The 127,683-nt window shown below is 46.6% G+C and overlaps 1 protein-coding gene and 1 pseudogene across 4 annotated transcripts; one reads left to right on the top strand and one right to left on the bottom strand.

Moving 5' to 3' along the window:
- Positions 1-6,118: 6,118 nt before the first annotated feature.
- Arid1a (AT-rich interaction domain 1A) lies at positions 6,119-79,489 on the bottom strand. Of its 4 annotated transcripts, none has more exons than XM_032896510.1 (20): positions 77,930-79,489; positions 48,640-48,852; positions 47,190-47,645; positions 45,896-46,012; positions 23,305-23,545; positions 22,986-23,075; positions 22,005-22,172; positions 21,126-21,438; positions 20,369-20,514; positions 20,162-20,271; positions 18,442-18,651; positions 16,624-16,831; positions 15,196-15,328; positions 14,857-15,032; positions 14,085-14,235; positions 13,865-14,009; positions 13,682-13,699; positions 12,329-13,220; positions 11,899-12,029; positions 6,119-9,162 (listed from the first exon to the last, which is right to left on the bottom strand). In XM_032896510.1, exons 1-20 carry the CDS (start codon positions 79,049-79,051, stop codon positions 7,438-7,440), a joined length of 6,765 nt encoding a protein of 2,254 aa, XP_032752401.1. In that variant the 5' UTR covers positions 79,052-79,489; the 3' UTR covers positions 6,119-7,437. The 4 variants fall into 4 exon arrangements, with proteins under 4 accessions (XP_032752401.1, XP_032752403.1, XP_032752404.1 ...); XM_032896512.1 differs by having other exon boundaries at positions 13,682-13,781; positions 13,872-14,009; XM_032896513.1 differs by having other exon boundaries at positions 13,682-13,781; positions 13,860-14,009; positions 14,857-15,029.
- A 38,702-nt stretch (positions 79,490-118,191) lies between these two features.
- On the top strand, positions 118,192-118,386 carry LOC116886825 (annotated as a pseudogene).
- Positions 118,387-127,683: the final 9,297 nt, after the last annotated feature.

The raw sequence follows: 127,683 nt of genomic DNA, 5'->3' as shown, positions 1-127,683 counted from the left end.
GTTATCTGTCCTCTCAACGTAGCTTGGGTCTAGGTTAACCTCTGGCCACAGCCCGGGCTGAGGGAGGGGTTTATCTTCTGCAACAGCCACAAATGTGGGTGGGAACAAAGAGATGGTCGCTATCTCTCCAAGCAAAGAAAAGTAGCCCACATCAATTCGGTGGGGGCCAGTAGCTGTATCTTTCTATCATTTCAGGCCCTGGGATATCAACTGCCCCTTGGTTGTGTGTAAGGTGGATAAATGTATAAGGCACATTTTAAAGACTGGTAAAGAGAAAATAGTAGTTTACAAAGTCATTCTTCTAGGTTTTTGTTTTTGCTTTTTGGTTTTTGGTTTTTTTGTTTGTTTGTTTTTTTAACGTGGAATCATCGCATTTGCTGCCAGTCTTGTGAGTCAAATGTCAGTGCCTCTCTGGGCACAATTGTGACGAGGGCTCAGCACTCTGCCTTTAAAGACAAAACGGAGACATTGCTTTGTGAATTCACAGGGGGAAATGGCATGCATGCTCAAGGTTCTGTCTGTCCGTATTGAATTCCCGCAGAGTCTGCTTGTAAAAAAAAGGCAGGGGTCCTTTTGTGAGAAGTGAGAGTGTTTGCTCAAACACCCTTCCTTAGGTAGAACTTTGTCTAGATCTTCAGTTGCACTTGGCTGCAATTTCTCCTTCCTTCCCTTCCCAGCCACCCAACCCCCTTCTCTTCTGCTCTGTTTCCCGTTTCATTTTCTGGCTTCTGCTCCTACAGAAAAACAAGGAAGCTGAATCTTGTGCTCTCAAAGCCCTGACACTCTGGCTTTTTGGACTGGAAGGTGCCAGGATGGGATGGGAGGAGATTGCAGGGCTCCAAGGCTGTGAGTGAGAGGGGAAAGTGAGAGAGCACTAAGTAGTTTGCCTTTAGAGTCTACAGTTAAAAATGGAGCCTGCTGAGCCACTAGAACTGGAGAAGGCAAGGGAACCAGCCAGCCATGTCCCCAGGCTCCAGAAAGAGTACATCTCCCACCTGGCATTAAGAAGGAAATACCCTACACCATAAGGCAACAGTTTCACTACACAGATCCCTAAGCAATGTACATTCTAGAAAACTTAAAGTTCAAGAGGATGATAGCATTTTAGTCCTTGGAACTTGCATGCCTCTGCGTTTTCTGAGTTTCTTGCCTGAAACAGTATCACACCAGACTTACCCTATGGCTTCAGGGACAAACTATCCATCCACACCCACCACCCTGTTCTATCTTTCCCTTGCCTGTTTTAACACCATCTATTTCTTCCTGTCCAACGTCTCCTACTGGTCTTCCTCTTTTGGGATATTAGCTTCTGTATATAGTGGAAGACCAGGGCAATCGTTCACCCAAGTGTTATAGAGCGCCTGAGAGCCATCTTGGACAGGGAGTATGAGACAGAACATTTGTCCTAGACTTTATCCCAAGCACCACAGAAATAACAGCCACAAAACCCACCGTGCCTTGTCAGTTTTGTGTCTGCTGAACAAACCAGCTTAACTTGGTGGCATTTTACAGACAAGGAAATTAAGGCTCACTAAGGGAAGTCCCCAAGGTCACAAATGTCTTGAAGTCAGGTCTCAGCCTTCCAAGTTGGTTCAATTGATATATTATTGAAGAGTCGTGCTATGTAGCTTAGGCTGGCCTCGAACTCATGATTCTGAGATTATTTACCTGTGTGAGGCACCATTCCCAGGTACTTCATGTTACTGTAATGGTTCCCAAGTTTACACCTTTATCTCTTCCTGACTAAGAGCCTTTAGGGACTATATTTTGTATTATATATAAGGCACAGCAAGTCCTAATAGCACCTACCTTCTTTTTCTTCCAATGGAACCGTACCATGCCACGGACAATGAGGAAATCCCCCTGAGGAAGACATGTTCAATCCTTGCCCTCATGGGATTTACGGTTAGGTAACATACAGTACTCTTCAAAGACAAGCTGTCCTAACCCCATGTCTACCAGAGAAGTCAAGCTCACCTCAGAAGCAATCTGACAATTTTATTCCACCTTGTAGCTTCCCAACCTTGTTCCTGCCCCCAACCTGAGGTTACCTGGGCTCCAGACTGGGCAGAAACAGCCCAGTGTATGTATCTGTTCTCTCTAGTCATTTCCATGGTATTAAGCTTTTTAAAGCCCCCTAACTGTGGGGTTGCAGTGGCTGACTCTGATCTGAGGCAGGGATTCAAAACCTTACTGATGAGAAGGACCACAGTTTGTGCTTTCTTTATTGGTTGTTCAAGATGGTTTCTCTGTGTAACCCTGGCTGTCCTGAAACTTGCTCTGTAGATGAGACTGGCCTTGAACTCACAGAGATCTGCCTGCCTCCGCTTCCTGAGTGCTGGGATTGAAGACTCGTGCCAGCACTACGAGGCCACCCTCTGATTTCCTTACCATCTACAGTCAGTGGGCTGGTCTAAGGCTCATGATGAACAGAAGCCATACCTTTCCAGAACTTGATATTCTTTTCGCTGAACATAAAAAGTCACCGACTAATAGTTTCCAAGGATGAATCGGAGATGACACCAGTTAGGTCTCGAACATTTACTAGAAGTATCCTGTTTGACCTCTGCCATATTATTTGAAGGTGCTCACCCACCCCAGATGACTAAGACTCTCCCCTGTCTCCAGGTGCAGGGGATGCTTCAAAAATCACGGTCATGTTACTAAACACTTCTGTGAGCATTTGCCTTTCAATAGTAGAAACCTTGACTCTACTGAGGCATGGTGGGAAGGCCTTAGCCCCTTGGGGGTGGCAGTGGCTGCCAAGAGAAAGAGCCAATGAACTTCTGAGTATTGTTTAGGAAGGACTTGGCTGCGGTCCAGCTCTGAAAGAAGGTTAAGGTCATTTGGGGGTGGGGGTTGGTGGGGAGGGAGGAGCCTGGGAAAAGAACTACTAGCCACACCCCGGGTTCTCTACTGGCCAGGTTCTATTTACTTCTCAATAACTAATTACTCCCAGCTCGCTGGTCAGCAGTCCTCTCTGCCAGTGGTTCCAGTCAGGAGCTGGAGACTGGGCTAGGCTGCCCCCGGAATTGCAGGAGAGCCGCTGAAAGGAGCCCAGGAAACAGAACTCCTAGGTAATGCTCCACACACAGCCCAGAAATGCACTTTCTAGACTGGGAAGTGAGAGCTTCAGAGTTCCGTAACAAAAATAGCGACTGGTATTACTAAGTAAAATAAAGATATGAAAAGCCCCTCCCCCAACCCCTTCAAAAGGAGAAACCATCTTGGTTGTCAAAGGTTTCTTCCTCAGTCAGTACTCATTCCTCATTCTGCCCCCCCTGACTCAAATATTAACAGCCACATCAAGTTAGACAAGCGTTTGACTAAAATTCTCGAGACACCTTTGCCTCCTGCCAAAGACAATAGAAACCACCCACCCAGTGCAAGCAGTGGACCGAGCACGGTGTGCCACTTGCTGGGAAGAACTTGGGCCTTGGTCAGAGGGCCTTGTTTTGCATATGAAAGGGAGCTCTTACACTTACCTCAGAGACACAGGGTGTTTGTGGGACTATTTGCAATATATTCTGTTCAGCAGAACAGACAGGTGTGCAACAGAAAACCATCTCAGGTCTCACTAAGTATTTACAATGATCTTTTGTTAGCATCTTTGATTGTTCCAGAAAAAAAAATAATCTGAACCTTAATTTTCCCCACTTTCCTAAGGGAAGGAATGATAGAGATGAAGAAAAAGGGGATATTACAAGACTGACCGGAAAGCAACTGCGTCTGCCGCTATGAAGCCATTCAGTAGATACAGAATGCTAGGGTGTACGTCGGAAAGGGATAGAGCGGTGGGCCTCACAGACTTCGTGGAAGATGGCAAGGAAGTATGAAACTGGGTAGAAAGGGAAGCAAGATGGAGGGAGAGAAGGGAGTAAAGGGAAACATGTGAGTGTTTCACCTGCACTTGGATGCCTGGTGCCCGTGGAGGCCAGAAAGGGGCAGAAGAACCCCTCAGACTGTAGTAATAAACGTTAGTAAGCTGCCTTGTTGGTGCTGGGAACTGAACCTGGCCTTCAGTCAGTGCTCTTTACTGGTTCTTAGCATCTGTGTTGGACAGCTCACAACTGCCCAAAACTCCAGGAAATCCAATAGTCCCTTTTGGATTTTTAACCCTTAAAGCACCTCAGACTGCAATGTAAAATAAAGTGGCTAATACCAGGCTACCTAGCAAGTTTGAGGCCTGAGTTACATGAGCCCTTGTCTCAAATACGGCGATCGAGATTACAGGAATATGTATTCCTGTGTGTATTCAGGCACAAGTGGAAGTCAGAGGGGAAAAAATTGAGAAGTAGGGGAAGAGGGTTCTCTCCTAGCATGTGGGTCTTGGGGAACTGGGGTGTGAACTCAGGTCATTAGGTCTGTCAGGAAGCACCTTAGGAAGTTGAGCTATTGTGCTAGCCCCCACCCCCTCTTTTTTGGAGGTCGAGCCCTAACTCAAAGCCTTGGGCGAGTTAGGCAGCAGGCTCTACCACTGAGCATAGCAGACCTGTGACATACGAACAAAGGCAAGATGATAAAAAGCCATGTATGTATGCGATTCTCGGACGAGTATATCTGTGGTAGAGGAGTATAAAGGGCAACTCCAAGGTGCACACTCCTTGACAGTAGAGCACAAGAAGGTGGGAGCCAGGCACGATTGACACAAAAGCTTTAAACCCCAACCCCAGCCCCCCTTTGGAGAAACTATGTATATCAAGGCAACTCTAGGCAGGTTGCCTCTGCCTGAGTTCTGGGACTTAATGCGTATGTCACTACATCTACGAGTTCAGGAGTTTGTCCTGACTTCTAATGAGTTTCTGTGGTTATATGTTTGTACCCAAGCCAAGCACAGGAGGAGGAGGGGGAGGGCTATTTTAAGAACTTGAGGAGGATGTGAGTAATGAACTTGGAGGTGGCAGTGGCTGGACTGAGAGATGAAGAGTCAGGGATCCGTTGTGATACTGTATGCCTTTAATCTCAGGAGGCAGAGGCAGGCAGATCCCACAGAACTCTTTAGAGGTTCAGGCCAGCCTATTCTACAGAGTGAGTTCTATAACAAACAGAACTATAGTGAAACTTTTGTCTCAAAAATCACAAAAACAACAATCAGAAAGAAGTGAATTAAGGGATTTTTTTCTGGTCAAACATCTAAGGTTGAACTTGCAATTAACTGCAAAACCTTTGAGAAAAAGAAGGCTTCCAGACCAGTTTCTCTCTCTCGCCTCCATCTCTCTCCCTTCCTCCCTCCCTCTCTCTCTCTCACACTCAAGCTTTCAGCAGTGATATACTGAAGTCCGGAGTCAAGAGAAGACCAGATTGCAGAACTACTTCTAGGTAAAGGTTATTTCTCTTTGTCAACCACAACTTAGAGCACATTAGGGGTGTTCAGGAAGACAGGACTCCTCATACCCTACAGAAGGCCAAGACAGAGACTGTGTAGCTGTCCTGGAACTCAACATGTAGACCAGGCTGGCCTCAAACTCCCTCTGCTTCTCAAGTGCTAGGATTAAAGGAGTGTGCTACTCTGCCCAGCTTCTATTACTTTAAAGATTTATTATATATAGGTACATTGTAGCTGTCTTCAGACACACCAGAAGAGGGCATCAGATCCCATTACAGATGGTTGCGAGCTGCCATGTGGTTGTGAGATTTGAACTCGGGACCTGTGGAAGAGCAGCCAGTGCTCTAACTACTGAGCCATCTCTCCAGCTCTTCTATTACTTTTAAAAAGGGGCTAGCCTGGCTAAAGATTTGGTTTAGTTTTATGAACATTCAAACTGTCTTGTGTACATGGGGCCCACGGAGGTCAGATCATGCTACATCTGGGGGTCCTGGACTACCCCTTGACCTAAGGTTGTAAGCTACAAAGTGAGTGCTGAGAATTGAGCCTATGTAAAAGCAAGTGTTCTTAATTACTAAGTCATCTCTTAAGTCCTGGTTAAAGATTTATTAGTGGTGTGTGTGTGTGTGCGCGCGCGCGCGCCATTAGAGGGGTCAGATCCCATGGATTTGGACAGGAGGCTGTCATCCACCAAACATGGGTTTTCCTAAAACTGCCAAGCTAGCTATCTTTCCAGCCACAGGTAAAGCTTTTTTAAATAATTTGAAAATAAAAAAAAAAGCCTCACAAAAGTCTTACCAAGATTTAATGTACATTTATTCTTAACACGTGGAACATATAGTATAAAGATTTCATACTGAATAAATGATATTCATTAAGCCAAAAAAGGAAAAAAAGGAGGAATTTACATCAAGTTTTTAGCTACATTGTTGAAATACAAATATGCAGATTTTATCACTGAAAAATCTCAATTGTGTTTCTTCATCAGCAACTTCAACTGAACCTAGAACCTTTTCACACCTCGATTAGAAAGGAAACAAAACAAAACAAAAACCCAGAAAAAAATAAACTGTAAGTTGATTGGCTGCCGAGACAGCAAGGACTTTTTACAGAGACCTGTAGAGCATCGCACCAAGAGGGCGACGTCTGGCAAGAGATTAAATAGCTGTGTCTCGCTTTGTGCAGGTCACCAACTTGTTAACTCGCCATACTATAAAGGGGTAGCTGGGAAGGGAACCAAACTGTGGAGATTCAAGGGTATGTGCAATGTACAACATCATATATATACACACGTGGCAGCGCGGCCGCTGCGGCTAAGGTTAAAACCAGGTCTAAGAGGTGATCTCAGGGTTATTCATACAATCAAGGAGGAGAGAAAGAGGTCAGGGTGTTGTAGGTTCACACATGATACTTTGGGGGAAAAGCCTTTTTTTTTCTCCTCAACATTTAACTAAAAACATTTTTAAAAACTACAGCTTGCTGCTGACCCAGCGTCTTCTCTCGTTTCCGTGTGAGACATTATTATTACAGTATGTTTACAGTATCAGGTGTCCAGTACAGTACATGGAAGGACCTACACTCTACTGCACGGGCCTCGCCAGTGAACAGGGCTGCTCACGACTGCCACCTTCGCGGCTCCTGCGAGATCGTGAATGGACAGCGACAAAACCACACAGCTCAGCAGTCACCTTTGTCCTTCAGGGTTTTTTTGTATTTTTTTTCCTTTTTTTTTTTTTTTTAACCATTAAAAACAGTTATGAAATGTGGCATCCCGTTGATGCAAGGACCGGGAAAGCCATTTTTTTTTTTCCCCAAACTCACTGTAAACAACAGTAACTTTGGTTAAAATAAAAAAGTCTTCTATGTAGGCAGAGCTTTGTCTTTCAACAGGGTGGGTCCTGAGGGAAGCAGGTGAGGGTGAGGAACAGAAAGGTGTGAGGGAGTGAGGGTGGGGAGGAAGAGAAACAGGAGAGGCTTTCCCAAGGGAGAAGCTGGACAGCACAGGGTAAACTGGATTCTGAGGTGGTTTTGCATAAATAAAGGGCAACAGTCAGTTTCTAAGTTCTCCACACACTCACACACACACGGGGAGGGGAGGTGCCCCACGGCTGTCATGACTGGCCAATCAAAAACAGTACATCGCAAATGACTTGTGAAACCAGTGAGTTCATCAGTGGTGACACGGAGATGTCCAACAGCCGTGACTCGTACAGAGTGAACTCTGAGTGGTTCTCGTCCACCTTGGCCAGGGCGAGGAGCGCTCGGGCAGCCCGCCGCATCATGTCCACACTAGTTGGTTCAAAGGGTGGGCTCTGCATATGGAGGAGGCTGGCCTGGCTCTGCTGGAACTGGGTGGCAGCAAGGCTGTCCTCCAGAAAACCCAGGAGGTTGCCGATGCTGCCCTTCTGCACCGCAATGGCCCGGGCTGCCAGGCTGTCCCCCTGTGCCAGATTTGCCAGCAGTACCACGGCCATCTCCCGGCACACTGGGTTCTTTCGGTCACTGAGGAAGCGCACCATGGTACTATACAACTTCTCCAGGCGGCTAAAAGGGGGCGTGGCCAGGATCAGGTCCACATTGTTGTCCTGGATGCTGAGTTTGCTGAGGGTTTCCAAGACCAATCTCTGGGGAGAGAGGACGGCATTGGGGCCTAGGGTTGAGAAGGGGTCCTGGGCTTCAGCTGAAGGGCAAACTGCCCAGTGTAGGAGTCCATCCAGGACAGGCAGGCAGATGCTCTCAGGGTACGGGGATAGGTCCAATTGCCCCGAGATGTTGGCAAGGGTGACCAGAGTGTTTTCCCGGAGCATCTCCAAGCAGTCCCACCACCATTCCACTTTGTCACAGCTCACCCCTTGGTCCTGTTCCTCCTCCTTCTCATAAGTCAGTGGCGCCTGCTTCCGTTCTGGGTGCTTATGGTGCAGGAGGATCAGCTTGCCCAGGATAAGCAGCAGCCCTGGGTGTTTGGACATCTCAAAGTCGTTGCCTGGCACAAATGACAGGCTCCGGATGGCATTAGAGACACAGACACAGCGCTTAGCAAGGGAATCCTGCCAGTCCAGAAGGGTACACAGTGGGGTCTCATCCTTACTATGGGGTTCGTCCTCTAAAATCTTGATGTTCCGGTGGCTCTGTGCTGGGCTAATGCCAAATGGAAACTTGCTGCTTTCCTTGTTGGCCTCTGCACTCTTTGTTCCCTCGTCAGTCAATGTGCTAGACCGGGTGGACAGCATGTCATCCATAGTGGCTGTGATCCTTTTTTCTGGAAGGCCATCAGGCGGGGGACCCTCCTGCTCCGTTGTCCCTGGTGTACCCTCTACTGTTGTGATGTGTTTCCGAGGGGGCACTGGGGCGGGCACATAAGGCCGGGAAGGCAGCTCTATCTTGCTCTCAAAGTGGGTCTGGATGTGCTCAGTGGTATCCCCACCACCAATCCGCCAGTGCAGCAGGCCACTGTCAAACTCCTGCACGCGCCCAAGCTTATCTGAGCAGTCCACCACAAACGGGTCATTCTTCTGCACGATCTTTACCGGGAGCTTGTCAAACTTACTGACTAGCTTCTCCTCACTCTTCTCTGAAGGTGGCTTGTCCTTGCCCAAAAAGGCCATCTCCTCATCATTTTCAACCCCTTCCTCCTCTTCCTCCTCCAGCTTGGGATCTATGTGTTCCTCTTCCTCTTCTTCCTCTGTGGGGGCCGGACTAGACACCTTGGTCAATCTCCCAGGGTCTAGCAGTGTTCTTTGTCCTGGGTCCCCTACCTCATACTCCTTTAAAATGCCAAAGATTTCAATCAGGCATCGACGGAAATATTCTACAAGGAGCTCTAGCAACCCTGGGAGCTGAAAGAGAGAAAAGGAAATAAAGAAAGGGAAGAATTCTTGACATGAGTCCCCAAGACCATCTCCAATTCCTTCCTTCCTTCCCTCACAGTTTGACATATTTTTCTCATGCAGGAGGCAATGAAGTTCCTATTCTAAAGGCATCTCCATCAATGAATCTTTAAATAAATAAAAAAAAAAAAAGGCATCTCCAGCACACTACTTTTCACTTCTCTCGAACCATTTCTTTCCCAAAGGAACAAAGTTTTCTTTGACCCAAACAACAGTTACATAAGTCTGCCTCCAGCAAGCGAGAGATGTGAGCTACACAGTCTATACCTCACCGATCAGTAACAACCAATGCCTCTAACACTTCTTCCTGAATGTACCCCCTTTCCCAGCATGACCTAGGAAAGGGAATGCACTGTCAACAGATGTTCATCTATTCTCCACTAGTTTCTAGTCACATTTCCTTTTGCCTGAATTCCATCCATCCACCTGATTATTAGAATTGTAAGGATCTTGTTTTTACTGCTGCCTTTCACAGAAATGACCTATATGAAATGGTGATGAAATCCTAAGCATTATAAAGTTGGTCCCGGCATATGGAAATGAACACACTTTACCCCTTACTCTCTCGTGGACAAGACGTTATGGAATGGTAATAGTCCTGCTCTGAGCAGCTATGGTGAATCACAAGTGTAATCCGAGGGTTTTGGAGACCAAGGCAGGTCTGTTTGCCTTGACTTCAAGGCCAGTTTGGGATAATGAGTCCCAGACTAGCCTGAACTATGTGGCACCCTTAATCAAAAAGCAGAAACTAAAGAAAGGTAAGCTTTATAATCAGAAAGATGCTGGCTGCTCTGTGAGTCTGGGCAAACACAAGGCTATGAGTGTGGCCGTGCTAGTGCACACCTTTGCTCCAGCACTTGGGAGGAAGAGGCAGGTGGCTCCTCATAGGTTCAGGACACATAAAAGTAAGTTCTAAGCCAGCCAGGGATACAGTGAAATTGTTTCAGAAAACCAAAATGAATCCAAGCCCACTTATTCAACTCTCGTGTAAAAATGACAACCCGAAACAAAATGGTGAGCAAAGCAAGAGCACACTAATCTAATGACGCGTCCTCCAGTCAGCTCCCCCATCAACAAGCGGGTACAGTCAAGATTAAATATACAGTGGCACACGCAGTAGTAAGGGCTGGGGAGATGGCTCAGCAGCTAAGAGCACTGGCTGCTCTTCCAGAAAACACGAGTTAGATTCTCAGCACCACAGACACACCACACCCATACGAAGAAGACTAAAGTCAGCAATTTCCTCTCTCAGTGTAGAAACAGAAGAGGGGAGGGAGCAGAGGAAGGGAACTGCTCTAATCACTGGTAATACTACACTATTTCTTCTGGTAGACTGGTATCAATGTCCTTAGTAGTCTATCTTCTTTACTTCTGCCACCGCCGTCACCATCACCACTTTTTAATTAAAACATACAAGATCTCGTGTGTTCCGGGTTGGTCTCAAACTATCCAGGATAACCAAAGATGATTCTGATCTCCTACCTACACCTCCCAGGTGCCGGGATTATGTGTACACCACCACACCTGACTTATGTGGTGCCGAAGTCCATCTCTGGGCCATGTTAGGGAAGCACTTTACCATGTAACTGACAATCAAAGTCTCCAGTCTTTTTTTTTTTTTTTGGTTTTTTTTTTTTCCGGAGCTGGGGACCGAACCCAGGGCCTTGCGCTCGCTGGGCAAGCGCTCTACCACTGAGCTAAATCCCCAACCCCAAAGTCTCAGTCTTAAATTAAAGAAAAAAGAAGAAAAAGAAAGGAAAGCAGCACAGCAGTCCTGGTGCAGGCCTTTAACCCCAGCACATGGGAGGCTGACCCAGTCTGGTCTACAGAACTTCCAGGATAGCCAGGGCTAAACACAGAAGCCCTGCCTTGAAAAAAAATTAATAAATGAAGTAAAGGAAGTATTATGGGGAAGAGGGGAGATGATTTCTGAGTCAGGTCTTTCTCTGGGAACTGAACCCAGGTTCCAGTGGCAAGGGCCTTTGCACATTGAGCCATCTTGCTGGATCCTTACCAGTGACAAAAAGTTTCTCCCAGCTGTGCACAGTGCCTTTACTCCCAGCACTTAGGAGGCAGAAGCAGGTGATCTTGGAGTTTTAGGCCAGTCTGATCTATAGAGTAAGTTCCACTATAGCCAAGGCTCCAGATAGATAGATAGATGGATGGATGGATGGATGGATGGATGGATGGATGGATGGATGGATGGATGGGTGGGTGGATGGGTGGATGGATGGATGGATGGATAGATACCTACCTACCTTGTCTCATAAAACAAAAGCAAAACTCCCAGCTGAGCATGGAGCGAATGCTAAGACAAGAGCACTTTAAGTTTTGTGGCTACCTCCATACTGTTAACTTAGTAAGACCCTGTTTCAAAACAAGATTCCCTAAAGAAAAATGAAATCCTTTCTCCCAAATAAAATTCCTTTGGACAGGATAGCCAGAGGTAAGAAGAGAAACCCTGTCTTGAATGCGACCGGGCTCCTTCTGAAAGTCGTCTTACAACTCGTGTAAACTGGCGCTGCGTCTAACGCCTTATCCCCGAGAGGGGCAAGGGACACACACTGTGAGCACAATAGACTTCCAGCAAAGTGACGAGGGCTGACGATAGCTTCATTCCTGCTGTGACCTAGTGTCATCTACACCAACAGTACCTTCCCCACCTTGCCAGAAACCCGTCCTTACCTGGCTGAGGTTGAAGGTCATGATGCTGTTGTCATCATACAGTAGGATGTTAATGGTGTCTAACGCCCACGTGCTCTCTGCCAGGAGCCCGGACTTGAGGGACATCATTACCCGCCATGCCTCCGGGGTTCCTGAAATAAACCTCTGTGTTGTCCATCCACCAAGCCCCAGCTGGCTAGAGGCACCCCCAAGGCTGTCCTTAGTCAGGCTAGTCTGACTTCATTGTTCTAAGCGGTCTAGGACACCAGCATATGGCAGAGCCTTCAAGACAAACCTCAATCAGCTCACATCTTCCATCCTCCACACTCTTTGGCTTTCCTTTAGCAAATACTGTACCAGATTTAACCACATCCAGGACATTGGGATGGAGGAACCACGTGAGAGATGGAAAGGGGTAGATTGAGCCACCCAGTCAGGGAGGTCTCCTTACCAATGTCTTTCATCGTGAGCCGCCTTCTCTGCTTCAGCACAGGCTGTGTGGCCTCCACAGAGCCAGGGGGAAAGGTGATATCCCGCCGGATCATAGGCGGCTGCACAGGGGTAGGAGCTATGTGCGAAGCAGGCACTGGTGGACCTGCCTTTTGCATTTTCATCCCAGAGTGCAGGAATGGAGACTTGCTAGGAGAAGTACGGTTCTCCATGGGCCGGGGCAGGGGAGCGGGGCTGGATACCTGAGGAATGTGATTCTGCATGCTTGGTGGGGGCTGGTAGTTAGATGGAGGGGGTCTTGTCATGGGGGGAACAGGGGCTGAAGGACCATAGGGAGGCTGGCGCGTGCCATGGGAAGGCCATGGGCCTTCATGGTTGGCCCTCTGGTCTGTGTGGAGCATCTCATCTGTTCGGTTCACACCATGATAAGGAGGGCCCTGGGGGGCAGAGCCTGTGTTCTGCCTGTTGGCATAATTGTAGGTCATGTCATTTCGCCCCTGCCACATGGTGCCTTGCTGAGCAACCTCAGCGGATGCCTGTATGGGGCCGCCCATCATCTGTGGTGGCATGTTCTGCTGGGCATTGGAACCAGGAGGTGCAGAGACTCGGTCTCGGCCAAACTGGAATGGAAATTGGTTCTGGGGGCCGCCTGCTGGTCGGCGCTCAGTAGCAGCGGTGGCAGTAGCAGGGTAGGCATTGCTGTACTGGTTGTAGACATCCTGCTGAGGGGAAGGCTGAGCAGCTTGTGGCTGGCTGGCAGACTGGGACTGAGCTGCAGGCAGCTGCTGCTGTTGAGGCTGCCCCTGCCCAGTGCTGTACGGCACACTGTACAGCTCCCCTTCATGCCGCTTGGCAGGAGGGCCATACGTGCCATCCATTGGCCTCTTATAGTTCTAAGGCAGAGAAAGCAGAAAAGAAATTAATATTGTGTAACGAGTCACATAAAGCCCAAAGAGTCATGGATAGCTTCCACTTAATAGATATTAATTCATTTTTCTTTTTGCCCCATGAAAGACAGGACAAATGTCAAGAAAGCAAACACTTTTGTAAATTACTTTTTGAAGCTGTTTCTGAGAGCAACCACTATTTTCTAGAGTTCTCCTTTCAAATAGAAAAATATGTAAAACATTAAAAAAATCAAAACAAACTCTGTTTCTAGCCCTTTCTTTAGAAGAGAGACTTAATAAACAAGGAAGGCAAGTGACTCTCTCAGTAGAACTGCCTAGTTGGCTAAGAGGAATACCAATGTCGTAGCCAAAGTGCACGTTACGGATGCTACGGATTACACTGGGTGGCTTACAGTCGGCTTTCAGGGGCAATGGGTGTGGGTGTATCCCCAAACTCCCTTCCTTACCTGCTGCTGCTGCTGCTGATACATTGTGGTCTGCTGGCTGGGGAAGGGACTGCTGGAAGGGGTGCCTTGGGTGGAGAACTGATTGCCATAGGAATCGTGTCTGCAGAAGAAGTAGTGGGTCATGGTGGAGAATCACAAAACGTGAGCAACAGAGGCAGAGGAAGCAGGAGTCACTCACCGTTGCTGCTGCTGCTGTTGCTGCTGCTGCTGCTGCTGTGGGGGATAGCGGCTAGGAGAATACATCCCCGAGTCTGGGGTGGAAGGCATGAGATTTGGCTGAGGGGCTCCAGTGCCCATATTTCCTTCAGGGCCAATTCCAGGCTCCGTCCTAAACAAGATTGGAGAAGAGAATTGAGCAAAGTATAGCTTCAGGGTATCCAGGGTGGGACGGGCAGGGGCTTACCTCACTCTGTCGTAAGGACCTCCATAGGGATAGTGCTGTCGTGGTCCCATAGCCACATTACCCAGCCCAGGGCCAGCAGCACGGCTGTAGGGGTCACCCATCCCGCCGTTGGGACCCTGCCCTGAGGACATGAAGGGATCACTTCCTGGAGCTGAGTACAGAAAGGAAGGGAGTGAATGAGAAAACCAGCAGGTTGGCAGGCTCATCAATGTACACATTCCTACCACACAGTTCCCGGCTCTCTACAGAGCATGGTGTCTTCCTGTTTCTTTCCTGACAGGTTAAATAGAGAATGCCAAGTCTTAAGAGTGGCTAGGTAAGGGCTACAGAGATGGCTCAGTGGTTAAGAGCACTGACTGCTCTTCCAGAGGTCCTGAGTTCAAATCCCAGCAACCACATGGTGGCTCAAAACCATCTGTAATGAGATCTGATGCCCTCCTTTGGTGTGTCTGAAGACAGCTACAGTCTATTTATATATAAAAAAAAAAGTGGCTAGGTAAAGCAAGTTGAAAGAGAAAAGGAGGAGGAAAAAAGAAGAGTTTGGTGGCTAAGTGTGTGTGGCTCAGTGGGATCAAACTTGCCTAATGTAAATGACTCCCTAGCTTCAGCCTCTAGCATCATCCCAGAAAGGAAAGAGGGCAAGGCCGTCAGGGGGAAGGGAAGGGTATGGTGAAGGGTGACACACAGAAGCATTTCAGAGGCTCTCTCAGCACCACCACCAAGCCACTCAAACTCCACAGGCATAAGCCAGCACCACCCAGCAGTCAGTCACCTTTCCTCATGCCGCCATAAGGATCCTTATTTGGCTCATAGGACATGCGCCCCATCATGTCAGAGGTATTCATACTGGGCTGGTACCCAGGGTTTGGAGTCATGGAATTCCGCTTCTGGAATGTGGGCTCACTTCCATCAGGAAAGGCATCCTGGATTCCGACTGAGTTGCTCCTGCTCCAGAGTGAGGAAAACTAATGAAGCCCCCATACACCAATCCCTCAGATAAGTCAAGAACAGGAGCCACGGGTGGGGCAAGTGAATAGGGATGAACTGCCCTCCTCGGGTTACCAGGTTACCCCCCCAGACACACCCAAGAGTTCCTGATCATGAGCCTTACCTCATGCCTGGTAAGGGGGGAATTTGACTATGTGGTGTGGATGCTGGAGTTGGTGGCTTCAGGTCTCCTCCTTCTGCCATAGAACTGCTGGTTGACTGAGGCGTTTGTGGCCCCTGCATAGACCCTGATCCTGCTGTGGACAGAGAGGCAGGGTGAGCAGCTAACTATAAAATTACGGATGCTTTAGAGTCTGGGTGTATGCACATATGCATTTGTATGCGTCTGTTTCTCTCTTCTGAGACAGGGTCTCATACTGTGGAGCCCAGGCTGCTTGGAACTAAGGATCCTTTCTTTCAGCTTCCAGAGTGCTGGGACTGACATTGTGTTTGCCTTCCCAGGATCCCTCTGTGAGAGACTTTCACAGTCAGTGATGTAAAGGGATTGGATCTTATCACTTATGGAAGCATGTCCTGATCAAACACAAGACACTGGCATGCAACAGTTCACATACAAGAGCTGCACACCTGAGCTCCAAGAAACATCCACCCCCACTTGGATGTTTCAGGGTTGGCTGCAGTCTTGCTTTGGAGAAACGGGGTGGACGTTATTTAAGTCTTGGGTAGCTTCCTGATTACCTTGCTTTCTCTCTCCAAAGAACCTGTCTAACCTATTAAACATCCCAACGATGCTGAGCAGTGAATGGCTAATTAGAGCCCCCGAAGTACAGGGTGTAGAGCGGAGTCACATGGCCAGAGCCTAGTGTTAAAATGTCACCCTTAGGTTCTAATATTCCTCTAAAGAGCACAGAACTCCCAGTGATGAGCATTTGCACTAGGTACCGTTCGTTTCTAGCATTAGACAGCACACTTCTGAGGCCTTCCCAAGCTGATGAGTCATCTCAGGCACACATCACACCCTCAGAGGTCAAAGACAGGGCACATATGTTTACACCTACCTTCTAGGGCCCTGGCCTCTTTCCCAAGCTAGCCTAGGCCCAGCCTCCTCTGAGAACAGAGGGTAAAGCAGCACTCCTGTCATCAGAGAAGTCCCATTCATATTCCCTCCCTACCCCTCTAACCATTCATTACCATCCCAGCTCTCCGGGGAGTTTACGGCTCTCTTCTGAGCTGCATTCTAAGGCACTGACATCAGCAGGCCGAAGCTCCCAGATGGCCCAGCCACACTGCTATTTGTCAGTCTTCCCTCACTCCTCTGGTGTCCCTCCCACTCACTAGTTTACAAACATTTGGCAAAATGCCAGGTGTACAACAGGAAAATGAGAAAGTTAAAACTTAAGGCTGCTGCACGGCACCTCCCAAGGGAGTCGCCACTACCGCTCTTCAGTCTGCCAACCTGCCAAGCCACGTGGATGGGTAAAAACACACCCCCCTGGCATCTGCTCTGCTCCCTGGAGAAGGGAGGGAGGGGGGGCACCACTACCTAGGGAAGTGTGCCCTCAACCTCAGTGGGGTGCTCAGCCATTCTTACCAGGAGAGGGAGGCTGGATCTTGGGTTGGGACTTCTTGGAATCAGCAGCTGCAAAGATATCAGGGGGAGGGTCTTCTCCCCGCTCAATCTTGCACTCAAAGGCATAGAGACACTGGATATACTGCTTTTTCAAGGAGCTGGCGGCACTGCTCGATGTGCCCACATTGAGGTTGGTTGCAAGTTCCCGCCATTTTTTGTTTTTGTTGACCTGAAAGACCACCAGAAGAGTCATAGTACACTTGGCCCAGGCTTCCAGCTTGGCAAGAAGCTTCCAGTTTGAAGTAACTGCAAGCAGCGCTGCTTCTTAAGACAGGACAAGAAGAAGGCTGACGCTGGAACAGAACTCAGTGCCTAGTCTGGATGCTCTAACCCTCACCCTCTGACTTCTTAAGACAGGACAAGCAGAAGGCTGACGCTGGAACAGAACTCAGTGCCTAGTCTGGATGCTCTAACCCTCACCCTCTGACTTCTTAAAGCTAATGATTTCTACATGATTCTTCACCACCAGTGTGAGGCTGTCAACCTAAGGACAGCCAGTCCACTTTGCCTCCTTGTTTCAGTCCCAGGACATACTGACCAAGACTATTTCCAAATATTCCTTCTAATTAGTACTGTGGCAGACAGACAGGTCTGGATCCATGGTGTATTCTTCAGCACAAGGCCAGCTTATGCTTCTAGTGCAGAGAACACTGGTACAAGCAAACATTTTGGACTATGACACCTTTGAAGTGATAGTTGCAATCTTCAGAGCTTAGAGAAGCTCTAGATAACCTCCACGGAAAGGAGGTGACCACAACACTTTGCAAGGTGGCACTGGGGAGAGTATCGCTTTGGTTGTTTGTAAAGTTAGCAACAGTCGTGTTTAACTGCACATTCTCTCCCACCCTGTAACATCGGACCCGTCTATTGGGATGATCTTTCACTGACCTGTCAGACAAGCTCAGGACTCAGTCTTGCCTTTCTCAGGGCCTTCACTTAGAAAGGAATTCTTACTGTCTTTAGAATATAACTACTTAACAGCAAGTAAGATTTCCTTTTTGAACTGGAGGACAAACTTTGTTCTGTATCTCATCCTATGCTCAGTGAGTTCAGAGCCCCACCAATCAGAAGGCAAGTTATAAGCAACCAATCCCCCTTTCCCACAAGTAGGAAACAAGGACCAAATGGCAGTGGAAAGCAGATATGCATGCAGGGTCACCTCAGCCGCCCTATGTGGCTCTGCTTCCCACGCCAGTTACATGGCAGCCTGCACGTGCCCTATTCTGTTTTGTTTTTCTTTGTGGGGGAGGGGAAGGAAGCCTGAAGGGAGAAGGGATTCAGAAATGACTAGTAGTTGGCTTCGTTCCAATCACTTTCTTTTCTGCTGGTGACAGCTGTTTTCCTTTTCTGATTTAGAAGGTTTGGAATAAGTTTCTTGCTGTCAGGCTCTCCCACCCTCACTAAGAGTTTCTGGTCTGTACAATAATGAAAAGATCACAGAGGAAAGCCTACAAGGCAGAGTGAGCCTCACTTGTTAGCCTCTCTGGCTGAACAGAAACGGACCGTGAAGTATGGCAGTGGCATTTCCAGTAAGGACTGAACTCTTCTCTGAAGTCACAGTATAAAGGAAGGCTTCCATCATTTAACTTCTTCCTCTGCAATTAACTCTATAAGCAATTTCCCTGGAAGATAGAGTCTGGTTCCCATAGTCTGGACTCTTGCAGAAGCTTTACGTGGATCATTTCTAACGTCTGACATGACATCACATGTTTTAAGTGTCTCAGAACATGACCCTGTGGGATAAATGGTACTCTCCAAAGCCAACTGTCTGGTGCTTACCTGAGTCAGCCCACCAATCTCCTTCACAGACACATAGAGGCGATAGAGGTCCAGAGGCTTCCTCCCGACAGCAGGCAGATTAGTCATGCCCATGGCCTTTTCCTCTGTGAAGGCCAGGTACCGGTCCACCCACATCTTCCTCTCGGGCTCACCACCCAACTCATACAATTTGGTGATCTTCTCATTGGTGGTGGTAGAAGAACTGGACTTCTGGAGAGAGGGTTGAAATAAGAGTCTTAAAGTCTAGGCCTTTGTACATGCTGGCGGCTGGAGTCCCTTCTGTCTGCCCTCTACCTTTGAGAGGGCTGGTCTAGAGCCTGAGCTGGTGTTGAGATTCCCCTGCTTCGGTCTCCCAGGTAGCTCAGAAGTTACTTGTTCTTTTGTAAAAAGTGTGCATGATAGTAAAGGTGTGAGCGTCACCGTGAAGCTGCAGATCCAGGACATTTGTTCTACCGGTACAGACGCTCACTGAGATATGTAGACTTTGGGTTTGGTCAATTTGGCTGTGTGATTATTTTTATTTCAAAGTTGTCTTTTTAATGTTAAAATTTAAAAATTACGTCATGTAAATGACTGTTTTGACTGTAAGTACAAGTGTTCTACATGTGTTAGGTGCTTGCAGGACCAGGAGAGGGCATGTGATCAATGGACCCCGCCTGGAGCTGGAGTTAGAGACAGTATAAACACCAGTGGTTGCTGGGAATTGGACCTAGGACCTCTGGAAGAGCAAACAGTGCTCCTAACCACTGAGCCATCTCAATAGACCCCAACTTTGTTTTTTTGAGCCAGGGTTTATCTGTGCAGCCCTGGCTGTCCTAGCATCACTTTGTATTATACTAGGCTGGCCTCCGCAGAGCTCTACCTGCCCAGGCTCACAGCGCTTGGCCTCCGCAGAGCTCTACCTGCCCAGGATCACAGCGCTGGGACTGTAGGAGTGCGCTGCCTCCTCCATGATGCTGACTGCAGCTCTGCATTTCATTTCGTTAAATATTCAATTTTTAAAAATACTGATGTGTACTGGGTATAAGTGGCACACATCTTTAATACCAGCAATGAAGGAGGCAGAGAGGCAGATGGATTTCTGAGTTGAAGGCCAACCTGGTCTATATAGTGAGTTCTAGGTCACACAGAGCTATACAGTGAGACCCTGCCTCAACCCACTCACTCCCCAGCAAAATAAACAGCCAGGGGCTCATCAGGTAAGCATGATAGCTGTTTTCAGAGGCCTGGGTCTGGGTTCCAGTCAGGTGGTTTCCCACGTTGCTGTAACTTCAGCACATCTAGTTTCAGCCTACAGGGAGTTAAGAACCCCATCGCCTCCTGCATCACTGGCCTGCTTGTCGGGTGTAGAACCGACCATTTCTGCTGCTCTGAGTATGTCTAGGAAGAGAAGGGCAGCCATCTGCCTACAGCACATCATTATCAGTTAGACGCCTAAGAGGCTAAGCTCAGAGAGAGGAGTGTGTACTGCAGAGTCCAGTGGTAGTGATAAACCTAGGCCATGGAAGCCCTTGGCGGTCCCAGCAAAACAAGCTAAAGTCTTGTCATTTTTTTTTTCCTCCAGCACCCTGTATTCCCCGTGTAAAACTGGCTGTCCTTGAACTCAGGGATCCACCTGCCCCTGCCCCCTGAGAGCTAGAACTAAGCACACGTCACCACTGCCCGGCTCTCATTTTTCCTTCTTATCATTCAGCAAAGGGCTGAAGACAAAAATCATTACCTTAGATTTGGATTCTGTCTTGGGTGTCCCATCTGCCTTGTTGTTCATTTTTGTGGCGGGAGTTAACTTAACATCCCCAAGGCCCATCATCTCTGGGCTGGCTGCCATCCCTGTAAAAAGAAAACAATTCAAGTCCAATAGATTTTGCTACAACTTGAAGATCTTTCTTGAAGAAATTCCTGTGATGAGTACTCAAGTTACGCTGACCTGCTGAATTGTTGGCCATGGTTCCACCCATAGGATATGGGGGTCCCTGAGGGTTGATCATGCCAGCCATACTATTAATCCCCTGCCCATAGGGAGGTCCAGTTCCCATGATGCCTCCTTGATTCATATTTGGGTAGCCTGGTGGCCTAAGGAGGAAGATGAAAATTTAAGAGAAGAGGAGGTTAGAGACACAGTGAACTTTTACATTTGTGAATAATTGTCTAATTAGAACAGCTTAGTTTGGGGTTGGGGATTTAGCTCAGTGGTAGAGCGCTTGCCTAGCCAGGGCAAGGCCCTGGGTTCAGTCCCTAGCTCCGAAAAAAAAAGAAAAGAAGAAAAAAAAAAAAAAAACAACAACAACAACAAAAACAGCTTAGTTTGATGGGGAACAACCCTTGAAGAATAAAGTCTTATGCTTTATAAATACCACTTCCCATAAGCAACTTCCAAAGCTGTATTTCTATTTAAACGCCCTTTTTAGGGCATAAAGCCAGCCTATAAGGCACGCTCAATCTTCACTCGCCACACTAAAGCACCTCCAGTAGCCTCTCTCCCGATATCCTTCCCTACCCCAAGGCCCCCAAGGAGGTAACCTGTGGACATAAAGCACCACACCTAGCTCAAGTTCGCACACAGGGTGCTTCCTCACAGCAGCTTTACTCTAACATCCATAAGAACCAGCACATTGGTGTGCTCGTGTTTAAACTGTGTGTTAAAACATCAGAAGCAGAACATTCTCTCCGCTCCCCAGCCTTACCTGTTTTGGATAGAGTTGGCAGCAACATGCATGGCAACAGCAGATTCTTGAGTTTTCCGGTTCATCCCCCCTGGTGGAGGACACATCCCTGACCCAACCTGAGGTGGCATATTGGCCATATTAGGGCCATAAGGCCTGTTGCCCATAGACGCATGAGTCATTCTTCCTGGAGGGAGTGTGCCATAGGGTGGGATTCCAGGCTGCCCGTGCATTTGACCTCCAGCACCCAGAGGGTTCATACTTCCAGCCATGCCTGCGTTGGGGTAGTTGGCATTGGGCAAGGCATTATAGTTAGGCTGCCTAGGATAGCCTCCTGGGAGGAGAGGGAAAGACAACACAAGCCTGGGTTAGCGAGTCCCAGAAGTACTCACCTCTAAAACTCCAAACAATTAGAATCCATCGATATTTGGATCAGGAAATTAAAGCCAATGTCATTAGGGGATAAAAAGGAGCATGTGCAGTAGGCCTCTCTAGCCCCCCTCCCAAGTTGGGGGTGGGGTTGCTGGGGATTGAATCCAGGACTTTGTACATTACTGGGCCACACTCCCTTATGACCGCCCAGCATAGAGAATGGACGGCTGCTACTTTCTACATATTGTTCTTGCCTCCCACCCAAACATTTTAATTTGTGTGTATGTGCACATATGCGGGCATCAATGCACATCCACTCACAACACATTGCCTTTACTTAATAAGCGTTTGTGTTGACCCATCAAAGACTTTTTCAAGGTGACAGCATGAACTGAAGAAATGATGGATCATAGTTCACTCCACCCTAGGGCCTCGGCTGGGGAGCTGTAAGGAAGGATGCCCTACTCTTCTAACCCAGACATTAGCATACCACCTTCCCCTCCTTCTAACTGGGTATAGCACACTCACCTTGTGGGCCATACTGACTCCCCTGGGGTCCATAGCTCCCCATGGAGTTCTGCTGGTAGGAGCCCATGCCCGAGTGCATCTGTCCTCCAGAAGGCTGACGTGGAGATAAGGCCGAGCCGGGCTGAGGGGAAGTGTACTGGGGCATTTGGGGGTTCCTCTGCATATAACCTATTTGTGGAATGTATCCAAATAATTACCTGCTCAGAATGAAGGGGATAAATGGCTTCCCCACTCTGCTGCAACTTTTTATGGCATGGAATCTGCTACTGTCCCGCACCCGCCTGCTCAGATGTCCTGAGAGTGACATGCATGCCATTAACATAGGGTTTACATATCAACGCTCTCTTTGTTGTTTTGAAGACAATGTTCTGCTTGTCGGAGAACTTAGTACACCGGGCTGGTCTTGAACTCAAGAGCTCTACCTGCACCTGACTTCCCCAGTGCTAGGATTAAAGGCATGTGCCACCACTGCCCCGGATCAACTTTCACACCAAACAGAAAACTGATAAAAGCATTGGTCAAAAAAAATCCCCAAACGGGGTTGGGGATTTAGCTCAGTGGTAGAGCGCTTGCCTAGCGAGCTCAAGGCCCTGGGTTCGGTCCCCAGCTCCAGAAAAAAAAGAAAAAAGAAAAAAAAAAAAACCCAAACCACAAAACCCCAAGAAAACAAAATGAGTAAATACAGCATGGTGTGAGGAGTAAAGGAGCCAAGGTTGGGTCGGTCAGCATGGAGCCATGAAGACTGACTGTTGGAGGACACACACACACAGACAAGCTCACTGAGCCCAAGGTCTGCCGCCTGCATTAGTCTTTCTGCCACACAGTGACTGAACTGGGCACTTGGTGGATGCTTTAGTACCACATTCCCTCCGTTTGCAGCTATGAATTTGGTCCGGCATGTTTGCAGTTGACAACATCATGTTACAATCGTGGTATGTTGGGGTGCCCCTGCTAGCCCTCTGTTGAAGCCCAAGTGCTCACCTCGATCTTGGGCAATGCTTGATTGGTTCATGGAAGGGTGCATGATGCTGTCCGACTGACCACTGGGTGGCCGGGGTGGCATCTGGTTGCCTGCTCCAAACAAACAAAACAAAACAAACCGACATGGCTCAGCACGCTCCAGCTAGGAGGTGAATGTGGAGCTAGAGAAGGCCAAGCCCTTTCTGTGCCACACACAGAGGTGATCATCCAGGGGGCCCCTCCCTTCTTCAACTGCTAAGGGGAAAAACCACGCAGACATGAATCCCTTTCATCACAAGACCAGCCCGCCAGCTCTCCCTCTTCCCCAAAACCAGGGTACCTGGCACTGCAGCAGGCGAGAGTGGTCCTGAGCGAGACTGAGCGACACTGGCAGGAGAGCCAACAGGGGACGGGGACGGGCCTCGGATGCCAGGCAGGTGAGGGGAGGTGTGAGGAGAAAAAGGAGACTGAGCTGGATTGCTCTGTTCTCCTTGGCTGCTGGAAATCCCTGATGTGCTCACGCCAGGACTCAGAGCTCCTTCTGTCCCCATGGGGAGATCATCGATTGAACCAGACAGATCCTGAAACATACATTTAAGGAGATAAATTAGAAAAGGAAAACAAAAAAGCATACATATGATTGGTCACAACACTAGCTGTATACAGCAAACATCATGAAGGCCCACACTGAATACACGTGTGAATTCATGGGCCTTCTGGGCTTTACCAACACTGCTAAGCAAGGTGGTATTGGACATTTGCAAACTAGCACTTAAGAGACCAGGTAATAGGATTTTGAGTTTAAGGCCAGTCTAGACTATACAATAAGAACCTGTTACAAGACAAACATACACACAAATACACACAGAGTCTGGCTGTGCTGGCACCCAAATATTTGGGAGATAGAATCAACTCATTTATTCTTTATAGTCAAGTCATGAGACCAGGGGCTAGTCTGGTCCATGTAAGTGATTTCCAAGACCCTACCTCAAAAACAGAACAAAACCACCTGTAAACCAGTAGGCTATCTGTTACCTAGGTAGCCAAACAAATTGAAACCTTTTTCAATTCTGCTACTGTATCAAAAAGTAGGCTCCGAGGTTAAAAATGATCATATATGGATAAAGCTGCAGTCACATGAAGGGGCATCTGGGCTGCAGGTGGCAATCTGGGTCCCATGCTATCCCAACAAGACCCTGTAACAGCTGGGGTTTCATATTGTCTCTCAATTAACAAGGGGAAAGCGCCAGTTTTGGTGATAGCTAAGTGCTTGCTACTCCAGGAGAAAACTACAAAGTACTGCTAGGAACCCCTCTTCCTCCGTCCCTCCAATTACTATGTGCATGTATGTGTTTTTTTTTTTTTTAAATAAAATGTTTTATGTGCATTGGTGTTTTTCCTGCATGCATGTCTATGTGGTGTCAAATCCCTGGAACGGAGTTGCAGACAGTTGTGAGCTGCCATGTGGGTGCTGGGAATTGAACCAGGGTCTTCTGCAAGAGGAGCCAGTGCTTTTAACCTCTGAGAAATCACATCAGTGCAGCCAGCTTACTAAGGACTCTTTCAAGCCAAACCTTTTCATTACATACTTAGAGGGTAAGAAAGATATGGGACATGGGAAAGAGAATCTCTTTAATACCAAGAAAGTCTGGCATTAAATGTCTAATTCCTGATCTCCAAGACTGATGGAGAGAAGTCTACCAAATGAACAAACTCAATGTTCTGCTCAAGCACCACAAGGTCCCCTTGCTTGCTCCTCTGAAAACTGCCAGTTTCTAGGATGACCCATTTGCTCACCGGAAGAAGAAACTAGTCTATTTTACAAGAAAACAAGAATCAAATGCCCATTTTTTTTTTTTTTGCCAGCACATCCACCCTCCCCCTCCACCCCCATTTATTGATTGATTGATTGATTGATTGATCCAGGGTCTTTCGTAGCTCAGGCTGACCTTGAATTCACTATATAGCCAATGCTCTCCTTGATTCTCACCAGCCAAGGTGCACCAGCACATCGGCTTCTAAGACCTACTCCTGGTTCTCTGGTGGTGGGGATGCCGGCCTGTGCATGTGGATCTAGTGGTCAATCTCAGGTGCTGTTTCTCAGGTGTCGTATACCGTGAGGTTTTTTGAAAGACAGATCTTCAAATGGAACTAGAACTGGCTAAGAAGGCCAAGATGGCTAGCCAGTGTGTCTCAGGAGTCTGTTTGCCTCTGCCTTCCAGGCAACTAGTATTACAGAAGTGTGTACCCCTACTGTGCCTCACTTTTTGACACAAGTTCTAGGGATCGAGTTTAGGTATGTACTTTTCCAACTGAGCAATCTCTCTCCAGCCAAAAGCACCCTGATCTGGTTCTGTTCAAGTTATTTTGAAAAACCAAGTGTTCTTTTGGACAGTTTACATTAACACAGGTAAAATACAAACAGTGTCTTAGAAACCACATCTGAGATAATGCCTGACATCCTTTTGAATATCTTTTTGCTGCCTCCCATTTGGTTCATGCACCCAGGACACCCATCATTAAACAGTCAGGAAATGGATTCAGCTGCACCACTTGTGTTAATGAGCATAGCTCACCACAGATCTGAGGTAACTGCTCAGTCTTGGCTGAGGAATTCCAGAAGCAGCCCTTGGGCTGAAGTCACAGGATCTATGGCTGGCAAAGAGGGACTTCCTTCATAAAGGCACTCTGAAGAGTTGTCGGTTTTGATAAAATGTCCTGAGTTCCTTTAAGAAAAAGCACCACTGCCAACACAGCCCCACGCCAGCCAGGGTGCCGGGCACAGACACGGCACAGACACGTGCCAGGCAAGGTGGGCAGCACTCACCTCATCTCTTTTTTGATTGGTTTGAAACCAACTTAACAAGCTGTTGTATTTTTGTCACGTGGTAACAGTGATCATTTAAGAAAGGGATAGGGCAAAGGATCGGCATTACAAGAGCTGCTATCCACGTCTCTGTGCAGGGCACTTTGTATTTCACTCAGCCACCCCCCAACCCCCCAATTAGCCTCACTCTGAAGACTGATCCTCCTCCTGCCAGTTTACTGAGGCTCACCACCCGGGCTCCATCTCCACCGTCTACCCCAGGTTTCATGCAGTTCAGGTTGGATTCAAACTGGTATTTCTGACCCTCCTGCCTCTGTCTTCCAAGTGCTGGGATTACAGACAATACCACAACACCCAGCTCAAGTTGAGGATTTTCTTTTCTTTTCTTCCTTTCTTTTAAAAGACAGGGTTTCGTTGTGTAGCCTTGGCTGCCCTGGAACTTATCCTGTACACCAGGCTGGGATTTTCTATTTTAATTTCTTACAACTCTTTCCCCCCCTTTTCTTTTTTTCGGAGCTGGGGACCAAACCCATGGCCTTGCACTTGCTAGGCAAGCGCCCTACCACTGAGCTAAATCCCCAACCCCTACAACTTTTTTTTTTTTTTTTTTTTTCCTTTTTTTTTTTTGGAGCTGGGAACCAACAGGGCCTTTCTTGCACTAGGCAAGCGCTCTACCACTGAGCTAAATCCCCAACCCCCTACAACTCTTGATTGTATGCATTACTACCACTAGATTTTGAAGACACAAAAACTGATGTCTGGAGAAAGCCCGAGTTACATGCCCAAGTCACCTGGTGACTAGGTAGTGAACCCCCGGCAAAAGCTCAAGCCCAATCTTGTTTATTATCCTATGAAATCTTCTCCATTATCCTATAAAATAGTATGAACTGAGGAAAACACACACTGTGCTGAGTTAGGTACACAAAGCTCAGTTTTAGATGATTATTGTGATTTTGAGCAATCTGGCAAACAAGCCTGGCTTAGGTTTCAATGAGAGGACTGGACAAACATGAGTTTGACACTGTGTGGGGCATACTCAAAAACCCCACTGGCATAATACACTTGGGGCCAAAGAGCAGCTGTACTAGTCTAGAATTAGAAATATATGCTGGGTGGTGGTAGTGCACACCTTTAATCCCAGCACTTGGGAGGCAGAGACAGGTAGATCTGAGTTCAAGGTCAGTCTGATCTACAGAGTAAGTTCCAGGACAGCCACTGGTACACAGGGAAACCCTGTCTCAAAAAGGAAGAGGGAGGGACACACACACACACACACACACACACACACACACACACACACACACACACAGAGAGAGAGAGAGAGAGAGAGAGAGAGAGAGAGAGAGAGAGAGAGAGAGAACATTTGAGTAGCAGTGGCTAATCACATGATGAATGTTTTTATTGGATATGAGGGTTTAAGTCTCCAAAAGCTGCCTCACAAACCACTCCTGTTGTAAGAACAGGTACAACCCCAAACTTCATGACCTTTTATGGCTTGAGACGACACACCTTGGCTTTCTACTCTACAATCATCCAGTTTTTCAGGTGTTCTGTTTCCTACAATTCTGATGTAGTGTTTGAGTCAGACCGTCAGTGTGCCTCACAAGCCTGGTTTCTACAACACACTCACAAAGATAAGCGATCCATCAACCTAAGTCCACATGCCTTTAAAGCCCCATGTTCTCGAACTTGACTAAAGGACCCATCTAGTCAGCATCTCTTGGGAGAGAAGGGGGTTGCCTGCAAGTGTAGCAGTGTCTCCTCAGTTGACAGGTTTTCCCCTAGGATTGCTCTTCTCCAAGTATAATCCTGCTAGAGATGGGAGTCGAGGATCAGCCCACTCAGTGCCCTTGCCAGTTCCAAGGAAGCAGCAGGGCCAGAAGAATTTCCTCACGTGTTTCCAACGTGTTTCATGAATTTTATTGCTCATCTGCCATGCAGATCAAAAGCGCTGGAGCAGGTCCAACTATTTCACACAGAATCTCACACTCCAGGCTGGCTACAGCTCCGAAAGCCTTCATTCCTTCTCTTGAAATACTGCCCAGTGTTATTTTGGGATGTGACCTGATAGAGGAAGCCCACAGGGACACCATGACGATAGCTGTCCCAGCTGTGATTGGTCGCCCAGCCCTAGAGTGTGCCAGCATGGGTTTGTCAGGCTCTGCTGACAAACAGAACTCAGCAGCTGATACCTTCCCTTCACACCACAACAAAACCATGCCTGAAATCACAGTCCATACCCCATGGTGGAGGTTGGGAACTGGGCTCTCCAAGAAAAGAAAAGTCCACAAGATATACCATGAGCTGGCTGTCTGGTGAAGCCGTTAGATACCAGAACAGGGTTAAAGAGTAGGAAGACAAATGGCCTACCCACAAAACTATGCAAGGAGACCCAGCAGGCAATATTTCTGCATCTACTTAGCCATGAAGAGTCTCTCCTGGTTTTGTATGGTTACTGCCAGGTAAAATACTCATCAATGGAACAATAGCTAAGGTCTGAGGGAGGTCACTGCTCACTTGCATATGATCTGCTTGGAGGCCTTGGGTGTGAAAAGGACAGAGAGACAGGTAAATCCTACACTGTGGGGCAGGGGTGAGAGGCGCTGAGAATTATACCCACAGCAACATGTCAGTTCCCCTACCCAAGCCTAGTCCCACAGATCCAGGGACATAAGGAAACTGTTCCCATGTTAGAGAACCTGAGTGAATCCTCAAAAACACAGGAGAGATGTGGAAAACCAGGCCAGGGCAGAAGGTAGGATGGGGTAACAGATTCAAATGATTCAGGGAAATGAACCCCAATTAATTACTTACAACAAATCTGGGAGGTTTAGACATGGTGATATGTGTGAATAACCCTATCACTGAGGCAGAGGAAGAAGACTGAGAGTTCGAGGCCCATCTAAGCTACACAGTCACACTCTGGTCTTCAGGAAGGTTGTGCTTTGTTGGCGTCACAGTTCTCAAAAAGCAACAACAACAACAACTCTCGTAAGCACACACTTACTCATCAAGGGCAGCGGGCCCGACTACTATCATCAAACACTTCTAGAGGAACCGGAGCAGTGCTGACACAATACTGGGGATGCATCAGAGAGCGCAGAACAGGTGCTTAGTCTGGAATCTGCTGGAGATTCACACCAACTATCTTCTAATCCCGTTACCAATCAAAAGGATATGGCTTAAGATGGAGAAATCAAGATATTCTCGTCTTCTAGAAGGAGCCCCATCTCAGGTGGCTGTAAGTCTTCGTACTTCTTCCTTGCTCAGCTCTGTGACCCTTTCAAACCATAGGAAAAGCAGGGCTTGTTTAGGGGCCTCATTCCCCAGGATAAAAGATGGGGCAGTCGGTTCCTTACTGAAGGAAAGCCAAATAGCTTCAACACCCACATTCCCAAACCAGGCCAGAGAAATGCTCCAACAATAGGATAGCAGACTCCTTCAAACACACACCAAGGGGGAGACATGGCTCAGTGGTTAAGAGCACTCACTGACCGCTCTTCCAGAGGTCCTGAGTTCAATTCCCAGCAACCACATGGTGGCTCACAACTGTCCGTGATGGGATCTAGCTGTTCTAACTCACCTAAGCAAAATCGGGAAGTGGGTCTGATTCAGGGTGGAGGCTGAGGGCTTGCTAAAGTGCAGAGGGAGGAAAGGAGACTGCTGTGCCGCTCACATTCCTGTGGAAGGAGCTCCTGCAACAGCAGCTTAGCTACTGCAGAAGCCATTGATCTCACAGGGGTCAATATCTTGCTCCCACCAATCTTCTCAGCTGGAGGTTTAATCACATTGAATGTTTCTGTTCAACATCTCTACATGCACTCTCCACCCCCCACCCAAGAGTTAGAAAAGGAGAGGATGTTCTCCTTCACTGTCCTTATCCTAGAAAACTCCCCAAACCAGCTCAGCGAGTAAATGCAAACTGAAGGAGCGAAGGCCTGAGGCAGTCTACATAGGCAGCAAGGAAAGACCCAGTCTCAGGATGCCTGTAGCTTACTGCCAGGCACTCCTGTAAGGACCAGAGCTCCCACAGGTCAGTAACTGGTTGTATTTACTCTCTGGTCTGTTATGGTCCTGATGTTACTTGGTCACCCCATATACATGGATCCAGTCTCTCTCAAAGGCTTCTCATATGAACTAGAGAGAAACATCTTATCCAGCTAGTAATACTAACAACCTTGTGGCCAAAGAAATCCACAGTATTTTCTTTAAATCATTAGTTAATCACCAGCTAACAGACTTATCTGACTGGCGGATGGGGTGGGCCTGGGTTGGGCAGTGCACATCTCAGGAATAGGGCCACTGTAATCCCAGCAAGAAACCCTAACATTACAAAGCTAGAAAAGGCCAGGAGCAGCAACTGCTCATCTTCCCAAGGTCAAGCCTTGCCTATTAGGAAGGCCAACTACACAATGCCTGTTTCATCAAGACCACCAGCTACGATAACTGGACTTAAGCAAGGACAGTTCTGGGTCTCAGAAATGTACCAGGGGGGAGGATACTGACTTAAGCGTCCACATCATCTGACTCTCCCCTCAGAACCACAGCAGCCAGAAAGCAAGTAGGGTCGTCTGGGGAGGGTGACGCGCTGAACGTGAATAGTAACTGGGGACTGAGTGTCTCTGGTTTTGTAAAGTTCTAAAATTATATTAGCCAGAGATCTTCACTCCCACGGTCTAGATAAAAGTTTGAATCCTAGGTAGAACAAGTAGACCTGGTAATGGAGAACAGACAAGACTCTGAAGCAAGAAGAGAGAAGGCAGCCACCAACCTCAGTGTCTCTAAGCCGGGACAACAATGCAAGGAAGCCTCTGTCAAGTTCTAGAAGACGACGTGAGGAAATCCAAACATTCTTACTATGTCCTCTCAACGTGCTTCCTTTCATCTGAAACCTGGCTTCTCTCCTGCTCCCAAAATGGTGGCAAATTACCTTAACTCATCTCAGTAGACAATATTGAGAATTCCTTCTACATCAAGGCTGGCCTTAAGTGACAACTGTGCTGATTCTCGAGCTCCTGTCTTCAATCTCTAGGTTCCAGCTGGGAAGGCATGGCTTCTCAGCCTCCTCTGGTAAGTGTTCAACGGGGAAGGAGGCTGCTAGCTTAGAGGGTGATCATGGTAATCAAAGATTATGTCACAATACTTGTCAGTTCCATGCTGGTGCGCGGGGGAAGAGGAACGGGCTTAGGACACAGGAGATGATGGATAAGGACTGGCTCCTCAGAATGGCACCAGAACTGCCCGGACTCAACACACCTTCCAGGCAGAGCTCCAAGCGTCTCACTTGATATGGGAAAACAACTCCACAGAAAGCCTCTGGACTAAGTTTGACAGATTCCCAACCTAACTAAAGGGAGTCCCAATGGTTTCTCTACAAAGAAGTATTTCTAGGTAGACTTGGCTTATTTCCAAAGACCCAACCACCTCATCCCACCCCTGACAAACAAAAATAATTTGGTGATTATGTATTTTGGGTTTGGCTGGTATTTTCTACAGAACATTATAAAAACATCAAATGAGAGGGAAAAAGAAGAAAAATGAGTGAATGTAAGCCAAGACAAGGCAACAGAATCACCCCTATGCTGTCAGGAATTTCACAAGATTCTTGGTTTGAAGGACTTGCTCCTTCCAGAGTTAATGCCATGATCTGTATCTTCTCATCTTCATTTCTTTCTGGGTGACCCCCAAGCCCCCCCGCCCCCCGTGTGTGAGCGTCTGCGTAGATGGGAAATGGGAGAAGCTGCGTCAACACGGTTAATACTGTGTTAGCACGGTTAATACTGTCTCAGTTCTCCATCCCCCGCAACTGTGAATGTTAAAGAACTAGAACTTCAAGAACTCAGCCACTGCAGACAGTAAGCTCCACGTCCAGTTAAGGCAGAGCAGACCAGAGTTCCATTTCTTCCGCTTGTTTCTGTAGGAGCATTTTTGTTCCAGGCTTGACCTACGTAGTTTTTGGTGGCAGCAACTACTGCTCTATGCTGTTGATGTTTTGAGACAGGGTTTCTCTGTGCAACCCTGGCTGTCCTGGAACTCACTCTGAAGAACAAACCAATCTCAAATCACCTCTGCCTCTCAAGTACTGGCATTAAAGGTGTGCGCCCCTACCTCTGGCTGAGACTGCTGCTTTTTGATTCCTGGGTCACAGATCTTGGGGGAAGGGGGAAACCTCAGGGCCAGTCAGACAGTGCTTCTGGGTCAAACTGAGGCCAAAGTGACTGTTTCTGACTGAAGTCTGCACAGCACCACATCCTAACCAACTCAAAGTCATCATTACTGAACGTTTTTCTACAACCAACCCATGATACAGCTCTAAACATTCTGCTTCAGTATATAAGGTGACCCATCAGAGTAGCTATGTAGGAAATAAAACAGACTCGATCACAAAGCTTACACTCCCAAACAAATGCTTTTCTTGGGAGGTGGAGGGGAGCCCTTTAAATATATCGGTCCAGAATGGCCTCCTTCCTATCTTCCGTTTTTTACAACATCCCTGCACATTCTCTCCCATTCTCAGTTGGAGAGAGAAAGAGAGAGTGAGAATGTGTGTGTGTGTGTGTGTGTGTGTGTGTGTGTGTGTGTGTGTGTGTGTGTGTGTGTATGGGAAGGTGCATAAAGACTTGAACTAGTGTAGTAGGCCTTTAGTCCCCGCACTATTAGGAGTCCCAAGCAAAGGCAGCTGGATGGATCTATTTGAATTTGAAGCCAACCTTTCTACATAGGGAGTTCCAGGTCAGTCAAGGCTATGTATAAAGATAATGTCTCAGAAAAACAAAACCAAAATCCACCACCAAAAAGACTTGAACTGTTCTCTTAAGCAGGACCCCTTTCCATCCTTATGTTCTCTTCAGCTGTTCAGAAGACAGTGATACCCACCCACCACCCATTCTAGACTCCCTAAGAGATGCTTGCACTAAAAGGGTACCAAGTGTCTTCCTCAGAGGTAGGAAACATGTTTCTAAGCACCGGCTGCAAAAAGAACAAGGAACAGCAGTCCTAATAATCTAGGACATCTAATGAGTGAGGGGAAGATAGCCCCGATTATTTTTCTTAAGTTTCTGGTCTAATTTCCTTTAGCAGGCTGGGGACGAACTGAAACACAAGTCGCAGTTATGTGGTGAGCTTCACTGGGGAAGGGGGTACTTCCCATCAGCCCTCCTAGGTACGACCACCTCAGGAGCCACCATATTAAAAGGTCAGCTGCTTCTCAGGCTGAGGCTATTCTAAAGAAAACAAGAGGGTCCAGAGAGAAGAATCTGCATGAGACACAGGCAGGAAGTGTAGCTGAGCCACCGAAGACGAGAATAGAAACAGGAAGTGGCCCAGGGACAGCACGCAGTTATGTGTGTGTAGCACAGGCTCCGGAAGGCACCAGCAGGATCTGAGCTAGAGCGGGCTGACTGAAAAAGGATGGCGAGTGAAGGTGTCTGTGTGTGTGTGTCTTTGTCTGTGTGTCTTGGGTGGGGGTGGGGATTCCCTTTCAAGGACACAGAGAACGCTCTGGTTCAATTCTAGGTGCTGCCAGGTTTAGATCACCCCTTTGCTTACCAAAATATTCTGTCAGTATCTGTCACCCTTAGGAAATAAAAACAGCATCATTAAAATCCTTCAATTCTCCCCAAAACTTTAACCATTCATGGGATTTGTTGTTCCTCCCCAAAAGATAGCAAAAAAGTCGGCTTAAGCTTAACTAGGTAGCAACATGTAGGAGTCCTTTCAGAAAGCTTACTGAACACATACATAAACTCAGCAGACAGCATAGATAGGAGAATTTGAAGTCTTCGAGCAAACATACCATGCATGGTGTTATGCCAACACCAAAAATGAGAACCAAGTCCCTAAGAAACCGCACTAGAAACCTGCTGGGTCATTAGAGACAAAGCCGAACACAGAGCCACGCCCACAAACCGAGCCCTTAGGAGGCAGCTGGATGTTCCAGGACAGCCTGGGCTACAGAGTTCTGGATCACTGTGAGTTACATAGCAAAGCAATATGGATAGACACAGAGAATGACTGTATCTCAATCAATCAAAAGAAATAACGCAGGATGGGGTGCGCAGGGTGGGTGGGGTGGGTAGGGTGCGTGGGGTGGGTGGAGTGCTGGGGTGGGGTGGGACGACACAACAAGACACAGACAACACCTGGGAATTATGAGGGATTTTAAGATTGCAGAGGAATGCTAGGAGCTGCAGCCCTGAGGACGTCAGGGTCTCAAAAGCATCCATAAAACATGTGATGTAATCTCACAACCAGAGACTATTTAAACTTTATTATACTTGGTCAGGAACTTGTACTGTACATTCAAGTTCCCAGCCTGGTATTTCCTCATTTTCTTTGAAAATTCCTAACTCTGGGCTTTTAAGTCATTAGACTCATGGATAACTTAAGGTGTCTAGAGTAATACCAGTCAGGCACAGAGGTGCACACCTGTAATTCAAGGACTTAGAGGCAGAAGCAGGGAAGAGGTAACTACCCACCCCATCTCTGAGTTTCATGTCACCCAAGGCTGCAGAGTGAGACCCTGACTAAACAAACAAAGCAGTCCTAAAGGACCCAGACGTCTATGACACAGCCTTCTTCCTAAGGCAGAAAGGCTGTGAGCACAGAGGAGCAGGGAACTGGCTTGAGATATGTCTCATCAAAATGGCTGCTGAAACGAGACCAGACAAGGACTGCACCACCAGGCATGCTAACATGGAAGGGGGACCTAAGACGAAGAACCACCAGCAACTAAGGAGCAGGAAGAAATACGGACTTCTCCATGGAAGAACACAGCAGCTGGTGATCCAATGCCGAATTCCACTCCTGAAAATATACATATAGGGCTGGAGAGATGGCTCAGTGGTTAAGAGCACCGGCTGCTCTTCCAGAGGTCCTGAGTTCAATTCCCAGCACCCACATGGCAGCCTACCACAATCTATAATGGGATTTGATGTCCTTTTTTGGCATGCAGGCATAAATGTGAACAGAGCACTCATACATAAAATACACAAAAATGCAAAATAAAAAAAATCTAGAAAACATATACAGGCAGGTGATGATGGGACACACCTTTAGCCCCAGTACTCTAGGAAGCAGAGACAGAAAATCTGTGAGTTCTCTGCCTGTCAGAGCTACAGAGTGAGTTCCAGGTATACAGAGAAACCCTGTCTCAAACAAAACAAGCAAAGCCATACAAGCAACATTACATAGACTGAGTAGGTTGAATTTATAAACAAACAAATAAATCCATCCATCTATACATACATACAAGGGTCAACTGGCCGAGGTGCCTGTTACTTAACATATCAAAGTGGACCTGGCAGCCAGGTTCACCCTACCAGCTACAAGGTCCTCCTGGCCAGCATACCCTGTCCTTTATCCTGATTTCTCCAACCCAACAGGCTGAGCTGCTCTTCACTGTATAATCTATAATGATTTTGGTTACTAGCTCTTTGTAATTTTGTTAACTTTGGACCTCCTGGCTGCTGCTTCTTCTGGTTCCCTGGTTTCCCCTCTCCCCAGCTCAAACGGTCACTCTCCGAGGTGCCTGGCTTTGGCTGTGTTCTCCCACACATCTATAATAAACTTTCTCCTCTACCCCAGCAGGACCGGTCACATTCCTTTCCCCTTTCATTTTCTTCAGTATAGATACAGACACACATCTAACAGCAAGTAATCGGAAAGAAGATGCACATCTGAAATACATCAAAGGAGGGTGATATGTGGGAAGGTTCGGAGGGAAGAAGGGGAAATGATGTAATTACATTATCGTCTCAAAAGGAAAAAGAAGAAAGGCCAACAGATCAGGGATAGGGCAGGTAGAACTGTCTGCATCCTCCGGCAATTCCACAGATGATATTCTGAGTAGTAGAGAGCGGGTTTAATTTAGCATTAACCAGGGGGCTTTGTTCCAGACCAGAAGTTGTCTAAGACAGGGAGGGCTCACTGCTATCCAAAACCCAGGCAGTGAGGACCCAAACCCTAGCCAGGCCTATTCTCTGAAGCTCTCTAGATGACTCCTCCCCAAGTCATCCTGATGGCTTACCCTGGGGGACAGCTCCCCAGTCGCCCATTTACATCTCCTCACCTGTGACTTACAAACAAAAGTGAAAGGGAGGCCAGAAAGATGGCTCAGCCTGAGGGGTCTGAATTAGATTTCTGGTCCACTTAGTGGAAATTCCAAAAACTGTTCTGACCCCCACAAAGCAATGTGGTATTTGGGAATGCATGGGCACAGACTTAACAAACAAATCCAATTTCTAAAAAGCGAAATCCATTTACTGTCCTTCCCACCCAAGGACAGGCCTACTGATACTTTATACTGCAGAGCATGACTGGACTGTAGATGGCATGGTGGCTCATCCCTGTAATGCCAACACTGATGTAGAGGAAGGAAGATCTGAGTGAAGGCTGAGGTAAGACCAGGAGCGGCTCAAAACTTAGGAACATTGGCTGTTCTCTGGCAGGACATGGTACCTCACAACCATTTGTAATTCCAGTCCAACGGGGCCTGTGCACATCCTCCTGGCTTCTGCAGGTAGCTGGCATACACAGCACTCATGTGGTACACAGATGCACATACAAAACCACCCCTACACATAAAGTAATACATTCCAAGACAGTGGCTGGAGAGACGGCGCAGTGGTTAAGAGTACCAGCTGTCCTTTCAGAGGACTAGGGTTCAATTCCCAGCACCCACATGGCAGGTCACAACAGTTTGTAACTCCAATTCCAGGGTATCCAACATCCTTACACAGAAATACATGCAAAACGCAGATATATGTAGAATAAAAATAAACAATCATTAAGAAAATGCAAAACAAGGGGTTGGGGATTTGGCTCAGTGGTAGAGCGTTTGCCTAGGAAGCGTAAGGTGCTGGGTTCGGTCCCTAGCCCCCGGGGGGGGGGGGAGAAAATGCAAAACACTGAAACATAGAAGGGTCTCTTCTCAACAAACAGCAAATGACTAGATCATCTATGGCAGTATTATATGGGTGGCATGATAAAGGAAATGTTTCATTTGAAATATGAGAGTTAGAGCCAAGTTCTGACTCTGAACATTGTATTTTTCACATGACACAGGAATGGGTACAGTTCAATATACTGTAGCTGTCTGCAGGTGGCTAGAGCCACCTTCCCAGACCCGCTCAGTGCTATCTAAAGATGGTTAAAACTTCAAGAGGTAAAAGAACCAGGTATGGTGGTGTGTGCCTTCAATCCCAGCCCTTTGGAGGCAGAGGCGGGCTGATCTCTCTGAGCTTCAGACCACCCTGGTCTACGAAGCAAGTCCAGGACAATCAGGACTACACACAAAACAAAAAAGGAATTAACAGAAAGAAAGAAAGAAAGAAAGAAAGAAAAGAAAGAAAAGAGAGAGAGAGAGAGAGAGAGAGAGAGAGAGAGAGAAACCAACCAACCAACCAACCAACCAACCAACCAAGCCAGCCAGCCAGCCAGCCAGCCAGCCAGCCAGCCAGCCAGCCAGCCTCTGGTCCTGTCAGACTTGACTTTAATAAATAGACCCATGCCCGCCAAGTAGGGACCCAAGATTCAGATCTTCAACAGCAGCCTTTTAACCCAAGTTCTCAGACAGAGAAGAATGACCTCCATAATCTAAGCCGGTTTTCTTTTTCTCCCCTACTCCAGCACCATTACCCTTTCCTCTTCCACTGTGGGGCAGGGGACTTGGGCTGACCCCGCCAGCTCTCCTGCTCAGTACCTATTAACAGTTCTCCTCACTGCACGTGTAGTGCACGGCGTACTGCAGGACCCAGGAGGCAGCCGCAGGATGATCAGTAGGTTTCAAGCCCGCCAGGGCTGTCTGAGATAGAGGAAGAGAGTCGAAGGGACAGACAAGGCTGTCCTGCCATTCCTCCCTTTGTTCATTTCCATTGCCTATGTAGAAAAGATCCCAATAAAAATGCTTCATGACAAACCACCTGTCTGTTTTCCTTGATATAAGCTTGATACAGACTGTTTTCTCTTCTCCTTTGGCTCCCGAAATATCCAGTCCTGGTCCTATGCCGATCTCTCCATCTCTGCTGGCGGCCTCCACCTGTGACTACAGGCATTGTTCAGGGCTCCATCTGGCTCCGTTCTCTATACTCTAATCATAGCCTCTAAGGTCTACTTCATTTCATGGTTTAACTATTAACTATCAAGCAAGACAGCTCTCCAGCACTACCTGAGTTAGTCTTGTCAGAGCTTTAGTCTTTCATCTCTGACTAGTAATTAGACATGTCTCCGGACATCTTACTAAAGCTAATTATTCTAAACCAGAAAATGACACTTAACTTGGACTCAACAATGAGTTTCCCCTGTTAGACTTAGGTGATGAGATCATTTCCCTCTCTTCTCTCTCCCTTAGAAAGATCTTATCAATCAATGTCTTTACATTTTGCACCAAGTACGGTACATCTATTTTCAAACTTGGGAAATTCTTTCCTGAACAAGACCATGCAATTTGATAGAGGGGGCAGACCCTTGTACCTCTCACCAGAATTAAATATAACAGTTTAACTTTTACTCCCTTGATCTCAGACCCTGGCCTTTCCAAGCCATAGAGAATAGCAACAATTTAAAGGAAACCCCAAGCTCAACGCCTATGGTCTAATGTTCATCCTCTGCAGTACAACTCACTCTAGGAACCTGTCGGAGCCTGAATGTCTTCAGTGCACTCTTAGTGACCTCTGGCCTTGCTAGACTTTTTCTTACCTCAGGTTCATCTACCTCCAGTGCATACTCGACTTGTAGAACTCACTATAGAGACTCCTCCTTCTCTCTATCCGTCCATCATTTTTTTTTTGAGACAGGGTTTCTCTGTATAACAGTCCCAGTCATCCTGGAACTTTCTAAGTAGACCAGGCTGGCCTTGAACTCAGAGATCTGACTGCCTCTGCATCCCAAGTACTGGGAGTAATGGTGTACACAACCACGCCCAGCTGGCTCTTTTGAGATAGGGTCTCACTGAGTTATCTGGGCGCTTCTTGAACTTGGAAGCCCTTTGCCTTGGTCTGCCGAATGGTTGAGATGACATAAAGAGCGCATGCCACCAAGGCTCACCTACGCAGACACACACGAATCACTGACTCAGCAAGCAGGGGCAGCGTCACCAAGTGCTCCAGGCTTCTCTCCAGAGACAGGGAGCTAACTTACCTGGGAAAAATACACCCAATAGAGGACAAGGGGGCCGGCGCCCACCAGGGAGAGCACTTGCTGCTCTTGCAAGGTCTCATTCACCTGCCAGCTCCCACAACTCCACAGGGACAACCTCCTCTGGCCATGGCAGGCACCAGGGACCCATGTGCTGCACATATATACATGTATGTAGACAAACACTCATACACATTTTTTTTTTTTTAAATAAACAACCCTTTCTCAACCCTGGGCATGTGTGTCTGCAGACCCAGTCATGGAGAGGCTGAGGAGATGGGGAACTCAAGACCAGCCTGTGCTATGGAGTGAGACTTTGTGTCTAACACACTAGACATGTCCACATGTCCACCCTATCCTTCAGAACATGAAGGACCTTATATGTCACAGCACTAAACCTATAGACAACAGTCAGTCAGTCAAGAGGTTTAAAGCAGCAGGCAGTAACATGACCAGGTCCCTTTCCGCACCCCTCTGGTAAACTATTAAAGATAAACTTGAAGGGAAAGGGGAAAAAACAAAAACTAAGCAAGACACCAGTGAGAGGTTAACAGAGACCTGGAAGAGGGAAGAAGGGAAATGGAGAAAACAGGAGACAAAGGCTTGTCTCTCGTGCCACAGCACAGCTGTGAAGAGCAGAGGACGGTTCTGCAGAAACCCCCTTGTGCTTCAGCCAATGTCTGGGGACTGATCAGGTCACGGCTGTGCAATTCTCTGCTACAACACCTGTCGGCCTTTCGAAATCTCTTAGGTAGATTGTAACTTAGGGGCCCATTGGGCAGAAGAGCTCCTGGGTGGCTATGCAGTGAGGGCTACCCTCCAAGGTCGCAGCTTCAGGGCAGTCTGTCTAAGCTGGGGTGTCATGAAGGGGAGCAGAGAGTCCAGAGAACAGCCTGGGTTGAACTTCAGCAGGTGTTGTTCACCTTGGTTAGAGATTAAGGTCTCTCCCTGGCTAGAACTGGCTGGATGAGGAAGACCGCATCCTTTTGACAGCACCTCCCAGCATTAGTTTTGTAAGCACTGTCCACTATTCCTGGCTCAGTTTCATGGCCACCAGAGCTCAGACTCAGGCCCTGTGCTTATTGTACGGTAAGCCGTTTACATTATCTGAGACTCCCCAGCCAAGTCTTCTTTCACTCTTCTCCATGCCCTTCTTCCTCCCTTTTCTTTAACCCCTCTCTTTCACTTTCTTGGCTATTTGAGGCAGGATCTCTCTGTGTAACCTTGCCTGTACTAGAATTCACTCTGTAGACCAGGCTAGCCTCCAACAGAGATTCTCCTGCCTCTGCCCCCGAGTGCTGGGAGTAAAGACGTGTGCCACCACCACCCAGCTGCCTTCTCTATTTCAACTCACCATCCGCCCTCCAAATCCCAAGACAATCAATCAGCAGTCTAAGTCCCCATCTCTCTCAAAGCTGCTACAGTGGCCACCTAGACTAGTTTTAAAGGTCAGTGTCTCATGTAAACTAGAACCATCAATACCAACTTAAAAAAATTGCAAACTTTGCATACATACCCAATGAATCAATCTTTCAAGTAGGGCTCAGTAATATTTATTTTCATTAATTGACAGATAATTTTTAATGCAGGCTAAAAATGACAAAGTTAACTCTATCTTCCCTCACTCAATGGGGCTTGCATTCTTGTACCCATTTTCCATGTCTCATCACCAGCACAGTTTCAAGTCTAAACAGAAGTTCATGAAAGTGTCCCTGTTTAAAATACGGGTTGGGGATTTAGCTCAGTAGTAGAACGCTTGCCTAGCAAGCGCAAGGCCCTGAGTTCGGTCCTCAGCTCCGGGGACAAGTATACATTATTCTGGGAAACCACCACACTTGTCGAAATAGCTCTTAAAACAACCAAATACCCCCATCAATGAAAAGGTAAGGCCTCTTTAGATATCCTCCATGCATAGACCTATTCAACCACCCCAGACCTGAGGCTACAAGTATATACCAAGTACCACGTTTAGCTGAAGAGAACAGAAACTCAGACACAGACACAGAGACAGAGAGAGAGTCGCATGCCCAAAAGAATGTGCGTGCATCATGAGCGTGTATATGCAGGGAGTGTATATGCAGGGAGAAGCGAGGTCAGAAGAGGGCCGAACTCCCTGGAGCTGCAGGCACGGGCTGTTGTGAGTGCTTGATAGGTATGCAGGATTGCCCAAATAGAATCTTTTACAACCCAGCCAGTGATGTCACATGACTTTAATTCCAGAACACACAAGGCAGAAGCAGGTGAATCTCTGTGAGTTCCAGGTCATCTAAGGCTATACACATAGTGAGACCCTGTCTTAAGCACCCATCCTCTTCCTTCAAAAAACAAACAGCACCACAGCTCCAAGTTAATCACAAGTCAGACTTCAGTTTTTAGGACACTCTCTTACAATTCTGCCCCCAGGAGGAAATTAAAGGCCTCACCTGCCCCTTACAAGCACTGTCTTGACATAAACTAGCAGCTAATTCACAGGATGGATACTACATCGTAGCCTCACTTCCTAAAAAAAATACTCTGGAAACCAGGAGTCCGGGCCTGTCCCGTCTGCCGTGATCTAGCATTGAAAACAACCTAGTAATAGGACCAAGCCATCCCATACAGTATACACAGCAATGTTGTTGGTATTTGCTTCCTTTAGGGAATTAAAATTTAATCACAACATTACTCCCTTTTCCCCTCCCTCCAGCAGCCCAACATCCCACCCGGCTTCATTTCCAGGGCCCCCCTTTTCACTAATTCTTTATTATGGGCAGTTTCCAGGCTCACTTTCTCAGTAAGTTGAGAGCCAATAACACATGCTAGGTAAGTTGAGAGCCAATAACACATGCTAGGTACCATGACAGTGATAATCAAGGCATCAAGTCAGCCTGAAGTAAACACGTGCTAAATACATTAACTTAAGCTAGGCACAATGGCTTGTGGATATAATCCAAGCATTTGGGAACCTGGGCTACACAGTGAGTTCCAGGCTGGTCTAGGCTACAGAGATCTTTCCAAATACAAAGAAAATTATAAAAATAACCTTGGGCCAGGCAGTAGCGGCCTATGCCTTTAATCCCAGCACTTGAGAAGCAGAGCCAGGTGGATTTGAGTTTGGGGCCTGTTTGAAACCCCATCTAGAGGTTGTAAGCACTGGCTGCTCTTCCAGAGGACACAGGTTCAATTCCCAGCCCCCACATGGCAGTTTACAACTGTCTGTAACTCCTGTTCCAGGGATCTGACACCCCCATTCACTCCAACGTACATGAAATAAAATTAAAAAGAGAAAAACAGAAAGATAAGATAGGAAGAACATGTCCGTTTTTTACCTGCTACTCTTTAACATGTAGCAGGTAAAAACCACTGGTCTTAGATTCGTATCATATGAATACAAGGCATGGGGGCCCCTGACAAGCTGCCTACTCCCCAGAAGCTGCTGTTTGAACAAATGGACTATACTTTTCTAGGTTAGGATGGATAAGTGAGCCCAGAAAGCTATGCATGCATGACTTTGCACCCTGGTCTCTAAGGATGGGTATCTTCTTTCCAGACACTGAATTATTTGCTATGCTTGTTTACATCTACATATTACAGGGATTTTCTCCAGTCAACAAAAAACTGCACTTGCTTGTGAAGCCATCATAGCAGTTACTTATGATACCTTTGCACTTGAGGAAATGACCTTTAAAGGTATGGACCAGAGTAGAAGAGGAAGAGTAGAGAAGCCGTTGAGAAATGGGCATGCTATGTGCAAGGGTGAAAACATGAGGGTCTAAGTGCTGTCCATGGTCACACAAGGAGCTTGACAAACAATGCCTTACTTTAGACCTACAATTAGAAAGTGTTGTTAAGGGGACAACAATCACTGTTTCTGTTGCCTGGGTAATGGCATACTAGGTTTTAGATTTTATATTAAAATCAGTGAAAAGTTAACTCACCAGTTGCAGAGCTGGCTCGGCAACTAGCTAAGAACACTGACTGCTCTTCCAGAGGACCCAAGTTCAATTCCCAGCACCTACATGAATGCTCACAATTGCCTGTAACTTCAGTCCCAGGGGACATAATGACCTTTTTTTAAAATATCTGCAGGCACTGTGTGCACGTGATGAAAGACATACATGTAGGCAAAACACACACACACACACACACACACACACACACACACACACACACACACACACAAGAAAAATCAACTCATTAAATTCATTAAATGCCAGGTAATTGCTTCTAGATGATTTTGATATTATTATCTGAGAAAAAATTCCTCAAATGAATGAACAAAGATCGCAAATGGAGAGGAACTATCCGATCAGCCAGCCCAGCTCTGGAGCCAGCCTCAGAACTGTCCCCTTTTAGGGAAGGGATGCCACAGTGGCTCGGTTAGTGTTTCGTCAACCTGACATAAGCGTCATCTGGGGAGAGGCGCCTCAGGTGAGAAAATGTCTTTGTTAAACAGCTGCTGGGGAGCTCGCAGACTTGACCCATGTGAGGGGTGCAGTCCACTGTGGGTGCTGCCACCCCATGTGTCCTTCCATGCCTCCCATGCTGAGCTCCTTCTCTGAACTTCTCATCAGGATGGGCTATAAACTATACTCTGAACTGAATCCTTTCCCCTCCAAATTGCTTCTGGTTGTGGTGTTCTAGACACTGGACTAAGATAACTAGCAGACTTACACCTCCTTTTTATAGCGGCTAAGGAAAGAAAAGAGTCTTGTAGAAACTCTGACTTCTTACTTCTTCAGATGTGACTGTTTCCTACCCTCACTAGGTAAATCTTTCCCCAAACCAAAAAAAAAAAAAAAAAAAAAAAAAAAAAAAAGAATAACCACTTTTGCCATTTTAGAACCAGCTGAGGCCTACGCCAGCACCTGTTTGCTTTGTTTTTGTTTTTGTTTTTTTTAATTAAAAAAAAAAAAAAGGCGAACAAGCCACAGGTGCCTGACCGCTCACCTATATGGAGTCTTCCACCACAGAGCTACTCAGCTGCTTTGCCAGGTTCCATAATAGAAACCTAAACCTGGAAACAGTACTCTTCCTTCGGATCTCAGAAACACAACTCTTCCTGACTCATGGAAGGTTAACTTCAGTCTGTAGAAAACAGATTAACATGCCTGCCTATACTCTTTCAGAAAAATATAAAATATTTTTCAATCAAAAGGTCATCAGATCAAGGCTAACCTGGATGACAAAGAGAAACCCCATAACTAAAGAGTCACCAGAATCAAGAAACCTTTTGAAGGTCAGCAATTCATAACGCTGACAGAAATCCATCAATCTGAGCTCCTGACACTCTACTACAACAGGGCACTGAAATTAACTGCGCACAACAGATAAGGCAGGAGAACAATAGCCACACGGAAACTCTGCTTCAAAAAAATAACTGACAACAAAAAATAAGACCAGATGCCATGCCCCACACAGCAAACTGCACAAACTCAACCGTCTGAGACAGACTCGCTGGAACCAAGGGTGGCCTTCAACTAAGGTTCGCCAGTACTAGGATTATAGGCTTATATAAGCCACCGTAAAACTCGAGAGTTCCTATGTGATTGAACTCCCAACTTCTAACAGAAACAGAATTTACAATGGCAAATTTTCTACCTACCAACTTATGAGATCTGAAAGAAACCTATTTAATTTCTGGCCATGAAATTTACTTTCAGAGGATTAGACTATGCATAACTGTTGTAGGGCCATGAGCAAACATTCCCACAATAGGTATCAAGCAGTTCCTGTACCCAAGATGACTACAGGACAGTATGTCACCATACATCAAATGTTCTCTCTTAACCAGCAATATTAATCACCACCATCTAAAGCAGCATAGGGTCATCTCAGATATGAAAATGAAGGCCCAGAAAAGTGATGTGACTTTGCTACAAGATGAAAGATAGTAGAATTAGGATGCAGACACATATTTTTCAAACATACATTATCGAGTGCTGTTGTTATACCGGTGTTACAGCACACATGTAAGGTTAGAAAAAATCAGTTCATCAAGCTCAGTAAGTAGTAAGGGAACCATCCTGACAGGCCGCCTCTAGAGAGAACAATGCCTTTCTCAGAGTCTGGTCAGTAGATCCCACAAGCAGACATTTGATTCCCTAACCAAGTATTTAGGTATCAAACACTCTAGTAGATAAAAGCACACATTCAAACAAAACCATCACCAGAAAAAACACTTCTGCTCAACTCACACTCAGTGCTACAATGCAAGCTTCAATACACGCAGGTCCTAGCTCTTGAACTAATGCTAAGAGAGCTGGTTCAGCAGTAAAGAGCTCTGGATGCTCTTGCAGAAGACCTGGGCTTGACTGCCGACACCCAAAGCGACTAACAACCATTTGAAACCCTAGTCCCACGGGATCTAACAACATTTTGTTCTGGTCTCCGAGGGCACCGAGCATGCATGTGGTACACAGGAATGTATTGAGTCTAAAACCCATGAAAGTAAAACTGAAAATAAGGTTAATTTTTTTGCAATTATTTTTGCACTGTGATAGATAACAGCCCTTTGAACATCTACATTTTCTCTGACCCTTATATTATTAATTACTTTATGAATAAGAGGCCCAAAACTTTTAGAAAACAAAACAAATGCAGTGAGTGAAGGCAGAGGGAGGGGAGTGTGAGGCCAGGCAGGGTTGCACAGTAAGCCCCTGACAAGCAAAAGAACAGAGCAAACACTGGGTTTGGCGGTCCACATACGAGCCTAAGGAGCAGAGGGTCAGGAATTGAGGGCAGCTTTAGGAACACGTAGAGTGAAAATTAAACCAGGAAATTGGAGACTGTCTCAAAAACAAATAACCCTACACACAAATCACAACCTATCCCTGGATAAACAGACAAAACATGTTCTACAAAGTCAAGTCTATGAATTCCCACTCAGAATTTTGAACATCTCAGATCAATGCCACCGAGACACGTGAAACCTGGTTTAGGATTAGTTCCTCTCTACTCCACCCCCCTTACAGATCTTGGAGATACTCACAGGCAAGCTGGAGGGTCTTGACTGAAGACTCAGGTTCATATCTTCTTGCCCTCCCTTGCTGGAGGTCATCGAGGGGGCTGAGGATGCCTGAGACCCAAATGAATCTTGAGAAAGCTCCTGTAAGGAAACACAAAGGAGCTGTGAGGGCTGCTCCGAATGGCAGCGCACACCTTTAAACTCAGCACGTGGGAGACAGAGGCAGGCTGGTCTCTATTCAACAGCAGCCAAGGTTACACAGAAACCCTGCCCCAAAACAAGAAAAGAGACCGACCAACTAACCGGGCTGCAACTGCAGAGACAAAGAAGCCTGTTTTCCTTGTAGATCCAGGTTCAGTTCCCAGGATCCACATAAAGGCTCACAACTCACAGCTATCTGAACTTTTTTTCCTTTTCTTTTTTTCGGAGCTGGGGACCGAACCCAGGGCTTTGCGCTTGCTAGGCAAACGCTCTACCACTGAGCTAAATCCCCAACCCCCTGAACGTTTGTTATAGAGGCTCTAGCATAGTTTCCTGGCTTCTACGGGCATCGAGTACACAAAAAGTAAACAAGCACACATACAGGCAAAACACCCATTCAAACGAGAATAAGAGACCAGGCAAGTGCACTTGAGGGTGGGAGAGCTGTGCCGTTATCTTACGCAGGGGAGAAGCACAACTGCTTGTATTATTTGCAGAGACAAAAACGTAAGCAATGGTTCTTCAGGATGTTAAGAGTGAGCCTGATACGGTAGTGATCCCATCACTAGCCAGGCCGATGCAAGAGGATGGTAAATTCAGTGTGGCCTGCATTTGAGGCATTATCTCAAAACAAAAAACAAACAAAACTTCCAAACAAATCCATCTCAACAGTGGAATTTGATGGAATTGTTTTCTATTTACTATTACCCCAGAGGAGCCATTTCTTAGAGTTAAAGGCAGAAATCTAACTGAAAGTTTAGTGTCTTATCAATGAATGGATCCGATTAATTTTAAAGATTTATTTATTTTATTTATATAAGCACACTGTAGCTGTCCTCAGACACACCAGAAGAGGGCATCAGATCTCATTATAGATGGTTGTGAGCCACCATGTGGTTGCTGGGATTTGAACTCAGGACCTCTGGAAGAGCAGTCAGCGCTCTTAACCACTGAACCATCTCTCCAGCCCCCTCCCCAATTAATTTTAAAAACAACCAAAACCTGCTAGCACATTTACCCAGAGTTTAATTGATTTTGCATATGGTAAAGCTCTCAAAACGCCAAGCTGTGAGGCTTCGGGCTGAGTCCATGCAGAGCAAGAGCAAGAGCGTCTCACCTGTGGTGGAGGGAAGCGCTGCTGGGAATAGGCAGTTTGCTGGGACTGCTGAGGCTGGGGCTGAGGGTACGCAGCCTGCTGGGAGAGCGTCGAGGATGCTGGCTGCTGAGGTTGCTGCTGCTGGTAGGGAGCCTGTGCCTGTGGCTGTGAGTAGGGGGGCTGGCTCTGGGGGTGCTGTTGTGTCGTGGACTGCTGGGAGGGGTATGGAGTTTGGGACTGCTGATGTGGAGGCTGGGAAGGCTGCTGGGAATATGGAGGCTGAGAGGACTGAAGCTGTGGTTGCTGAGTCTGCGGCTGCTGCTGATATGAAGGCTGGGCATGAGGGGTCTGAGACGGTGGCTGCTGGGAGTAAGGTGGCTGCTGCTGCTGCTGGGGGTGAGGACTTTGCTGGTTATAGTACGGAGTCTGGCCCTGCTGACCATAGGCACTGGGGCCTTGCTGTCCGTAAGGTGGAATCTGTAGGAAAGAAAACAACCTTTTAGAGTGAGTCACCTCCATGAAGTTAGGTGTGGAGAGCAGTCAAGCCACATCTCAGGGTCCATCCTTCTACCACCCCTCTAGGAACTAAGCCATAAAGAATGGCCAGACTCTTTAAACGTAAGGCTGAATTCACTCATGAACTGATGCTAGTTAATACTCACACAACTCATATGCACTCAACAACAGTTATTCCCCAGTGAGCCTGCTCTTTTCATCCTGGCCTAGATTGGTTTTGTTAAGAATTTTTTCCTGGGGTTGGGGATTTAGCTCAGCGGTAGAGCGCTTGCCTAGCAAGCACAAGGCCCCGGGTTCGGTCTCCAGCTCCGGAAAAAAAAATAATAATTTTTTTCCTAACTACCATAAAGAGACACTAGGCGCTTGGTTCATACAATTGAAGACCCAGTGTTTAGTAGTCTGGATAATATACAAATCACTAAGCTACCCTGCTGCTCGTTCATTTAGTCTTCATTTTAAAATTATTCAGGAGCGGGCTGGGGAGATGGTTCAGTGGTTAAGAGCACTGACTGCTCATCCAGAGGTCCTGAGTTCAATTCCCAGCAACCACATGGTGGCTCACAACCATCTGTGATGGGAGCTGATACCCTCTTCTGGTGTGTCTGAGGACAGCTACACTGTGAGAAAGGAGAAGGGCCTCCTCACCACAAGGCAAGCGGCACAGATGGTACCGCAGTAGCAGAAGCAGGTGCTCAGCTGTGGCCTTTGTACCATTTCATCTCCCAAGGGAAGACCGGCAAGGTCAAGGGACGACAGGCACTGAGGTATACTGGGTTAAATCCAAGCTATGCTGAGAACTAAGACAGACATGGAACGGTTTGGAGAACCTTGTCCTTATTAGCAGTTAAGCCAGCAAGGCCATGTGCATAGCAAGATGCCTGGAAACCATTCTGATCCTATACCTCAAACATAAATTGTGGACAGCAAAAAAGTGTCAAGGGAATCAATCAAATACCTGCTGTGCATAAGAGAGGCTACCCATGGCACTCTGAGCCCGGCCCTGCATGGTCATCGGGTACCGCTGTGGAGTCTGGGACCCATATGGCTGCCCTGGGTACCCATGTCCTTGTTGCGGTCCTGAAGGAGGTCCCTGTTGTTGTGAGTATGGGTTAGTCCCACCATACGGCTGAGGTCTCATCTTTCCCATCTGATCCATTGGACTCGATGACTATAAAATAAAAAACATTTTCATCACCCTCAGGCTTCAATTGTCTCTTGCCAACAGGAACATACAGATGTCAATTCTAAGTCCACATGCTACAAGAGAAACCAGTTATTATAAAAAGTAATGGGACAGTTCCTGTAACCCTACAGTAGTCACTTAAAAGACTTTCATAACTAAAATGGCAGTGATACACGAAAGCATTTGGAAGCTAAAAGTTACTTTCTAAGGAAGGTACTGTTAGAGTCCAGGGAAAGGCCAGGTGCAGAGTCACTAACATGCACATGGCCCAGCACAGAAGTCAGGACAGTTAGAAAGGACAGTGTTACCCACATACATTAATTACTATAACCTTGTTCACCATCAAAACTGATTGTTCCAATGCATCAAAAACTGAGATACACATGCACCCTTGAAAGCTGAAAGAGGCGTGGGGGGCTGACTCCACAGTCCACCAATGGAAACTTTCCTACGCGTGCCTACTGTGCCATTGTACAGAGTAGTTCCATTTACACTTTCTTCAAGTGAGCAACAGGCTTTGCAATAGTTGCTGAAAGAACAGTAATGAATTTGGAGCCTTGTCTATTTTGAGTAAAAAATCCTTTTCGTTTAAAACTGAAAATTTTAGCCAGGCAGTGGTGGCAGCACATGCCTTTAATCCCAACGCTCAGAAGGCACAAGCAGGCAGAAGTCTAATAAGGCCTGCTAGGGCTAGACAGAGAAGCCCTGTCTCAAAAACAAATAAACAAAAGTGAAGCTGAAAATAATACAAGGACAGAACTTTGTCTCTTCAAAGAAAAGATACAGGGCTGGAGAAATGCTCAACAGGTAGGTAAGGGCATTTCCTGCTCTTCAGGAGTTTGGTTCCCAACACTGGACTGCTCATTCTAGCCCCAGGGGATCCAATGATCTCCTCTTCTGGTCTCAGCAAACGCATGTGCATGCACGCAGAGAAACACAAATAAAAGGAAATCTTTAAATAAACAAGTAACAAGATGAAGGCTGGGTGCGACACACAGGTCTGTAAGAGGCACTCAGGACCTAGAGGCAGGATGCTGAGGGAGATCAAGGTCATCTTAAACTATAAAGTGAGTCTGACACCAGTCTGGGTTAAATGGGACCTGGCTCAAAAAAGCCAAAAAGAACCAAGTACAACACCAACCACGTAAGCTCAAGATGTGGAAGCATGGGCGTCAGTCTACAAAGGCAGCTTTCCAGGGGCCTGGTGGCCAGACACAATCCTGGCACTGAGAGACCAAGGACTGCTGTGCATCGGAGGTAACGACCAGCTCTGAGGAGTTTCAGGAGTCTTCAAAGAAATGCTTAGAAATCCACGTGACTTTCCAGCCCTCGGTCTATGACAGATTCAATCAGCTCATGCATTTTCTGACAGTTTCAACCTGATGAAGCTATACGACAGTCCCAGTACACTTCCTCTACCAGAGACACCTATCGGTATACAGTAAGAATGTGAAAAGGAAGAAGTTTTCTAAATAGCTCTGAAACACACGAAGGTAGAGAATAGGCACAGGGCCTAATACAAAACAACTTCAAGCAGGATCTTCAATCCGAGTAGGGGATAGAGAAGTATTAAAGGGATCAATATCATTAGCCATCAAACAGAGGAGTTCAGTAATCAGCAGCATACGGCAACATCTCCTGGGGAGTTTGGCCTCCATCTGCGATTCAGTAAGTTCTGACTAGGCCCGGGCCATGCATATTCATAACAAGTTTCCTGATGATCACTGCACCCAGGTCCGGGTCCGCAGCTGAGTCTAAAGAGTTCCAGGACAACCATGGCTGTTACAGAGAAACGGAAAACCACTGCAGCAGGCCTTGGGCACAGCCCAGGTGCGTGTCGGACACTACCTATCCTAACAAGTAGTAGGCCCAAGGTCCAGGTCTCACTTTTTGGAAACATACACAACCACTTCTCGCTTCTTCCTGCCATCCCGCTCCCCTCTTTAAGCATTTTATTATACTGGAGGAAGTAAAGCTACTATGCAGGAATATCCACCACAGAGTACAAACACAAGCGGGGACAGTACAGCCGTGCACCTGAAACCCCAGCTACTCAAGAGGCTGCGTCAACCTCATCTACATTTAGCAAGTCTTAGGCCAGCCACAACTGTGTATTCTTTGTGTTTTGTTTACCCTGAGAGAAACAAAATGAAGCAGAAGCAGTTCTCTCGGGCTATGGGTAAATTTCAACTAAAAAGTAACTATGGTAAGACCACTTTCTTCACAAACTGTAGAAATGCCCAGAACTGTGTCCCAAATAACTGCCCCTCAGGGTTCTTCTAAACTATTCCCAATCTGAAGACCCAATCAATAATCAGAATAATCAGAATTTTAGCACTAACATGCATTATTTTGGGAATAGTTTAACAAAAATTAGGCTAGTGAGAAATATCACAATTTCCAACAATACTGCTGGCAACAGAGCCAGGACTGACGAGGGGAGGACCAGGGGAGGACCCGTGAGGGTGTCTTTGAATTCCACACATCACATCTCACTTCACCCCAGGCTACAGGGGCTGTCTGAGGCCCCCAAGTGAAGATAACAGGGACCAGCATGCACTGGCTATCTGTCAGTCTATCTGTGCTCCAACCCAGCTTTAGTCATGACCATGGCGTCGCCTTGGAGCTTCTACACAGTGGCTACTTAGCAAAGGCTGTCCACCCGGAATTTCCATGAAGCTTCACAAATGCCCAGGCCTCCAGGTTCCAATTTTATTGATGTGGAAGGGCTTGAGCCCCTCCCACTTCCAGATCTATGAGTAAGTGTGATGTATATGATTAGTTGGGAACCAGTGTGATCCAGTAAAGGGATTATTCAGGAAGTTGTACTGATGTAATGTGTTACTATTACACACTTAAACTATGAAATGTAACCAGAGAACTGAATTACTTGCCTTTCTTTCCCCTTAGATTTTGCTACATGAAAGCCGGTCTAACCTCAATTTGACAACCTTAGCTTCCAAAGTGTTGGGATTAAAGGTGTGGGCCACTATATTTAGTCCTTTTATTTTTATTATTATTGTTGTCTTTTTTATCCAGACTGGGTTTCTTTTTGTAGGCTGGCTGTCCTGGAACTCTGTAGACCAAGCGGCCATGGAGCTCCTAAGATGCGCCTGCCTCTGTCTCCTGAGTGCTGGGATTAAGGGTGTGTGCACCAAGCTATTTTTGTTATTTGAATACTTGGTTATTTTTGCAGTCCTGGGGATTGAACACAAGGCTTCACATCCGCTACATCAGTACTCTGATACCTCACTTTACTTTTTACTGAGGTAGCCTTGGCAACTTAGTAAGACCTTAACTGTGAACTTTAAAACAGATGTGTATGTTTATGTGTCTGAGAGTGTTTTACTCAAATATATTTGCCTGTGTGCGATGCGCAGGCCTGAGACCTAAGGAGCTCAGAAGGTGCTGGATCCCCTTTAACTGGAATTATGGACAGCTGTGAGCTGCCACGTGGGTGCTGGGAATCAAACTCTGTAAAACCAAGTGCTCTTACCATTACTTCACCTCTAACCATGAAATGGTGACACTCCTGCCTAAGCTCTGAGTAAGATTACAGGCCTGTGCTCCTAAGCTTGTCATTTCACTCACATTTGTTAATTTATTACTTATTGAGTGTTTACTTTAGTCAGGGTCTCAAGTAGCCTCGATGGCCGTCTCAAACAAGCTACACAGCAAAATATGACTTTGAACTGATGTTCCTGCCTCCATCCAGCAACCCTATGTGCTGGGAATAAAGGTTAAATGCCCCCATATCTCGGTTACATGGTGTGTGGGATCAAATCCAGAGCAAAATGTATGTTAGACAACTACTCTACCAACTACTCTGTATTCCCAGTCCACTTAATTTAGTTAATTTAAATCCACACAATCACATATGGCTGGTGGCTATCATACTATAATGTAATTTGGGAGCAATGTTTCCATATAATTTATCACTTCCTGCTACATATGGCTCCAAACCTATTAAATTCTACACAGTATTAACATATAGACAGAATAAAGAGTGTAGTAATCTGACAGACTTGGAATTTAAATCCTGACTCGCTATTTGGCCCAGAACACTTCAGTTCATTACCTAAAATGTATACAATGCACACCCTCCCACTTGGGAAGCTGAAGCAGGAGGATCACCATGAGTTTCACACAAACTAAGAATACAAAATAATCTCTCCTTATATATATTAAAATAATCATCATCGTCGTCGTCGTTGTCATCATCATCATCATCATCATCTCTAGGTCAGCCTGGGCTACAGAATGAGACAAAAATAAGCTTCCTCCGGTGCGTGTATAGAAATGTCTTTCCAATATCATGTTACCCAAGCTATGCACGCTGGTTCCTGTTTCTGCTCTCTTGCCCACAATGGCTCCCTCTCACTCCAGTGTTGGCAACTACACTTAAAGCCTCGTTTGTGCTTTCCCAATCACTCCCAGACCTAAACTGCCTTCTAGTAGCATAACTCAACCTGTCAACATGCAGCATGATGTGACTTTTAGCACACTTCAAACCTCTCCCATTTCTACATGGCCTACTGTAAATTTACAGAGCACTGCAAGACTTAACTGTACCAACTACTCCAATAAACTGCCTGTGTTTCTGAGTCCAAGGTAGTTTTGCTTTGTTTTGAATAGTACGGAATCTCACGATGTTGCCCATTCCTCAAATACCCCAAACACAAGGCTGGATAGCTCCAACTATGAGGGCTGCTGCAGGAAGGACCAGGTAAGGAAGGTGCACTCCAAGGAGGAACCCTCCTTCCAGTTACCCAGCCAGAGGCAGCAGATACCCTCAGCCCCAGTATCAAGTATGACTCTGGGAGCAGAGGGACAGAAACTGACTGGACTGAATTAGAAGAAGGGACATTAAAATAGTCCTGAAGAAACAATGACATTGAGATAACCCAACCTGTATCAGCAAGGGTTCTAATAACGCATGCCCAGCCCCAAACACATGGCCAAAACTCCAAAGCTCACAGCGGCATGGTAGCACACACCTCCCCTGCACTTGGAAGGTTTAGTCTTACACTACTCTGGCCTCACAACAGGATCCTTAAAGGGGCAGTCAAACAATAGCTTCTCAAAATGAAACCGACATTTTTTGGTCAAACTCACTATCAACAGACCATTGCAGCTCTTTCACCAAACAAAAACATCTTCAGCTCAAACAACCAGACCATTCTGGTCTCATGTCAAAGGCCCAGTATATGAAGAGAACCTAACTCACTTCTGAGATTTAAAAATATTGTGAAAGATATGTGGTGTGCAGTTACAGGGGGAAAAGGCAACCCTCCCCCCAAATCTCTTAAAGTAAAGAACATCAAGTCTTCATCAGTGTTATTGAAACAGAAAATTTCCTACTTCATGTAAAATAGAAAGGCCGGTGTCTGTAGTCAGTAGCCACAAAGAAGGAGAAACCAAATCTTAGCTGCAAAAGAGCCAGAGATTCCACTCTGGGAAAGAGAGAGAGGAAATCCTTTCAGCGGGAAACCACAGGAGTAGATTACTGTGATTACGCTTCAAAAGCAAAGGCTTTGCCTCAGAGACACATAATTGAGAGGAAAATGCTGGCCCTTGATCATGGAAGTCAGGCCCCCTGCTATATACTCTCCTGCATTCATAAAAAAATAAAAATAAAGGGAGGAAGAGACATAAGAAAATGCGTATCCGTCCACCACTTAGTTCCTTGCAGACCACTGGCCAAGCTATAAAGTGCCTGACAAATGAAATGAATGCGGTTTCGGGCATCAAAGGCATGGGTGCTTAGCAGGCCTATCCTGAGCATATTCAGTACAAACAGCTCGCACACTAACCACTTGCAGAGTTCCCTGCTCCCAGCAAATGGCGTTACAGGCACCCCCGGACCAGGTGGCAGCTACTGGAATCCCTCAGAAGTTCTTATGGAAAAGGAAAAGCCACAGTGGTCCTTTGAATTGCTGACTGTAACAAACTGAGGTTTAAGGTTCATCAGGGTTAAGTGTCAGATGATCAAAAGTAACCAGTTTCAGGATACTCAAAATATTAAACATAGTTGCAAATCCTCTATCTGACCATAAGTCACTCAGAGAGGAGACAAGACCAGACAAGCACTAACACTTCCAAACACCAGGAGATAGCTAGCACTCCCTACCCCACCAGGTATGGCACCAGGAAAAACAAACTCTGATTTAAAAAAAAAAAAAAAAAAAAAAAATCTGAGACTGGACAGTCTGAAGCCAAAGATATGGAGAGGAAGTGACCAGAAGTGGAGGTAAGGGCCAACTTTAATGCCTAGCAGTGCCAAAGACTCAAAGGATTAACATGAAAGGTTGGGCCTGGGACTGCCAAGAGTCTCCATCGTTGGAAAGGAGAAGTCCTGACCAGCACACACTTGTGCTTTCGCTCTAGATGCCAACTAGTCGGTGCCAGGATAAACCTAGAGCCATACCCTTGGATTCTGGACCTCCAAATATTATTTTTGTACTTCTTGTGCTTTCAATTTATTCCTGGCCAGATTTGTTTATGAGTTTTAATAATAACAATAAAAATGCATCCCTGGCTCTTTAACCGAAAGAAGCCCCTAATTGATTCCCACAGTAATTAACCTGCATTTTACCTCAGAGAGCGGTAGTTAAGGAAGTCGGCACTGCTATTTATAACTCATCTCAAATTGAGGGCAGACTGCCTAAAATCTAACACATCCCAGCTGTACTCCTGTTTGAACTGGGGCCAAGGGAATTTTTTAAAGCAATCTTGGCACCGAATGAATGACACCAACAGTATGAGAGCGCGAGTGGTTGTGTTGTGGTGACGTAGCATTGGAGGTGGAGGGGGGGCAGTGTACTGTGATCCCTCTCGTGCATGCCTGCTGCTTGAGTCCCAGTACAGTAAGCTGGGAGCCGCCCACTGAGAGCCAAACACAGGAAAAGGCTTTTCCTGTGGACCGCCTTGAAGTGAGAAACACATGGCTAATCTGCATAAACTCGAAGCCACACCGCCCCTGCCAGGAAGGTTAGTGCTCGTAATCTCTGGCCATGAAGCTGGCTGCCTGGGAAGACTTGGACTGGCGCCTGATAACCCAGAAAGAGCCGAGAGAACAGATGGGTAAGGACCCCAGCAAAATACAGCCTCGGGTCACGTGACTCGCCACATGGCCCCGCCAGCACAAACTATTGTCTGGCTGCAGAGCTTCTATACAAAGGCACCAGGCTTCCACTTCCTGTGATTCTAGGGACTGGCAGCAGCTGTTGATCAGTTCCCCGGAGGGGACCCTCCTCTGCTAAGGCAGAGATGAGTACAAAAGTTAAGGCCTCTCCCAACCAACAGGCTTTACTTTCCCTTCCAAGTTCCACCGAACTCGCGTAGATCTTAGAACTAGAGATTTCTGCAAGAACAGCCTTGTTCCCTGGTACATAAATGGAGCAGCATAAATCACTCCATTGTCCCTTCCTCTATAGCTACAGGCCATCTCTGCCTACCTCCACTTCCATCCACACACCCTGGTGCTGAGGACTGGTCAGATTCTTACCAATCCAAGAAGGAGTATACAATGAACTCAGCTGGGCTCAGTCCTGTCCTGAGACTGAGACTACAATGAGGATACTGGGGCTATGGGATGGAGGGCTATCTGGTGCTTTTGATAGTGCTTTGCTATCGTGTCCAGGCTGATCTCTAACTCTTTGGCTCAAATGATCACCAGTAGTGCTGAGACTAAGAGGCAGTTACACCACAGCAGCCATGTGCTGTACTTTTAAGCAGGGGAAACATGAGTACACGCCAGGACCATAACCTATCCCTTACCCTCCTATTTAGCCTTACCAGAGCCATCTCATCCATGGAGAAATGGAAATACACTAACATTTTATCCAGAGTCAAACCCACCTACCCTGGGAGAGTCTCATTATTTATAACCTGGAGACCACATGCCAATTTACTTGTTTATAGAAGATAAAAACACTTCATTCAAATTCTGGACAAACTAGTCATCTGCCTGTGTGGTTGCTAATTTGCAACCACCACCCCAAAAGGCTGTTTTGTTAATTAAACTCTTTCAAACTTCCCTGTGTTTAAAAGCTGAATAAGAGCGTTCTTCCAATGTATCACAACCAGACCTGAGAGCCTCCGGTCCTTCCAAACTCGCACCACCTCATAATGATACTGAGCAAGCTGGGCACGGCTGGCACGTGCATAGCTACAATCAATCCCAGCACTCAGGACACACAGTATTCAAAAGATGGGCTGCGGGGTTGGGGATTTAGCTCAGTGGTAGGCGCTTGCCTAGGAAGCGCAAGGCCCTGGGTTGGGTCCCCAGCTCAAAAAAAAAAAAAAAAAAAAAAAAAAAAAAAAAAAAGATGGGCTGCGTTACAGAGCCAGACAGACACCACCACCCTCCCAAAGCTAGACTCTAACTCGAGATAAGAAAAAATTGACTATGGATCCTATTCAGACCAGAGGAGCATGGAAAACTTATTAACGCTGAGAAAAGACCAAAAGAAGAAGTCACTAAACCAGCTAATAAAACTTGCAGACTAGAGCCAATTGTAATAGCCACTCACGGCTGCCCACCCAAAACAGCCATGCCAGAAAAACCACAACCAGGTGCCTGCTATTTCTTCACTGCATCAGAAAGAGTACTTGGAGTAAAGCAGCTAGAAAAACTAGTGAATTCCCCACAAATGAGAACGTTCACCCTCCATCCACAGCACTTTCAGCAGCAGCCTTTGACAGAGGAAGGCTCAGCGAGGAAGACTGCTTGTAATGACACTTCCAACTACAGTTATCTCCAAGGAAAGCAAGCAACTTTTCACAAAAATATTCCTCTTGCTGGGTGTCAATGTCTTTAACCCCAGCAGAGGCAGGCTGATCTTTCATAGTTCAAGGCCAGTCTGATCTACAAAGTAAATTTCAGGACAGCCAGAGCTAATAGAGAAATCTTGTCTCAAAAACAACAACAAAAAAGTCCACAGACCTAAAAAAAGGAACACAGTGCCATAAAAACAGGGTAAGGCCCCAAGAGAACAGTAGAAACGAAAGGTTATCTGATAAATCCGGAGCTCCCTAGTTTACAGTTCTCCAGGATAAGACGACCATACCCGTCCCTGTGGGCTGGCGGACTGCCGTCCTGTTCTCACGGCAGCTCCACCGGGAAAGCAGACAAGAAAGGGAGTCAATTTTAAGTCAAGTTTGGTCCCAATCTTACCATCCAGATTTCTGAATTAGTGGCAAGAGAACAGGGTCAGGGGTCTTAATTTGGGTTTATTTACTTAATTACTTACTGTTTTGTACCCTTAACAAGCATAAACTCTGGGAAGCTAGAATTGTTTGCAAGATTTCCTACTTTAAGGAAAAGGTCTTCAGATAGTTCCCAAAATACAGGACTGACTGTAAAACTAAACGCCCCAAAGGCCGGCGAGGTGGTGCATACCTTTAACCCCAGCACTTGGGAGGCAAAGGCAGGCAGAGTTTGGTGAGTTTGAGGACAGTCTGGTCTACAAAGACAGCCAGGGTTCTGCTACAGAGAGAAACAAAAGACATGCTCTGAGGGTCGGTCTGTATGGCCTTGCTGAACAAAGGGCTTGAGAACTTTGCCTATGGTATTTCTAACTCATTGGCCCTCAGTTTCTTCATCAAAATAGAAAGGTAACTGAGTAGAGAGGGAGAAGCAGACAGTTCAATTGGAGTTTTCCACTGCATTGGAGGCCAGCTAGGTCTACACAGTGAGAGCCTATCTCAGAACATACATGCACATGCAGAGAGGAAGAAGAGGGAGAGAGGATAGAAAAGGAGAAGCCAGGCATGTGGTATGGCATTCACCATAGTCACTCCATTACTCAAGAGGCCAATGGAGGAGTTGGGGATTTAGCTCAGTGGTAGAGTGCTTGCTTAGCAAGCTCCAGACCCTGGGTTCGGTCCCCAGCTCTGAGGGGGGAAGGGGGGAGGCCACCGGAGAATTGCAGTTTGATGACAACTTTAAGAAACAAGGTGAGAAACTATCTGGATGGAGAGATGGATGATAGACAGACAGACAGACATGATTAAAGAGCATGCCCAGTGGTGAAGAACTTGCTGTACTAGCACAAAGACTAAGTCCCTACCCCAGTCCCCACGTGGACACCAAACAGAGGAGCAGTGTCTGTGGCTGGGGAGGCCGGCCAGGCCAGTTGAAAGGGCAAGCTCCAGGCTGAGGGAAGAATACTATCTCAAGAAATAAGACAGCGAGTGACAAAGAAAGGAAGGCACCCACCACAGGCCTGCATAAGCAGGAAAGAGTGAGCTAAGATTTGTAGCTCAGTGTTTGTCTAATGAGGACCTCAATTTGATTCCCAGCACTGGAAAAACAAAGAAAAAACCAAAAACAAACAAAAAACCGCATGTAATTCTTGGCTATATGAGCCAGCCTGAAATAACTGAGATAGAAAATAAAATAATCAATCGTACGACAGTCCCTCCCTATCTGAAACTGCACACACTACACTTGTTACACATGCTCACACACTCACTTCAATGCATACATGGCTACGAAATTTAATTTATAGATTATACATTGCAAGAGGTTAACAGTAATAAAATATTTGCAACAACAAATGTCGATTTCCAAAGACGTGGAGTTTCCATAGAGTATTTTCAGATAGGAGTTGAGTGTTAGTACCTAAAGCCTCAGAAAGCAGAAGCATAGATGAGCAGGAAGACGGCGCCATTGCAACAGTACGCGGGCGGGTAAGAAGGAAGACTATCGTCCAGCCAATAGCATCTGAGGGGTCTGAGGGAGTAAGTGAACCGGTGAAAAGTGTGCTCAATTCAACTAGACATGCTCCAGTCTTGAGGACTATTCACTGATTCCCGGAACGTTCATTTCTTCTACACAGGGACCAATCTTTTACATCACACAACTCTCCAAGCCTGAAGATGTAGCTCTGAACAAAAAACACTGGGCTCACTTTCTAGCAAGGCACAGAGTGACAGGGGATGGGGAGACTGAGGGAGGAAGACCATGCCTGAAATCCCAGGACTCAGGTGAAAGCAGGAGGGGGAGGATCTGAAGTTCCAGTCGTCCTCAGTTACAGCTGAGGCCACAGTGGCCCACATAAGACCCCATTCTCAACACACACAAACGCACGCGACTCCTGAACAGACAGGCTTCAGTCTGGCCTTCCCTGTGAACCATTAGAAAAGCAGACCCTGAACCTTTGTACAAAGAGTCTCTTAATTTTTTCTCCCACCATAGCATTACCACACAGGATGGTAGACGCTAACAACTGCTTAGTGTGTGAGCCTAGACAGCACGCAGGTCCCAGGAGAAAGCTATGGGCATGTGTGATTCATGCTGGGTCTGTCACCTAGCACCCTTAGCCATCTTCTTCCTGCTTGAGTCCCAAATTTCCAGCAGCAAACAAAGCTTAGAAAGCAGAGCAATTAACACTTACCCCGAACACTCAAAAACAAGTTTCCCATGAACAACTAGAGGCTAACTGGTGATCAAATTAAGGTTGTAATTAAGAAAACAAAAACAAAAGGCTGGGGTTTAGCCCCACTTCAGCAAGGGCTAGTAGATCTCCCATGTGTCCAACAAGGATTAGACCCCGTGTTTAGCTGTGTAGGATGCTCCGCTCCTTCTGAGTCCAGCTCCCAAGAAGACTGAGGCAGGAGACTGGAACGTCAAGGCCAGCCTGGGCAACACTAACACTATCTCAAACAAAAACTCTGGGCATGCAAAAGGCTATAGGAGAAGGCACTGGTGGCCAAACCTGGTGACTGGTGGCATGAGTCCCATGCTCAGGAGTTGAATGGTAAGAAGGAGCCAACTTCTGTTGTCCCCTGATCTCCGCGCCAATAGCATGCCATGAACACCCTGTCCCCCGCAAGTAAAAATTTTAAATTTTCATGTTTAACAAAGATATTTGACAGCTCAAATGTTAAGTACAAAGCTGAAATACTTATTAAGAGTGCCAGTATGCACAGTAGCCACAACCTCTTCCCCTTACAGCATCAAAAGCAAAAAAGGCAGTTTTGATATAACTTTTAAAACATCAACACACAAATTAGATGCCCAGCCCAAAGCACCTATTTTCAGTCTGTTTTCCCAGAAGTTGCTCAATAGCTTCTTCCAAGGAAGGATTCTGACAACACAGCCGTGAGCGTCAGCAGGGGCCATACACTCCAAGTATCTGCAATTAAATGTATGAAAAGCTTTTCTTCCTCTCTTCCTTCTTTTCTTTTTTTTTTGGGGGGGGGCGGGGGGTGTTGTAACAGAATCTTTTACTACTGACATTTATTACCTAGGGAGCAAAGTGCACTGCAACTCCACACAGAAAGAGACATGGACAGTCCTCACCCGCCACAGCTGAGTAAATACAGCTCTAACTTACCAGAACTTAATCTCTGGAGCTTGAACCAAGGGAAAGGAAGTCAGAGCTGCCCAGCACTAAGTTAGACAGCACAAAGACACCTGCTAGCCAAGGAGAACATAGCAGTTTACTTTAAATTATAGCTGGAGTCAGGCCTGCCTGTGGCTCATGTGTAAGGCAAAGACTACTGTGAGTTTGATGCCAGCCTAGACTACTTACTGAGTTCTAGGCTATCCTGGTTGTTAAGTGTAAGTAAGATCCAATCCCAAGCACACACTTACACACACGCACCCCACTTGTTAGAAGATAAACTACCAAAAATTATTTTGACCTCATGTGCGTGTCATAAGTCATACTATTGTCTGTTATTATTCACTTGCAATTTATTCCTCACTACAAAGCATCCACAGAGGCAGAGACTGTGTCCTGTGTCACAGCACACTGACAGGAGAGCAGCTAAGTCTGCTAACTGATGAAAGCAGACTAGCCCGTGGTAGATCCTTGTGAGTTATTATGCTGGCAAAATCCCAATTATTGTATGCTTAACTTAGGTGATATTTCAGCAAGCATAACTGGCAATTATATGAGGAATTTAAAAGTACAGTCTTTGTTACTCATAAAAGTGACATGACTTAGTACCAAAACAAGGCACACTCACAGGACGTGACGTCGGAGGAAAGGTACTTCCCTCCTGCAGCCATTCTCTGGTGCTTCTACTAGGGAAAGGAAGCTGGTACACAGTTCTCTTTGCACCTTCTGCCGTCCTCATGTGCCACACTCATTACTGCGTGACATGGCACAAGAGGATACAGAGGAAAGACCATGGGACTTGCACACAGGCTCACCTGGGAGAGCACAAAACACCATCCAGCCGTTCAGATTAGGTTAGTTGCTCCTCCAGTTTAAGTATCTGGTTTGCAGATTCATCAAAACGAAGAGGCAAAAACTACCCCTTTCTCTTTTAAAAACACGCATGGAGGGCGTATAAACACAAATAAGTAAATAAATGTAATAAAGATACCAACTCTAAGCATACAGTTTTATCTGTTGCCAAGGTTTCCTCCTGTGATAAAAAAAGGCATCTGCGGCCCTTCCCGAAGCAGAATTTAATTTACACACAGACATGTACATCAGCATACTTTGAGACCAATGGCACTCTGTGTTGGCCTCACTAATTCCTAGAAGTACCTTGAGTTCCTAAGGTACTTCTGCCCTAAAATACCAAGATTTCAATGAGGACTCGCCCCACATCTACTGACAATACAAGAGGCACAATTACAGAGTTTAGTTACAGAATGGCTCAATCTTAGTAAGTCAGCTCTACTCAGATGTGTCCACATCCTAGGATTAAGGTCAGCAATTTGCACATTGGTATATAGCCTAGCAAATTCTTTACCTTTCAAAGCTTCTGAAGAATACTGTAAAAATATTCTTTTAGGCTCTGTCCAAAGCAACATGTTCATAGAGCTCTGCCTCAAGATTTTCAATTTAATCTCGACTCTTAAAGAGACAGAGGGAGGTAGATCTTTGAATTCTAGGCCAGCCTAGTCCACAAAGCAAGTTCCAGAACAGCCAGGGCTACACAGAGAAACAGTCTCAAAAAAAATTATTTCCACCAGAAAGACACGAGACTAAAGTTCCCAGCTGTCGTGTAAGAGGCACATGGTCTCCTAGCTCTTTGGCCAGTTGATCATGCTGGAACGGATACTTGGCATACTGAACAACCATAAAAATCTAACCCTCTCCCATCTCTCCTCTGCTTCGCCTTGTGAGCCCTGGTTCACACATTCTTCAGAGATTATCTAATTTCAAGGCACAAAAAAAATGTCCCTTTAGTGTATGTGACTGGGAGATGAAGCCAACTACTTCAATCATCTTTTATTTTAAACCCAAATGCCATCATGAAACCACTATCAGTCACGTGAGGTTTTCTGAAGGGAGTTTTAGAGAAGTCAGTTCCAAGCTGAACTAGAGAGCAAGGACTGGAATCACAAACTGGAAAGACAAACAGGAGTGTCACAGAACTGTCCGTACCAACTGACCCCCAAAGAAGGCTGAGACGGTACTCGAGACCATTTAGGAACTTCTGTTTATTAGTGCCTCCTTCACAGGCCTTCACAGCAGAGGTGAGACACCAGGATACGAGGCACCTGCGCAGTGCTGTCCTGGAAGAGCAGCATCACCGAGCCTTGCACGGTAAAGTTACTGGAGTGCCCATGTGTTTTATATTCTAGTAAGAATGAAGAAATGCGGGTTGGGATTTAGCTCAGTGGTAGGCTTGCCTAGCTAAGCGCAAGGCCCTGGGTTGGTCCCCAGCTCTGAGGGGAAAAAAAAAAAAAAAAAAGAAAAAAAAAAAAAGGGCTGGAGAGATGGCTCAGTGGTTAAGAGCACCCGACTGCTCTTCCAGAGGTCATGAGTTCAATTCCCAGCAACCACATGGTGGCTCACAACCATCTGTAAAGAGATCCGATGCCCTCTTCTGGTGTGTCTGAAGACAGCTACAGTGTACTTATATATAATAAAATGAATAAATCTTTAAAAAAAAAAAAAAAAAAAAAAAAAAAAAAAAAAAAAAGAATGAAGAAATGAAAGGGGGAAGGGTGTAAAGAAACAAAGCCAAAAGCAGGAGAATGATAAAATGAGTTTGAAACGCCTATGTAAAACCAGAACTCCCTCTTAAAAAGGAGCACACACACAAACATCAATATGCAGGTCAAACTGTTGCAGGTCAACCACTGGCCTGTCCTGGTTGGGTTTTAAAGTTACCTTTCTCAGGCAGCAGAAAAAGGAGGTCTGGTAGTAGTACACTTGTTTCCTAAGGAAAGGACCAAAAGCCACTGGTTCTCCACATGGTTTAACTAACCATTTCCGAAGCTCTCATTACACTGCCAGGCGCCATCTCGAACAGTGAGAGCCCACACAACTGGAGACAGGTCTTAGCGCAGGTGCACACTCCCAGACAGGACTTCAGTGATGGGGTAACCTGCAGGATTCTACTCTGCTAGGACTTCGAAAGGGCACAAGGGAAAAAAACCTAGGCCAGTCACTGAAAAGTTTAGGCATGGAGAGGGAAAGATAGAAAGATTATCACAATGCTCAGAAAATTCTCAGATAAGGCGGCAGGATCTGAGATCAGAGGGCAGAAGAAACACATTTAGCATTACAATACTGGGATCTTTTTTTTTTTTTTTTTTTTTTTGGAGCTGAGGACGAACCCAGGGCCTTGTGCTTGCTAGGCAAGTGCTCTACCACTGAGCTAAATTTAAATTCCCAACCCCCTGGGATCTTTTTTGACACAGTCTTATGCAGCTGAGGCTGAATTTGAACCCTTAATCCTCCATCTCCCAAGCACTAGGATGAGGTGTACACTACACTGATCCTGTCTGGAGACTCTCCGACATATCCCAGGACAGATAGACCACTCTCATGTCACCCCACTGCACAACCTGAAAGGAAACCAGCAAGAGGCCATTCTCAATGACAGAGTGTGGGTCACCCCACTAGAGCTTATCCTCACTGCACAGTACATACCCCATCTGTTGTGTACACAGGCAAAATGTTTGGAAAACCCTGACAGGCCCATGCTGAAAGCCTAGCCCCTAAAGGAATGATTTTAGAAAGTGGGGTCCTAGGCAATGTTGAGTTTAGTCTAGATCACAGCACAAGGCCTCCATACCAGGATTAGTACTCTTTAATGGCATGTAAGGCACTAGTGAGAAGATGTTAAAACCAGAAGCAATCGATGTCACCTAGAATCTAATCTGGTGACATCTTAACCTTGTACTTCCACAGTCCAGAACTATGACAAATAAATGATCTGCTGCTTAAGCTGCACAATCTCCGAGGTTCTGTTATGTAGCTACCTATGGGAGCTAACACAAGTTCAAGCACTTTTACAACCTTTTCTCTATCCAGTAATGCTCTCACGGAAGGAAGAAGACAGAGATCGGAAACACCCATCTACAGTATAATTAGAAGCACCTCAGGCAATGTGGAGCTGCCCCGCAGCCCAGTTGCGTGACAATGCAGAGTTCAGTACTTCTCAATCTGAGTGTCCCTCAGGACACTCTGAAGGTGGACCACTGAGTTCTGGGTTCGGGGTTTCAATTTCTAAACAAGGCCACCCATAGTCTCTCAAACTAGGCCAAAATTCAGGTTTTTCAGGCAGATTTGGTGACATGGCCCTCAAGGCTGACACAGGGCCACTACAAATTCAAGGGCAGCCAGGGCTACATAACGAGATTCTGGCTCAAGAAAAGAAGACTGGGGCTGGAGAGATGGCTCAGTGGTTAAGAGCACCCGACTACTCTTCCAGAGGTCCTGAGTTCAATTCCCAGCAACCACATGGTGGCTCACAACCATCTGTAATGGGATCTGATGCCCTCTTCTGGTGTATCTGAGGACAGTTACAGTGTACTCATATACTTTAAATAAATAAATCTTTAAAAAAAAGAAAAAGAAAAAAGCAAAGAAGGCTGCCTGCCAGGAAGAGGGCTCAGCAAGGGAGCTGCTGGCCATGCAGGCCCACCGACAGTTTGACCCCTGGTCCAGTACAGAGGAACAGGTCCACAAGGATGGCCTCTGTGCTCTCTGACCTCCACGTGCAGCATCACACTTCTGCACCCGTACACACATAGTAAAAGAAAAATGTCCACAGCCGTTAGTACTTTTTGTAGTATGTATTATAACGCTCAAAACAGGGGTTTCCCTATCACATAGTCTAGAATACAAGGTAAGAAAAATAGCTGATGTAAGGTCCACAGCCTAAAGGAAATGTAAAACTACTTCAGAGCTGACGCTCCTGTCAAACTCTTTCTGTGACACTTAACTTTATCCAGGCAGCAAAGTAATAGAGTAACACCCTGCTCTCCAACTGAGTTTCTGAAAAGTAATTACTCTGTAAATATTTTCATAATGCAAGTCGCTCAGACACAGGTTACTCTATCTTGGTAAGAACCTGCGCCCACCCATAGTCGCAAAGGTCTCCTGATTAACGGGGCTCGAAGGACCAAGTTCCGCCTGGTCTCTTCCCAGGAATTACAAGGCAGCAGTGAATCGTGAGCCATTCATGAGAAACTTAGAATGATAGAACCTTATATGGAAGAAATGGCCAGGGCCACCAGCCAGGCAGGTGTCACCGTAGTTCACAGCAGGGCTGGAGAGACACTGCTCAGCAAGTATGAGTAGCCCTGATGTTCTGGGAAACGCCATGTTCCTTTGGTTCCCAAGACCCATACCAGGCAGCTCACAAGTCTGACTCCGCTCCAGAGAATCCCAAACCTCTTTTGGCCTCGACAGGTGCTGCACACGGCGGACACTCAACACACAGACAAGTAAGTAAAAATAACATTTAAGTTCTAGGTAATTACAAAAATAATGTACTAAATCATCCTGATTCTTATGTGATCTATTTTCGAGACTCAAAATCGGTTTTTTAGCAAGGAATGGATCAGTTCTTGCCTGGCATCAAGAGAGCCTAGATTTAATTCTTTATACCTTAAATGAATAAGAAACCTATGGCTCTGACAAACTTCCAACCTAACCATAAACTAACAACTACCGTAAAGGATGGTTTACAATTCTATACTAGTAACTGGAAGCCAAGAAGAACAGAATCCTCCCCTCTCGGGATTCTGAAGAGTGAATGAGGAAATTCATGTAAGATTCACATATAATGCTTGCATAGCACAAAGTAGGCCACAGTGAAGGTAGGTAGCTATCACGAACACACTTCAGCAGGATGCTACTTCAAAGTCAAGGTCTTAGTACAGACGCCTGCCCCTGAGCAATGTTTGGAGAAATTGTTCCCTAAGTCCATTATGATATAGGTTTTTTTGTTTTGTTTGACAGCCTAGATTCCTAAACAGATACTGAACTTGGAAAACAACAACATCAGTTATCTGAACTGGATGACAAAGAGTCTGAGGCTGGACTAAAGTGGGACCAGCCCGTGAGTTCCACAACCTCAGGGTCAGAGCAGAAGGCTGCCCAAAGATAAAAGGACAAAGCCACCTGTGTTTGTCAGCAAAGACACAATAAACACAGCAAGTAACCACAGCATTTCTGCCTAGGTGACCTGTTTTCTAAGGACAGAAGCAAGCCATGAGGTCCACTCCACTTCCAGGGAAATCACTCCGTAGAACCTCTAAAAGGATGTACCCCAAACATTACAGTCTTTAGTCCTCTACCACATAGCCGAATTCATACTGTGTTCTTAAAGTCAAAGTGCACTACTTTTGAGTCAGCTGAGGCAGGTTCAAATGCACCCTTGAGCCGAGGGCTCAGCACGCAGGCAGTAAGCAAGAAAAAGCGGAGACAAAACAAACCAAGGCATCCAACAGGTGTTTTTTTAAAATAACCATTTAAATAAATATCACACCGACCCTCACACTTCCCCCCCCACTCCCCTCCTTCTCACTTCCCCCACACACACCCCCCCACATTCCCCACACCACACTGGTGCTGTGTCTTGGGAGTGGTCAAGGGGGGTCCTTTTAACTGAAATAAACAAGCAAGCTGAAAGCTAACAAGTTTAAGAGTGAAAAAGCAAATAAAAATCTTGGCTGCTGGTGATAAGCAGAAAAATCACGACTGTGCCAATGCCAAGGGAAAAGGAAATCTAAGATCAAACACTGCAGACTTGGGATCTAGAAGCAACAAAGCCGTAAGACAGGTAGGTAGATGGGGGGCAGCACATGGCCCATTTCCCATTATGGGGGTGATGATTCAAGCAAGGCTCTCTGGGTCTGTGGAGTACATATAGTCCTATAGTCAGGTCCCAAAGCCCATTAGTATTAGTATTCAGTAGCAACATAACTTTCTGGAGGATGACAAAAATCTGCCCTGGATTACTGGGTGATTTCTAACATGCACCATAACCAACACTTAGGTCAACATTTAGGGAAGGAATTCCCACTGCAGCTGGCTGCAACACCGCATTCTTGGCATCAGGCTTCTTCCCATTGCAGTCCACTCTTACAACCTGCAGAAGTCACTGGGAAATACTCAAACCTGTCCCAAAGACACTCTTCTGATAGGTACAAGTGACAGACAAAACCTCCCTCAGATCTATCTCCGCCTTCAATGCAATATAACAAACACACACCTTCCCTCCATTTAACTACCCGCTGAATAGTTAAAACTATTGACTCAGTGTGTCTACCCTAACTTGACTCCTCTAAACTAACTGTGGGACTAAGGCTCAGTAACATGAGTGGGTCTGGAGGTGAGTCCTCAAAACCCTCACAGCAGTTCACAACTACCTGCAACTGCAGTACAGGAGAGCCCAGGGCCCTCCTCTGAACTCAGCGGCCCGTGCATGCATGTGGCCCATGTGCACACTCAGACACATACATAGCTGAAGATCAGATACCGTGTAGCATTAAGGAGTTCAACTCCAGGTCCTGCACGCCTACTACCCAGGACAGATACACTATGACACGTTCACTTTACCAAAATGCAAACAATCCAAGGCAAGAAAGTTTGAGGAGATCTGACTTGGGAGACTTCTTTGGTTGGTTGGTTGGTTTTGGGACAGGGTTTCTCTTTGTAGCCCTGGATGTCCTGGAACTCACTCTGAAAACCAGGCTGGCCTCAAACTCAGAAATCCACCTGCGGGGTTGGGGATTTAGCTCAGTGGTAGAGCGCTTGCCTAGGAAGCGCAAGGCCCTGGGTTCGGTCCCCAGCTCCGGAAAAAAAAAAAAAAAGAACAAAAAAAAAAAAAAAAAAAAAGGGGGTCAAGGGGAAAAAAAACGGAAAAAAAGAAGAAAAAATAACAATTTTTGCAAATGATAAAAAAGTATATTTAAGTGAACCCAAAAATACAAACAAATAACTACAAAAACTAATAAACAACTAAAACAAAATAACACAAAAAAAAATTAAATCAAATAAATAAAAAAACACAGTAAAAAAAAAAAAAAAAAAGACAAGTCTGACCTGCATTCACCACCTCCCAACTCTCCATGCACTCTAAGAAGGTAGGCGGAAAGAGGTACTATACGCGTGCGCACGCGCGCGCACGCACACACACACACACACACACACACACACACACACACACACACAGAGAGACAGAGAGAGACAGAGACAGAGAGGCAGAGAATCCAAACTTCCATACTGGTGCAATATAACCCCTACCCACTTCCAGGAGGAAGCATTTTTCTGTCAGAAGTGGCTTGACCGTTGGCCACACAATTCACACTTGGGTATTAAGCACCCAAGGATGGCCCTTCACAAGTGCCAGGTTTAAACTCAAAGACCAGAAGGTGAGAAAAATCACAACCACTGCATCTCAGAGGCTCCATAAGGAGTAAGTGTATCTATAGCCTTGAGCTTCTTGGCCATGGTCAATCTAATAAACTGTATTAAAGCCACGTCTCTAAAGCGACTGACTAAGCAAACTGCATATATGCAGTCTTACCCGAGCCAAGCAGTCTAGGGTCTACAGCAACTCAGCTTGAGCACAACTGCAGCCCTTCAGAAATAAATAACAGCAGGATAAGCACTGTTACTGGCCAGGAACCAGAGAAATGGCTCAGTGGTTTAGAGAGCTTCCTGTTCTTCCAGAGGACCTGAGTTCCGTTCCCAGCACCCACACTGGCTGGCTTACAACCATCTTTAATTCTTTTTTTTTTTTTTTGGTTCTATTTTTCAGAGCTGGGGACCGAACCCAGGGCCTTGCGCTTCCTAGGCAAGCGCTCTACCACTGAGCTAAATCCCCAACCCTCTATCTTTAATTCTTAACTCCAAGGGATTATATTTCCTCTCTGGCACCTGAACACATGTGACATTCACTCACACCAATGATTTGCAAAGAAAATTCAGCTAACTCTAACAACACTGTCCAGATTTACCAATCAAAACTGAACTACAACCACCACAGGGCTATCCTGAATATACAACTCCAAAGGTGACAAGCCCTTTCAAATGCAGAAATTAGTATTATCCACAAACTGGTCTGAAACTTAGCAGATTCCAACACAGCCAGAAAAACCAGCAAGCCTATCCAGCCATTCTTTTTCAGGAATTTTATGGGTAGTATACGATCTGTAACACTAAAGTAAAGCGGAAGTCCAGAAATGACAATACCATTTGGATTCAGCCAAGCCATGAAATTAGCAATCATCATGACCAAAGGGCAAGTTAATATTTTAATCTTTTTCTCTTTTAAAATATTTAGCTTGTTGGATGCTCCCCATCTAAACAGTTCTCCCTCTCTACGTCTGCTCAGCTCTGACTATCCCTCACTCCTGACTCCCTTCAGCCTGTATACTTTTTCCCCTAAGAAAGGGTTTCTCTGGCAGCCTTGGCCATCCTAGAACTAGCTCTGTAGAGCAAGCTGGCCTCTCAAACTCACACAGCTCCACCTGCTTCTGCCTCCTGAGTGCTAGGACTAAGGGTGTGTGCCACCCCCTGGCTCTAGCCGACTGACTGACCTGGTATACACCCACAGCAAAGCACTGTGCCAAGTATTCTGGATGCATACGCACAGCCCAAGAGAACTCAATCCCTTTACAGCAGATGCTGCCTCATCTTTTCTAGGGAGTGAATGGACATGAAACGGTCTTCTATGTACGACAGGCTGGCTTGAACTTGAAGCAGTTCTCCTGCCTCAAGCCGTCTAAATAGCAAACCCCAAGTGCTGAGACTACAGGCACATGCCTTCATACCTGGCTGTCTCTCTCTACCTTCTAAATCCTTTCCTAGTACCTCGTCAGCATGAAGTATTTAGGCCCATCCTCACCCCCACTGCAGTCTCCAGATCTTCTGATGTGGCGATTATGCTCTCAGCAACAGGACTGCAGCTCTCACAGCCTTAGCAATACTGGACGGTCAAAGTCAGTGCCGTCCCAAGTCCCTTTCTAATTACTTTTGCTTTAAAAGCTGATGGCCTCTCTAAGAGCTGAACCTACCAAAAATTAGTCATGGCCATAATTACATTCATAATCCCTGCATTATGTAAAGTAAATCAAATAGACCCTCTCAGAACACTATCTTTAAAACAAAACTAAACGAAAAAACAACAGAAACACCTTTTTGTGATATAACTGATGACAGTCTGGATTTAGTTCCTAATTTTGGGGGGTGGGGCAGTGGGAAGTAGTGGTAAGATAGGGTCTCACTGTGTAGCCTTGGCTGACCTTAAAGGCAGAGATCCACCTGCCTCTGCCTTCCAGATCTGGAATTATAGGTGTGGGACACTATACCCAGCTCCCTGGGTTTAGTCTTAAAAGACAATGACAAGATTTTCTACCAAATCAGGTTCTTCTCCATAAAAAGAAAGTTATCACTGAAGGATCAGATCCAGAAATATTAATATAAAGTGGAAATTTCTAAACTCTACCCAGGTAACCTTGAAATAGGATCTTGTCAGCTGAGTGACCCAGAACTGGGCAGATGAGAAGACTTTTAGCATGTGCATTACTGAGCAGCCCTGTAAAAGCTGTCTAAGCAGGCCTGGCGCTTGAGAGAGGAGGTTTATCATACACAGATGAACAAGAGAAGGAGGGGACAGAGAACCTTCGGTGTCTTCCTCCTTTCTGGTATTCCAGAGATGTAAATCCACTCCAAGACCTCATGCCAAAACTACAAATCCTTCTGCAAAGTACAAGGCTGTAACTCGGTCTCCTAAGCCACCCTTCTGAACACTGAACTTACTTCACTACAGAAACTCAAGGCGCTCTTTCCAAACTTCTCTAGGCTTCTCTATGGAACTGCAACTGACTTTTAACAAAGTTTCATGTCTTCCTTGGTAGTTCTTTCGGATGCTCTCCAAAGCTCTCTGACCTGCACGCCCTACACACGTGCTGTACTCACTACCTTGTTCTCTCTCCCCTTTAGGGGTTACTTTATTGTACCTTGTGAGGTGCCTAGCATTATCTTTGCCTGGAAAAATGTTTATTAACTTGCCCGTCAAACATTCTATAGAGCCGTTTCCATCTTAGAACAGAAACCTCCTGGGTACACATTGACAGCTCAGCAAGTATTTACACAAAGCTCTGAAACATTCGGTTCCTTCCGAGGAAGAAGCTGCTGTGTCAAGCAGAGAATTATCAAACAGTTTCTTCTACCTTTATTCCTCCTCTGCAGAGGCAAGCTTCCCTCCAGCACAGCTCCAATATGCAGAAATTACACTTCTAAACTACTAAAAGAAGAAAAACATGAAAAATTCAGGTGTGCTGGGGTAGGGTGGGGTAGGGGAGACACCCACTCCCAACACTACAGCAAGCCATACTATGCCGTTCTTTAAAGCATGGTAGGAGGAAGACTACCTAAAGAATTTCCTGTCTAACACTTGGTCTTTCCTGTTCCAGGCTCACAACTTTTGTTTCTCTCAGCAAACTTACAGGGCAAGTCCAGGCATTCAGATTACAACCAACCGCCCAAACCAGACCTAGACCTGCCCAAACACCGGAGTCTCAGAGCTAAATGCTACCTCTCTCTCCACCTCCCTAACCACCCGCTCCTGCCTCAAAGCAGTATGCTGATGTTAAATTGTATCAATACCTACTTCCTGTCCCTCCTCAGTAGCAAGCCTTCTGGGGACCCCACAGCAACTCTTTCCAAGTCTGACTGAATGAAGAAACCTAGTACCTTCACCGTCTGGACCTCCAACAGATGAACTACCAACCAACAGATCTGACAGGTTTTTGAGACTATTTTTTATATGCCATATTCAACTTCTCCAAGCTTGTCCCTGCAAATGCCAGGAAACAACTTTGGGTTCCTTAGGCCTAGGGGAAGAAAGATAGCTTTAAAACACCTCTGAAATTCCTACCAAACCCAGTAAGATTAAGAGTTTGAAAACCAATCTGAGCAACACAGAGTAGGACTACATCTCAAACACACTCAAACACACACACACACACACACACACACACACACACACACGCAAGGCAGGTGGGTGAGGGGGCTACTTAAAAGATTATTTGGTCCATCCACTTCCTTTAACCGAAAATGTAAATGACTCGCCCTGGGTCAGGTTCACATGGAACCCAGGCCTGCCTGCCTCCCTCCTGAGTGCAAGCTCCGACCTTCAGCACTAGGCAGCATGAAACTCGGTGTGCAACTGAAGACCAATCGAAAATTAAAAAATAAAATAAATAAAAGAAGGGATTTAGGATCTCTTCCAAAGGCCAAGGAAGCACAGTTTACTGGAAGCACTGGAGGATACTATTCAGTTATCAATTTATTCTGTATACTTCACTGGTTTGTTTTGATTCAGGGTCTCGCTTTGTAGCTCTGGCTCTCTCAAAAATCAGGACATCTTCATGCTTCTTCGGCCTCCCGAACTGGGATTACAAGTATGTGCCACCATACTTTTTCCCCTTTGATACAGGTAGTCCGGGCTGGCCTGGGATTCACTATGTAACGTAGGTTAGCCTTAGATATATGGTCTTCCTGCCTCAGCCTGGTGAATACAGGAGTCCAGGTGTCAATCCTCATCCCTTGCTTAAATACCACACTGTAAACATCTGCGCACTGCCCTGCTTCCAAAACGTAAAGGATTTTAAGCAAATCAATATAATCAACAGGAAAGGGCCCGGCCCATTACCTCTGCTAGCCTACTCTCACACTTAAAAAAGTTCAGCAACTGCTGTGAAAGCCTACTGTAGCGGACAGCACACCAGTGCAACTGATCCAACATATGAAGGCTATAGCAGGCTCTGCTCATCAGTTTATAACATGGAGGGTTATGAACTGCAACTAAAAAAGTCCTTCTAGAGATAAGTCAGTCCTGAAGAAGTCAACCTTGTGTTGTGGCCCCCTCCCTTCTCGCACCAAGACCCCACCCCCATCACACACCGCCATGGACAGTAGTCACATAGATAAAGTATGCACAGCGGCACTGTCAGTGTGGCTTTTTCCTGGCCCTTCTAGGTTGAGGGAACTCCAACTGTTCTGTAGTCCAGCCAGCCCAGAGTCCCTGCCAGCAGGCAGCCAGGCATCCTGACAACAGAAGTCCTGCATCTGTTTCCCAGGGGTCTGGGGTCTCAGCTGGTGTGCACAGTAGAAACAATCCAGAACGCCTCACTGCAGCTTCGCCTTGGTTTTGTAAAGGGGTCTCTGTGGCTCAAGCTGGCCTCAAACTTCGGTTCCTTCGCCCTCCACCTCGCACACATACACACACTCTCACTAGGCTGTATTATGCATTTTCACTATGATAAACTAGTATTACTCTCAAGGTGTTCCTGTTAAAAGTGACCCACGGGAAAAGCTTCACGTAAACCATGCATACGGGTGTCCTAAAACCGGGTCATCGCCCCACCCAAGCCCTTGAACCATGCTACTGGGGATGAAGGGATGAAGGATCACTTCACTGTGAATGTCCTAGTTCCTATGAAACACACTACTCTTTTATTTCATAAAAACAAAGTCACATATCATCATCCTGCCTAATCATCCACTGGAAGAAAAACATTCCTTTTGTTGTTTTGTTTTGAGACTGGGTCTCACTATGCAGCTCTGGCCTGCCTAGAACTCACTCTGTAGACCAGGTTGGCCTAGAATTCAAGAGTTCCACCTGCCTCTGCCTCCCAAGAGTTACCACACCCAGCCCTAAAAAGAAAAAGAAACAAACAAACAAACAAACAAAAGGACTCTTCCATCTCTGCCTGGGTTGAGGCAAGAGGAAACCTTGCTTATTACCTGGGAACTAGGGCTATAGCTCCACTGGCGAGTGCTTACCCAGCATCTGTGAAACTCCAGGTTCAACTCCCCAGGATTACATAAAATCCCTGGCCTAGGGCTGGACAGACTCCACTGAGTACTGGTGAGAGCACTTACTGCTCTTGCAGAGGACCTGGGTTCCTTCAGTTCCCAGCACCCACATCAGGTGACTCACAAGAGCCAGTAACTGTTTCAGGGAATCAGACACCTTCTGGCCACTTCTGTCACCTGCACACATCTGGTGCACACAAACTCAGGTAGGTACAAACACATTCACATCAATCTTAAAAACCTACAAAACCAAACAGGCCTGGTAAAGCATACATACACAGATTCCAAAACTTCAGGGGTGGATGCAGAAGGAACGAGAGTTCAAAGTTATCCTTGAGTTCAAAACCAGCCTCACACTTCAAAAGGTGTGACAGGTTTATCCTTAAGTAGCAAGAGAATCCCAGAGCAAAGTCTATTTCCCTACATCCCTAGGGGCTACAGACTACTGACACCTGGACTGCTATAGGTACCTGAATCTTACAAAAACTAAAGTTGTACTATTTCCTCCACAAGTTACTACTCTCCAGCTCATTCCCTTCACCTCAGAACTGAGGTGAAATGGAATAAGATTCTATTTTGTGAGTGCTGGAGCTTGGTGACACCCTACACACACATGCACAAAGTCATACAATAGCAGCACAATGAGGGTTCTAAACAAGCACTCAACCCACATTCTCATGTTCCCTAGACAAAACACATGGCCAGTACCTAGACACATAGTGGATGGACAATTATTTAAAGACCAAGACCAAAAATTACTGTATCCCAAAAGTTAATTAAGAAATAAACAAAACATGGCTCTTGCCTGTAATCCTACTATTCGGGAGGCAGAGACAGCTACATATACACTCTAAGTCCCAGAATGTCCTAGGGTAGGAGACCCTGACTCAAAACAAACAATTATTTCCTCTAATAACAGTTCAAGAAAGAAAAATTTCTTAGTCAAAACCAAACAAAAGCAAGAGAAGGCAGATCTGCACAACAGGATGGCTAGGGGTGTGCGCTCACTGTCGTCTAAGCCAGAGCCTACCCCAGGTGCTATCTGCCCGGTCTCGCACAGGTTCTCACACAGGTGACGAACATCAGGGGAAGACGAAGCCTCACAGCAGAGCTGCCTTACATGACTATTCTCAAAGTTCCCAGCTCTACACAAGAATACAAAAGTAGGTGGAGGAGGACACGGAAGGGACACAGGATTGAGATCGAAGCAAAGGTACCACTCTTGGGGATGGAAACCTGAGGGGGCTTCTCCCCTCCTTGAACAGATGACTCCAGAGGGGACCAGATATTCCTGGGGAAAGCACCCAGGGAAAGCAAAGGAAAACAAAACAAAATGTATAAAAAGGCACCGAAAAGAGGCAGCCATGTGTCACTACTGTGGGTCACCTTTACACCTTAGAAGACAGAAGGGAGAAAGTTATACAACTTAAAATATAAAGAAAAATGTTGGCAAGTCTCTATTTTAAAGCTCTAAAGTAACTGACGACAAAACAAATATTCCAGAAACAAGTCAGAAATATCCTAAACCCAGCCCTTAGGAGAAAATCTCTCCCTAGACCACAAGGCCATCAGCATCTCCTTCAATTGAGCTGTTCTCCCAAAGTTCAATTAACAAAAGGAAGTGTTCACAAGATTCAACATGTAAACAAAGAGACAAGCCTTGCAGGACTCTTGAACCCACTATCAAATTGTCAGAAGGCTCCCAGCTCTCAGCAAAATATTAACAAAAATCATCTTCTCCCCCTACAGATCTCACATTTGCCTTTTAATTAAAAAAAAAAAAGCCAATAAAATAATTTCAGTTCTGTAGCTGAACACAGTGTCAAAAACTACTCGAGACAAATGTATCTTCAGAGCCATCAAAGAACTCATTTATACCATCAGGAAAGTCACAAAACGAAAACAAACAGCAAACCCATTGTAGAGGAAAAACTCAGCTACTGTTCCAGCAACACAGAATCTATTTCAGACTGCATAAAACATAACAAGCAAAATAAATCCAAGGTGCAAGCAAAATGCCATCGCCTCCTCTTTTGTTTCAGGCACAATGTAACAAGGGCAGCCTGTCTGGGACTCTGCTCCTGCTGATACAGTATTGCTGCTTAAACCTCCCTCCTCAAGGTCACAGCCAATTTCAGCTCTGGAATAAAAGGCGGATAGTGGCATCGATGGTTTGGGTTATCACTGGCAGAAAAGCAGAGTGTAAAAGTTTATGAGCTCATCAGGATTGTTGTACCATTACATCAGAGGCAATTATAAATGGCCAAGAGCAGAAGATGGGGAGCCAATCAGATCACAGATAGGATGTCAACCTAAGACCAACTGTCTCCTGGCTTTGACAGAAGGATTTTACCTCCATAATTCAAATCCCAAACCAAAGCAATCTGCACTTACTACTCCAATCACTCAGCTGTTTACCAGCACTTCCAGAGAGAAGCCCAGGCCACTGGGCCGGCGGAGACTAAGGAAAGAGGTGGCCCGGGCGGCCCAGAGCGAACCACAGTCGGCCTCAAGCTGCCTTTAAGCAGGCCCCAGCTCTCCCCTGAGGTCCCCTGAGCCCTAGGGGCCCTCTTTAAAAGCATATATTGGGAACTGCTAGAGGAAGGCAAGGGGACAGAGGAACGGCAGGTGAGCAAGAAAATGTTGCTTCTTTCTCCCGGGTTCCTGACACTGCCTACACCCCTAACCTGAACCCCCAGCACCCCCTCACCCGGGCCTGGCCCTTCCAGGCACACTTTGCTCTGCACCCCCCTGGAGACCCCCAGAGTTCGAAAGGACCAGCGGAGGAGGAGAAACCGGACAGACACCTCTGGAAAAGCCCCACACAAAGGCTGATCGAGGGAAGGAGAGGAAGGCAGACAGGCAGCCATTTTAAGAGAGAAGAGCCAGACAATGGCAGCTCCCCGGCAGTGGGGGCCCAAGCCTGAGGGGAGACCACGGTCGGGGCCTGCTCCCCACAGCCGCCACCCACCCCCCTACCCCGCTCGTCCCAGCCCCCTCCCCACTCAGCTGTGTACCTGAGGGGTCCGGGCGAGCGGCTGCCCCCCGCCGCCGCTGCTCCCGGGGCTCATGGGCGCGTGGTGGCTCCTTTGTTGGGCCCCTCCCGAGGCGGCCGCTGCCGCCGCCGCCGCCGCAGCAGCCCCCCAGCACTGCGAGGCCATGTCCGCCGGGCCCTTGCCCGCGCCCCCGTCCTGGGGCCCGCCGCCGTAGTCACCCCCGGGGTAGCCCTGGTAGCCCCGGGCCGAGCTGGGCGACGTGAGCAGTTGGTTGAGGGTGGGGGTGGCGGTGGGCTGGGGAGTTCCCCCGCCGGCCGCTGAGGGGCCGCCTCCCCCCATGGCCCCGAAGCGCTGCGGAGCGAAGGACGAAGACGACGAGGAGGCAGAGGCGCTGGAGGAGGGAGGCGGCTTGGAGCCGGCGGCCGCCGCGCCGGAGCCCGGAGTGCCACCTCTCGGGGAGCTCAGCGCGTAGGCCTGGGGAGGCGGGGGGTAGGCGCTGCGGTTGGGGTAGTAGGAGTTGTACTGGTGGTTGGGGAAGCCGTGGTCGTGCGAGTTCTGCTGGGGCCCGGCGTAGGGCTCCAGGCCCCCGCCACCGCCGCTCTGCAGCGCTGCCAGGCCAGGGCTTTGTTGTCCGCCATGTTGTTGGTGGAAGACGGCGGCCGCCGCGGCGGCGACGGCAGACGGGCTCCGGCCGTAGGGTTGCCCGAAGCCGTAGGCTGGGGGCGGCAGGGCGGCCGCGGCTGAGTGAGGAGGCGCCCCCACCCCGTCGCTGCTGCCGCCGCCGCCGCCGGGCGGCTCCGTGAGGTTATTGTTCAGGGCGGGCCTAGGGCCCGCGTTCCCGTTCGAGTTCTTCAGGTCCGGCTCCGCGCCGGGCCCGCCGCCGCTGCCGGCTCCGCCGCCGCCGCCACCCCCATTGCTCTCGGCCCCGTCCTGCAGCTCCTTTCCCAGCGGCTGCGGCGGCCCCACAGCGGGGCCCTCGCTTTCCTGCCCGGCGGCTGCCTTCATTTCCCCGCGCTCGGCCGCTGCCGCCGCCGCCTCGCCCCCCGCCTCCTCCCGCTGTTGCTCGGCTTTCTTCAGCTCCGAGGGCGGCGGCGGCGGGTTGCCCAGGCTGCTGGCGGCGGCGGGGGCGACCTGCGCGGCCATGATCCCCGCTGTCTCGTCCGCGGAGAGACCCGGCCCTGTCTTCGTCTTCTCCCCCCTCCCACCCCGCCCCGGGGCCGAGTCCCCCGGGCTGCCCTCCCCACCCGCCCGGGCGGGCCTCGCGGGGCTCCGCTGCTGCGCTGCGCTCGCTCCTCTCCCCCCCGCCCCGCCGGCTCAGGCTCCGGGCTGGCGGCGGAGGAGGAGGAGGAGGCGGCGGCGGCAGCCGAGGCGCCGGCGGCTCAGCTGCTCCCGGCTCTGTCGGCTCGGGACCCGGCTCTCCCGGCTCATTCCCCCCAAGCCCTTGCCTGGGAATGAGGGGGGCGGTGGAGGCTCCGCTCCCCAGGGCCTGGCCCGCTGTGACTCTCCGCTTTCTGCTGCCGGAGAAAGGAGGAGGAGGGAGGGAGGGAGGCGAGGGGAGGGGCAGGGAAAGGAGGGAGGGAGCGGGGGAGGGGGACCCAGGACGGGCGGGGCTGGAGGGCGCGCGGCGGCGGACGGGGCGCCGGGAGGCAGAGTGGGAGCGCTGCTCCGGCGGGCGCCCTGCCTCGCCTCCCGGCCGCGGCTCAGGCCGAGGCTGCTGCGCGGCGGCGGCGGCGGGCGAGCAGAGCGAGCGGGCGGGCGGGCAGCGGGACTGAGCAGCTAGAGCGCCCCACTCTCCTCCGAGTCCCCCTCACTCCGACACGAGGCTCAGCACTGCCATTTTACCCAGCGCCGTCGCGGCCGCCTGAAAAACCCGGAGTGGAGCGCGGAGCGGGCGCAGGCCGTGGAATGGACTCGCTCCCTTCCCCTCACAAAGGAGGAGGGGAGAGAACGAGCCGCGGCGGCGGCAAGCCCTCAGCCTCTTTCGCTCGGCAGCGCCGCCGCTGAAGGCTTCGGGGAAAACCCGGCCCGGAGCCCGCGCCTCCGGAGCCTGCGCCGCCTCTCTCGCGGCGTTCCCATCCTGGCCTGTCCCCTCCTGGCCGCTCTGAAGGGAGCGGGCCGCGTGAACTTTACCCGCGCCTGCAAAATTGGCCTGAGCCCGAAACCGCGGCCGCGGCGGCCGGGACCTGACCCCCTGGCACAGGGCCTGGTCTCTTGGCTGCGACTTAGCACCTCCGCAGCACTTTTCTTCTTCAAAGCCTTTTGCAGACCTGCTCTTGAGACCCAGCTGAGTGAGCCCTGCTTTTTGCCCCCTTTGGCTAGCCCCAAAGGAGGACTGACCATTGTTCAAACTATCGGTTCTCCATGCCCTGCCCTCATTAGCCCTCCCTGACAAGGCCTTGGGGGCATGAGGTCTGGATTATCCCCCATTTTACCAACAGACAGAAGAGAGAGAGGACTGCCCAGGTCACTTAAAGTCAGAGGGCAGAAGAGTGTAGCTATAAAAAGTGAAGTCGCCAAAGCTGCATCTTGTCTACTTAGCCTGAGAAAAGGAGGAAAGGAGAAAAGAGAGGCACTTACGTTGTGAACAAATCCAACAACAGGATCAGTGTCAGGAGGTTTGAAATCGAACGTGGTCATCCCACCACTTCTCTTAAAATGGTGGCTACTGATGCTTTGGGGGCTTACGACAGTCCTCCAGGCAAACCAAGCTCCATTAGCACTTCCTAAGGGAACCTAGCTCACAATGGCCAGTAGCCCCAATCTCCAAAAGTACCTTGGAAGATGTAAACAAGCCCACAGAAAAGGCTCCAGGGACTGGAAGAACCTCAGTGTTCAAAAACCACTGCAAAAGAGGGATGCAGAAAATGGAAACCATTTCCTCTTTAAAGAGAGAAAAAGCAGAGCCTAACAGGTCACACAAAACGGATGCCCCTCAGATCTGCTGTCTCTCCTAAGGTGTAAGACTCCTTGAAGTTTACCAGAGACCCTAAGGCCAGGTTTATCTGAGAAGATCAAGGCATTCACGGAAAAGCTCAGTTATCCAGATCTACAGGCCTTGCCAAACCCCACAGCAGCCTTTTCTTCTCAGTCAGGCTTGGAATGCTCTCACAGGGCAAGCTAGGAAAAACCAGAGGGAATTCCAGCTTCTCTCCAGGACCAAGACCTGGAAAAGCATCAATGACAAAGGCCTCTTTTCCTCCCAGATTTTATAAATGGAGATTTCGGGCCACAGATCATTATTTTAGAACTTGTGGGTTCTGTAGGCCCCTGGAGTTCTGACTATGTCATGGGTCAACATAAATAATTCTGAAAGGCTAAGACATTTCTACTACCCCCAAGAAAAATCAAGGACATCCCATACTACAAACCCTCGTAGTAAACTGCGAATGGAGAGATGGCCAGAGCCTCTCTGCTCTCCCATCCCCCAACCAAGAACCAAACCAACCTGCCAAGACGATGGAACTGGCTGGTATGGACCAGTGCCTCTTTTCATTCACGGTCCTCAGAAACACAACTCTAGTGGTGCATTAGGTCCTAGAAACCAAATTATAGGCTGCCTCATAAACGGAGCTTTGCTATTTAATCAACTGCCTCAGAGCTGCCAAACAGTCCTGAGTCCCGCACACAAATGAGGAATTTTTTACATGCAATTACCCTGCCATTTTCTTCGGAACTGGGGTGTAATGGGAAACCTGGAGCCCAGTGAAAATCTGGAAGCGAGAATGGATTTGTCTTCAAGGAAAGTCCACATGGCCTTCTTCCATGGCCGTGAATATGAAAAGCGCCAAAATCTCTTTCCCTACACGTGGTCACGCTGTTTTGAAAACAGCCACCATTTTAATCTAGCAATGAGGCAAAGTGCATTAAAAATATATCCACCTAGGTCAGGAGAGGTAGTGTGTTTTCCCCTACTTTTCTTTTTTTTTTTTTTTTTTAAGATCTCAAATCCTAGAGTCTTTTCCACTCGAAAGATCTACATTAACCTAACACTGCTGGGCTGAGGAACTTTCTTAGAAACTGGTCCATCCGCTTTCCCCAGGGGCACTGGGAATGAGAAAGGGGGAGGGGAGGAGCGGGCACGTGGCTGGCCCGAGCAGCGAGACCCCGACTCCGGGCCGTGGGTCCTCCCCTCGGTGGGTATTTTTCCCCCACAGCCCCTGCCTTTTCACCCCACACCCAGGCAGCTCAGGAATCCCGGCGCAGATTATAGGGCTAGGACAGCGCTCTCCTCTCGAAAGCGCCTCTGCCACAGGCAGCCTGATGGCAAATATGGACTGAATCGTTGACATGGAAACCGGACTAAAGTCTCGTTCGCTCGCTCTCACAGGAGAGTTCTTATCACCAAGCTCGGCAGGACGGCAGTCGGCAAAAGCGGACTGGATCCGGGACCACGCGGACCGGGTGTCGTTTCTGGGCGCCGGAACTCCGGCGGCAGCCACAGCCAAGGAAAGGGGGCTGGGCTGCCGGCAGCAACCGGCTGAAAATGGCAGAGGATGTGCTCTCATTCTCTCTGGCTGCACAGCGTGCATGGATTGGGCCCGAGAATGAGGGATGAACCTATGAAGATCCCACACAGTCAACTGCAAAATGTGGAAGCTGGGCCTGGAGGCTTTGCTAGAAGAAAGAAACGCTTGCAGGGAGGACAAGCCCTTCCTCCCTCGCAGTTTGCTCACTCTAAATGTCTGAAACACGAAACTCCTCAAACAAACAAAAGGTCGGCCTCGCCTGCCCCGCAGACCTCTTTCCCATACTGGACTCAGGGCAGAACGCTTGCTAGCAAGGGCAGAGGGAGGGTTCTGCTTGCTCCGGGCTGGAGCGTGCGGAGCCGGGCTGTGGCCCCCGCACATTCCCGCCGCGGCGCCGCAGCAGACACCCAGCCGAGCGCTCTCAAGTGCGAACTGGAGCTGCGAGTTTGAGCAAAAGGGCAACTGTGTCAGTTGACGGAAGCCAGAAGCAGAGTTCAAAGCCTGGCGTGGATTTCCGTCTGGAGCTGTGTTTCTTAAAGTTTGTAACTCCGTGTGAAGAAACAGCCCCAGCGGAGGCTTTGGGATCAGTGTGAAAGTCTAGCACAACCATCTGACAGTGAGCCGCAAAACTTTGGGCTGCATATTAAGCGAGGAAAGTGGATTGAAGCTAGAGTCAAGGCAATTCATTATGCTCCCGGCTCGCAGGCAGGAGCGCTAAGACACGAACTGGATTGTCGCCGGGGAACATGGAACGGAGTCCGAATGGCGCGCCACAGCTCTTCGCGGTAAAATCGTGCCCAAGATGCCCAAAGAGCGAACCGGGAGGCTTCCAGCTTTAAGAACTCTCACACTGCTTTTCCGGATCACTTTTGCATTCACCTCAAAAATCTTAAAACAATTTGGGAGATTCTACATTTTACAAAAATAATAAAAGACCCATTTTAAGAAATGTTCATTTCTCAATGAGACTTTTTTTTCCCCCTGAACTAAGGCAAAACAGCCTTGGGCATCATAAATCCACTGGCTGCTTGCGCTAACATAAGAATTACTCTCACTATCAGCTCCCCACCAAAGTGAAATTAAAATAAAATAAATGCAGTTCTGTGGTAGGACTCTCATTTTGCGTGGATAAGACTCTGGGGTTTGATTCCCAGTCGTAGTTTGATTCCCAGTACTGGTATAAGTTAATAATAATAATAATTATTATTATTATTATTATTATTATTATTATTATTATACAGGTTCGTGCTGATTCTGGAATATTTGGAATATTCTGTAGAATATTTCAAATAAAACATAACTCCCAAGGTCCACCTACAGAAAGAAAACTACTTCAAGTGTTTCACTCTCTAGATAAACCCAGCTCAGTGGCTGTCTCACTGCTGAGTCACTAACTTTTTTTTGAGAAGATAGAACTACCGCATATATGGTTTCATTTGTTTGTTTGCTTGAAATAGGAGTGGAGCCCAGCATGCATGGTGGCACAAGCCTTCAGTCACCGGTTGATCTCTGAGTTGGAGGCCAGCCTGATCTGCAGAGCAAGTTCTAGCACAGCCATTGCTACATAGAGAGACCTTGCCTCAAAAAAAGGAAAAGAAAATGGAACTCTAGAATTTTATGTAATTACAGGGCAGATCAGGAGGTAAGCTAGTTTCTTCAGATACAGGGTCTCCCAAGGCCAGGCTAGCCATGAACCTGCCTCAGCCTCCTGGGCTGCAAGGATTTTAAGAGTTCAGGGGTTGGGAATTTAGCTCAGTGGTAGAGCATTTGCCTAGTAAGCACAAGACCCTGGTTTCGGTCCCCAGCTCCGGGGAAAAAAAAAAGAAAAAAGAAAAAAAAGAGCTCACCCGACCCACTCCCATCAGGATCTAGGAATTCTTATTTCTGTTGAGTCTCACGAAGATTTGTGTTCACTGTAACAAAAATAGTGTGGGAAATCTGTCTCCAAAAACACTTGGTGGCTGCAGCGGCGGTCAGCAAAGGAGAGAACCGTCCTGTACATGTCACCAACTGCTGCTAGGTACTGACAGCTCAGCACCAGCAAGATCACCCAGAAAGGTAGAGTCACAAACCCAGAACCTACTTCCTAGGACAGATGTCCCATATTAAACCGATATAAACTGATTTGCTTTGTTTAGTAAAGCCTAGTTAGGAAAAACTTCACTGCCTATAACGTAATCGGAGGAGAGAAATCAATAAGGCTGAGGGTGGAGAAGGAAACCAGAATGAAGGAGAAAGTCAAGCGTTCCCGAGGGTCCTCTCTCAGCCCCACGCTGACAGAGCTTCCTCATGCTGCCATTTCATAGAGGTGGGACAGTGAGAAAGTTCCTCACAGCAAATCTGGAATGGGTCTGAAAGGAGTCGCATTCTGTTGAAAGGACTTTAGAAAGAAGCAAAACACAGCAGGGTCATAGACAAATGGAGGAGGAGGGCACGTACTCTGAACCAGGAGGAGCGGCCGGACACACAGATGCTCTCCTTGTTCTACAACACAACCACTTCAAGGGATGCCCCCACATGATGCTTGCAGGCCTTTTAATGGTGGAATCAAAGATAATCCAAAGGGATCTATTAAGCATAAGACAGGAAATGAATGGCCCTAGGGGAGAGCATTCTGACAAGCTTTGACTAGGTTTGAACCAATCTATATAGCTACTAAAAAAGAGTTGTCTTTGAAAGATGGAGTGGAACCAGCCACAAAGGTATCACGAGTCTGAACTCAGTGGTGGTGGCAATGGGAGTGGCACCCCACTCCAGGGAAGGAGGAACTTAACAAGGACACCACCTAACCATGCCAGGATACAGCTGCAGGCTTTGGTACCTCCCCACATTATCCCTTGTCTCCCTAAAATTCCCAGAAGCCACCAGAGGGGTTGAGGTGTGAAAGCAGCTACTTTGTCACAGCCATGTCACCAATGAGACACCTCTGTAGGCCTCTGAAGAAGTATACTGTTGCTCTTACAACCCTGCAAGAGGAGGGAAGGAGGGAAAGCCTTTCAGCTCCCCTATTCAATAGAACCTTTAGGAACTGTGTTTGCACACGCACACAAACTCACACTCATACACAGTGACATTCATACACACACATTTAGACACTCAGACACACTCAACTCAAATACTCAGATGCTTGTGCCCATACACACATACATACACACCTGTACATAGTGACATTCATACACGCACACACTCATATATACGGTTACTTATACACACTAGCATGCACACACTCATATATACGGTTACTTATACACACTAGCATGCACTCAAACACACACAGAGGCACTCATGCACATACACTCACAGACACTCACATACACACACTAATACACACTTATACTCACACAATCAGACACCCACACACTAATACATTGTATTTTCATGAATAGAGCCCATCTACAAGAATATGCAGTGCTAACATTAGACACTATGCTTATGTCCCAAACACACAAGAATCTAGAGTACATGTGATGGAAGGAGGTTGGCCTGATGGCTTAGCAACATGCTAGGCGAGCCCTCCACCACTGAGCTGCTATATTGTACACGTTTTACAATTCTAAAATATATGTTAAGGTATATTTTTCCACTTTTAAAAGATATATTCCAGCATGTTAGTAAACTTAGACACTGTGCTGTAGCCTCAGCTCAAGATAACTTTTTTTTTAAAAATCCCAGCACTCTACACAGTGAGTGAGTTCTAGGACAGAAAGCCAGAGTTACAAGGTGAGACACTGTTTCAAAAAACAAAACTAAAAAGTAATTTTATTGATTGTTAGTGGCCTCTGCAGCTGAGGTGGTGGTGATGGTGGTGTAGGTGGAGTGTGGTATATGAATGGGACATGTGGAGGTTAAAGACAACTCTGTGGAGTTGTGGGAGTGTGTATGAATGTGTGTGAGTGTGTGTGTGTGTGTGTGTGTGTGTGTGTGAATTTATGTGTGTGTGTAAATGTGTGTGTGAATGTGTGTGTGTGTGTGTGTGTGTGTGTGTGTGTGTGTGTGTGTAGTCCATCTATTGTATGGCTGGGTTCCAGGGACTGAACTCAGGCTTGGCAGAATGCTTTGGCAACTCACTGAGTAATACTGTAATACTTCAGTAATACTGTGATGCTGTTGTAATACTGTGATACTATAGTAATACTGTGGTACTGTAGTAATACTGTGGTACTGTAGTAATACTGTGGTAACTGTAGTAATACTGTGGTAACTGTAGTAATACTGTGGTACTGTTGTAATAGTACAATACTGTAATACTACTGTATACTACTGTAATACTGTAGTAATACTGTGGTGCTATAGTAATCCTGTGGTACTGTAGTAATACTGTGGTGCTGTAGTAATATTGTGGTACTTTAGTTATACTGTGGTACTGTAGTAATACTGTGGTACTGTAGTAATACTGTGGTACTGTAGTAATACTGTGGTACTGTAGTAATACTGTAATGCTGTAGTAATACTGTGGTACTGTAGTAATACGGTAATACTGTAGTAATACTAGAGCCTAACATACACTCTGCACCCTGAAAATGCTCATCCACAGGACGCAGCTTTAGTCCAGGCATCTGCTCACCTTCAGCTCCTGAGTCGCATGTATTTTTCCAACCACTATCCACCCTCAGTCTCTTACTGAGGTCAGAAATCCTGTGGTGTTATTTCAAATAGACACGAATATGCATACAGTACTTGCTGATAGTAAGATAATCCCAAGGCTGTACCTGGAAACTTCACTCGCTGTCCTGTTTTGGCTTGGCTTTAACTGTCTCCTAGACAACTGATAAATGCTCTAGAAATTGCATTTATTGCTATTTCTTGCTTGTGGAAATTTCCCAAATTCTACAGTGAAATTGACCAGAGAGGCGCTTGAGAGATGAGTTAAGAACAAAATTGAGCTCAGATCACTTTGGGGGGAAGGGGCAGGGAATGACTCAGAACCACCCAGCTCTGCTTGTCCCTTTCTGGTTCTTTCAGCATCTGCATGCATGTGCACATGCACACAAAGACATGCACACAAACATAAACCTCGAAAAGGAAAGAAAGAAATTCCCTGGACATCCGTATACTAACCAGTGGAGAAAAATGCAGCAGACAGACAGACAGACAGACAGGCTGACCCACAGGATTCATGGGTATCTTATCCGACAGCCTGTGAGTTCCGATCTCAAGGATCTTCTAAATGACCCTTTAGCATTCCCGGCAGTAGGCTCTCTGACAGTTTTTCCCTGTCCATCACCTCTGCCACATACACATGCACCACATAAACTTCTGATACAATATTTTAATGCTTGATGGCCAAAGACAAACATTTAACAGGAGAAAGACCACCCCATCCTAACTTTGTACCTCTGAATTGGGAATCCATACATGTCTTCTTGCTTACACAGCAAGCACTTTACCCATTGAGACATCACTCCAGCCCTAAACTCTAGGAAAAGAAAGTATATTTATTTTATGTATATGAGCATTTTGCTTCCACATTGGTACCTGCATGCCTGGTAACCTCAGAAACCAAAGGATACTGGGTCCCCTGGAGCTATGGACAGTTGTGAACTCCCATGTGGGGGCTGGGAACTAAACCTAGGTCCTATGCAAGAATCCAGCCCCGAGCCCCAGCCTTCCATTCAAAGGTTTCCAAATGGTTATGCCCATTTATAAGCCGTGGTGTCCAACAGATTCACAAAGGAAGGAAAGAAAAAAAAGAGAGAGAGAGAGAGAGAGAGAGAGAGAGAGAGAGAGAGAGAAAGAAAGAAAGAAAGAAAGAGAAAGAAAGAAGATTCATTGTTTTATTTTATTTTATTTTTTCTTTTCTTTTTTTCGGAGCTGGGGACCGAACCCAGGGCCTTGCGCTTGCTAGGCAAGCGCTCTACCACTGAGCTAAATCTCCAACCCCCATTGTTTTATTTTTTAATTTGTATGTGTGTGAATCTATGTGAGTATGTGTCTATGTGAGTGTGTGTGTCTATGTATGTGTGAATGTGTGTGTGTGTGTGCGTGTGTGTGTGTGTGTGTGTGTGTGCGTGTGTGTGTGTGTGTAGGTGCAGTCAAAGGCAAGAGAGGAGGGTATCAGATCCCCTGGAGCTAAAATTAGACATAGTTGTGAGCCCCCTGATATGAGAGCTGGGAACAGCAAGCAAACAAAACAGAAAGCAGCAAGTTCCCCTAACCACTGAGCCGCCTCTCCCATCTCTCCTTTCTGAGGTCTAAAGCTCATGTAATTCATGCCTTGAACTTGGTAGGCAGCCAAGGATGGCTTTGAACACCTGATCTTCCTGCCTCTACCTTCCAAGTGCTAGGAATTCAGGCATATGCTACCATTGCTGGCTGAATGGCTTTTTCTTCACCGAAATTAGTCGTCGGGGATTTTTCTACTTTTTGATGTGAGATATCAATCCTCTCATTCAGTTCACTATAAATGGAGGGTAAAAAAAAAAAAAAAAAAAAAAAAAAAAAAAAAAACATACCTCCAAATTAGAATAGGCCTTTTGAATGCAAAATGTATTTATAGATTGGTGAAGATCAGCAGGAGATCACTGAGCATGCTTGAGGTCCTGAGTTCAATCCCCAGGATGGATGGATGAGAGAGAGAGAATGTTATCTAGGACTTGGGTGTGTAACTCAGTTGGCACAATGCAGCCCACCACACACAAGAGCCTGGATTCTATGTTCAATCCCCAGCACCATATAAAGCAGGCGTGGTACCGTATGCCCACATGTGAGGTGGAGGTAGGATGGTCAGAGGTTCAAAGTTACCTTGAACTACATAATATGAGATATGCGAGACCCTGTCTCAAAAAACAAACCAAACGACAAAGCCGAATTCTTTGTAAGTTCCCGGTGGTACTCTGATCCAGATGTCTCACTTTCTAAGAAAACAGATGAACAAACAAGGAGGAGCAAGGAGGCATTAAAGCTACAGAGCTCCTCGTTCTGGGAGGCCGCTAAGAGGATGCAGGGAGCAGAGCCTTATTTCCAGATCGCGAGTATAGTTAGCAAAGGGGTTACTGTTCTTATCATTGCCTTTATATGGCTGGTTTAAAGTTTAGTTTTTTTTCCCTGTAAAGGAGAAGAGAATTAAGGTGATTCCTCCCAGTCCTCAGCACCCCCACTCCCAAAAGCCATTTTTCCTGTTTGTTTTCTCTTTTCATCTCAGGGTCTCTCATGCTTAGGGTGGGGAGGAGAGAGGGGGTGTTCTTGGATATAGTGGCACAAAAATTGTACCCCATGTGATGTTCATGCCACAGGGTCCAGCCCCTGAGAGTCCAGCTCCTGAGCGTCGAGCTTCTGCACAGAGCGGACCCCTGACCATGTAAGAATCTATGAATTCCCGCTTACCTTGAAACCTCATGCCCCCACTGCAGCTATGTGGAATTAGGAAATATTTGTTCTACTTCTCTGGATAACTGAGTTTAGCATGGCCTCTGGTCTTTTCATCTGTGGTTTGTTTGTTTGCTGTCTGTTTTGTTTTGTTCTGTTGTTGGTTGTGGTTTTTGAAGACAGGTTTACCCAGGCAACAAGCCCTGACTGTCCTAGACTATTTTGTTTTGTTTTGTTTTGTTTTGTTTTTCTTTTTTTCGGAGCTGGGGACCGAACCCAGGGCCTTGTGCATGCTAGGCAAGTGCTCTACCACTGAGCTAAATCCCCAACCCCCTAGACTGGTTTTATAGACCAGGCTGGGCCTTGAACTCCAAGAGCTCCACCTGCTTCTGCCTCTCCAGTGCTGGGATTAAAGGAGTGTGCCACCACGCCTGGCCTGGGTCTTTGGCCTTTGTAACTGACAACAGAAACTACTGTCTGCCAAAATGGAGGGCAAAGATGCACCAAATGAAATAATGCCCTTAATTGGACAGATGAGCCGGGATCAGAAGCCAGCTGCCACGGAGTTCCATTGACTGCCGGAGAGAGGGCCTCTGATGGAGAAACAGAAGAGTCTCCCAAGCTTTCAAGCCTGCCTACTGAAAGATCAGAATTTAGGGGTGTGTTTCAAAATTAGTGACCTGGGAAGTCCCAGATCAACAGCCAGCTCTTCCTCACTCTGTGACCACGCAGCTGCCCCTCGCTCGATGCTGGCTCCTGGAGTCAGCCTTTTCCGAGCACCTCCCCTAGCATCTTCACAAAGCAGAACAGTTAATCAAAGAAATCCTCTTTGAGGTTCTGATAAAAAGATGGTGGAGAGAGATGTATAAGATCCTTTGTCTTCTTCTTCAAGTTGCAAATACATGTTTTTGTTTTTGTTTTTGTTTTTGTTTTTGTTTTTTTTTCTTTTCTTTTTTTTCGGAGCTGGGGACCGAACCCAGGGCCTTGCGCTTGCTAGGCAAGCGCTCTAACACTGAGCTAAATCCCCTGCCCATAAATACATGTTTAACAGAAGTTGTTTCTTAAGTTTTTTTTTCCTTCCTTAAAATCAATGTCAGGGGGTTGAGGATTTAGCTCAGTGATAGAGCACTTGCCTCACAAGTGCAAGGCCCTGGGTTCGGTCCCCAGCTCCGAGAAAAAAAGAAAAAAAAAAAAAATGTCAGGAAAGCCAGTTGTTTAGGACAGGATTTGTACAGATTGGAATGGTGTTTACCTAAATGCCAAGAACTGGCTAGTCGGTCCCATTACACTCGTCTACAGTTTAAGAGGAATGCAAATAGATCCATGTCTATCGCCCTGCACAAAACTCAAGTCCAAGTGGATCCAAGATCTCAACATAAAACCAGGCAGGCTAAATCAAATAGAACAGAAAGTGGGGTTAGCCTTGAACCCGTTGGTACAGGAGACAGCTTCCTGAACAGGACGCCAGGCTCTAAGATCAACAACTGATACATGGGACCCTGTGAAACTGAAAAGCTTGTATTAGGCAAAGGACAGTGTCATGAGGACAAAATGGCAGCCTACAGATTGGGAAAGGATTCTTCACCAACCCTACATCTGACAGAAGTCTGATATCCAAGATTTATAAAGAACTCAAGAAGTTAGACACCAATAACCCCAATATCCCAATTAAAGCATGAGGTACAGAGCTATACGGGGAATCCACAACAGAGGAATCTCAAATGGCTGAGAAACACTTTTAAACTGTTCAACGTCCTTAATCTAGTCATCAGGGAAATGCAAATCAAAACGACCCTGAGATTTTTATCTTACACCTGTCAGAATGGGTGAGATCAGAAACTCAAGTGACAGCACATGCTGGCGAGGATGTGGGGTAAGGGAACACTCCTCCATTGCTGGTGGGAGAGCAAATTTGTACAACCACTTTGGAAATCAATTTGGTGGTTTCTCAGAAAACTGGGAGCAGTTCTACGTACCTCAAGACCCAGCTATACCCCTCCTGGGCATACACCCAAAAGATGCCCCACTAGACCACTTGCTCAACTATATTCATAGCAGCTTTATTCATAATGGCCGGAAACTGGACGCAACCTGGATGCTCCTTAACTGATGGATAAGGACGATGTGGTACAGCTGCATAGTAGGACACTATTCAGCTATTAGACACAAGGACTCATGGATTTTGCAGGCATGGAACTTGAGAATAGCATCCTAAGTAAGGTAACCCAGACCCTAAAGGACATGCATGGTGTATACTCACTAATAAGTGGATATTAGCCATAAAAAAGTGGATACTCACACTACATGCCACAGACCCAGTGAAGCTAAATAAGAAGAAAGGCCCAAGCGAGGATGCTTGACTCTCACTTAGAAGGGGAAATAAAGGGGTTGGGGATTTAGCTCAGTGGTAGAGCGCTTGCCTAGGAAGCGCAAGGCCCTGGGTTCGGTCCCCAGCTCAAAAAAAGAAAAAAAAAAAAAGGGGGGAATAAAATAGTCATAGGAGGCAGAGGGAGGGGGAACTGGGCTGGAAAGCGATGGGGAGGGGAATAGGGAGAGTTCGGGGATCAGATGTGGAGAGAGACCGGAGAAATGATCAGATGGCCATGAAAATGGGTGGCAGCGGTAGGGGATATAAGGCATCTCTGGGATGCGCCAGAGACCTGGGCTGGGGGAAGCTCCCAAGCATCAGTAGGGATGACCTCAGGTGAGACTCACAGCAGTGGGGATATGGAACCTGAAGAAGACACCCTCTGTAGTCAGGCAGGAACCCCCGTGGAGTGAGAGGGACACACAATCCACCCACAAAACTTTTGACCCAAAATTTAGTCTACAGGAAAGCAAGCACAGGAGATGGAGCAGAGACTGAAGAAATGGCCAAGCAGCAACTGGTTCAACTAGAGACCCATCCCATGGGCAAGCACCAATTCCTGACACTATTAACAATACTCTGTTATGCTTGCAGACAGGCACCTAGCATGGCTGTCCTCTGAGAGGTTCCACCCAGCAGTTGACTCAAACAGATGCAGAGATCCACAGCCAAACATTGCATGAAACTTGAGAACCCAACGAAGTCAACTAACCTGAACCCTTGGGGCCCTCAGAGACTGAACCAGCAACCAAAGAGCATACATGGACTGGACCTAGGCCCCACCCACGTATGTAGCAGATGTGCAGGTCGGTTTCCACGTGGGTCCAAACAACTGGAGCGGGGCTGTCCCTAAAGCTGTTACCTGTGTATGGAACCCATTCCCCTAACTCAACTGTCTTCTCTGGCCTTGGTGGAGAAGTAAGTACCTAGCCCTTTGGAGATTTGCTGTGCCACTGTGGGGGGATGCCTAGAGAAGGCCTCCAGAGCATCCCAGCATTCATGAGTTCAAGGCCAGCCTGAGCTACATAGTGTTCAAGGACACCCAGGACTACATAGAGAGCTCCTGTCTCAGAAGAGAGGGAGGAAGGGGGAGGGGGAGAGAAAGAGACAGAAACAGAGACAGAGACAGAAATTTTAGGCAAGTTTTGGTAGCACACAGCTACAAGTTTAGCACCTGGAAAGCAGAGGAAGAAGGCCAGCAGGGCTATACAGCAAGACCCTGCCTCAAACCTAATTTTCTGTCAGCATTCACTAGGCTCGGGCAAGAAGATTGCTGGGAGTTTGACACCAGCCTGGGCTACATAGTAAGTTTTCAAGTTATCCTTAGCTACAATGTAAGACAGTGTTTCAAACAAAACAAAACAAAACCCGGAAAGAACTAGGGAGATTTTTGGATGGGCTAAACACCTGCCATGCAGGAGTCAGAACCTGAGGTCAGAGTCTCAGAAGGTGAACACTGAAGCTCGTTCTTGAGGAGAAATGGGAGGCAGAGTCAGGACACTCTCCAGAAGCTCACGGGCCTGCTAGCCTGGTATATCTACAACAGCAAACTGGAGATCCTTCTTAAACAAGGGGAAGGTTTAAGACCTATCCGGACATTTCTTCTGACGTCCACACATGGACCCCCACATCAATAACCCTCCCACAGGAATATGCATATAAACAAAAGGATTCAAACAACAGGAAAAATATTCTTTATGGATCTTCCTGGAGCTCTACATAGCAACGCCTTCTTCAAATGGATGGGGGGGGGGTAGTGGTTTTTTGTTTTGTTTTGTTTTTTTCTAGTGACTAAACCCAGGGCCTCATGACTACTAGGTAAACACTCTACTGTGAGGTTACATGCTTAACCCTCCCCTCAAAGAAACTTCCATACCACTGAACTTTTTTTTTTTTTTTTTTGGTTTTTTTTTTTTTCCGGAGCTGGGGACCGAACCCAGGGCCTTGCGCTTCCTAGGCAAGCGCTCTACCACTGAGCTAAATCCCCAACCCCACCACTGAACTATTAAGAGGAGAAGATCTGGGGTTGGGATTTAGCTCAGTGGTAGAGCGCGCTAAAAGGAAGCAAGGCCCTGGGTTGATCCCCAGCTCTGAAAAAAAAAAGAACCAAGAAAAAAACAACAGTAAGAGGAGAAGATCTAGAAAACAAATGCTCATAACTTTAGGTTCAAATCTTAATATCAAAAAAATAAAACAAAATAAAAGATAACTATGGAATAAGGTAGTTACGAAAGGAAATAGTGTAGAGTATCCATCTCCCACAAATTAGATAATAACAGCAGCCATTACATGTGAGCCACATTGTCACTACTGCTTATGAAGTCATTTGATTGACACAAATATCACTGTTCTACAAGCAAAACCTGAAGGCTGACATAGACTAAGTATTCAAAAATAGCAATAGTAAGAAATAAGCCAGACTCCTCTCTCTCTCTCTTTCTCTCTCTCTCTCTCTCTCTCTCTCTCTCTCTCTCTCTCTCTCTCTCTCTTTCAATGTCTGCCCATCTGTCTGTCTCCTTTTATGTTTTGATGCAGACTCTCTACAGCTGGGCTTAAGCTGTCCTGTTTAAGCCTCTTTTTTTTTTTTTTTTCTTTTTTTCGGAGCTGGGGATCGAACCCAGGGCCTTGCATTTGCTAGGCAAGCGCTCTACCACTGAGCTAAATCCCCAGACCCCTGTTTAAGCCTCTTTAAGTACTTGGATTGAAAATGTCCACCACCACGCCCAGCTAAAACTCGACTTTCTTAAAAATTCTAAGTCCTGGCTTGTTTTGGGTTTTTTTATTTACACACATTAAAAAAATAGAGAGTAAATTTATAATGATATCAGTGTACTTTTCCATGTGTTGCTATGTTGCTAGTATTATCATGTGTGTGTGTATACATGAGCTACTGCACACATTTCGAGGTCAAGGGACTCTTGGGAGACCGACCGTGCTGAGGGATGGTCTTTCTTCTGTTGCACTGCTACTCCGGGCTGGCTCGCCCATGAGTTTCCAGGAGGTTGCTCACCTCTCGGCAGCTCTACTGAGATTAGATCATGCAGGGTATTTTCTGTGTAGGTTCAGAGATGGAGCACAAGTCGTCAGACTTACAGATAAGTGATTTTATCCACAGAGCCATCTCTTCAGCCCAGGCCTCTAACACCTTTATTCAAAAAAAGATTTATTTCTTTTTTTTTAATTTTTATTTATTTATTTTACATATGTGAGTACACTGTAGCTGTCTTCAGACACACTAGAAGAGAGCATCAGATCTCATTATAGATGGTTGTGAGCCACCATGTGGTTGCCGGGAATTGAACTCAGGACCTCTGGAAGAGCAGTCAGTGCTCTTAACCAATGAGCCATCTCTCCAGCCCCAAAAGATTTATTTCTTATTATTTTTATCTGTGTCTGTGTCTGTGTGTTGAGGGAATATCGCGTGTGTATGGGTGCCTAAGGAGAGCAGAACACCAGGTCCCCTGGAGTTGGAGTCATGAGCAGACTGATACAGGTGTTGAGAACCGAACTCTGGTCCTCTGGAAGAATAAGAAGTGCTTGTAACGGGGTTGGGGATTTAGCTCAGTGGTAGAGCGCTTGCCTAGCAAGCAGAAGGCCCTGGGTTCGGTCCCCAGCTCCAAAAAAAAAAAAAAAAAAAGAAGTGCTTGTAACTGTGGCGCCATCTCTGCGGGATGACCTCACAGGTGAGGCAGGCACAAGATAGAAGGAGGCCTGTCATTGGACGACAACGAAGAATGGGCGGGAGAAAATTTTGAAGAGGAAGAGACTGGAACAGAAAGGGAGACCGGAGGGAGAGGGAGAGAAGCCGTGGCGGGACAATATGGCGGGTGATGTTAAGATTCCCAGGTTGTTACAAATGTTTTTAAGGGATGGATGTATATTGGGCTTTGTATGTTTAGGTGGGCGATTATATCTTATCAATTGGGTCAAAGGTTATTGTGTTGTGTGTTCTTTCATGTGTAGATTTAAGTGTAAGAAAGTGTGCAGCGGCTGGTCTGGGCCGCCACAGAGTTGGGATGTGTGTTTCTGTCATGGAAGCCTGCCTTGGGAACTAGATAGAGAGAGAGATTGCTGACAGCTCAGAGAGAGGCCTTCGGCAGTGTGATATGGGATGGAGCAGAGTGGGTGAGACGCTTTGCTGACTGAGAATTAAGATATCCAGCAGATATCTTGGAGCACCTCAGTGCTGGACCTAGTGGATAAAAGACCACCATACTTTTTTTTATTTTTTTATATTTTTACAACAACACATCTCTCCAGCCCAAGCCTGAAACCCATGATCCTCGGACTTTCACCTCCAAAACACTCGATAAGGCATTGCTATGGCTGCCTTATTCTTCTCTTATTTATCACACTTATTTATTTATTTTATTGTGCGTGCAGACATACAAGTGTCCAGGTGCAGGTATTGGGGTCACCAGACAAACTGTAGGACTCAGTTCTCTCCTTTTATCATCTCTGTCCCAGGGATTAAACTTGTCAGCACATGGCTTACCTACTAAGCCATCTTTCTGGCCATGATTATTATTATTATTATATTTTTTTTAATTATTAACAGCGTTGAGATATCATTTCCATCATGGGCTGGAGAGATGGCTCAGCAGTTAAGAGCATGCCCTGCTCTAGAGGACCTGAGTTCAGTTCCCAGCACCCACAGTAGGTGATTCAAACCACCTGTAACTCCAGCTTCAGGAGATGCCACACCCCTTGGCCTCCTGGGTCATCTGCACATGTATACACCCATACATAGGGACACAGAATTAAAAAATAATGAAAATAAATTATTTTTTAAAAGAAAACACAAAACAATATAGTCCTATCCAGAATTTCAGAACATTTCATTGCCCTGCAAAGAAATCCCATATTTTCAGCCTTTTTACATGGCTCAAGGCCCTAGGTACAGTCCTACTTCCTGTGTCTAGTGTTGCCTCTCACAGACACGTCATACAAACGGGAACGCACTATGTGTGTTGGAGAGTCTCCCCCTTCCATTTCTACACAGGCTAACGATGCAGCCTTCTGTTACACTTCCTCTCCCTTCTTCTCCCTGGGACTCGTGCTCAAGCTGGCTGGCACTTGGCCAAGCTTCCTCCAGGCACTGCTGGTGCTGCCACCTTATGCCCGTTTCTTGAAACAGTGGACGGTGGGTCAAGCTCCCTCTGTATCCAAGACCCCTGCTCTTCCACCACTCTCTGGCAATCAGGGCTGTGACACGGGACAGAGTGTCGCCAGGAGAGGTCAAGGGTGTGCTGCCTTAGGACGATGTCCGTCCCAGGTGCCTGCAAAGGACTAAGAGGGAGAGAAAGAGGCGTGTGCGTGTGTGCAGATGCACGCGGGGCTCAGGGGAACTCCGTAGCCGTACGCTCTCTTCCTGATTCTCTTGGCTCCCAGATCTCGTTTCCCCATGTCGCTCTTCAGGGACCCGGGGGAGCTTACCCTCTTTCCATGCTTTTTTCCACCTGGGCTGATGCTGTTGCCACTTCCAGGGGTCACTACAATGGTATTTGGACATCGGCATGCACAGGTTACGTCTATTGTTAAAATAGGGCAAAGGCGCTCTAAAGAGACAGCCCATGCAGAGCAAAGCGAATTAGGTTTTCTGTTCCCCTAAGTGGAGATGTTCTTTTTCTCATAGAGGAAGCTCCCCAATGCCGAGTTCTTGTCATGAAGCGTATCTGAACTGAATATCATCCCAAAGACAGCAAGAGCGACACCTCCCCAGATGCTGGAGCCTGCATCTGCCACCCTCTGTGAGGTGACAGGGGAACATGTTAACTTTTTGGGTTATTATTCACCATTCTTCCGCAGTGACCCGTGTCTCTCTCTACTCCGCATTCTCGCTCCTGGGAGGACAGTTCAAACTCAAGCTCAAGTGTGCTCTGCCGTTCTTTTATATTTGTTTGAAAAACGTAAGACAGCTCTGCAGGGACAGCTGCCAAGCATGAGGACACGAGTTCAATACCTGGGACCCACATAGTAGAAGGAGAGAGCTGACTCCTGCAAGCTGCCCTCTGACCTCCTCACACACCAAATAAGTTGTTGTTTTGTTTTTTGAGACAGGGTCTTTCTACAAGACTGGGACTGTCCTGAAACTCACTATGTAGACCAGGCTAGTCTCAAGCTCAGAGATCTGCCTGCCTCTGTCTCCCAAGTGCTGAAATTAAAGATGTGCACCACTACTGGCTGACTTAGAGGACAACTTTTCTCCTTCCAGTGGGTTCCAGGAATCGAACTCTGGTTATCCAGCTTTGCCAGCAAGCTTTTTCACAGGCTGAGCCAATGTGCTGACCGGTGAAAGCAATTTCTTTCTCTGTTTTTGTTTTGTTTTTTTTGTTTTTTGTTTTTTGTTTGTTTGTTTGTTTTTTTGTTTTTTGGGTTTGTTTTTTTTTGAGATAGGGTTTGTCTGTGTAGCCTTGGCTGTACTGGAACTCACTCTGTAGACCAGGCTGGCCTCAAACTCAGAGACTCATCTGCCTCTGCCTCCTCAGTGCTGGGATTAAAAGTGTGTGTCACTACTGCCCAGCCATTAAAGTTATTTCTAAAAATATTTACTGTATATAGAAAGGGCAGCTTAATAACTCAGCTGGAACTGGGTCTGGTGGCACACGCCTTTAATCCCAGCATTCTGGAGACAGAGGCCGGTGAATCTCTGTGAGTTCAAGGTCAGCCTGGTGTACAAAACAAGTCCAGGACAGCCAGAGCTGGTTAAAACCCTGTCTTGAAAAAACAACAACAACAAAACAAAACAACAAAGCAAAACAAAAACAAAAAACTGAAACTTACCTGGAGCTGAGTGTGCAGTGCCCTGGCGGTCTGGAGGCAGAGGCAGGTGAATCTCTGTGAGTTTAAGGCCAGGGCAATGTAGAGACAGTTTCAAACAAACAAATAACAACAAGAGAATAAGAATGGAAGCTCTGGAGATTCACATTAAATTACAAGTTTTTGTGTTCAACGTCAAATATATTTTTTTTTCTTTTTTTCCCGAGCTGGGGACCGAACCCAGGGCCTTGTGCTTGCTAGGCAAGATCTCTACCACTGAGCTAAATCCCCAACCCCTTCAAATATATGCTATGGTTGGCCTTCTACTCAGAGATCGGTCTATGGAGGAGTTTTCTCTAACAACTAATGTATATGCATTTAAAAAAATTTTTAAAGTCACAACATTTTTGTTAGCAAGTCATGATAAGTACATAGCTGTAATTCCAGTACACAGAGGCATGAGAGGCAAGAGTTCAAGATTCCCCTCAATACATAGTGAGTTAGAGGCTACATGTGATCCTGTCTCTAAACAAAACAGCAAAATTCCAAAAGGAAAAAAAAACCCTATTTGAGAAGGATCAATAGAGTGATCAAAAGTTCAAGATTATTCTCAGCAACTTAGCAGGTTTGAGGCTGGGGTAGATGACTCCCTGGCCCACAAGTAGAGAACAGTAGTGTTTGGAGGGGAGGTGTAACTACACAATACATCTCAGGATTAGCATGCTATCCTTAGCATAATGAGTCATGGGTGGATGGGTAGATTGTAGGTACTTAGACAGACAGACAGACAGACAGATGAGACCGATCGTCCATTATGCCAAACTAACATAGCTCCTTGACAATAAACAAGCACAATGAAGTATATAATACTCCACTTTAGATTTGTAGAAAATTCAGGCAAATGAACATTAAACAACTTTCCCAAACTTGTAGTAGTATTAAACAGAGTAACTAAGACTCAAAATCAATTTTTTTTTTTTTTTGGAGCTGGGGACCGAACCCAGGGCCTTGCGTTTGCTAGGCAAGCGCTCTACCACTGAGCTAAATCCCCAACCCCTCAAAATCAAATTTTGAAATAAAAAAATCTTGATTTTACTAATGCATTTTTACTACAGAAGAGCCATTCAGGTCTCGTAAGGTCGGGAAGGCGACAGCCCTGTGCAGCGGGCAGCTGGTCGTCCTGGTGAAGAGGACTCTGGGCTCCTTCCATGGGGCTGTTTCCCCCTTTCCTAGGCTTTGCGCCTTGGGTGCAAGATCAGAGTTTAGTGTCAGGGTTTCTGAGGCGTCCTCTGGAGTCGCTGCTGCAGACAGGAGTGGGAAAGGCACCCAGACAGCCTAGGAATTGAAGGAAAGGGGACGGAGGACACTTGGCTGCCCTCAGGATGGGAGGACTTGGAGTGGCCATTCTTCCAACTCTACACACTTCACCCAATTCCCTCTTTATTTCATCTCTCTCTCTCTCTCTCTCTCTCTCTCTCTCTCTCTCTCTCTCTCTTTCTTTCTTTTCCTTTTGTCTTTCTTTCTTTTTTTTTTCTTGGAGCTGAGGACCCGAACCCAGGGCCTTGTGCTTGCTAGGCAAGCGCTCTACCACTGAGCTAAATCCCCAACCCCTTTGTCTTTCTTTTATTTCTTTTTTTTTTTTTTTTTTTTTTTTCTTTTTTTTTGGTCTTTTGGGGACCGAACCCATTTTTTTTTTTTTGCGTTTTTTTTTTTTTTTTACTTTTTTTTTTTTTAGTTTGATTTTGTTTTTCGAGAGGGTTTCTCTGCATTTCCCCGCCTGTCCAGGAACCTGATCTGTAGACCTGGCTAGCTTCAAACTCACATAGATCTGCCTGCCTCTGCCTCCTTTAGTCCCAGTACTCCCACTCTGTGCTGGGATTAAAGGAATGCACCAGCACTACCCAGTCCGACCTCTTTCTAGGTCAGACCTAGACATGCAGTCTCAAAGCCTGTACTCCTGCCATCAGCTGGGGCTGCCTTCTTTATACCCTTGCTGATCAATCTCACAGACTAGTGTACAGTGGTGGCCGACTTGACTGTGGATCCACTGGTAAGAAATGTCAACTAGCGGTGGGCGGCGATGGTGTGCACACCTTTAATCCCAGCACTAGAGAGGGTAGGCAAGTGGATCTCTGAGTTCAAGGCCAGCCTGCCTAGTCTACAGAGTAAGTTCCAGGACAGCCAGGGCTACACAAAGAAACCCTGCCTCAAAAAAAAAAAATTATTTGTAGACCAGAGAGGTGGCTTAGAGAGTCAAAGGCCCTTGTCCCAGGCCTGATGACATTAAGTTCTAAGTTCAGTCCTAGGAAGGGGTGGGTGGATGGGTGAGGGAACACCCTCATAGAAGAAGGGGGAGGGGGAGGGGATAGGTGGTTTATGGACAGGAGACCGGGAAAGGGGATAACATTTGAAATGTAAATAAATAAAAAAAATATCCAATTTTTAAAAAAGTTCAATCCCTAGGACCCACATGACGGGAAGAGAGAACCAACTTCCACAAGCTGTCCTCTGACCTCCAAACACCGACTTAGATGCACATACATTTAGCTCAGTGGTAGAGCGCTTGCCTAGCAAGCACAAGGCCCTGGGTTCAGTCCCCAGCTCCGAAAAAAAGAAAAAGTTGTTATTGTATATGGTATATGTATTGAGGTGCATATGAAACTGTGTGGGGAGGGGGCCAGAGGATACCTTTTAGAATCAGTTCTAGCCACTGAACTCAGGTCATCAGGCTTGGGTGGCAAGAACGAAGTTGCAGGTATTTTCTGAGATAGAATCAGATGGTCCACACTGCAGACTATGCTGAGACGGCCACAGGAGGTCCAGTTGCAAAGCCCATGTCCTACTGTCATCCTGACAGTAGCACAAACATCTGGGTGTGGCTGGAGAACAGCAGAGCCCAATTACAAAGGCAGAGCCTGGGGGTTGGGGATTTGGCTCAGTGGTAGAGCATTTGCCTAGCAAGAGCAATGCCCTGCGTTTGGTCCTCAGCTCCCGAAAAAAAAAAAAAAAAAGAAAAAAAAAAAAAAAAAAAAGGCAGAGCCTGGATAAACTGATAGCCATGGCTTGCTGGGGTCATGTCCCAGGCTGACCTTGAACTTACTATATTGCTGAGGATGACCTTGAACCCCTGATCCCAGGGTTTCCTGCCAATGAGGAAAACACCTTACCAACTTGAATTGCAGCTCAGTGCTAGAGGTGTCCCCTGAAGGGCCTATGGTCAGTCTTTCTCTCTCTCTCTCTCTCTCTCTCTCTCTCTCTCTCTCTCTCTCTCTCTCTCTCTCTCTCTGCCTCCTGGAGGCCATCAGAACTTTTGCTCCTCACCGTAATACACTCTGCCTTGGGAGCACCAGAAGCAAAGGAGTCGATGACCACAGACATACATCTCTGAAGCCGTGAGGCAAAATCCAGTGTTCTGCTTCTCAAGCTGTTGTCTTTGGTGTTTGTCACACTGACCGACGGCTTAGAACCCTCATGAAGAAGTTGGAGCCACAGTACCCCCAACCTCTGACTCAGAAACTATGGGAGGTGTGTTTTAAGTTTCTAAATTTGGGAGACTTGTTGTGGTTAGTTTTCTTTCTTTTTTCTCTTTTTCTTTCTTTCTTTCTTTTCTTTTTTCTTTTTTAGAAACAGGGTTTCTCTGTGCAGCCCTGGTCATCCTAGAGCTCTGTAGATTAGGCTGGGCCTCGAACTCACAGAAATCCACCTACCTCCATCTCCCAAACTCTGGGATTAAAGATGTGCGCTACCAACGGCTCCTTGAACATTCCAAAGCTCTTCTGCACCTCCTGAGTACTGGCGTACAGGCCTTCACTACTCCACCAGGTTTCATGTGACTGTGGGATGCACATAACTCTGGGGATCTCTGAGTTTGAGGCCATCTTGGTCCATATACTGAGTTCCAGGACAGCCAGGGCTAGGTAGAGAGACCCTGTCTCGAAAAACTAAAACCAACCCTCCAAACATAAATCCTGAAAGTTCTCAGGAATAAAAGCAGTACGTGAGGCTGTGGGTAGGCTCTTGTGGAGAGGATTTTTTTCCCATTTGGAGACAAAGTCTTGTTTCATAGTCTAGGCCGGCCTTGAATTCCCAATCCTCTTTTCTCAGCATCTCAAGCACTGAGACGAGAGGCGGATGCTACCACACGGGCCTTAATTCTATATTGTTTCAGTCATCTCCCGACTCCTTAGTTTTTGTCACCTTGATATAAGCTAGAGTTATCTAGAAAGAGGGAAGCTCGTTGAGAAAATGTTTCCATTCGCTTGGCCCATTGGTAAGTCTACAAGTGCACCTTCTTGATTAATAGTTGCTGGGAATAGGCCCAGCCCGTTGTGAGAGCTGCCACCCCAGGAAGGTGATCCTCAATTGTACAAGACAGATTGCCGAACAAGCTAGGAGGAGGAAGCCAGCAAACTTCAGCTCCTGCGTGAAATTCCTGCTCTGACTTTCCTTCTTGATGTACCCTAAGCTATGAGATGAAATAAACCCTTTCCTCCCCAAGCGTTTTATCAAAGCAATAGAAAACAAACTAAGTCTCCATCACTGGGGCAGAAACTACATTTAATTTCATTAAGCAAAACTGCCACATTCAGGAGTGCACTAAACGAACCGATCAGTTTGTGGATGGGCTACAAGGTGATTTTCTGTAGAACTCTTCAAGATTTAAATGCTACCCCATTCCCTCAGTTTGTAAGGCCATGCATGGCGGTATAAATCTTTTTTCTTAAAGATTTTATTTATTCATTTTATATATGATAAGTACATTGTCACTGTCTTCAGACACACCAGAAGAGGACATCAGATCTTGTTACAGATGGTTGTGAGCCACCATGTGGTTGCTGGGATTTGAACTCATGACCTCTGGAAGAGCAGTCAGTGCTCTTAACCGCTGAGCCATCTCTCCAGCCCGGCGGTATAAATCTTTTTTTTTCTTTGTTCTTTTTTTTTTTTTTTTTTTTTTTTTTTCAGAGCTGGGGACCGAACCCAGGGCCTTGCGCTTCCTAGGCAAGCGCTCTACCACTGAGCTAAATCCCCAACCCCAGCACTTTAATAAATCTTTAATAAATCTTTAATCCCAGCACTCGGAGGCAGATCTCTTGTCAGTTCCAGGCTAGCCAAGGCTACACAGTATAGTTGAGACACTGTCTTTAAGGATGGAGTAGACACTGAGACCTGGGTTCAAGTCCCAACCATGAAGGACAACAAAAACAAACTGGGCTAAGGAGACAGTTCAGCTGGAAAAGTACTTGCTAGGTACGATGAAGACCCAAATTCAGTCCATAGCCCTCATGTAAAACAGCCAGGCATGGCGGCATGCATCTGTCACCCCACGGCTGGGAGGTGAAGACCATCTGTAGGGAATGCATGCTGTGGACATAGGCGTGCCTCAGCCTCGTGGGAGGGCTGTATCCCTTCATGGGTAAACTTTGCTATTCCTCTGGTCTGAGAGTGAATGCTGACAGTATGTGCTTTCTCCCTCTTGATCTTTACTGCCTGAAGACTGCTCTGCCATGGGGAGAGCTCCCACCGAGATAACGAAGGCTGCCACCGAGCTCAGCTGTATGCACTAATGCTCTGGTTCAACTGCATATAATAAGAGTGCAGAGTTACCAGGGCTCTCCATCAGAGAGTCCAATCTGCCTGAGTCCAGCTCTTCTGTTCATAGGTCTGTGTGTCTGTCCTTTCTTCATGCTCTTGACACCCCTGTTAAGTCGGTCTCTTGAGCTGTGCAAGTACAAGGCACAGGTAGATCACTAGGGCTTGCTGGCCCGGCGGCCTAGCAGAATCAGAGAGTTCTAGGCCTGGTTTTTTGTTTAAAAAAAAAAAAAAGTGTAGAAAGAATAACTTGTGTGTTACGTGGATGCATCACCTGACAACTAAAAAGCCTATGGCCTATGGCTTAGACGGGAAATACAGGTGGGATATCCAGGAGGGAGAAAGGATTCTGGGAGGGAACCAGGGGGGATATTCACCAGGAAGATGTAACGAGACATGGTACCTGGACACTCTGTGGCAGAATGTAGGCTAGAATTCATGGGCTATTTAAAGTTGTGTCTAGTCAGAGAAAAGCCTAGCTGTATGGCTGAGGTTTTGTAAATATATTTTCAGTCTGAGTGTTATTTCTGGGAGCCTGGGGCTGGGAGGAAAACCAAGGAGTAACTTCTACAAAATGGCACCCAACTTGGGACTTGAGGGGTGTGTGTGTGCATGTGTGTGTGTGTGTGTGTGTGTGTGTGTGTGTGTGTGTGTGACTGTGTGCATGCATGTGTGTGTGTGTGTGTGTGTGTGAATAGTTAGTTTTAAAAAAGCTAGTTGTAGCATTTATTAGATAAATAGACCTACAAACAACAAAGAACAAATGTGAATGGCTCCTAAGGAACAATACCTAAAGCTGACTCCTGGTATGAAACACACACACTCACACACACACACTCACACACTCACACACACACTCACACACACAGTCTCACACACATTCATACACACTCACACACACAGTCTCACACTCACGCACACACTCACACTCACACACAGTATCACACAATCACACACACTCTCACACACACAGACACACACACTCACACACAGTCACACACTCACATACACACTCACACACACAATCACACACTCACATACACACTCACACACAATCACACTCACACACACAGTCTCACACACACTCATACACACTCTCACACACAGTCTCACACTCACGCACACACTCACACTCACACACAGTATCACATACTCACACACACTCTCACACACACACAGTCACACACTCACACACTCACATACACACACACACACACACACACACACACACTGTTGTTGTGATGGCATGTGCTCCTAAAGACAGACCTGAGGTAGAGACAGGAGGATCAGGAGTTTAAAGTCATCTTTTATAGCAGGAACAGCAGGGCCACCTCTATGTAAATGCTGCACTCCCCTCCACAGGCAACTGCAAAAAAAAGTATCTCCTGCAGGAGGACCGAATTGAGGACTGCCTGAGAGACCAAAGATTGCTGGTGTAGACAATACCATCCTTCAGGAACTGCTGTTTAGAAGAGATGCCTTCTTGGGACCCATGGAGCGCGGGTGGAGGACATTAAAGGAGCTTGCAGCAGTGTCTCTCGCCTGCTCCCAGAGTCTGTGTCACTGACTGCACCACCTCACCTCAAAGTGAGCAGTTCAAGGCACAGGCAACAATGTTTGATGGCATAGCAAGTTCAAGGCTATGAGAAACCCTGCCTTTCAAAAAAATAAAACAATCATAAAAAAAAACAAAAACAAAAAGCAAACAAAAACAAACAAACAGAGAAGGCTGAAGGCTGGGTGCTAATTCAGAGCTGCTGACTGGGCATAGGAATTTGAGTTCAAACTCCAGAATCCACACGGAAAAGCCCAGCATGGTGGGAACGCATGCTTATAATCTCACGACAAGGGAGGCAGAGACAAATAGATCCCGGGAGCTCACTGGCCAGTCAGTTTGGCCTCAGGTGTAAAAGCTGAGCGTGTATGTGGTAGCCTTTAAACCCAGCACTTGGAAGGCAGAGGCAGGCAGATCTCGGTGACTTTGAGACCAGCCTGGTCTACAGAGTGAGTTTGAGGACAGCTAGAGCCACACAGAAACTGTCTCAAAACAGAACAGCAGGCAGATTGGCTCCTGAGGGACGACTCCTGAAGCCGACTCTGACCTCCACATACATCCTCATACAATGCATAACCACCAACAACCATCAAAGGGACTGGAACACGCACATGCTTCCTTTCACGAGCTATGGCGGTTTGAGGGGTTCTGTCTCACAGTGACCTGTTAAGCTCAATTCAAGCTTTTAGTACAATCACTTTATCCTCGACTAGCCTTTTAGTAAATGAGACTCAGACCGAGGTTTATTTTACTTGGGCCTTGACAATTACCAGGAGTCACCCCTAATCTACTAACTGCAGGCCTGGCCACCTCCCCAGCGGTGTACCCCAGATTCTTGCTATTTCTCCTGGCTACGTGTTCATGGTCCCTCATGGCGGCTTCCTTCTCCCCCTCCTTTTTCCTTTACCCCTACCAGGTCACTCCAAACCCACCCCCCTCCAATCCCTCCGGAAACTGGCTGTAGCCAAGTTTACTTAACCAATAGTTTTTGTTTGTTTGTTTGTTTGTTTGTTTTTGTTTTGAGCTGAGGACCGAACCCAAGGCCTTGTGATTACTAGGCAAGCGCTCTACCACTGAGCTAATCCCCAACCAACCAATAGTTTTAAATCAAAGAACAAGGTTTGTACAACGAAAGTTTGTAACTGTGAGAAGTCACTCATAGGCCTGGAGTAATTCTTTGGGTATAGAATTTAGCATTACGGGGTTGGGGATTTAGTTCAGTGGTAGAGCACTTGCCCTAGCAAGTTAAGGCCCTGAGTTAGGTCCCAGCTCAAAAAAAAAAAAAAAAAAAAAAGAATTTAGCATTACAATACATAGCAACAGACCAAACCTCAACAATGCCCCTTTTTCGTCTAAATTAAAAGGCTCTTTCTCTTATAGTAATAAGCAACATACACCAGGAACAATTATGAAGTTATGAAAATTATTAACAAAGGTTACATTAAAAAAATCCAGTCTGCTCGCATTTGGCTGCTCAGGAGAAAATAGTTTATTATCTAACTTATCCTGGTGAATTCAGAATTCTGTATCTAGATCAATTTCTATCCTAACTTGTATTCTACTCCTCAAATTACCTTCTTAGACCCAGAGTGTCCTTCTAGATTCTAAACAACTTTATCTCATAGTAGGATTACAACTATTTAATCTTCAACCCCATCAGAGATATGAGAAGGAATAAATATCACTTGAGTTTGCAGGAAGCCTCCAAAAACCATAGAGATGACAGAGATAGAAACAACAAGGGAGAAAGAGAGAGAGGAAGAAGCCACCAGGAAGGGAGAAGAAGGCAAATGGAGGAGAAGCCCTCACGGGTTAGATGTGTCATGAAAACATGGCCAATTGGAGTTGGCAGCCCAGATGCGGTAAAGTAAGTAATAACTCAGGGGTGTTGATAGGAAATTAGATTCTAATAGCATAGGGGGTAGATAGTTGCACAGCTCTTTGGTTGTTTAAGGCTTATTGTAAACAGTAAGAGTTGTGTGTCTTTTTTCCGGGAACCGAGTGATCGAGGGGTTAGAAAGTGGCTCATCTGGGGTGGCACTCACTACAGTGCTACCCCAGGGAGTAGAGACAAGAGGGTTGCAAGTTTGAAACCGACTTGGAGAACAGAGCAAGACCCTGTCTCAAAAATAAATGTCGTGCGTGGTAGTATATGCCCAAAATCTCACCACTTGAGAGGCTAAGGCAGGGGGATTGCTATGAGTTTGAGGTAAGAATTAGCTACAATAGCATAACCTTGTAAAAAAAAAAATTACTTTAAAAAAAACCTTTTAGGGGTTGGGGATTTAGCTCAGTGGTAGGCGCTTGCCTAGCAAGTGCAAGGCCCTGGGTTGGTCCCCAGCTCCAAAAAAAAAAAAAAAAAAGAAGAAGAAGAAAAAAAAAAAACAAAAAAAAACTTTTAATAATGTCTCTTTATTAAACCATTTGTTTTTAATCCTTTTTTGTTGTTTGTTTTTATTGTTTGGCGGCGTTTTGGTTGTTTTATTTTGTTTTTGAGACAGGGGTTCTCTCTGTAGCCCTAGCTATCCTGGAACTCTTTCTGTAGATCAAGATGGCCTCGGGGATTTGGCGGTCTGTTCACCTCTGCCTCCCAAGTGCTGCGATTAAGGTGCGTTCCCCCACTGCCCAGTTAAACCATTTGTTTGAGAGGCAGAGGCTCACTCTGTGCTCAGGCTGGCCTGAAATGTATGGACCCCATGTAAGCCTCAAACAATCCTCTTGCTTTGGCCTTCTGGCCCCTGGGATTAAAAGGAGGGCAACAGGAGATCAGAGAAAGGAAAAGAGTTCCTCTTGGGTTTGCTGCACTTCTAGTTTGCAGCTGGAGGGCACGGGACGTGAAAACGTGCATAGGCCATTCGTAGATGTTGCAACTGCATTTGCTGAACTAGCAAATCCAAAGCCACCAGGTCCAGGTTAGCAGGAGTTGCCTGGAGTGAGGATCCCACTCAATGCATAAAGAAGACTCAAATCGGGGGTTGGGGATTTGGCTCAGTGGTAGGCGCTTGCCTAGGAAGCGCAAGGTCCTGGGTTGGTCCCCAGCCCCAGAGGGGGAAGAAATTTCTGTTAAAAGGGGTTGGGATTTAGCTCAGTGGTAGGCGCTTGCCTAAGCGCAAGGCCTAGGTTGGTCCCCAGCTCGAAAAAAAAAAGAAAAAGAAAAAAAAAAAAAAAAAAAAAGACTCAAATGCTAACAGCTGATGAGCCTGATTCATGAGAGAACAGTGAAGTGGGAATCACAACGCCTTGGGATCGCACAGTGCAGCACACGCGGAAAGGGCTATGTTGTAAGAACGGGTACTATGGTATCAACAAGCCAACACACCAGCAGACTTATTTTATTTTATTTTATTTTATTTTATTTGAAAGAGGCATGCACACAGCATGGGTGAGCCTCAAACTAACCACGAAGCCAAGACCTTGATCCTCCCACTTTACCTCCGAGTGCTGAGACTGTAGGCTCTACTGTCATACCAGGCTCATACAGTGCTAAGACAGAGCTCTGGCTTCATAAGCGCTGGGCAGGCACTCTCTCCACTGAACTGCATAGGTCAGCCAATGGGAAAGGGGGATTACATTATGTCAGTATTCGAATTGACAAGACTAGAACCCAGCAAAGTGGTCCATTCTGAATCAACCAGGGCTGCTTTATTCAAGTTGCATAAGTATGCACACCAATCAAAAGGGCCAGAGCATCAGTTGAGTTAGCCATGGCTGAAAGTAGAATTCATCCATTTTCTCCTTAATCTCTACTACCTACTGCAGTGGCTTCAGATTAATGCACACCCTCCTGTCCATACCAAGTCCCATCATCGAAACAATGAGACCCGATCCTCCACAGGCAGCCTTTTGATCGGGTGGTGAACTTTTAAGGTCATGTAGAAAGAAGTGCCATGAACCGGAAGCAATAGAGAATCTATCTTAGATTGACAAAATATACTAACAACATGGAATATACATCCTGGTCAAAAAAGAGAATGCAGGGCTGACAAGATACCTCAGCAGGTAAGGGTGCTTACTGCCAAGCACGGCACACCAACCTGAGTTCAAGCCTTGGGGCCCACATGGTGAGAGGAGCCCAGCAAACTCATTCTTGAAGGGCTTTTTGTGTTAGAACTTTTATTTGTTTCTTTTTGAGGCAGGGTCATTCTACGTAGCCCAGGCTAGCCTCAGATTTGTAGGAATCCTGCTACCTTAGGTTCCGGAGTGCTGGGATTACAGGTGCACCACCGCAGCAGCTAACATTTTACATCAAGTGTAGCCAAAACCGGAAAGCCAAAGGTGCCCCCCATGGACCAAGCTGTCTTGAAGAGGAGCCTTTAAGAACACCAGAGGAGCCAGCACTGTACCCGTGATGTATGATCATAACATTCTTGTTCCGACTTGGTTCTATGATGTTATCTCAGGTCCAGCCTGACTTGCTAACCTGGAGGGTTTCACTAGTTAGTCCTCAGAGAAGAGTAACTGATAGAAAGAAACTGTTGCTTGGGGTATGGTGGTTGGCCTTAAATCCCAGCCCTCAGCAAGCAGAAGCAGGCAGATCTCTAACTTGGAGACCAGCCTGGTCTACAGAGCTAATTCCAGGACAGCTAGGAAACCCTGTCATGAAAAACTGAAAAAAAAAAAAAAGAAAAGAAAAAGAAAATACTGAAAGCTAAGGAGAGCTTGGAAGCTTTCCCAGAAATAGTCACTTGTTATACCCAAATTAACATTCAGTCTCAGCCTATGACAACAATCATTCATTCAACATATGTGATGTGTGACTTTCCTGGCACTATTCTAGATGTCAGAGATGCAATGCCAGGAGACAAAAGTCTCCACCATTAAGAGATTTAAATTTAGTGGCTGGAGGTTATCTAGATCTATTCTGTATATCACATATGTATCATGTAAAATACATACCGTGTCATGAGCTTGTGCATTGGAAATGTGTGTGTGTATGTGAGTATGTGTGTGTGTGTATGTGTGTATATGTGTGTGTATGTGTGTGTGTGCATGTGAGTATGTGTGTGTGTATGTGTGTATGTGAGTATGTGTGTATGTGTGTGTATGTGAGTGTACGTGTGTGTGTGTGTATACTGACATAAGTTCTCATGAATTCCAAGCTAGCTTCAAACTCTCTCTGTAGCTAAAGGTGACCATGAGCTCCTGATCTTCCTGCTTTGATCATGCAAGTGCTCTGTCAAATAAAAACAAAGGCTAAGTCTTGACAATTGGATTAACACCATGAAGGTGCCTGGTGATTTGACCAGGGAAATTTTAGTTCAGTGGTAAGAACAAAACATAGTTAGGTCTCTAACTATGTCAAGAGATTGCCAGGAGAAAAATTCCAAACACAGAGTAGACAAACAAGAAAGGAAAGACGAATACAAGTTACCTGCATCATTCACAAACGTCACCCTCAGGAAAATAAGTGTAGAGTACACAACTGCAATGCTAGAGTTCAGGACACAGAGGCAAAGGGCTTGCCACAAGCTGAGGGCTAGCCTGAACCACATAGTAAGCTCTAGACTAACCTGGTCTGTAGAGTAAAAAGACTGCTTGAAAGAAAGAAAAGAAGAAAGGAAGGAAGGAAGGAAGGAAGGAAGGAAGGAAGGAAGGAAGGAGTGATGGATGGAAGGAAGGAAGGAAGAAAGGAGGGAAGGAAGGAAGAAAGGAGAAAGAGGGAGAGAATTTAAGTATGGCAGGAGGAGGAGAAGGATGAATGGGAGGAAGGAACTTAATCATCCAAGGTTGCGGTCCCAGCCGTTGTATAAGGAATGTACAAAGTCAGGAGTTTGTGGCCAGCTTGGGCAACCCAGTGAGACACTGTCTCAGACAGACATGATAAGCAGACAGTGGTAGTACATCCCAGCACGAGGGAGCCAGGAGCAGGTGTATCTCTGAGTTCAAAGCCAGCCTGGTCTACAGAGCCAGTTTCAGGGTAGCCAGGGCTACACAGAGAAACCCTGGCTCAGAAAAACTAAAACTAAAACTAAAAACTAAAAAACAGAATAAACAAAGCAACAAAAAAAATGTCTTCACATGGGCAAAGGATCTGAATTAACATTTCTCAAAAGAACTTTACTGTATAAAACCAGAAATGTTGGCATATTCCTGTAAATCCAGTCCTCGGGAGCTGAGGCAGTAGGATCACATATTTTGAGGCTAGCTCGGATATCTGAGTTTGCTTTCTGAACTATGGTAAAATACTGATTGAGGGGTGGGGATTTAGCTCAGTGGTAGAGCGCTTGCCTAGCAAGCACAAGGCCCTGGGTTTGGTCCTCAGCTCCGAGAAAAAAAAAAATACTGATTGAAAGCAAACTGAGGAGCAGAATTTCATCTTACAGCTTACAGTCGATCACAGAAGCAACTCAGGACAAGCACTCAGGGCAGGAACTTGGAGGCAGGAACTGAAGCAGAAGACGCGGAGGAAAGATGATAACTGGCTTGTTCTGTTGGGGAGATGGTTTTGTGCACTGTGTATTCAGACTCTGTTATTTTGTCTTTTTTTTTTTTTTTTTTTTTTTGGAGCTGTGGACTCACCCCATGGCTTTGCGCTTGCTAAGCAAGCTTTCTACCTCTTAGCCAAATCCCCAACCCCGTATTCAGACTCTGATTTCTATGCCTTGACATCTGGTTTCGGTCCTAAAGTTGCCATGGTCAAGCATCTCGGCGGGTCTCAATGCTGCGTAAAAATAGTTTCCATTGGGGTTGGGGATTTGGCTCAGTGGTAGAGCGCTTACCTAGGAAGCGCAAGGTCCTGGGTGCGGTCCCCAGCCCCGGAAAAAAAAAAAAATAGTTTCCATCACTTCGAATTGGTTAATAAAGAGCTGCTTCAGGCAATAACTGGGCAGAGGTGGGAGAGGGAAGGCAGGACTTCCGATCCCAGCAGGGGGTCCCAAAGAGACCAGAAGGAGAGAGAGAGAAGAAAGGAAGGCAGGGAGAAATCATGAGGATCCGCCAGAAGGAGTCGCCAGGAGGATACACATGGAAAGTCAAGCCTGAGCAAGACTGGGATGACAGGTAAAGGACCACGTGACCGGGAAGTAGCCCAGCAGCCAAACTGTCAGGCTAGCATAGTAGGGTTAGAACAGATGAGTACCTGCCCAGTTATAGCGCTTGCAGCCTTTTAATAAAATTATTAGGTCTCCGTGTCACTTATCCGGGAGCTAGAATGGTCTAGAGCCCTGCAGTTATTTGCAAGCAAAGTGGGCAAAGCAACCCCCAAAATTACTTTTACATTGCTCCTCAAGGCTAGCTCAGCCTGCTTTCTTATACAACCGCCAGGTGCCTGCCCAGCGATGGCACCATGCAGTGGTGAATGGCACCATAAGTCATCAATCAAGAAAATGCCCCACAGGCCAACTGAGGGAAGCTATTCCTCAACTGAGGTTGGCTCTTCCCAGATCTGTCTAGGTTTGTGTCAAATTGACAGAAACCGACCAGCACACTGGGCTACATAGTTAGTATGAACTCCATGTCAAGACTTCATTTCAAAAACAAGCAAACAAGAAAGCAAATAGGTAAATAGCCAGAAGAACAGCTGGAAGAAGATGCCCAACCTTATTAGCCAGTGGAGAAACATAATCAAAAGAGAGTGAAAGCCAGGCAGATAGGAACACCGGGAGTTCAAGGCTAACCTCTGTTACATAGCAACTTGGAGGCCAGCCTGGGCTGTATAAGACCTTGTCTCAATGAAACAAAAGAAACCCTTACAAATAGACACTGTGAAACCACTGAACACCTGCTCCTGTGGCTACAAAACTAAAGACAGGAAGACAGCTAAGCAGTAAGGGAGCTTGCCGCCAAACCTGACACTCTGTCTGTCCTGAAGCCCACATGGTGGAACTCATGAACCAGCTCCCACAGACCATTCTCTGACTTCCCCGTGTTTAATGTGTCACATGTAGAGCACTCCTGTGAAAAGAAAAGACAAAAATAAACATCAGAATTCCAGCCCTTGAGAGGCAGAGGCAGGCAGGGGCTAGCCTGGTCTAGAGAGCAAGTTCTAGGATAGCCAGAGCCGTACAGAGAAACCCTGTCTCAAGAAACCAAAAGCCATGAACCATAAACCAAAACTATATATATCAGATGGGACTGGATCAGGTTCAGCTGTTAAGAGCACTTGTTGCTCTTGGAGGTCCCAGGTTCAATTCCCAGCACCGGTATCATGCTGATCACAAGTGCCTGGAACTCCAACTCTAGGAGATTCAGTGCTCTTCTGGTCTTCACAGGCTTTTTTTTTTTTTTTTTTTTTTTTTGGTTCTTTTTTTCGGAGCTGGGGACCGAACCCAGGGCCTTGCGCTTCCTAGGCAAGTGCTCTACCACTGAGCTAAATCCCCAACCCCTCTTCACAGGCTTCTTACTAATGTGCACATACCCACAGATGGACAGACACGTTGCACATTGAAAACATAAAGATAAATCTTAAAAAAAAGCAAAAGCTAGGTAAATATTGGTGGCGATATGGAAACTTGGTGGTGGGAATGGAAAGTGGGTTAGTGTTTTCAAGCTGGGGAGACAGCTCAGTGAGTAAAGTGTTTGCCAGGCAAACATCAAGACCTGAGTTTGGATGCTAAGCAACCACAGAAAAAGTGGGCCTGACTGCATGTATCTGGAACCACAGCACTGGGAACGAAGACAAGTGAATCTAAGGGGCTCACTGGCCGTCCAATACGGTCAAATATGATAGCTTCTAGGTTAATGAGAGACACTGTCTCAAAAAGTTAAGTGGATCGCCCATTGGTGGTGGTACACACATTCAATTCCAGCTCTCGGATGCAGAGGCAGGCAGATCTCTGTGAGTCTGAGGCTAGCCTGGTCTACAGAGACCAGGACAGCCAGGACTACACAGAGAAACCCTGTTTTGAAAAACAGTAATAACAACAAATATCACGGTGTCGAGCAATAGAAAAAGACATCTATACCAACTGGGACATGCATGAGCAAGCAAAAAGGAATAAATCATGGGCACACACACATATACACACACAGATAAGTTAAATCAAAAATGATACAGAGTTTTGGAAAGCTTCATAGTTCCTCAAATAAAAGTTATTGGGTTTTGCTGTGTTGTGGGTTTTTTTAAGGACTGCAGATTGAACTTAGGGCCTTACATGTGCTAGATAAGTGCCCTATCACAGAGATCCTATCTCCGACTTAGTTATTTTAATTAATTTATTTGGAGAGAAGATTCCACATACTTCGGGATGGCCTTGAACTCCCCATGTAGCTGAGGATCATGTCTGATCAAGCACCCCACAAACCGAGCTACATTCCAAGCCTCCACCTCTAGCCCCAGCTATTTTCTGAGACAAGGTCTTTCTGAGGAGCCCTGACTGGCCTGGGTCTGTAGACTAGAGAGGCTGACTCCCAGCCCCACCTCCAGAGGACTGTGATTAAAGGCACATACCACCACCTGTGGCCTTCCGTTTTTAATTTGAGAAAGAATCTTGATAAGCTATCTAGCCTGACCTTGAATCCACTCCATAATTCAAACAAGTCTTTCTTTGTGGTTTGCTTGGTCGGTTGTTTTTTGTTTTGTTTTGTTTTTAGTTCAGACCCCTGTTTCCCATTGGTTTTTTCATTGTTTTTGTTTGTTTGTTTTGTTTTGTTTTTTGAGACAGTGTTTCTCTATGTAGTCCTGGGTGTCCTAGCAATCCCGCTGTAAATCAGGTTGACCTCAAACTCAAAGATCTGAATGCCCCTGCTCCTCAGGGTCCTCAAACCTCAGCCTCCCATAGGAGCTGAACCATATGTGTCATATAACATAACCCAAATGAAAAAAAAAAAAAAAAAAACTTGATTACAAACTCAAAGTAACTGCAGGCTAGCCAAAACCACCGTGAGCCAACCGCAATTGCGTTCAAGGGCAGCACTTAATACTGGATGTGATAAAGTAATCCAGTCCAGTGATCTCTTCGGGGACGAACAAATGTTGGGTGAACAGAGAGAAAGAAAGGAGCAGAAGCTGAGGCTATCCAGTGCTCGCAGCTGTGCAGTAGGTATGGACAGTGAATTATGTATAGACAAGCTTTCCTTTGTCATCCAGAGTCAACCCAGATGCCCACTCAAGGACAGACGAGATGACGCACTGAGGAAAAGTGCTCACTGCCAAGACTGAAGACCTGAGTTCGATCCCCTTGGAGGCAAGGAGAAAAATCAGCTCCTGCAAGTTGTCATTCGCTTCTACACCTGCCCTGCGGCCCCCACGCCCACACCCCCCACCTCCAATGCAAACACTGGATACAGGATAATTAAATGTAAGAAAAAAAGAGAGGTGCGCAGGCTGGGGGTGTAGCTCAGTTGGTGAAGTACTGGCCTAGCATACGGCAAGCCCTGGGTTCAGTCCCTGGGACTGGAAACAAACAAAAGCTTAAACTGTGTGTGGTGTCTCATTCTTGTAATCCCAGCACTTGAAAAACTAAAGGAAACCAAACTAAGAGAGAGGAAGGAGAGAGAAAGAGGCAGAAAGTGTGAAAGACACAGCAGGCTTAACGCACCAGGCAGCTGTCACACACCGAACAAGTCACCGATGCCATTAGGAAATACAGTCACACACTGTGCGATGGTGGTGAACGCCTTTAATCTCAGCACTTGGGAGGCAGAGGCAGGTGGATTTCTGTGAGTTTGAGGCCAGCCCGGTCTTCAGAATGAGTTCCGGGACAGTCTACACAGTGAAACCGTTTTGAAAAACCAAAACGAAAGTTGGCCCTCCCTATTCTGGTTTGCTCATTTTTATTTTAATATTTTATTATATTAACTTTAATCAGTTAGTTTTTGAGGCAGGTTTCTCTGTGTAGCCCTGGCTATCCTGGAATAAGCTGGGGAGATCAGGCTGGCCTGGAAGTCAGAGATCTGCCTGTCTCTGCCTCCCGAGTGCTGCCACAGTTTAATATTTGCCCTTGAGTTTTTCTGTGACCCTTGAATGATTTCGACCTGTTGTCCGTGTGTCACTAGTTTACTTCTTTCTCCCTCACACCACACTGTACAGCATTTTAAACTTGGACCCAAACAGAGTGATTTGTCAGGGTAATTACCCTTTATGGGTTCTCCAACTCCCTTTATGGGTCCTGGACTCCAACTTTTGTCCCTTTGGGCTCTTGTGACTGCCAAAATTACATTGTACGATCCTACTTATCGCTCCAGAATCAGTGAAGTGCTTCAGACAAAACTGTCGGGAGTCCTGGGCTCCTCACTCCAGTGTCTTTCAAACAGAAGCCCGATTCGTTCATTCTTCAGTGTATTTTAGACGGTGGCTTTTAAAACATTCCATCCAGCCGGCCTTGCCTTGCTCAGCGGAGGAGTGGTCGAAATCACACAGCCTCCAGCCCCTCCCTAAAAGCCCGTTCCACTTTATTTCTGCAAACGAAGTCATTAGATCCAGTGAGGACTCATTCCTCCTGTCCCAAAGGCAGGGGCACAGGGACATTCGCCATGATTAGCTGTTGATAGAGTAGGTTTCTAAAATGAGGACATGTGGGCCAGCAAGTTGCTGGTCCAGCAGGTAGAGGTAGCCATTGAGCAGGTCCAATGACCCCTGGAAAGGTCATGGAAGGAAAGAACTGGTGAAATTTGATGTTCTCCGACCTCCACCTGCACACCATAGCTTGGTGATTGCCCGCGTCCACCTACACATACACACAATTAAACAGGGGACTTTAATATGGAAAAATGGCTGACATCTTGAATATACCAAACTACAATTTGCGCGCTCTCTCTCTCTCTCTCTCTCTCTCTCTCTCTCTCTCTCTCTCTCTCCTCTCTCTCTGTGTGTGTGTCTCTTTAAAGATCTATTTATTTTATTTATATGAGTACACTGTAGCTATCAGATCCCATTACAGATGGTTGTGAGCCACCATGTGGTTGCTGGGAATTGAACTCAGATCTTCTGGAAGAACAGCCAGTGCTCTTAACCACTGAGCCATCTCTCCAGGCCCCAATCTGCTCTCTTAAAGCATACACATATAGCCATCTTTGGTAGTAGAAACCTTCAATTCCAGCATTCCAGAGGCTGAGGCAGAACTCCTGTGAGTTTCGAGGTCAGCCTAAATTATACAATGAGGGGCTGGAGTGGTGGCTCCATGTTTAAGAGCACTGGCTGCTCTTCCAGAGAACCCGGGTTCAATTCCCATCACCCAGACGGCAGCTCCCACCTTCACAGTCATACATGCAGGCAAAACATCAATGCACATTTTTAAAAATTTTTAGGCAAACGTGGCTGGCAGTAAAGGTACAGGAATCTTTCTGCTGAGGGGCCGTCATGTTTCTCTAGTATTACCTCAACAAGCAGGGTGATCTCATCTATATACGGAAGAAATTTGACCCCGTGGAACAACAGACTTGCTCTGCCCATCCTGCTCGGTTCTCCCTAGATGACAAATACTGAAGACAGCGAATCACCATGAAGAAACGCTTCAAGGCGCTCATGACCCAGCAACCACGACCTGTCCTCTGAGGGCTCGTTAATCTCTGGTCTACTCGTCCCCTGGCCGATTATCAGCAACCAAAAGCGTCAATCTGTGAGCCTTGAGGCCTTCCCATGCAGTTTGGAATCTCATCTCACTCACTACATAGACAAGTTTATAGTGATGGGCATCATCCTTAAAAGGAACAATTTTTTTTTCCATGTTTTGACTTACTGCCAGGTTATTAAAGATACAATGACTTGAAAGTTCAAAAAAAGATTTTTTTTTCTTTTCTTTTTTTCGGAGCTGGGGACCGAACCCAGGGCCTTGTGCTTGCTAGGCAAGCGCTCTACCGCTGAGCTAAATCCCCAACCCCTCAAAAAAAGATTTTTAAATTCTTTTATGACCCCTCAATGTCTTCCTCTATTCTATTCACTAGGAAAATGCCTTTTCTTTTCTTTTCTTTTCTTTTTCTTTTTTTATCTTAGCTCAAATATTCCTACCTCCTCTCGAAAACAAATGGGTCCTTCATGATAGTGCACACCTTTAATCCCAGTACTCAGATGACAGAGGCAGGCGAATCTCTGAGTTCTAGGCAAGCCACAGCTCCACAGCGAGACCTGACTGGAAACAAACAAATAGGTTCAAATTTCCTTCTTTATTTAGGACAGAGATGTTTTCTGTCACCTGCAATCAAAATATATCAAAATAGTAGCAGAAAGTAACATTTTACAGCATTAACAATGTAGCTCTGAAAAGAAAACAATGTTGCTCTGAGCTACTTGAGTTCAGCGGCAGGAACAGCGGATTCTGCCTGAGGGAGCAACAGAAGGGTTCGTGTGGAAAACGACACTTGAATTACAACCTTCCATTTACAGAGCCTTGATGAAGTACAAGGACCAAACAAAATTCAGCGGATTTCTCCACTGCAGACCTTCTGATAGCCATTACTATCGTAAATTGTGAGTGTATCCCAGAGGCACAGTATTTAGTAAATTTAACCTGTACTAATATCGCTGGACTTTAGTTGGTACAGGAGACAGGATATGATGCTAATGGACGCTGAAAGGAAAGAACAAAACTTGTGGCCAACTTACAACATGAAAACCGAGAGGGGCACTTGACAGTTATTATGAACTACTTAAGAGGAGAGCTTCTTTGTTACCCGGCCAGGACTTGAATTATAATCAAGTGATTCTTTTGCCTCAGGCTCTGAAATAGTTTGGATCACAGGTGTATGCCACTGTGCCTAGTCAATGAATTTTTTAAAAATATCTATATTTTGTCAGTATGTATGTGTATCATGTTTGTGACTGGTGCCCTTGGAGGCCCAAGAGCTGGAGTTACAGATGGTTGTGAGTTCACATGTGGGTGCTGGGAATTGAACCTGGGTCCTCTGGAAGAACAGCCGGTGCTCTTAACTGCTGAGCCATCTCTCCAGCCCCCAGTCAACAATTTTTAACAGAAGAGTACAAAATAGTACGGAAATCCAGTACGAATTAGTTCTTGTGTTAAATAGTTTTTCCTTATTCAAGTATTTATTTTATTTTATGTGTGCTCCAGTCATTGTGTGGGTGTAGTTTCTCTCCTAGGTTTGGCCGGGAGCACCTTTACCCACTGGGCCATCACTAACCCTAAAAGGATTCTTTACAATTGTGAGGGCTTAGAAGAAATGCCTGGTGTGCAAGCACAAGGACCTGAGTCCAGATCCACTGGGCTCACTGGTGTGGGTGGGGGAGGCTGGGCCATTTTAGGACGCAGGTGAGTGCTGGGTTCAGTGAGGGATGAATGTGGGAGACGCCTGACATCAGCTCCCAGCCTCTACATTTCATGTATACACACGCATGCACACACACACACACACACACACACACACACACACACACACACACACGCGTGCGCGCATGGATGAGCATCTACAAACTAAATCCAAGTTAATGTCTTTTCTAGTGCATATTCCAGGCAGCTTCCTGATTAAATTAAATTCATCAACTAAGCTCTCCAATCAAGAAAAAGCCTGAAAAGGTAGTCATTGGCAGTGAGTTACTTTTTTTTCCCCTTGAGAGTTTCTCTGTGTAGCCCTGGCTGTCCTGGAACTCACTCTGTAGACCCAGCTTGGCCTTGAACTCAGATCTCCCTGCATCTATTCGCACCTCCCCCACCCCGCCCCTCAGTGCTGGGATTAAAGGTGTGTGCCCCCCCACCCCCACCCCGGCCTGGCTGACATGCAGCACCACCTTTAAAGCTAATTAATAAGGACCTTCTTCTGAGCTCCTAGAGCAGGTCCAACAAATGGAAGAAAACATGAGCAAAATGTACAAAGCAGGAAAACGTTTGGAAGGATTGCCCACTGCATTCATGGGCAACATCTTCAAAGCGGCAGACGGGTGTGACAAGCCACTGGTCCCTTCTTATTCAATAAAGCACTTATAAAGTGCTCGACATCTCTGCACCTCTCTATACTAGCAATACGCCCTGAAGTAATCGCATCTCCAACTCCACTATCTAACAGGAATAACTCACAAGCCCTCTGTAAATGCTAAAACCAATGTCTGCATGGCCAAGACAGACTCAAGTCTCTCCAACCCACTTACAGTTTCTGACAGCAAAGCTTCATATGCCCTCAATAAAGAAGTCTCTCGCCTATTGTTTCCAAATTACGTCTATGAATAATAAGGCAATTAACGCAGCAAAGGAAAAGAGAAGTAATTGTATACATGCGTATCTTTTAGTCTCCGTAGAAAAGTGCCTGACTTTGCTATGAATGGTTTTCAACAAAGCCTTAGTTGATAGGAGTAAAAGGATTGGGGTTGGGGATTTAGCTCAGTGGTAGAGCGCTTGTCTAGGAAGCCCAAGGCCCTGGGTTAGGTCCTCAGCTCCGGAGGGAGGGAGGATTAATAAAGGGAGCATCCCACACAAAATCTAGGCAACATGGCAGCCTATAATCTTGATATCCAAGCGGTAGAGACAGAGGAGCCCCAGGGGAAGCTGGCTGGCTAGACTCACCAGACTGCAATAGTTCAGTGAGGAACTATCTCAATAAATCAAGTGGAGTGCACTAAGAGACACTCTGTCAATCTCAGGCATCCACATTCACACATATGTGCATATGCACGCACGTGCATGCAATCACACGTGTATATACATACATATCCCTCCCCCAAAAGATTAATAAAGGAAATCCAATTCTAATCAAAAGAGGGAGATCATTTTAAAGTCTTCTTCTCTAAGGGTAAACTGTAGGGCTAAAAAGATGTCCTAAAAAGGGGTCCTGATTTCAATTTCCAGCAACCACAACTGTCTTTTTTTTTTTCTTTTTTTTCCGGAGCTGGGGACTGAACCCAGGGCCTTGCGCTCGCTAGGCAAGCGCTCTACCACTGAGCTAAATCCCCAACCCCCACAACTGTCTTTAATGGAATCCGATGCCTGCTTTTGGTGTGTCTGAAGACAGCAACAGTATACTCACATAAATTAATTAATTAATTAATTAATTAATTAATTAATTAAATCTTAAAAAAGAAAGAAAAAGAGTAAACTGTTAGCTCAGTGCACATCTGGAGGCTGAGACAGAAGGACCCCAAAGTCTCTTATTCCTGTGAGGAAACCCCATGACCAAAAGTAACTTGGGAAGGAAAGGATTTATTTGGCTTACACTTCCACATCACTGTTCATCGCTGGAGGAAGTCAGGACAGGAACTCAAGCTGGGCAGGAACCTGGAGGCGGAAGCTGATGTCGAGGCCATGGGAGTGCGGCTTACTGACTTGCTCTCCAGGCTTGCTCGACCTGCCTTCTTATAGAACCCAGGCCCACCAGCCCTGAGTCGTCCCCACCACAACTCCCCTCTATCTAAGAAAATGACTCGCCCGCCTGCAGCCTGGTCTTACAGAGGCCTTTTCTCACTTGAGAGTCCCTCCTCTCAGATGGCTCCAGCTTGTGTCACTTGACATGAAAAGACCCAGAACACAAAGCTTGAGGCCACTTGGGCTGCCCAGCAAGATCCTATCTGTAAACCAAATAAACCAAAACAAAGCCCGAAAACCTTGATTCCTCTGGCTTCATGGAGTCATTTTTCCTTTTAGTTTCTTTTCAATGCTGGGGACAAAATCCAGGGCTGGCACATGCTAGGCACATGAGCCACCCCTCAAGTCCTCGGTTTGGCTTTTTTGTTTGTGTGAGATTTGGGTCTTTGTGTTGTTCATTTGGTTTTCTGGTCCCTTCCCCCACAAGACGCTGCTATGTTGTGCTGGCAATCCCTCTCCCTCAGGCTCCCAATTCCAGGTGTGACGCACCATGGCACATGCGTGGTGATCAGGTGACAAGCTACAGGCCCCAGGAACTGAACCCAGGTCATCGGGTTTGGTAGCAAGCACCTTTATACAATGACTCATTTTGTAAACCTTTTGTATATATTTTTTTCTTTTTTTCTGGAGCTGGGGACCGAACCCAGGGCCTTGTGCTTGCTAGGCAAGCGCTCTACCACTGAGCTAAATCCCCAACCCCCCTTTTGTATATTTTTAAAATAGAATAATCCCAGCTACTCCCACATTGTATCACCTCAAGAAGTAAAAACATCAAAGAACACAGTTACTTCCCCACTTTTCACCAATGGCAAAGTTGGAAAAAAGGAAAAAAAATGCAAAAATTAAGTTTTTCCCCCTTTCCCCAGACAGGGTCTCATTGTAGTTCAGGGTGGCCTTAAACTCACTACTAGCTAAGGCTAGCCCTAACTTCCTGATCCTGGTCACCTCCCAAAGGCTGGAATCACAGGAATACTTCATCACATCCCGGGTAAGGTTATTCTCTCAAATGAGGAAAGTAAGACCAAGGACATAGGGAGAGTCAGGTGACCAACAAGAACTAGGAGTTAGAGAACACAAGCTCACTGACACTAGTGGGTTAACTGGGAATGTTAGTTCTCACAGGGTGGAACTTATCAGCACAGGACAGTGCTTTCTGGGCTGTGTATACACATAACCCCTGATCGATCCCCAGTACTGAAGAAAGGAAAGTCTGTCGGTCTGTGTCTGTCTGTCTGTCTGTCTGTCAGTCTATGTGCATGCTTGTGTGCGTGCACATGCGTGCACACATCTATGTCAGTGCTAAAGTGGAAAGAGCAAAGCACGGTACTGGGAGTCAGAAAATCACGTTCATCCCATCCTCCAAGAGCCCAGCTTGTCATCTGACTTAGACGGAACAAAACGCCTATGGGACGCCTTCAGGCTTGAAGAGGCAAGAGAATCAAGTCAATCAGGCTACACACTGAGTTCAAGGCCAGTTCCAATCTACAGAAACCTTTGTCTCAAAAACTAACCAACCTGGGGGTGGAGAGATGGCTCAGTGGTTATGAGCCCTTGTTTCTCTCAAAAAGGACTCAGGATTGATTCCCAGGACCCACATGGACATGCACCACATCCTGGGGCATTAGGCATACAATTAGAACACAGACACACATGCAGATAAAACACTTATACACATAAAACAATCAAAATAAAAAAGCAAAATCAACCATCACCATCATCACCACCACCACCATCATCATCACCATCATCACCACCATTACCATCATCCTACCAAAACAACTCTGAAAGTAATAATCTTTCTAGGAATGCTTAGAGGGCTCCAAACGTAGGAACTTAAAACAAGCTAAGGTAGAAATTTGGGGAAATCTGAAGCTAATCAAGAACTTCAGACCAAGCTGGGTTGGGCGGCAGCATATGGGAAGCAGGCAGATCACAATGGGTTTGAGGACACAGCCAGCGCCAGGCCCGGCAAAGGCTCCATGGTGAGACCCTATCTTCAAAGAGAGATGACCAGAGTGCAGGAGCAGCCAGTATAAGAAACGTGAGAAACGGAGTGTGAGGAGCAGATGTCACAGGAACCATTTCTAAGCACCTCACTCCAGGCCGCCATCAGCAGGATGGGCCACCCGCGAGTGTTAATACTGTGTTACAAAAGGGCTATTCCAACTTCACATCTAACACGGCCCCTTTGGGAGACATCAAGGCTCCATGGTGACAATTAGCAAGTAGCTGATTTACATGGAAAATGATAGATTTGATTTTTTTTTTTTTGACAAAGTGGCCATTATTCAGTTTACTAGAAAAATTACTACTATGTGGACCCTGACTCAAAACAAAAGGAAAACAGAAGTTGGGAGTGGTGGCACATGCCTTTAGTCAAAGAGCTAGGGAGGCAGGGACAGGTGAATCTCTGCGAATGGAAGGCCAGCCTGATCTACAGAGGGAGTTCCAGGACAGTCAGATGCATAGTGATGCACTGGCTCAAAAAAAAAAAAAAAAAAAAAAAAAACAGACAGAAAGGAATACGGGGATATGCTGTGATGTGACTCAATGGTACAGTGCTCGCTTAGTGTACACATGGTTTCCTTTTTTTTTTTTTTTTTTTTTTTTTTTTTTGGTTCTTTTTTTCGGAGCTGGGGACCAAACCCAGGGCCTTGCGCTTCCTAGGCAAGCGCTCTATCACTGAGCTAAATCCCCAACCCTTCTTTTCTTTTCTTTTTCAAGACAGGATTTGTTTGTGAAGTCCTGGCTGGCCTGGAACCCATTCTTTAAACTGGGCTGACCTCAAACTCAAGAGATTGACCTGCCTTTGCCTCCTGGATACTGAGACTAGAGGTGTGCACCACCACCACCCAGGGTAGGGCCATTATTAGTTTTTTTTTTCAAAACCAAGACTGGAGGAGGGAGGAGGGACAGGTATAACCCTGGATTTAGCATGATGAAGGCCATAGTGATCGATCCCAAGCATTGAAAAAAAAGCAAGAGGGGGGGTTGGGGATTTAGCTTGGGGGGAGGGGGCTTGCCTAGGAAGCGCAAGGCCCTGGGTTCGGTCCCCGGCCCCGAAAAAAAAAAAAAAAAAAAGAACCAAGAAAAAGCAAGAGGGCCCAGTAAGATAGCTCAGTGGTAAAAGCCTTTACTGCCTAGCCTGAGTTTAGTCCCAACCACCCACAGGTTGAGAAAACTGACTCCTAGTTGTCCTCTGACCTGCACATGCACACCATGGCATGCATACACACATATACAGGCAACACATTATATAGAGGGATAAACATGGTTTTTTTGAAGTCCTGGGTAGCCTGGAGCTCACTATATAGACTAGGCTGGCCCTTAAAACTCATAAAGATGCTTCTTTCTCCTGAGTGCTGGGATTAGAAGCAGGTGCCCTAACACTCAACTAAATTGAGATGCTTTTTCTTTTTCTTTTTCTTTTTTTTTTTTTTCTTATTTAAAAAATTGTGTGGAGAGGCTGGAGAGATGGCTCAGAGGTTAAGAGCACTGACTGCTCTTTCAGAGGTCCTGAGTTCAATTCCCAATAAGCACATGGTGGCTCACAACCATCTGCCTTCTTCTGGGTTGCAGGCATACATGCAGACAGAATGCTGTATACATAATAAACAAATCTTTAAAAAAATGTTGTGGGGGGTTGGGGATTTAGCTCAGTGGTAGCGCGCTTGCCTAGGAAGCACAAGGCCCTGGGTTCGGTCCCCAGCTCCGAAAAAAAAAAGAACCAAAAAAAAAAAAAAAAAATGTTGTGGGGGTTGGGGATTTAGCTCAGTGGTAGAGGGTTTGTCTTGCAAGCGCAAGGCCCTGGGTTCGGTCCTCAGCTCCGGAAAAAAAAAAAGAGAAAAAAAAAAAAGGTCAAAGGACAAGGTTGGGGGTGGTATCTGATTAAATGCATCCCTCTGTGAATGAAGACAAACAGTACCAAAAAGCCGCCAACCATAAGTAGGAAAAGGTTGATAGTGACGCATGGGTGAACCTACGAGAGGAAAGGGGCATCCCGACTGCAGGGCTCACAGATTTCAAACCCTTCGCTGCCTAGTCCACGTGAGGGAACTGAAAGAAACAAGAAACGTTTGGTTACAGCACTCTGGGTTTCTGCTAGAAGGAACCAGCTCTAGGGAACTAAAAACAAACTGAAAAGAGAAGTTGCAGGGTGGTTCAACCTTTGCCATCCAAATGCAAACAGTGATGGGTTCGGTTGCTGTCTGACTGATGTCTGGGAGCTGGGGTTTGCCCTGGCTCCTCCGATAGCTGCTGGGTGATCTTGAACGAACGTACAGTTTCCAAAACCTCAACTTTTACACGTGCGAGGGAAGTGGAAGGAGAACCATCAGGGAGTTCAGGGACGGTCTCAGCTCCTCAGTGACTTCTAGACCACGCTGGGTTATAAGACAATCTGAGGGTTGGGGATTTAGCTCAGTGGTAGAGCGCTTGCCTAGCATGCGCAAGGCCCTGAGTTCGGTCCCCAGCTCCGAAAAAAAAAAAAGAAAAAACAAACAAAGACAATCTGAAAGGGAAAGAAAAAATTCAAATCGTAAGTCGTTTCCATTTTGTTCTGTTTGGTTTTGTTTCCTTTCTTTACAAACACGGTTACAAATATTTGCACATTTTTTTCTGAACTGCTTGACTAGAGGGATATCACATGCTTTTACTTCTCTCTACCAAGAACGTCGTTGTTCTGTGTAACCACAGCACTGTGCAACAATGTAGCAGGCTTATACAGCTATTCAACGCACTGTTCCTCTTAGATTCTGACAGCTGTCCTAACAACATCATTAAGCCACTATTTTTCCTGGTCCAGAACCAAACCCAAAACCAGCCATCACCTTTAGTTTCTGCGATTCCTTTGCCTCCTTATATCTTGACCGGTTCCCCAGGTTTTTCTTTTCTGTTTCCTGACCTTCACGACATGTTTGAACAGTCCAGGTCAGTTAGTTTATAGAATGGCTCTCGGTGGGGTTTATTTGACATTTCCTCGTGACCAGATAAAGCATGTGCATTTCTGGGAGAATTACCACTGCCGCAATGCCATGTCCTCGTGGCCTCTTTTAGTTTTAATTACTTGAATATAAATAGGTGAAGATGCTGGCACTAAGGATGCCAGTCCTCGGACACCTGGGGCAGGAGTTACACTCTATTGTGAGCTGTGTGACCTGGGCACTAGGAACCAAAGCCTGGGGCCTCTGGAAGAGCACAAGGAGCTTGATTTTTTTTTTTTTTCAGGGAGGGGGGAGTGTTGTTGTTTTGAGACAGGATTTCTCTGTGTAGCCCTGGTTGCCCTGAAACTCACTCTACATAGACCAGGCTGGCCTCGAACTCACAGAGAGCCACTTGCCTCTGCCTGCCTAAGTGCTGGGATCAAAAGCCTTCGACACACACCAGGTTATCTATCAGCAAGTACTCTCTTTTTTTTTTTCTTTCGGAGCTGGGGACCGAACCCAGGACCTTGCGCTCGCTAGGCAAGCGCTCTACCACTGAGCTAAATCCCCAACCCCCAGCAAGTACTCTCAATTGCTGAGAAATCTCTCCAGCCACCTTCTGGG

The sequence above is a fragment of the Rattus rattus genome, chromosome 1 (assembly GCF_011064425.1).
Source record: "Rattus rattus isolate New Zealand chromosome 1, Rrattus_CSIRO_v1, whole genome shotgun sequence".
In the NCBI taxonomy this organism is placed as follows: Eukaryota; Metazoa; Chordata; class Mammalia; order Rodentia; family Muridae; genus Rattus; species Rattus rattus.
Note: the sequence above shows the minus strand (reverse complement) of the source record. Positions and strands in the feature narration are given on the sequence as shown.

What these genes read in the sequence shown, in the direction of transcription:
- Arid1a (XM_032896513.1), bottom strand. Translation starts at nt 79,051, where the DNA reads ATGGCCGCGCAGGTCGCCCCCGCCGCCGCCAGCAGCCTGGGCAACCCG. An exon ending in CAACAGCAGCAGCAGCAACG is followed by an intron (nt 13,782 to 13,859) that starts GTGAGTGACTCC and finishes CTTCTTCTGCAG; the next exon opens with ACACGATTCCTATGGCAATC. An exon ending in TGACCTTCAACCTCAGCCAG is followed by an intron (nt 9,163 to 11,898) that starts GTAAGGACGGGT and finishes TCTCTCTTTCAG; the next exon opens with CTCCCAGGGTTGCTAGAGCT.